The sequence below is a fragment of the Salmo salar genome, chromosome ssa17 (genome assembly GCF_905237065.1).
Source record: "Salmo salar chromosome ssa17, Ssal_v3.1, whole genome shotgun sequence".
NCBI lineage: Eukaryota > Metazoa > Chordata > Actinopteri > Salmoniformes > Salmonidae > Salmo > Salmo salar.
In genome coordinates this window covers 55,478,105-55,604,736 of record NC_059458.1, presented here as the reverse complement: position 1 = coordinate 55,604,736, position 126,632 = coordinate 55,478,105, and the positions used below count along the sequence as shown (strand labels likewise).

Genomic DNA, 126,632 nt, shown 5'->3' with positions numbered 1-126,632 from the left:
GTCCTTTAGAATACTGAGGTGAATTACATTTAGGGTCATTCCATGAATGTACAGTGCATTGCCAATCAGTTTAATGATAAGGGATAACATACCCACAACACAGGAAACACCATTTGACCCAAATGCAAATGTGTTGTGTGTGTGTGTGTGTGTGTGTGTGTGTGTGCTTGGTTTTACTATCATTGTGGGGACCAGCAGTCTTCACAAGGATAGTTAAACAAGGACAATTCTGACAAGTGGGGACATTTCGCTGGTCCCCATGAGGAAAAAGGCTATTTTAGGCTAACACCTTGACCAAACCATCTCTGCGCATATGCCATCGTGCGCATGTTGATTTTTGTCTATCCCCATCAGACGTTCTCATGACACGCCGGTTAAAATACGAAAACCAACTGTGAACCAACTATTAATTTAGGCCAGGTTGAAACACACATGAAACGTTCATGGACATTTAGCTAGCTTGCTGTTGCTACAGTAGGAAATTTTTCCTTGCCCTTGATCATGACTCTCAGTTCCATTATATTGGACATTGGAGTCTTTTGTACTAAGTTTAGTTAAGAACCCCAACATTCGGTCTGAACCTTAACACACATCGCTTGCGGTATGGTTTTGGAAGCATAAGGGCCTTATCTTTCATAATTTTCTAAAAACGAAAGGTTAAATTGATTCACACCTTTAAAGGGTTTGTATTCACACTCGGCAATATCTCCATGTTACAGCGCTTGTTTACGGAAAACAGACGGAAGATACAGTAAGTGTATCTTTTAGATTTTAAAGATTCTTTCTCACTGATGAAAGACAAGGGCCATCAATATATGTTTAGAAAGCCGTATTGCAAGCAATGATTATTGACGTTTCTAAATGTTAAAACACAGCGTCGGGATTGTAGTTCACATGAGGCAGTCGTGGGTGAAACTAACTGCTGAAAACTGTAGGGAGAAGGCAGATACCATCTATAGTTTGAGAGATAATTTGTCCTGGGAGATAACATTGGGTTGTTATTGTACCTGAAATGCAATGGTCCTTTTTTTGCTGGATCTTTGTAGAATTTTGAACCATTTTGAGTCAAACAAAATCGTGTGTTCTCTACTCCGACAATTAATCCACAGATAAAAGGGGAAACCTAGTTAGTTTTTATGTTAGTTTTCTTTGATTAATCTCTCCATCTTGCTTCTTCTCCTTCTGTGGATTATATATGGCGGTTGGAAACCAACTTCAGTTGCCTTACCGCCACCAACTGGACTGGAGTGTGGATCTTGTTCATCTTTCAATCACCCACATGGGTTAGTAGGCTGATAAAAACCAATGAAGAGGTGGGATTTACAGCGTGTCAAGAGTCTAAAATAGAACCACGTTCGATTTTAACACCTCGCTACACAGATGGCGTTGACACGAGTGATCAATTTGCATGATATTATTGAATAACGTATGTGTACATTTATTTTGCAACGCTCATGCACAAAGGCTGCCAGTTTAGTGAGCATGCTAGGGGTTAGGTTTAGGGAAAGGGTTACAATTAGGGTGGGTTAGGGAAAATAAGATTTGAATGGGAATACATTTTATGGTCCCCACAAGGATAGTAAAACAAAGATGTGTGTGTGTGTCCAGGGTTGGGGAGTAACAGATTACATGTAATCTGATAACAAATAAATGTAATCAGTTACGTTCACTGTAACGGATAACTGTCATTATATGGTAATTTGGCGTATTATCAACAGTAAAATACTCTGAAATGTTTTACTGCAGCATTCTGTAAATGATGGTGCGTTGGTGGAAAAGGTTGTGGGAGGGGAAAGAATTGCTATATTTGGAATGGTACTGTAATACCACCCCACAGAATACAGTACCGTACCGTATCTTTGGAGCCCCAAAAACCTTTTTGACCACTAGGTGCATGGTATTGTTGTTTCTGGCTCATTAACATATTTTGAGGAGTGCCTTGTAAGAGGATACATACACTATTTGTTGCACCCTTGAGTGAGAAAACTGTACCAATTTAACTCCTATGAGATTATAGTGCCCCCTCAATTTGTATAGGGGACAGATTGGAGTGGCAGCAAGTCTTAACTCTTTAATGGTTGAATTTTTGCCATGTCCTTTTGGTCTGTTTTTGCCCTGTGGTAGCTGCCAGTTTGGAAGCCTTTGTTATGACCTCTAGAAGTGCAAGTGATATAAAACACAACATATTTGTTAATATACTGTAATGTGTAACCATTTACCTAGCAGCCAACTTGCTTGCACCAATCCCTTGTAATTACAGTAAAATACTGTAAAAAATATTTCCTCAGCAATCTACACACCATACCCCATAATGACAAAGCGAAAACAAGTTTTTAAAAATGTGAGCAAATTTATTAAAAATAAAAAACAGACGTATTGCATACGTATTCAGACCCTTTGCTATGAGACAATTGAGACAGGTGCATCCTGTTCCATTAATCATCCTTGAGTTGATTCAACAACTTGATTGGAGTCCAACTGTGATAAATTCAATTGATTGGACATAATTTGGAAAGGCACACACCTGTCTATATAAGGTCCCATAGTTGACAGTGCCTGTTAGAGCAAAAACCAAGCCATGAGGTCGAAGGAATTATCCTTAGAGCTCCGAGACAGGATTGTGTCAAAGCACAGATCTGAGGATTGGTACCAAAAACGTTTCTGCAGCATTGAAGGTCCCCAAGAACACAGTGGCCTCCATCATTCTTAAATGGAAGAAGTTTGGAACCACCAAGTCTCTTCCTAGAGCTGGCCACCCGGCCAAACTGCGAGGTGACCAAGAACCCGATTGTCACGTTCGTTGGAATGATCGGACCAAGGCGCAGCATGAGTAGCGTTCCACATAATTTATTAATAGTGAAACTTAACAAAAACAATAAACGAACAACGAACCGTGACTACAGAGGTGCTACATACACTTGCTCAAAATACAATATCCCATAGCCCACAGGTGGAAAACATGCTACTTAAGTATGATCCCCAATTAGAGACAACGACTACCAGCTGCCTCTAATTGGAATCATACACAATCACCAACATAGAAAAACAAACCTAGAACCCCACATAGAAATAATAAACTAGACTAACCCCCCAGTCACGCCCTGACGTGGACGTGACACCGATGGTCACTCTGACAGAGCTCTAGAGTTCCTCTGTGGAGATGGGAGAACCTTGCAGAAGGACAACAATCTCTGCAGCACTCCACCAATCAGGCCTTTATGGTAGAGTGGCCAGACGGAAGCCACTCCTCAGTAAAAGGCACATGACAGCCCGCTTGGAGTTTGCCAAAAGGCAACTAAAGCCTCTCAGGCCATGAGAAACAAGATTGAACTCTTTGGCCTGAATGCGAAATGGCACGTCTGGAGGAAACCTTGCACCATTCCTACAGTGAAGCATGGTGGTGGCAGCATCATGCTGTGGGGATGTTTTTCATCGGCAGGGACAGAGTAAAGTACAGAAAGATGCTTAATGAAATCTTGCTCCAGAGCGCTCAGGACCTCAGACTGGGGCGAAGGTTCACCTTCCAACAGGAAAAAAGACCCTAAGCACACAGTCAAGATTACACAGGAGTGGCTTCGGGACAAGTCTCTGAATGTCCTTGAGTGGCCCAGCTGGAGCCCAGACTTGAACCCGATCAAACATCTCTGGATAGACCTAAAAATAGCTCTGCAGCAACACTCCCCATCCAACTTGACAGGATCTGCAGAGAAGAATGGGAGAAACTACCCAAACACAGGTGTGCCAAGCTTGTAGCGTCATACCTAAGAAGACTCGACGCTGTAATCGTTGCCAAAGGTGCTTCAACAAAGTACTGATTGAAAGGGTCTGAATACTTGTATGTAAATATATTTCTTTTTTATTTATAAATGGGAACATAAACCGAACAACTGTATGTCTCTAAATGTTGTCTATCACTAGCAGCACCATATCACCAAGTACAATTCTGAGTATACTTGGCGAATAAAGGTGATTCTGATTCATAATGGGAAAGTAATTAAAAACTAACAAAGTAATCATATTTCCGTTACTTGAGTTTAGGTTATCCAAAAGTTACATTACTGATTACAATTTTGGACAGGTAATTGTAACGGATTACATTTAGAAAGTAACCTACCCAACTCTGTGTGTGTTTGATTAGTGGAAGTGTTATATTTAAGCAATAAGGCCAGAGGGGTTGTGGTATATTGCTAATATTCCACAGGTAAGGGCTGTTCTACACGATGCAACGCGGAGTTCCTGGATACAGCCCTTAGCCGTGGTATATTGGCCAAATACCACAAACCCCCGAGGTGCCTTATTGTTATTACAAACTGGTTACCAACGTAATTTGAGTAGTAAAAATAAATGCTTTGTCGTACCCGTGGTATAAGGTCTGATATACCATGGCTGTCAGCCATTCAGGGCTCGACCCACCCAGTTTATAATATAGACTAGGCTACCTTATATAAGTAGAATTGTTATGTTGTATTATGCCTTATGTGACAATTCTACACACTATAACATCTGTTTGCCCTATTGTTTCTCTCACTGACATCAAATTTGCATTGCAGACGTCACATACTAAGTAGCGTCTGGCATGAAATAGGAGTATTTTAGAACATCTTTTGGTATTAAGCTTGTGTGAAGCATCATGTGTCTGTCTGAAGAATGGGACCAAAGCGCAGCGTGTGTATCGTTCCACATTTTATTATAACTGTGAAACTATGCAAGACATACAAAACAGCAAACCGTGACGAAGAGGTGCAACATACACTTACTCAAAATAATCTCCCACAAACCCAGGTGGAAAAAACAACCACTTAAATATGATCCCCAATTAGAGACAACAATGACCAGCTGCCTCTAATTGGAGATCATCCCCCCCAAAAAAACATAGAAATACAACAACTAGAACCCCACATAGAAATACATAAACTAGACAAAACCCAACATAGAAAAAATAAACTAGAACCAACATAGACATAAATAAACTACACAAAACCCTCTGTCACGCCCTGACCTACTCTACCATAGAAAAATAAAAGCTTTCTATGGTCAGGAGGTGACATCATGCCCAACACCACAACGCCCCTTTGAAGATGAATGACTTTACCATCACTTTACCTATTTTCAATCACAACATAATAACCGTTAACAAATTAAAAACGTTGTTTTACTTTTTGTCCATCGAGAAGCTTTGCGTTTGAGCGAATCAATTCTGGAAGTAGGATACATATCATCATACCGTGCGCATAGCCTCTCTCCCTCTCAAGTGTTATCACGTGCGTGAGCTAATTTATAGGAACAGCGTTAGGGTTGCACAAACAGATTTAACTTCTTAGCGAGAATGTTGTGGTAACTCGGTCTGATTGAGGTAAAATATTTAGATAATTGGAATTGTGATGATGACAAGAGGCGGGAAGAATAACTTTTGAGAAATACCTTATTCTATGACCTTTAATAACCGGTGGCTTTACTGCTCTTCCTCCATATGAGAAGTTTCCCCTGAGCCCGAGACATCTGCCGGGCACTCTGCGCTGTCCAAACTCTCTTCCACCGGGAATATTACGCGCATTTGTCATAGGTTGTTATATTACCTCGTTTGAAAATATAGGGCGATTGTTTCGTGGTAGACTTGGTAAGTGACTCAACATTTTTTTTTCTTCTCCTACACAAGTGTTTGATAGCTTTTGTTGTCACGCTTTACTTATGCTGAGCATCACAGCTGGAATAGACCGAAGCTGTCAGATAGGTCGACCAGGAAGACAACTATATTTTAGTTAGCGTTTATTTATTTAGGCTACTTGCAGTCTGAGTGTTTTTGGAAACCCATGACTCATACTCCATCACAAATCATGCAATTTATGCTTTTTATGCATCAAAGATTCACAGTGAATTTAAGTGAGGAATCTGCCTACCTACACTAACAGAAAACTCTAATTTATACGGTAATTTGAGGTATTATCAACAGTAAAAAAAAAAACTCAAATGTTTAACTGTGCGGCACACTGTAAATGATGGCGCATTGTCGGAAAATTGCTATTTTTCGAATGATACTGTAATTCCACCCCACAGAATAGTGCCCTACCATATATAGGGCAGCAGGTAACTTAATGGTTAGAGCGTTTGGCTCATTAACACATTTTGAGGTGTGCTTTGTAAGAGGCTATATTTGTTGCACCCATGAGTTAGAATGCAATAACAATTTCACTTTTATGTGTTTAAAGTGAGTCATCAATTCAAAATGTAGTTCCTTCAGAAAGTATTAACACCCTTTGATTTTTTTCCCCACATTTTGTTGTGGGATTAAAATGGATTTAATTGTTATTTTTTTGTCAACGATCTACACCAAATACTCTAATTTAAAAGTGGAAAAAAGTCTAACATTTGTAATAAATGTGTGAAAAATAAAACATATCTTGCTTACATAAGTATTCAATACATGTTAGAATCGCCTTTGGCAGCAATTTACAGCTGTGAGTCTTACTGGGTAAATCTCTCAAGAGCTTTGCACACCTGGATTGTACAATATTTGCACTTTTTTATTTTTATTCTTCAAGCTCTGTCAAGTTGGTTGTTGATCATTGGTAGACAGCCATTTTCAAGTCTTGCCATAGATTTTCAAGCCACGTTAAGTCAAAGCTGGTATCGGTTAACGTTGGTGCCGGAGAGGATGGCTGCCGTTTTTATGGGCTCCTGACCAATTGTGCTATTTTGTGTTTTTTGTTTTTTTCACTGTTTTTCACTTTTTAGTACATAATGTTTCCGCCATCATTTCCTATGACCCAAAATAAATAGGTTTTGGACATCAGAACAGCGATTACTCACCTCAAACTGGACAAGGATTTGTTTCTTTAATGAGTCTGAAGTATGTACTGCTCTTCCCGGAACAGGCCCAAATCCCCGTCAATCATATGAAGTGGAGACACCGCTACAGAGGTCGAAGAACTGACTGCGTCGGGGAGTGGATAATCCGCCTTTACCTCCGTTCTACTGGCGAACGTGCAATCACTGGAGAATAAACTGGTTGAGCTTCATTTGAGACTATCCTATCAACAGGACATCAAAAACTGTAATATCCTATGTTTCACCGAGTCGTGGCTGAACAAGGACATTGATAATATACAGTTAGCTGGGTTTTCCATGCATCGGCAAGACAAAATAGCAGCCTCCAGTAAGATTAGGGGTGGTGGTGTGTGTTTCTTTATCAACAACAGCTGGTACGCAGTATCCAATATTAGGAGGTTTAAAGGTTTTGCTCTCTTGCGTTAGAGTACCTCATGATAATCTGTAGACCACAATATTTACCAAAAGAGTTTCTGTATTTTTCGTAGCTGTCTATTTACCACCACAAATCGATGCTGTTACTAAGACCGCACTCATTGAGCTGTATAAGGCCATAAGCAAACAAGAAAATGCTTATCCAGAGGTGGCGCTTCTTAATGCAGAGGTGGTGCTTCTTAATGCAGGAAAACAGAAATCCGGTTTTACCTAATTTCTATCAATATGTCACATGTGCAACTAGAGCAGGGGTGGGCAATTCCAGTCCTCGAGGGCCTGAATGGTGTCACAGTTTTCCCCCAGCCCCAGCTAAACACACCTGACTCCAATAATCACCTAATCATGATCTTTAGTTTAGAATGCAATATGATTAATCAGCTGTGTTTGCTAGGGATGGAGAAAAAGTGTGACACCAATCAGGCCCTCGAGGACTGGAGTTGCCCACCACTGAACTAGAGGAAAACAAACTCTAGATCACCTTTACTTCACACATAGAGATTGTACAAAGCTCTCCATCGCCCTCCATTTGGCAAATCTGACCATAACTTTATCCTCCTGATTACTGCTTACGAGCAAAAACTCAAACAGGAAGTACTAGTGACACGCTCAATACGGAAGTGGTCCGATTAAGTGGATGCTAAGCTACAGGACTGTTTCACTAGCACAGACTGCAATATGTTCTGAGATTCATCCGATGGCATTGAGTATACCACATCAGTCACCGGCTTCATTAATAAGTGCATCGGCGACATCGTCCCCACAGTGACTGTACGTACATATCTCAACCAGAAGCCATGGATTACAGGCAACATCCGCACTGAGCTAAAGGCTAGAGCTGCTGCTTTCAAGGAGCAGAACACTAATCAAGACGCTTATAAGAAATCTCTTTACACGCTCTGACGAACCATCAAGCATGCAAAGCATCAATACAGGACTAAGATCGAATATTACTACACTGGCTCTGACGCTCGTCGGAAGTTGCAAAGCTTGCAAACTATCACAGATTACAAAGGGAAACCCAGCCACGAGCTTCCCAGTGACGCTAGCCTACCAGGCGAGCTAAATGCCTTCTACGCTCGCTTTGAGACAAGCAACATGGAACAATGCATGACCGCACCAGCTGTTCCAGATGACTGTGTAATCACGCTCTCCGTAGCCGATGTTAGACAGGATTTCCCAAACTCGGTCCTCAGGACCCTAAGGGGTGCACATTTTGGTTTTTGCCCTAGGACTACACAGCTGATTCAAATATTCAACTAATCAAGCCAAAACCAAAATGTGCACCCCTTGGGGTCCCGAGGACCGAGTTTGGGAACCACTGGAGTAAGACGTTTAAACACTTCCTGACGCCTAAGATTGAATTATTTGGCCTGAATGCCAAGCGTCATGTCTGGAGGAAACCTGGCACCATCCCTACGGTGAAGCATGATGGTGGCCGCATCATGTTATGAGGATGTTTGTCAGTGCCAGCAACTGGGAAACAAGTCAGGATTGAGGGAAAGATGAACGGAGCAAAGTACAGAGAGATCCTTGGTGAAAACCTGCTCCAGAGCGCTCAGGACCTCAGACTGGGGCGAAGGTTCACCTTCTAACAGGAAAAAAGACCCGAAGCACACAGTCAAGATTACACAGGAGTGGCTTCGGGACAAGTCTCTGAATGTCCTTGAGTGGCCCAGCCAAAGCTCAGACTTGAACCCGATCAAACATCTCTGGAGAGACCTGAAAATAGCTGTGCAGTGACGCTCCCCATCCAACCTGCCAGAGCTTGAGAGGATCTGCAGAGAAGAATGGGATAAACTCCCCAAATACAGGTGTGCCAAGCTTGTAATGTCATACCCAAAAAGACTTGAGGCTGTAATCACTGCCAAAGGTGCTTCAACATGTCTAAAAACCTGTTTTTGCTTAGTCATTATGGGGTATTGTGTCTAGATTGAAGAGGGGGAAAAAAACAGATTAAATGCACTGAACATATTACTTCAATTAGCTCGACTAGCCCATACCCCTGCATATTGACTCGGTACCAGTACCGTAATTTCCGGACTATACGCCGCAACTTTTTTCCCAGGCTTTGAACCTCGCGGCTTAAACAATGACGCGGCTAATATATGGATTTTTCCCGCTTTCACATTTTTTTCTCCAAAAAAACACATTCTGTGACGTGCTCAGTTCTGGCGGCATAAAGCTTTCATTAGACCAATGAAATTGCCGAACAGGTTAAGGTCAAACAACTTTTTTGTTTACTGTTTAGATTAAATCGAGTGCTCTCAAACTTCATCATTCTGATTACGGTAGTCATTTTGTCACCCTCATCATGGCAAAGACAGGGAGAAATGCATATGATGCAGCTTTTCAAATTGAAGGTGATTGATCTGGCTGTTGGAAAAGGAAATAGAGCTGCTGCACGGGAGCTTGGTCTTAATGAGTCGATGACAAGCCGTGTTTCGTTAAAGCCTGTGTAAAGTTCATTTGTTTCAATGTACCGGTAGGCACCTGCGGCTTATAGACATGTGCGACTTATTTATGTTCAAAATAATATATATATATTTTTTTTTATTCAGTGTGTGCGGCTTATATTCAGGTGCGCTCAATAGTCCGGAAATTATGGTACTCCTTTAATGTTATTGTTATTTTATTGTGTTACTATTTTTTATTTTTGTTTCTTTAGCAAGTGTTTCTTACTTAGTTTGTTTGTTAAGGGCTTGTAAGTAAGCATTTCACGATAAGGGCTATTAGGCGCATTTCACAAATACTCTGTGATTTAATGAGTGTATGCCAGTGACATTGAATCTATTTTAAATTCAGGCTGTAACACAGCACAATGTGGAAAAAGTAAAGGGGTGTGAGCCCCCCCTGTGGCTCAGTTGGTAGAGCATGGTGTTTGCAACGCCAGGGTTGTGGGTTCGATTCCCACGGGGGGCCCAGTACGGAGGGAAAAAAAAGAAAATGAAATGTAAGTCGCTCTGGATAAGAGCGTCTGCTAAATGACGTAAGTCTAAGTCTAATACTTTCTGAAGGCACTGTATAGGGGTCAGATTAGAGTGGCAGCAAGTCTTAAACCATAAATGGTTAAACATTTTGCCATGTCCTTTTGATCTGTTTTGCAGTGTAGTCTGTGCCAGTTTGTTAAGGCCTAATATGTTGTAATGTGTGAACACTTTATCATGCAGCCAACCTGCTTGCACCAATCCCTTGTAATTAGAGTAAAATACAAACCCTTTTGCTCAAATTAATTTCATTCATTCGTTCCGATTATGGTAGCATTTACTTTTTTACAGTATAATACCAACAATTCTATGATATTGTACTTGTTTTGATACTGTATTTATATTAGTGTGTACTTTAATATGAAATACATCATTTGCCTGTAAGATATTGTCAAATTCATGGTAACTCCTAGCTTATAGGGACCACTGTTTGGGCATAATTTTGTTTAAAGCTTTATTTTATCTCTCTGTCTCTCTCTCTCTCTCTGTCTCTCTCTACCCTTTCTTTCCTAATTGCTCTTTAAACTATTCTGCTGTCCAAAATGTTCAGTTTGTAAAATCGGTATTACGAGCCTGTTACATAACCGCCATTGGTACAGTTGTTGCTGAGACTTCTAAATTACATCCTCCTTAAAAATAGCAACTTTGTTCATCTGAAGGAAAAAATCTATAGTTGGTCAATGACAGCTAGGCTACTGATTGACCCCAGTACCAGTTACAGTGAAAAAATAAGTAACCACAGCATTTCTGTTCTGTTTTCTCAAATATGATTAAAGAATTTAGGCTACTAATCCTGTAAAATTCTGATTCCTTTGTCGATAAGGGATTAATCCGCAACATTTTATCCAGACTCAGTGTTAGGCATACAGAGATCCAGGCAGAAATGTCAAAAAGGTCCAAGTTCCTATAACTCAATAATACAATTTTAAAAAAGTGAATCAGACTTAGTGTATGAAATTGTAACAACACTGTGGATCTCTCTACTAAATTGGTTAATATAATAAGAATATCCTTGGAGACAGGAGTGCTCTGGAACTGCCCACCTGGTGTAGCAGTCATGCGCTCCAGTATATGGAGTTCTGTAGTTAGTCATATAGAGATTGGATTGGAGGATAGCTGTAACAGGTTACCATGGTGTGAATCTGGAAGGTTTTAATTTCAAGACTAACCTGAGTGATTCAGTCTGTGGGCTACAGCTTCACATACAGACGGTTTATCCAGGTCTGTATCAGGACCTGTATGAAAGCACTGTAGGCCTACCAGTGAATTCGTTTTCTTATCGGCTGTTGTTATTGTGTTGTTGTCGAGGTGAGTCAGAGAGAGAGAGAAGCCTTTTACAATCAACACCAGGCTCTGATTGCCTGCTGAGTGACACCCTGCAGCTACTTACCGTGCTGTACCCAGCATAGCGCTCTCACATGAGTAATGGGGAGATCTCGCTCCCCGGAGGCTCCATGTCAATTTTCATCAGCTAATGTAAATATCAGATTATGACCATGTTACAGCCCAGATAACGGACAAGATAACGAGACGTGTTTAATGACAGAAAGCCTTATTTGGTTTCATTAAGGATGCAATATGTATGGTGATTGGACACAGAGTGAGGTGGGATGGCTGTAGTGACCCAACAGTAATTGGTTATCAGTCTTTCAGCATTGTGCTTTTCATCTGAGGTAGTGTGGGTTATTACTTGGTCCACTCTAAATAGGGGTTCAACCAGCGAAGCTGGGTTATTATTTACTCTTTCGAATTGGTGAATAAAAAGCAAATTCCTATGAGACGTTCAGGCCCAGTAGGTTGCAACATTGCATGATGGTTAAAAGGGCCACACCCTCTCATGCAATGCCAGGCCAATTGGCCACATGGTGGCGGTATATCAAGCAATTTAAAATGCTAACTTTGGAAGCTCACGCCCCTCACCCTGTTTGAGCTAGACTCCTGAAATTCGGTACATAGGTCCCTATACTAAATCTAGACAACAACACATTACCACAATAACAACAGCCGATAAGAAAACTAGACTTCAGTGCAGCTTTTGACATTCTTGATCTTACTCTGCTGCTGGAAAAACTTGTTATGGCTTTACACTTCCTGCTATAATGTGGATAAAGAGTTACCTGTATAACAGAACACGGAGGGTGTTCTTTAATGGAAGCCTCTCAAACATAATCCAGGTAGAAGCAGGAATTCCCCAGGGTAGCTGTTTAGGCCCCTTGCTTTTTTCAATCTTTACTAATGACATGCCACTGGCTTTGAGTAAAGCCAGTGTGTCTATGTATGCGGATGACTCAAAACTATACACGTCAGCTACTACAGCGACTGAAATTACTGCAACATTTAACAAAGAGATGCAGATAGTTTTGGAATGGGTAGCAAGGAATAAGTTAGTCCGAAATATTTCCAAAACTAAAAGCATTGTATTTGGGACAAATCCTTCACTAAACCCTAAACCTCAACTACATCTCGCAATGAATAATGTGGAAATTGAGCAAGTTGAGGTGACTAAAATGCTTGGAGTAACCCTGGGCTGTAAACTGTCATGGTCAAAACATATTGATGCAACAGTAGCTAAGATGGGGAGAAGTCTGTCCATAATAAAGTGCTGCTCTGCCTTCTTAACAACACTATCAATAAGGCAGGTTCTACAGACCTTGGTTTTGTCACACCTGGAGTACTGTTCAGTCATGTGCCACAAAGAGGGACTTGGGAAAATTGCAGTTGGCTCAGAACAGGGCAGCACAGCTGGCCCTTAAAAGTGCACAGAGAGCTAACATTAATGACATGCATGTCAATCTCTCATGGCTCAAAGTGGAAGAGAGATTGACTTCCTCATTACATGTTTTTGTAAGAGGTGTTAGCAATAACAAGCTGAAGTTACAGCTGAAGTTAGACACCCATGCATACCCCACAAGTCTTGCCACCAGAGTTCTCTTCACAATCCCTAAGTCCAGAACAAACTATGGGGGGTGCACAGTACTACATATAGCCATGACTACATGGAACTCTATTCCACATCAGGTAACTGATGCAAGCAGTAGAATCAGATTTAAAAAGCAGGTAAAAATACACCTTATGGAACAGCGGGGACTGAAGTAACACAAACGTAGGCAAAGACAGGTGCTTACACACACACACACAATAATATACGCACTATACTCACCTACACATGGATTTTGTGTTGTAGATATCTGGTAGTGGAGTATGGGCCTGAGGGCACACACTTAGTGTGTTGTGAATTCTGTAATGAATGTATTGTAATGTTTTAAAAATGGTATAAGTGTCTTAATTTTGCCCGACCCCAGGAAGAGTAGCTGCTGCCTTGACACATGGCATCTATGAACCAAGGTCTCACAACACATGTTTTTCCAGGCTAGCATCTCATGGCAGGAACTGACCAATAAACATTTTAGTGCCCTGTGACCTGACACATAAATGGATATAAATCAGACATGGTTATTTCTATTGAAACAAAACAAAATGTACCCAACACTGTCCAGACTCAACATATGCAAGAACAATCTGATCCACCATATATTAATATCTCTTGATCTGTTTGACAAAGTCATGGAATTTGGCACACATTTTTGGCACACATGCTCAGCGACGTGAATCTAGCTAACCTGTAGAGTTTGGTTCTGTTTGGCCTCATGGTGGTGCTGTTGGCTTATAACGGCCATGTTGTTTGAACTAGAGTCTTGGAAAATATTGGTGCTGATCGGTCAAGCGGTTCTCGAGTAGAAGACGTTTCAAGTAGTCAACATCATTAAAATGGTCCAAAATCCATCAAAAGCATATTGGATGATCTTGATTTATTTTGAGGTCTGATATTTGGGAACCGTGGTAAGAAGTACAGAAGTACACTACATGACCAAAAGTATGTGGACACCTGCTTGTCATATATATTGGCATTAATATGGAGTTGCCCCCCCCTTTGCTGCTATAACAGCCTCCACTCTTCTGGCAAGGCTTTCCACTAGAACAGTGCTGCAGGGACTTGCTTCCATTCAGCCACAAGAGCATTAGTGAGGTTGGGCACTGAAGTTGGGTGATTAGGCTTGGCTCGCAGTCGGCGATCCAATTCATCCCAAATGTGTTCGATGGGGTTGAGGTCAGGGCATTGTGCATGCCAGTCAAGTTGTTCAACACCTATCTCAACAAACCATTTCTGTATGGACCTCACTTTGTGCATGGGGGCATTGTCATGCTGAAACAGGAAAGGGCCTTTTCCAAACTGTTGCCACAAAGTTGGAAGCGCAGAATCGTCTAGAATGATTCTAAGGGGCCTAGCCCGAACCATAAAAACACCCCCAGACCATTGTTCCTCTTCTACCAAGCTTTACAGTTGGCACTATGCGTTTGGGCAGGTAGTGTTCTCCTGGCATCCGCCAAACCCAGATTCATCCGCTGGACTGCCAGATGGTTAAGTATTATTCATCACTCCAGAGAAAACGTTTCCACTGCTCCAGAGGCCAAAGGTGGCGAGCTTAACACCACTCCAGCCGACACTTGGCATTGCACATGGTCATCTTGTGTGCGGCTGCTCGGCCATGGAAACCCATTTCATGAAGCTCCCGACGAACAGTTATTGTGCTGACATTGCTTCCAGGGGCAGTTTGGAACTGGGTAGTGAGTGTTGCAACTGAGGACAGACGATTTTTACGCGTTGTGAGCTTGTGTGGCCTACCACTTCGCAGCTGAGCTGATGTTGCGCCTAGATCTATCTATCTATCGATCTATCGATCTATCGATCTATCGATCTATCGATCTATCGATCTATCTATCATCGTCCAATTTGTCCTGATGGTTACACTGTGTGGCCAAAGCATGGATGCTTGCATACATACACACACAAAAGTATGCAAGCAAATATTCTATATGTGTAGGGAAGTATTTAAACACTTGCTTAGGTCCTTAACTCGGGCAGTTGTTGTTGCCATACTGTACCTGTCCCGCAGGTGTGATGTTCGGATGTACCGATCTTGTGCAGGTGTTGTTACACGTGGTCTGCCACTGCAGGACGATCAGATGTCCATCCTGCAGCGTCTTAGGCATCTCACAATACGGACATTGCAATTTTCAAAAAATATATACTGTCAAGGAGGTGTGTAAACAAAACTCCTTAAAAATTTGGCAAGACAAGAAGTTGGGGTATGCAATTTTCGATCGATCGATCGTCCAATTTGTCCTGATGGTTACACTGTGTGGCCAAAGCATGGATGCTTGCATACATACACACACAAAAGTATGTGGACACCCCTTCAAGAAATATACTATTTTGATTTGAGTGGATGAGGGGAAGCTATTTACTATTCATAAGGTTGTAGGCTGCCTGAGAGACAGGGAAGGGGGAGAAGGAGGGGAGAGTGCAAGAGAGAGACGGAGTGGGAGAGGGATGAGAGAAAGAACGTGTGTGTCTGCATGTGTGAGAGAGAGAGGTGGGTGCTCTGGACAGGTTGCGTCTAGATCATAGTTCTCTCATGTCTAAGGCTCTTTGATTGATTTTAATGATTCATCAATACATTCCTGGAAGTAGGAGCAAGATTCTAGGATTTAGGCAGTATTTGAGTGTCATCTCCCCTTTGATTTTCTTTTTTTGTTGTTGCCCAGAGTGTGTCAAATCTCAGTCTATAGTCTTAATCTATGATATGTTACTAAAACCATTTGTTTTTCTAATAAAATACTTATTTCCCGTGGACTGCATTCCTAAAAACTCTTAAAATCTAATTTAATCCATTGGCCTTCCTAGCCTTCGGACTGGAGCAATGCTGCTGCAAATACACTTTTATTTTCTGGATAGGAAGAGATCTGGGTCACATGCTTGAATCATCTATTTGCAGGGTTGCATGCATCAATGCCAAGAAATTCCATAAGGGTAACTTTGCCCAAGGAAAACGAGAGCCATCTGTGTAGGATGGAGCCGGCGGCCAAGGAGAGAGGGACGACAGAGAACGGAGGCAGCTCCTCGACGAGGGCGCAATGCTCCTCCTGCTCCAGCCTCAAGGTACGATCAGAACCTCTAGGCCTCCCTCTGCCGCTCTCTGATTCTCTTTGCCTCTGACTCTCTGAGACTCTCTGACTCGCTTAAAGGCTCTATTCAATCCGTATTACGGAAGTTCAGTGTTACAGAACGATTTACATTTAAAGGCAATGTTCCCGCATTAGCAGAGACTGCATTCATGTCGGCTCAATTGGAAATTACCTTTACATTTTTAATCACGCAATTGGTCCTTCTTCAGCAATACAGATTGAATAGAGACCTAACTCTCCTCTCCTCTCTGCCTCCTTCATCCTCTCCACCTCTCCTCTCCTCTGCATGCCTCATCTCCTGTTAAGGTTAGCATTTAGTGGGGGGGTGGGCAGCAACTTCTACCTGGAATTTTCTCTAGGAATACTATACCTCTGTTGTGGCAGGAAGAGCAGCCATACTGATCTCCGTCTCCTGACAAGGGGTTGTTCCAGCTCATTTGACCACGTGAGACCATGTGTGGATGTTACATGTTTTTCTTCTACCCTGTTAGCTAACCATCTTGTTTAATGTGATTGGTAGCCTTGATAGCCTTTCTTTCCGATTTGGGATAGTCTTTTCCATGACATGCTGAACCAGGCGAAAAAGAGAGGGGTTGCACGAGTTTAAGGACCAGACATTGAAATGGGTTTAATATTTTTTTGAGGGAATTAAATGGATGTGAGAAGGATTTAGAATGAACACGCCGGATGAAGCCGAAGACCGCAGGGGAAGAATCCGGGGGGAGGGGGGGGGGGGACTCTGTAGAGTTTGGTTTGTAGACAACAGGCCATGGTAGTTAGCCTGCTGTGGTGATGGCAATCCCCAAAATAAGAACTCCAAATTAGTCGAACCCGAGACAGGAAGTGAGTTGTTCTGGACTGCAGATGCTGAATGGTTGGCAATATAGTTGAGGTAGTACAGCATATGGACGAGCTGCCCACAGAGTGACCCAATCTTAGACCCCAGGAGAGCAAGCAGAAGCGACTGTGGCAAGGGAAAAAAACTCTGGAAGGAAGAGAACAATGAGGAATCGGCACAGCTAGCAAGCCAACTCTATTTTGGCTGGTTGGGTAGGAATCGGTGCGTGAGGTAGACGGTGTCCGTGAAAGGAGGCAGGAACTAGAAAACAGTACTTGAGTTAATGCAGGTTCTGAGAGATGAGCATGTTGTGTGCTCTCCTGATGTTGATGTCAGAGTGATGTAGGAATGATAGGCTTTAGCGGACCAGCATGCGTGGAGTTTTATAGTATGGTCTGGGATAGGGTTGCAAAGCGCCGGAAACTTTCCGGTAAATTTCTGAAATTTTCCTGGAAATTTTCCATGGGATGTTAAGCCCGGGATTTTGGAGAATTTTGCTTAAATTCATCAAAAAAGTTAGCTTATAACAGTGAACCTTTTTTGTGGGATACACATAAGGCAATTCTAGGTCTTGTGGCGTATTTTGGTTAAACTATCCCCTATTCAATGGAATTGCAACCCTCTGCAGGCACAGTGCGTTCTACCATCATGTGCAGTGCACTCTTCCATCACATGTACAACTGATTCTCAAGATCTTGCACACTAATGAGATGCTATTGAGCCCACACTACTACACTTTCTAAGCCAAGGACTACATGCATTCTGGTAAGTTTTGATTACAGTATTGGGTGGGGGGAATATATTTTATACCACAGATCATTTTTTGTTAACCTGTTGGGGATAGGGGGCAGTAGTTGCACGGCCGGATAAAAAAACGTACCCGATATAATCTGGTTACAACTCCTGCCCAGTAACTAGAATATGCATATAATTGGCTTTGGATAGAAAACACCCTAAAGTTTCTAAAACTGTTTGAATGGTGTCTGTGAGTATAACAGAACTCATATGGCAGGCAAAAACCTGAGAAGATTCCTTAAAGGAAGTGGCCTGTCTGACCATTCCTTGAGCTTCTTGACTCTGTTTATTGAAGACTGAGGATCTTTGCTGTAACGTGACACTTCCTACGGCTCCCATAGGCTCTCAGAAGGCGGGAAAAAGCTGAATGAAGTAATTCCAGCCCCAGGCTGAAACACATTAGCGCTTTTGGCAAGTGCTCTATCAGAGGACAATGGGCTGAGGCGCGTGCACGAGTCGACCCCATGTTTTTATTTTCTATCGTCTTTGAACCTAAACACAGATTCCCGGTTGGAATATTATCGCTTTTTTACGAGAAAAATGGCATAAAAATTGATTTTAAACAGCGGTTGACATGCTTCGAAGTACGGTAATGGAATATTTAGAATTGTTTTGTCACGAAATGCGTCGTGCGCGTCACCCTTTACCATTCGGATAGTGTCTTGAATGCACAAACAAAACAGAGGATATTTGAACATAACTATGAATTATTTTGAACCAAACCAACATTTGTTATTGAAGTAGAAGTCCTGGGAGTGCATTCTGACGAAGACAGCAAAGGTAATAAAATTTTTCTTATAGTAAATCTGATTTTGGTGAGTGCTAAACTTGGTGGGTGTCTAAAGAGCTAGCCCTGTGATGCCGGGCTATCTACTTAGAATATTGCAAAATGTGCTTTCACCGAAAAGCTATTTTAAAATCGGACATAGCGAGTGCATAGAGGAGTTCTGTATCTATAATTCTTAAAATAATTTATGTTTTTTGTGAACGTTTATCGTGAGTAATTTAGTAAATTCACCGGAAGTTTGCGGGGGGTATGCTAGTTCAGAATTTCACATGCTAATGTCAAAAGCTGGTTTTTGATATAAATATGAACCTGATTGAACAAAACATGCATGTATTGTATAACATAATGTCCTAGGGTTGTCATCTGATGAAGATCATCAAAGGTTAGTGCTGCATTTAGCTGTGGTTTGGGTCTATGTGACATTATATGCTAGCTTGAAAAATGGGTGTCTGATTATTTCTGGCTTGGTACTCTGCTGACATAATCTAATGTTTTGCTTTCGTTGTAAAGCCTTTTTGAAATCGGACAGTGTGGTTAGATTAACGAGAGTCTTGTCTTTAAATAGCTGTAAAATAGTCATATGTTTGAGAAATTGAAGTAATAGCATTTCTAAGGTATTTGAATAACGCGCCACGGGATTCAACTGGCTGAGTAGGTGGGACGATTTCGTCCCGCCGACCCTAGAGAGGTTAACTAGTAAATAGTAGCCAACTGCAAAGTGTGTTTAAATAATTACGAACTTGTTAACAATTTCTGCTAGTTAGTTTTTGCTACCATGTGGGTTTTAGCTTGCTTGAGCCTGCAAACTGTGGAGTGTTAATTCACCTGTTGCCAATACATGTTTCATTATAAAATATTTATCTTACAAAGGAGTTGTTTAATCTAACTTTATCTGTACATGGAGTTGTATTTTTTTATTATTTTTTGCCAATTTTTTTCTACTCTTCACAGGAAAATGCCACGGGCACTATCTGATGTGTGGAGACATTTCACTGTAGCTAATGTAGAAGGAAAAGCTGTGTACATTTGCAAGTACTGTGCCAATCATATGTGAAGAATGAAACAAAGATGCAGAATAATCTGGCCAAGTGCATAAAGTTCCCTCAGCGCTCACAAGCAACCAACCTCTGACAAAAGTTTCTCTACTTCTATTCGAGATGAAAACAATGACTCAGACACCTTATCGATGGCAACAGCTCATGGTCCTCCTGGAATCAGAAGTTGTTTTGACTCAATGGAGGAACATAGTCAGAGAAATGCTGATGAATGTCTTACTCGAGCTGTGTATTCAACTGGTTCACCTCTGATGCTCACAGGCAATGTGTATTGGAAGAGATTTCTGAATGTTCTTCACCCAGCATACACCCCTCCAACCAGACATGCTTTATCTATTAAATTGCTAGATGCAGAGTTCCACAGAGTTCAAGAGAAAGTCAAGCAAATCAAAGAGAAAGCAGACTGTATTGCAATCATCTCTGATGGGTGGTCGAATGTTCGTGGGCAAGGAATAATTAACTACATCTCCACCACTCAACCAGTATTCTACAAGAGCACAGACACAAGGGACAACAGACACATATGTCTTTACAATGCAGATGACCTGAAAGGAAGTCATCAATGACCTTGGACCACAGAAGGTAATTGCACTGGTGACAGACAATGCTGCGAACATGAAGGCTGCTTGGTCTAAAGTGGAGGAGTCCTACCCTCACATCACATCCATTTGGCTGTGCTGCTCATGCATTGAATCTGCTCCTCAAGGATATTATGGCACTGAAAACAATGGATACACTCTACTAGAGAGCCAGGGAAATGGTTATATAAGTGAAGGGTCATCATGTTATAGCAGCAAAGTGAGAAGAATAAGAGCACTACAATGAAGCTGCCCAGCAACACCCATTGGGGTGGTGTTGTCATCATGTTTGACAATATCCTGGAGGGGAAGGAGTCTCTCCAAGAAATGGCCATATCACAGTCTGCTGATATGGACAGCCCCATTGAGAAGATCCTCCTGGATGATGTATTTTGGGAGAGGGGGGATAAGCAGCCTGACCTCCTGAAACCTATAGCAGTAGCCATTGCACAGACTGAGGGAGACAATGCCATCCTGTCTGATGTTCAGACTCTGCTTGCAGATGTAAGGTAGGAAATTCGTACTGCCCTGCCCACTTCACTGTTGCTCCAAGCAGAGGAAACTAAAGTTCTGAAATACATAAAAAAGCATGAAGACTTCTGCCTGAAGCCCATACACGCCGCAGCGTACATTTTGGACCCCAAAAGTATGCTGGCAAGAGCATCCTGTCTGGTGCAGAGCTCAACAAGGCCTATAGTGTCATCACTACTGTGTCTTGCCACCTTGGCCTGGATGAGGGCAAGGTTCTTGGCAGTCTGGCGAAGTACACTTCCAAGCAAGGGCTTTGGGATGGAGATGCAATATGGCAGTCGTGCCAACATATCTCATCAGCCACATGGTGGATTTGAGGCGCTTTCCCCTGTTGCCTCCATCATCCTACAAATCCCACCAAAATCAGCCTCCTCAGAGCGCAACTGGTCCTTGTTTGTGAACGCACACACCAAAGCACGCAACAGGCTGAACAAGGGTTGAGAAATTGGTCGCCATCCGGGCAAATTTGAGGCTTTTTGAGCCTGACAAAGAGCCATCCTCAACAAGGTTGGAAAGTGACAGTGAAGATGAGGCCTCAGAGTCTGATGTTCAAGAGGTGGACATTGAAATCACCACATGTGAAGAGTCAACTCCTTAAATTAAAGTTCAATTTGTAACAATTGTTTTTTATTTCTATTGGAAGGATTTAATCATTTGCAATTATGTCTACTTATGATAAGGTAAAAGGTTTATGTTTCTGTCTCCATATGATATGGTAAATATATCCAATGCAAAAAAGATTTAACCTTTCTTGGGTAGGGGGCAGTATTTTCATGTCCAGATGAAAAGCGTACCCAAAGTAAACTGCGTGTTACTCAGGCCCAGAAGCTAGGATATGCATATAATTGGTAGATTTGGATAGAAAACACTCTAAAGTTTCTAAAACTTAAAATAATGTCGGTGAGTATAACAGAACTGATATGGCAGGTGAAACCCCGAGGACAAACCATCCCAAAAATCAGCCAACCACTATTTTCAATGGCTGTCACTTTTATTATAAGGCGAAGTACTCCCAGATTGCAGTTGGGATTAATTTTGTATGCATTTTCATGGGTGGATTATTGACTGAAGCGCGCCAGCTAAACTGAGTTTTTTTATGGATATAAAGAACAACATTATCGAACAAAAGGACCATTTGTGATGTAACTGGGACCTTTTGGAGTGCCAACAGAAGAAGATCAAAGGTAAGGCATTTTTATATCGCTATTTCAGACTTTCGTGTCTCACCTGCCTGGTTGAAATATGTTTTTCATGGTTTTGTATGCGCGGCGCTGTCCTCAGATAATCGTATGGTGTGCTATCGCCGTAAAGCCTTTTTGAAATCTGACACAGCAGCTGGGTTAACAAAAAGTTAAGCTTTATTTTGATGTATTACACTTGTGATTTTATGAAAGTTAAATATTGATAATTCTGTAGTTTGAATTTCGCGCTCTGCAATTTCACCAGATGTTGGCCAGGTGGGATGCTACCGTCCCACCTGCCCATAAGAAGTTTTAAATGGTATTAGTATTAATTTGCATATATTTCCGTTAATTCCCATATTCCCGTGAATTCCCACAGATATTTTCCACCTCTGAATATTCCCCAAAATGTTGTGAAAGCAGACAGCTTGCTGGTCCATGATAAAATTTTACTTGTCACATGCGCCGAATACAACAGGTTTAGACCTTACCGTGAAATGCTTACTTAAAAGCCTTTAACCAGCCATGCAGTTAAGAAAATATTTACTAAAAACTAAAGTAAGAAATTACAACTAAAAATAACACAATGAAATATCAATGATGAGGTTATCAAATTGTATTTGTCACATGCGCCAAATACAACCGGTGTAGACCTTACAGTGAAATGCTTACTTAAGAAAATACCAACAAAAAAAGAGATGAGAATAACAAATAATTAAAGAGCAGCAGTAAATAACAATAGCGGGGCTATATACAGGGGGTACTGGAACAGAGTCAATGTGCAGGGGCACTGGTGTCAAGATAATTGAGGTCATATGTACATGTAGGTAGAGTTATAAGTGACTATGCATAGATAATAAGAGTAGCAGCAGCGTAGAGGGGGTGGGTGGGCAATGCAAATAGTCTGGGTAGCCATTTGATTAGATGTTCAGGAGTCTTATGGCTTGGGGGTAGAAGCTGTTTAGAAGACTCTTGGACCTAGACTTGGCACTCCGGTACCGCTTACCGTGCGGTAGCAGAGAGAACAGTCTATGACTAGAGTGGCTGGAGTCTTTGACTAGGGCCTTCCTCTGACACCACTTGGTATAGCAGGAAGCTTGGCCCCAGTGATGTACTGGGCTGTACGCATTACCATCTGTAGCGCCTTGCGGTCGGATGCCGAGCAGTTGCCATACCAGGTGGGGATGCAACCGGTCAGGATGCTCTCGATGGTGCAGCTATAGAACTTTGAGGATCTGGGGACCCATGCCAAATCTTTTCAGTCTCCTGAGGGGGAAAAGGCGTTGTCGTGCCCTCTTCACGACATTCTTGTTGTGTTTGGACCATGATAGTTTGGTGATGTGAACACCAAGGAACTTGAAACTCGCGACTTGCTCAGCTACAGCCCCATTGATGTGAATGGGGGTGTTTTCAGCCCTCCTTTTCCTGTATTCCTTGATAATCTCCTTTGTTTTGCTCAAGTTGAGGGAGAGGTAGTTGTGCTGGCACCACACTGCCGGGTCTCTGACTGTTTCATCGTTGTTGGTGATCAGCCTAACACTGGTGTCATCAGCAAACTTAATGATGGTGTTGGAGTTGTGCTTGGCCACGCAGTCATGGTGAACTGGGAGTACAGGAGGGGACTAACCACGCACCCCTGAGGAGCCCCCGTGTTAACCTCTCTGGGATTTCGTCCCACCTACGCAACAGCCAGTGTAATCCCGTGGCGCGATATTCAAATACCTTAGAAATGCTATTACTTCAATTTCTCAAACATATGACTATTTTACACCATTTTAAAGACAAGACTCTTGTTAATCTAACCACACTGTCCGATTTCAAAAAGGCTTTACAACGAAAGCAAAATATTAGATTATGTCAGCAGAGTACCCAGCCAGAAATAATCAGACACCCATTTTTCAAGCTAGCATATAATGTCACATAAACCCAAACCACAGCTAAATGCAGCACTAACCTTTGATGATCTTCATCAGATGACAATCCTAGGACATTATGTTATACAATACATGCATGTTTTGTTCAATCAAGTTCATATTTATATCAAAACCCATCTTTTTACATTAGCATGTGACGTTCTGAAATAGCATACCCCCGCCAACTTCCGGTGAATTTACTAAATTACTCACGATAAACGTTCACAAAAAACAACAATTATTTTAAGAATTATAGATACAGAACTCCTTTGTGCAATCGGTGTCCGATTTTAAAATAGCGCTTCGGTGAAAGCACATTTTGCAATATTCTGAGTAGATAGCCCGGCATCACAGGGCTAGCTATTTAGACACCCACCAAGTTTAGCCCTCACCAAAGTCAGATTTACTATAAGAAAAATGTTATTACCTTTGCTGTTCTTCGTCAGAATGCACTCCCAGGACTTCTACTTCAATAACAAATGTTGGTTTGGTTCAAAATAATCCATAGTTATATCCAAATAGCGGCGTTTTGTTCGTGCGTTCAAGACACTATGCGAAAGGGTAAAGAAGGGTGACGCGCCCGACGCGTTTCGTGACAAAACAATTCTAAATATTCCATTACCGTACTTCGAAGCATGTCAACCGCTGTATAAAATCAATTTTTATGCCATTTTTCTCGTAAAAAAGCGATAATATTCCGACCGGGAAACCGTGTTTTAGTACAAAGAGAGAAAATAAAAACATGGGGTCGCCTCGTGCACGCGCCTCAGTCTCATTGTCCTCTGATAGACCACTTACCAAAGGCGCTAATGTTTTTCAGCCAGGGGCTGCCTCGACATCATTCAGCTTTTTCCCGACTTCTGAGAGCCTATGGGAGCCGTAGGAAGTGTCACGTTACAGCAAAGATCCTAAGTTTTCAATAAAAAGAGTCAAGAAGCCCAAGGAATGGTCAGAGAGGGTACTTCCTGTACAGAATCTTCTCAGGTTTTTGCCTGCCATATGAGTTCTGTTATACTCACAGACACCATTCAAACAGTTTTAGAAACTTTAGGGTGTTTTCTATCCAAAGCCAATTGTATGCATATTCTAGTTACTGGGCAGGAGTTGTAACCAGATTATATCGGGTACGTTTTTTATCCGGCCGTGCAAATACTGCCCCCTACCCTCAACAGGTTAAGGATCTGCCTGGCAGATGTGGTTGCCTACCCTTACCACCTGGGGGCGGCCTGTCAGGAAGTCCAGGGTCCAGTTGTAGAGGGAAGTGTTTAGTCCCAGGGTCCTTAGCTTAGTGATGAGCTTTGTGGGCAATATGGTGTTGAATGCTGCTGTTCATTGACTACAGATCATTCTCAAATAGGTGTTCCTTTTGTCCAGGTGAGAAAAGGGCAGTGTGGAGTGCGATTGAGATTGCGTCATCTGTGGATCTGTTGGGGCGGTATGCGAAATGGAGTGGGTCTACGGTTTCCGGGATAGTGGTGTTGATGTGAGCAATGATCAGCCTTTCAAAGCACTTCATGGCTACCAAAGTGAGTGCTATGGGGTGGTAGTGATTTTGGCAGGTTATTTTCACTTTATTGGGCACAGGGACTATGGTGGTCTGCTTGAAAAATGTAAGAATTACAGACTCGGTCAGGGAGAGTGTCAGTGAAGACATTTGCCAGTTGGTCCGCGCATGCTCTGAGTGACCATCCTGGTAATCTGTCTGCCCCTGCGGCCTTGTGAATGTTGACTTCTTTAAAGTTCTTGCTCACGTTGGCTATGGAGAGTTATCACGCAGCCATCCGGAACAGCTGGTGCTCTCATGCGTTCTTAAGTGTTGCTTGTCTCGAAGTGAGCATAAAAGGCATTTAGCCCGTCTGGTATGCTCACGTCACTTGGCAGCTCACGGCTGGGTTTCCCTTTGTAGTCTGTAATATTTTGAAAGTCCTGCCATGTGGTAGGATTTAATCTTAGTCCTGTATTGACGCTTTGCCTGTTTGATGGTTTGTCTGAGGGCATAGCAGGATTTCTTATAAGCATCCGGATTAGTGTCCCGCTCCTTGAAAGCGGCAGCTCTAGCCTTTAGCTCGGTGCTGATGTTGCCTGTAATCCATGGCTTCTGGTTGGGATATGTATGTATGGTCACTGTGTGGACAATGTCATCGATGTACTTATTGATGAAGCCGCTGATTGTGGTATGTATACTCCTCAATACATTGGATGAATCCCGGAACATATTCCAGTCTGTTCTAGCAAAACAGTCCTGCAGCATAGCATCCGCATCATCTGACCACTTCCGTATTGAGCGAGTCACTGGTACTTCCTGCTTTAGTTTTTGCTTGTAAGCAGGAATCAGGAGGATAGAATTTGTCAGATTTTCCAAGTGGAGGGCGAGGGAGCGCTTTGTGCACATCTGCTTTGTGCACAGCTACGAAAAATATAGATAGTGTCATCTACAGCTTATCATGAGGTTCTCTACCTCAGGCAAGCAATACCTCGAGACTGCCATAATATTAGACATTGCGCACCAGCAGTTATTGACAAAGACATACACCCCCACCCCTCGTCTTAACGGTCATAAACTCAGCAAAAAAAGAAACGTCCTCTCACCGTCAACTGCATTTATTTTCAGCAAACTTAACATGTGTAAATATTTGTATGGACATAACAAGATTCAAGAACTGAGACATAAGCTGAACAAGTTCCATGACATGTGACTAACAGAAATGGAATAATGTGTCCCTGAACAAAGGTCAAAATCAAAATTAACAGTCAGTATCTGGTGTGGCTATCAGCTGCATTAAGTACTGCAGTGCATCTCCTCCTCATGGACTGCACCATATTTGCCAGTTCTTGCTGTAAGATGTTATCCCACTCTTTCACCAAGGCACCTGCAAGTTCACGGACATTTCTGGGGGGAATGGCCCTAGCCCTCACCCTCTGATCCAACAGGTCCCAGACGTGCTCAATGGGATTGAGATCCCTTCGCTGGCCATGGCAGAACACTGACATTCCTGTCTTGCAGGAAATCACGCACAGAACGAGCAGTATGGCTGGTGGCATTGTAACGCTGGAGGGTCATGTCAGGATGAGCCTGCAGGAAGGGTACCAAATGAGGGAGGAGGATGTCTTCCCTGTAACGCACAGAGTGGCGATTGCCTGCAAGGACAACAAGCTCAGTTCGATGATGCTGTGACACACCGCCCCTGACCATGACAGACCCTCCACCTCCAAATCGATCCCGCTCCAGAGTGCAGGCCTCGGCGTAACGCTCATTCCTTCGATGATAAACGCGAATCCGACCATCACCCCCGGTGAGACAAAACCACGACTCGTCATTGAAGAGCACTTTTTGCCAGTCCTTCCAGTGACGGTGGGTTTGTGCCCATAGGCGACATTGTTGCCAGTGATGTCTGGTGAGGACCTGCCTTACAACAGGCCTACAAGCCCTCAGTCCAGCCCTCAGTCCAGCCTCTCTTGCAGACAGTCTGAGCACTGATGGAGGGATTGTGCATTCCTGGTGTAACTCGGGCAGTTGTTGTTGCCATCCTGTACCTGTCCCGTAGGTGTCATGTTCGGATGTACCGATCCTGTGCCGTTGTTGTTACATGTGGTATGCCACTGCGAGGACGATCAGCTGTCCGTCCTGTCTCTCTGTAGCGCTGTCTTAGGCATCTCACAGTACGGACATTGCAATTTATTGCCCTGGCCACATCTGCAGTCCTCATGCCTCCTTGCAGCATGCCTAAGGTACGTTCACGCAGATGAGCAGGGACCCTGGGTATCTTTCTTTTGGTGTTTTTCAGAGTCAGTAGAAAGGCCTCTTTAGTGTCCGAAGTTTTCATAACTGTGACCTTAATTGCCTACCGTCTGTAAGCTGTTAGTGTCTTAACCTGTTATGGATAGGGGGCAGTATTTTCACTGCCGGATAAAAACCGTACCCGATTTAATCTGATTATTACTCCTGCCCAGAAACTAGAATATGCATATAATTATTAGCTTTGGAAAACACTCCAAAGTTTCTAAAACTGTTTGAATGGTGTCTGTGAGTATAACAGAACTCATTTGGCAGGCCAAAACCTGAGGAGATTCTGTACAGGAAGTACCCTGTCTGACCATTCCTTGGGCTTCTTGATTATCTCTATCCAATACAGGGGATCTCTGCTGTTACGTGACACTTCCTACGGCTCCCATGGGCTCTCAGAAGGCGGCAAAAAGCTGAATCGTGGCTTTGCAGGCCCTGGCTGAAAAACATTAGCGCGTTTGGATAGTGTCCGGTCAGAGTACTATGAGACTGAGGCTCGTGCACGAGTCGACTCCATGTTTACTTTCTCTCTCTTTGAACGAAAACCACCACTCCCGGTCGGAATACTATCGCTTTTTTACGAGAAAAATGGCATAAAAATGTATTTTAAACAGCGGTTGACATGCTTCGAAGTACGGTAATGGAATATTTAGATTTTTTTTGTCACGAAACGCATCGGGCGCGTAACCCTTCGTCACCCTTGGATAGTGTCTTGAACGCATGAACAAAACGCCGCTATTTGGATATAACTATGGATTATTTTGAACCAAACCAACATTTGTTATTGAAGTAGAAGTCCTGGGAGTGCATTCTGACGAAGACACCAAAGGTAATCAAACTTTTCTAATAGTAAATCGGAGTTTGGTCAGGGCTAAACTTGGTGGGTGTCAAAATAGCTAGCCGTGATGGCTGGGCTATCTACTCAGAATATTGCAAAATGTGCTTTCACCGAAAAGCTATTTTAAAATCGGACACCTCGATTGCACAAAGGAGTTCTGTATCTATAATTCTTAAAATAATTTATGTATTTTGTCAACGTTTATCATGAGTAATTTAGTAAATTCACCGGAGGTTTGCGGGGGTATGCTAGTTCTGAACGTCACATGCTAATGTAAAAAGCTGTTTTTTGATATAAATATGAACTTGATTGAACAAAACATGCATGTATTGTATAACATAATGTCCTAGGGTTGTCATCTGATGAAGATCATCAAAGGTTAGTGCTGCATTTAGCTGTGATTTGGGTTTATGTGACATTCTATGCTTGCTTGAAAAATGGGTGTCTGATTATTTCTGGCTTGGTACTCTGCTGACATAATCTAATGTTTTGCTTTCACTGTAAAGCCTTTTTGAAATCGGACAGTGTGGTTAGATAAAGGAGAGTCTTGTCTTTAAAATGGTGTAAAATAGTCATATGTTTGAAAAATGGAAGTTTTGGGTTTTTTGAGGAATTTGTAATTCGCGCCACGCCTATCATTGGATATTGGAGCAGGTGTTCCACTAGCGGAACGTCTAGATGTAAGAGGTTAACAACCGTTCCACAGGTGCATGTTCATTAGTTGTTTATGATTCATTGAACAAGTATGGGAAACAGTGATTAACTTCATACGACACAGTTTGACAATAGCCAGTGAAAAATCAGAGCGCCAAATTTAAAACCACAAATCTAATCATTTCAATTTCTCAAACATACGACTATTTTAAGGATACACTTCTCCTGAATCGATCCACGTTGTCCGATTTCAAAAAGGCTTTACAGCGAAAGCAAAACATTAGATTATGTTAGGAGAGTACATAGACAAAAATAACCACACTGCCATTTTCCAAGCAACTAGATGCATCACAAATACCCAAAACACAGCTAAATGAAGCACTAACCTTTGACGATCTTCATCAGATGACACTCCTAGGACTTCATCTTACACAATACATGCATTTTTTTGGTTCGATAAAGTTCATATCCAAAACAGCATTTTACATTGGCGCGTGACGTTCAGAAAATATTTTCCCTCCAATACTGCCGGAGAATCAGCACAACAATTTACAAAAATACTCATCATAGACATTGATAAAATATGAAACTGTTATTCAAAGAATTATAGATGAACATCTCCTTTATGCAGCCGCTGTGACAGATTTCAAAAAAGCTTCATGAGGAAAGCACACTTTGCAATAATCTGAATACAGCGCTCAGAAAAATACACTAGGCTATACAGATACCCGCCATTTTGGAGTCATCTAAAATCATAAATAGCATTAGAAATATTCACTTACCTTCGATCTTCATCAGAAGGCACTTCCAGGAATCCCAGGTCCACAATAAATGTTGTTTTGTTTGATAAAGTTCATAATTTATGTCCAAATAGCTCCTTGTTGTTTGCGCGTTCAGTTAGTTACTCCAAATGTAGGAAGCGCATGGAAAATGTCACGACGAAAAGTTAAAAAAAGTTCTAATTACGTTCGTTCAAACATGTCAAACGTTGTAAAGCATCAATCTTTAGGGCCTTTTTAACTTAGAACTTCAATAATATTCCAACCGGACGATTCCATTGTCTTGAAAAACGTTTTGGAACACAGCAACCTCCTCACGTGAACTCGCGCCAATGAACTGATGTCCTTCCCTGAGTCAACAACTTCCCAACCTTCTTGATCGCTCTCTGTTCACTGCAAAAGGCTGAAACAAGGTTCTAAAGACTGTTGACGTCTAGTGGAAGCCTTAGGAAGTGCTAAATGAATCCTTAGTCACTGTGTTAGATAGGCAATGACTTGGAAAGATTCCACGCATCAGATTTCCACTTCCTGGTAGGATTTTTCTCAGGTTTTTGCCTGCCATATGAGTTCTGTTATACTCACAGACACCATTCAAACAGTTGTAGAAACTTCAGAGTGTTTCCCATCCAAATCACTAATAATATGCATATCCTAGCTTCTGAGTTTGAGTACGAGGCAGTTTAATATGGGCACGTATTTAATCCGAATGTGACAATACTGCCCCCTATGCGATTGGTGTCGTAAGAGGTTAAACCCTTTACAATGAAGATCTGTGTAGTTATTTGAATTTTTACGAATTATCTTTGTAAGACAGGGTCCTGAAAAAGGGACGTTTCTTTTTTTGCTGAGGTTAGATGTTCTGTCTCACTGATGCAGAGAAATCCCAGCCAACTGCATATTATCTGTGTCATTGTTCAGGTATGACTCAGAGAAACACACGATATTACAGTTTTTAATGTCCTTTTGGTAGGATAGTCTCGAATGGAGCTTATCCAGTTTATTCTCCAGTGATTGCACGTTTGCCAATAGAACAGATGATAGAGGCGGGTTACCCACTCGCTGACGAAGGCACCCTGATTGCCTCCCGCTGTATTTTCTTATTTTCTTCACGCGAATGACAGGGATTTGGGCCTTGTCTGGGAGCAACATTATATCCTTTGTGTCAGACTCATTAAAGAAAAAATCTGCTGTTCTGATATACAGAAGCTGTTTTTGGTCATAAAAGACGGTAGGATTAACATTATGTACAAAATAATTTACAAACATTGTGAAAAAACACTAAATAGCACAATTGGTTAGGAGCCTGTAAAACGGCAGCCATTACCTTCCGGCGCCATTCTTTCTAGCAGCCTGGAGAGGAACGAGGGATATAAAGAGCCTGAAGACAGCAGTTGAAGCTAACTAAAAAGCATGAAGTGCCAAGAGCCAACTAATTTCAGCATCAAGGTTGAGAGACAAACAAAGTAGAGTTTTGGGAACGAGACCTGATGGGAGCAGGTGCGAGATTCAACAAAATATAAAAATGTACTTGCTTAGTGGAGAACTTGCTCAGCAGTCCTTGACAAAGCTAATAACGCACAGTGTCATGCAATGCAACATGCAATGTAGAACACAAAGGAATGTTAGTTTGGTCAGGTTTAAGTCGGGTAGCAGTGGTGATTTAAGGAGTGAGGCAAGGTGTGGAGGCTAAATATGTTTCAGCTGATGCTGTTGAGGAGCTGCATTCATGGCAACTATTTAAAGTGTTGCAACAGGCGTGGACACTGATTGGCAGTTAGTAGCAGCTGGTGCTTATTGAGCTAGTAGGGATCTGGGAGCTGTGTTAAAGCCTCTCTGCGATAGGGTCTAGTTTCCTGAATTTCCGCCTGACTGACGTGCCCAGAGTAAACTGCCTGTTACTAAGGCCCAGACACCAGGATCTGCATATAATTGGTAGCATTGGATAGAAAACATTTAGAAGTTTCTAAAACTGTTAGAATAATGTCTGAGACTATAATATAATTGATATGGCAGGTGAAAATACCAAGGAAAACCAACCCGGAATTCTTTTTGTTTTTGAGGTCCCAGGCTCTTATAATGGAAACCTATTGTTTCTATATAAATCCATCTCCCAGATTGCAATTCCTATGGCTTTCACTAGATGTCAACAGTCTTTATTCAAGGTTTCAGGCTTGTTTTTTAAAAAACGAGCAAGAATTTTGAGTTTTGGTGAGGAGATCACCGGAACAATATCCGTCTTTCGGTGTGCGAGGGAGAGGGCGCGCGCTTACTAATTTTGCTTTCCTATTGAACATACTATTTTCCAAATGAAATATTATAGTTTATTTACATTTTAGAGTACCTGAGGATTAAATATAAACGTCGTTTGACTTGTTTGGACGAAGTTTAGCAGTAGTTTTTAGGACTCCTTTGTCTGCATGTTGATCGAGTGGATTACTGAAATCGATGGCGCTAACTAAACAGACCTTTTGGGATATAAAGAAGGATTTTATCTAACAAAACGACCATTCATGTTGTAGCTGGGACCCTTGGGATTGCAAACAGAGGAAGATCTTCAAAAGTAAGTGATTTATTTAATCGCTATTTTTGATTTGGTTGAAAAATATGTTGATGTGGGGCGCTGTCCTCAGACAATCGCATGGTATGCTTTCGCCATAAAGCCTATTGTAAATCGGACAACGCAGTTAGATTAACAATAATTTTTAGCTTATAAATGACATAAGATACTTTGTATGTTCATGAATGATTATTTATTTGAATTGCGCGCCCTCCAATTTCACCGGATGTTGTCAGCTGGTCCCTAAATTAAAGGCAACTAATTAAATGATGCATTCAAGTCTGGTCCGCTCTCCTGAATTTTTGTTAATTCTTAACACCATTGAGAGACAGGTCTGTCTGCTCATGGTTGTGGCTAATCATGTAATGTGGTAGAGTGGATGCACCTTGCTCTGGCCTCTCCTGTTGAAAGAAACGGGGCTCTGTCAATTCACTTCTTCAAAGGTTTTCCTTTAACATTCAATCGACATTCAATGTTCCTGACCCCTTTGAAAATGTTTACTGTTGAAAATAGAAACGGAGCTCTATCCATTCACTTCTTCAAAGGGTTTACCTTGCGATCTGCCCCTTTTTTTCAATTTTCGCCTAAAATGACATATCCAAATCTAACTGCCTGTAACTCAGGCCCTGAAGCACAGGATATGCATATTTTTGGTACCATTTGAAAGGAAACACATTGAAGTTAGTGGAAATGTGAAAGGAATGTAGGAGAATATAACACAATAGATCTGGTAAAGGATAATACAAAGAACAAACCAACCGTGATTTTGTATTTTTTTTGTACCATCTTTAAAATGCAAGAGAACGGCCATAATGTATTATTCCAGCCCAGCTGCAATTTAGATTTTGGCCACTAGATGGCAGCACTGTATGTGCAAAGTTTTAGACTGATCCAATGAACCATTGCATTTCTGTTCAAAATGTTGTATTAAGACTGCCCAAATGTGCCTAATTTATTAATAACTTTTTCATGTTCAAAACTGCACTCTCCTCAAACAAGAATGGTATTCACTGTAATAGCTACAGTAAATTGTGCAGTTCGATTAACAAGAGTTTTAAGCTTTCTGCCAATATCAGATATGTCTATGTCCTGAGAAATGTTCTTGTTACTTACAACATCATGCTAATCACATTAGCCTATGTTAGCTCAACCATCCCGTGGACGGGACACCAATCCCGAATCTGTTTAACTTCTCTAGGGCTCGTCCCACCTACGTAACAGCCAGTGGAATCCCGTGGCGCGTTATTCAACTACCTTAGAAATGCTATTACTTCAATTTCTCAAACATATGACTATTTTACACCATTTTAAAGACAAGACTCTCGTTAATCTAACCACACTGTCCGATTTCAAAAAGGCTTTACAACGAAAGAAAAACATTAGATTATGTCAGCAGAGTACCCAGCCAGAAATAATCAGACACCCATTTTTCAAGCTAGCATATAATGTCACATAAACCCAAACCACAGCTAAATGCAGCACTAACCTTTGATGATCTTCATCAGATGACAATCCTAGGACATTATGTTATACAATACATGCATGTTTTGTTCAATCAAGTTCATATTTATATCAAAAACCAGCTTTTTACATTAGCATGTGACGTTCTGAAATAGCATACCCCCGCCAACTTCCGGTGAATTTACTAAATTACTCACGATAAACGTTCACAAAAAACAACAATTATTTTAAGAATTATAGATACAGAACTCCTTTGTGCAATCGGTGTCCGATTTTAAAATAGCGCTTCGGTGAAAGCACATTTTGCAATATTCTGAGTAGATAGCCCGGCATCACAGGGCTAGCTATTTAGACACCCACCAAGTTTAGCCCTCACCAAAGTCAGATTTACTATAAGAAAAATGTTATTACCTTTGCTGTTCTTCGTCAGAATGCACTCCCAGGACTTCTACTTCAATAACAAATGTTGGTTTGGTCCCAAATAATCCATAGTTATATCCAAATAGCGGCGTTTTGTTCGTGCGTTCAAGACACTATCCGAAAGGGTAAATAAGGGTTACGCGCACGACGCGTTTCGTGACAAAAAAATTCTAAATATTCCATTACCGTACTTCGAAGCATGTCAACCGCTGTTTAAAATCAATTTTTATGCCATTTTCCTCGTAAAAAAAGCGATAATATTCCGACCGGGAATCTGTGTTTTAGTACAAAGAGAGAGAAACTAAAAACATGGTGTCGCCCCGTGCACGCACCTCAGCTCATTGTCCTCTGCTAGACCACTTAACCAAAGGCGCTAAAGTTTTTCAGCCAGCGGCTGGAATTACATCATTCAGCTTTTTCCCGGGTTCTGAGAGCCTATGGGAGCCGTAGGAAGTGTCACGTTACAGCAAAGATCCTAAATTTTCAATAAACAGAGCCAAGAAGCCCAAGGAATGGTCAGAGAAGGTACTTCCTGTACAGAATCTTCTCAGGTTTTTGCCTGCCATATGAGTTCTGTTATACTCACAGACACCATTCAAACAGTTTTAGAAACTTTAGGGTGTTTTCTATCCAAAGCCAATAATTATATGCATATTCTAGTTTCTGGGCAGTAGTAATAACCAGATTAAATCGGGTACATTTTTTATCCGGCCGTGTAAATACTGCCCCCTAGCCCTAACAGGTTAACATTCAATCGACATGAAATGTTCCTGACCCCTTAGAAAATATTTCCTGTAGAAAATGTTTGCTTTTTTGTGTTTGTTAACCTTTCTGGCGCAGGTGTTCCGCTAGCGACCCACCTCGACAACATCCTGTGAAATTGCAGAGCGCCAAATTCAAAATACAGAAATAGTCATAATAAACATTCATAAAAAAATACAAGTGTTATACATCGGCTTAAAGATTAACTTCTTGTTAATCCAGCCGCTTTGTCAGATTTCAAAAAGGCTTTACGGCGAAAGCATACCATGCGATTATCTGAGGACAGCGCCCCCGCTTACAAAAGCATACAAACATTTTACAACCAAGTAAAGGAATTACAAAAGTCAGAAATAGCGATAAAATGAATCACTTACCTTTGAAGATATGAATATGGTTGCAGTCACAAGAGTCCCAGCTACACAATAAATGTTCGTTTTGTTCGATAAAGTCCCTCTTTATATCCCAAAAACTGTTTTGTTGGCGCATTTTGTTCAGTACTCCACTGGCTCAAAGGCGGTCAAAACATGCAGACGAACACATGCTAATAATAATTATACGCATATCCTAGCTTCTGGGCCTGAGTAGCAGGCAGTTTACTTTGGGCACGCTTCTCATCCAGATGTCGAAATACTGCCCCCAAGCCATAAGTTTTAAACAAGCACATTTTCTAAACCCATATACAGTGCCTTCGGAAAGTATTCAAACCCCTTGACTTTTTCCACATTTTGTTACGTTACAGCCTTATTCAAAAATTGATTAAATATTTTTTTCTCTCAGCAATCTACACACCATACCCCATAATGACAAAGTGAAAAATACCTTATTTATAAACAGTACTCATCAAAATGTTTGGACATATCTACTCATTCCAGGGATTTTCTTTATTTTTACTATTTTCTACATTGTAGAATAAAAGTGAAGACATCAAAACTATGAAATAACACATATGGAATAATGTAGTAACCCAAAATTGTTAAGCAAATCAACATTTCTTCCAAGTAGCCACCCTTTGCCTTGATGACAGCATTGCAAACTCTTGCCATTCTCTCAACCAGCTTCATGAGCCAGTATCCTGGAATGCATTTCAATTAACAGGTGTGCCTTGTTAATTTCTTTCCTTCTTAATGCGTTTGAGCCAATCAGTTGCGTTGTGACAAGGTAGGGGTGGTATACAGAAGACAGCCCTATTTGGTAAAAGACCAAGTCCATATTATGGCAAGAAAGAGCTCAAATAAGCAAAGAGAAATGACAGTCTATCATTACTTTAAGACATGAAAGTCAGTCAATCTGGAAAATTTCAAGAACTTTGAAAGTTTCTTCAAGTGCAGTCACAGAAACCATCAAGCGCTATGTTGAAATTGGCTCTCTTGAGGACCTCCACAGGAAAGGAAGATCCAGAGTTACCTCTGCTGCAGAGGATAAGTTCATTAGAGTCACCAGCCTCAGAAATTGCAGCCCAAATAACCCAACTGAGATGTTTTGGGATGAGTTGGACCGCAGAGTGAAGGGAAAGCAGCCAACAAGTGCTCAGCATATGTGGGAAATCCTTCAAGACTGTTGGAAAAGCATTCCATGTGAAGCTGGTTGAGAGAATGTCAAGAGTGTGCAAAGCTGTGATCAAGGCAAATGGTGGCTACTTTGAAGAATTTCAAATATAAAATATATTTTGATTTAACACTTGTTTTCTTACTACATGATTCCATATGTATTATTTCATAGTTTTGATGTCTTCACTATTGTTCTACAATGTAGGCAATATCAAAAATAAATGAAAACCCTTGAATAAGTCGGTGTGTCCAAACTTTTGACTGGTACTGTAAGTATTCAGACGCTTCGCTATTAGACCAAAGATTTTGCTTGGGTGCATCCTGTTTCCATTGATCATCCTTGATGTTTCTACAATTTGATTGGAGTCCACCTGTGGTAAATTCAATTGATTGGACATGATTTGAAAAGGCACTCACCTGTCTTTATAAGGTCCCAGACTTGACAGTGCATGTCAGAGAAAAAAATCAAGCCATGAGGTCGAAGGAATTGTCCGTAGAACTCCGAGACAGGAGTGTGTTGAGTCACAGATCTGGGTATCAAAAAATGTCTGCAGTATTGAAGGTCCCCAAGAACACAGTGACCTCCAGCATTCTTAAATGGAAGAAGTTTGGAACCACCAAGACTCTTCCTAGCGCTGGCTTCCCGGCTAAACTGAGCAATCGGGGGAGAAGGGCCTTGGTCAGGGAGGTGACCAAGTACCCAATGGTCACTCTGACAGAGCTCTAGAGTTCCTCTGTGGAGATGGGAGAACCTTGCAGAAGGACCACCATCTCTGCAGCACTCCACCAATCAGGCCTTTATTGTAGAGCGGCCAGACGTAATCCACTCCTCTGTAAAGAAACCACATGACATCCCGCATGGGAGTTTGCCAAAAGCCACCTAAAGACTATCAGACCATGAGAAACAAGATTCTCTGGTCTGATGAAACCAAGATTGAACTATTTGGCTTGAATGCCAGGCGTCACGTCTGGAGGAAACCTGGCACCGTCCCTACGGTGAAGCATGGTGCTTGCAGCATCATTCTGTGGGGATGTTTTTCAGCGGTAGGGACTGGGAGACCAGTCAGGATCGAGTGAAAGATGAACGGAGCCAAGTACAGAGAGATCCTTGATGAAAACCTGCTCCAGAGCGTTCAGGACCTCAGACTGGGGTGAAGGTTCACCTTCCAACAGGACAACGACCCTAAGCACACAGCCAAGACAATGCAGGAGTGGCTTCTGGACAAGTCTCTGAATGTCCTTGAGTGGCCCAGCCAGAGCCCAGATCGAACATCTCTGGAGAGACCCGAAAATAGCTGTGCATTAATGCTCCCCATCCAATCTGACAGAGCTTGAGAGGATCTGCAGAGAAGAATGTGTGAAACTCCCCAAAGACAGGTGTGCCAAGCTTGTAGCGTCATACCCAATAAGACTCGAGGCTGTAATCACTGCCAAAGGGTCTGAATAGTAATATGTAAATGTAATATTTCTGTTTTTATTTTTAATACATATGCAACATTTTCAAAAAAACAGTTTTTGTATTCCATTATAGGGTATTGTGTGTAGATTGAGGGGAGAAAAAAAACATTTTAATCAATTTTAGAGTAAGGCTGTAACATAACAAAATGTGGAAAAAGTCAAGGGGTCTGAATACTTTCCGAATGCACTGTATATGCATTAAAACATATTATAAAATGGCATTTAGTCTTACATTTGATGAAGACATACACAAGTAATATAATATTAATAAAACAATAACTTTAAAGAATAAGGATAAGGGGGTACATTGTCTTATTCAAACCTGAAAACAAAATTGAACTGTAATTAAAACATGTAACAATAAAGAATATACTATAATAATAATAATAATAATGGTATTTTACAACTTTAATTTCTTCTTACATACATTCCTCTTGGCCTATAGACTAATACTCAGAGTCAGAATGAAAAGCATGCAAGAACGGGGAAATGACCAGTGACAATCTAAGCTACTGGGTGAAGACTAGGAGACCCTTTTACTAGTACCTAGTTGTGTACGGTATGTATGTCTATGCATATGTCCTGTTAGCGTGTGATTTGTCCCTCAGCCCTGTTTACAGCCTCAGTAGCATGTTGTCCAATCTCTATCCTTGTCACGGTGGAGCACAGGTGACATGTCTATAGTGTCGTCCACCTCACAAAGGTCTGAGAGCTGACAGTCCACCACCGTGTCCTAGAGAGGTGAGAGAGAGAGATGAGAGTATTTACAAAAGGATATACCTAATTTATATATAGGCAGGGGTGAAAGTTAGCTGGAATGGTCCAGTACGGAGTATCATCAAAATAAATAGTGGGGGTACACTGTACCGGTAGAACATGAGCCTATCACAATAATTAAAACAGCCTACAGTTGTCTTGTAATCTATTCCCCTTTTTATCATCACTGCATGGCAGTTGCATGAAACATTTGCAGATAGACTTGAAAACATGTGGAATGCGCTCCAAAATGCGGTGTGGTTTGATGATAATGAACAGTTTTTGCCAAGGCAGAGATGAGTGGCCCAGAGATGTGCGCTGACAGCAGTGTACGCATCAATTCAGGTTACAAGACTTATTTAGGCCTAAAGAATGACAATCACTGTATGTCATTCATAACACTTTTTGGTGTTTTGTAAGTGATGTCTCTTTGCACTTATCCAATGGCACTGTATAGATGCCAGAATGATTTGCCTAATAGTTGGAATAGTAACTGAAGTCTGGACACTAACTGTAAGCCTATTATAATATTCACTCCTGCAGAATTTAGTGTTCCTCACAGTAAAATGATAGAATGTTAATTTTGTCTCGGGAACAGGAGTGGAGATACTGTATATGATTTCTTTCTTTCAGCATCTTGAGAATGCGAATGTGCGCTTAGAGACCTGTTGTGTAGCCTAAACGTGGAATTTCTTTCAGCGTCATAAAAGCTAACAGTAAGCATCCAAGACGAACTGAAATAATATCAGAAACATGATGGATCTTTTTCACAGCTTTTCATTTTCTTAAAACTGGTCAAAGTGATGTAATTTGGTCCCCCTGGACCCTAAATGTCCTTGCTCTGTGAGAGAAGTAAAAATGAAAGAGAACTTTACCAATGTCAACTAGATTGATCAATGCATCATTAACATTCTATCGATTTATGACATCATTCTGGTGAACAAGGCTTTATATAGTATTCTAGACAAGAATCAAGTAATGACAGAAGAGAAGCAACATGTATCTAATTATAGACAAGTTGACTAACAAATAGCTTACCAAATGTCGGAAATTTATAAGCAGAAAAATAATCTAAATGAGGCTTAAGAACCATTTTCGCTGAGTACTGTGCACAGGTAGCCTACATGAGCCTTTTGAATAATTGTTTGAAAATTAGATGAAAACATCGTGACTGGTTGTGTTTATGCCACATTAATGGGTAGCCTAATACATTGTAAAAGTTAAATAACAAATCTTGACTATTAGGCCCATAGAAATCCAATTAAATTAATGGGGATGTAATTCTTTGAGGTCCATAAAAATATAAAAAGAAGCGCATGCACAAATAGGAGGTCCCATGCCGGGAATAAATTACATTTACTTTCACCCCTGCCTAATAATAAATCATAATAATCATTGACAGTTAAATTCCAGTCAAAAAGCTTGGCTGAGAGGCATCAGCATCATGTGGTGGTAATCTCATCCTCTTCGTCCTCCCCAAGTAACGATTACCCTTCAGCACATAAAAAGGAATCATGAATGGAAGGCAATTGTACAAGTTATCAGGGTTAGGCTTCAGGCTGCAATCAACAGCCAGCAGGCATACTCTTTTTAGGAATCACAGATTAAACAAAACATAGCTAGCTAGCTAATAATTATTGTTGTAGCTAGCTATATGGGAATCATACATTTTACTGGTAAAATAGCAATCATGCAGCAGCCCCCTCTTGCCTGGCTAGCTAGCTATTTTTATATCTAATCACTAACGTTAGCTAGTTCATTTTAGCTAATGACAAATGCTCTTCAAATTGTCAATATGAGTATTTTATTTTGTACAGATATCAATACGAAAACATTTACATCCAAAGACAAGATTAGCTAAATCAAGTAGCCACCTTGTCTCGTTTTGGCTGATTTGTCTACTCGGCTTGTTATCAAAATTTAATTTCACAGACTCATTTTATCAATATGAAAAAACTCAAATGTACATAGTATAATTACCAACATAAAAACGAATTGTATACATTTTCTTACCTTAATATTACCTTAATATAGAGCTGTCAAAGTTGTGAGAAATCGTTCAGGTCCAGTAGAGGTGAGGCGCCACCCAGTAGCAGCATTCACTTTCAGTCTCCACACCAAAACTCCCAATTTTCTCACTACCAATGACGCATGGGTGTCAGTCGTTACTATACCAATTCAAGATGGCGCTACTCATACCTCTAATAAACGTTGTTCAAGATCAAAATAATAAAAACAGATGTTTCTATGATACAAGCACATGTTTAGTATTAGTGGATTGAATACATCTCTTTGCTCAGCTTCACTTCCTGAAGTGTTTCCATTCCCCTTGCAGTAGGCAGGGTTGGGGAAAAAGGCCTTGTAGCCATCCCAGAAGGGAGAGTAACAATGGCCAAGCATGTGATGTCTCAGGATATGCAGTTTCCAGTTTGCACGAAGTTCAGTGTAGTTCCTTGAGAGTCGTCGCTGTGTAGGCTTGAGGGGGAATATACAAGGCAATGAATATAACCCCCAAATTATTTTGGGAGCTAATGTGGTCAGAATTTGATGAGGTATTCCAGATTGGGAATTCCTGTACGTTACCACAGTCACGCCATGGTGTTAATCATGAGATATACTCCTCCACCTCTGTGTTTCCTGTTGTTTTCTCCTGAAGCACTCTGGAAAGTATGTCAGTCAATCCAATACCTGCCAACGAAAGTTGTTGCCATAGTGAAACATGAAAAGTGAATGACGTTGCTCTCTCAACAGAGCACATTAGGAACTGTCATGTGTGCTCCCTCTCTGTGTAATGGTTTTCTTAGCAAAGTGGAGGAGTCAGGCGCAGGACACAGGGATAAAGGTAAACAAACGTGTTTACTAAAAATATCAATAAATCTTCTCATAGAAAGATACATAGTTTGGAGAAACACCTCCAACTACACAAAACAGACAAACAATCACCGACAAGACAAACAGGAAATTCAGAGGTTAAATAATGAACATGATTAGCGAAATGAAAAACAGGTGTACACAATAAAGACAAAACCAAACGAACAGTGAAACATCGATCGGTGGCAACTAGTAAGCCGGTCACGTCGACCGCCGAACGCCGCCCGAACAAGGAGAGGGGCCGACTTCGGCGGGAGTCTGACACTCTGGCCGCTAGGTCAGCAGGTTGCTCGTTATGGCGCACACATGTCACCAGCGTTACACGCATAATGACACTCACCTGGACTCCATCACCTCCTTGATTACCTGCCCTTTATATGTCACCCCCTTTGGTTTCTTCCCCAGTCGTCATTGTTCCTGTTTCATGTCGGTGCGCTGTTTGTGTTTCTTGTTTTGTTCATTTATTAATGAAATGTATTCACTCCCTGAACTTGCTTCACGACTCTCAGCGTACATCCTTACAGGACAAGTCACATGGGTCTTTCTGGACCTCTTTCTCCCTTTTAAATTCCTTTTGATATATCCACTGCGCCACTCGGGCAAAGAGATGTATTCAATCCACTAATACTAAACATATGCCCTGGTTCAAATCCAGGTTGAATCACATCCGGCCGTGATTGGGAGTCCCATAGGACGGCACACAATTGGCCCAGCGTCGTCCGGGTTTGGCCGGGGTAGGCCGTCATTGTAAATAAGAATTTATTCTTAACTGACTAGCCTAGTTAAAAAAAATATATAGAAATAAATCATAAACTGCCATTTTAATAGGCAAGCTGAGGGAATGGGCTTGGGGAAATTTTGTAGCCACCCTCAAATTCATAGACACAGTGGATGCAAAGGCTGACAGTCCATAGCCGTGTACGAAATCTGTCTTGCCTATTACTTACTTAAACTGTGTACTTATCATACTACATACAATTTAGAACATACTGTTTAGTAAGAATGTATGCAGTAGGCAACAAATACTAACATATTAGACTCATATTAGTGCTGGGGACAATAAAAGGCCACTCTAAAATGTGCAGTTTTGTCACAACAGAATGCAACAGATGTCTCAAGTTTTAAGTGAGCGTGCAATTATCATGGTGACTTCAGGAATGTCCACCAGAGCTTTTGCCAGAGAATTGAATGTTCATTTCTCTACCATAAGCCGCCTCCAATGACATTTTAGAGAATTTAGCAGTATGTCCAACCGACCTCACAACCACAGACCACGTATATGGCGTTGTGTGGGCGAGCGGTTTTCTGATGTCAACATGCCCCATGGTGGCGGTGTGGGGTTATGGTATGGGTAGGCATAAGCTACGGATCGAGTCCAGGTCACAAGTCCCTATGGCTGAAGTCCGAGTCCCAGTGCTCGAGTCCTGGTCCAAGTGTTAAAGTCTGAGCTACTGGGTCCACATTAACTCAAAATAAAAAGTTATTTACCCAGTCAGATATAGTGTAGTGGCCCAAAAAACGTAGCGGTGGTATTATGGGTCATGTCCTTTTGAAGCGTAGCCTAAGGTCTAGAATCAAGCCTTTTCTCTCAGGAAAAGAGGTTGACTTGGCTACGTTGGCTACAGAACCTGTATATGAAATGCAGTGTGAAAGACTGCGGATTCAAAGAGCCTACTTTTCTATAGCCTACTCAAGGGAGAGAAAAACATAGCTAGACTGTTGTTTTACTATTAAACTCATCGCTGCTATTGTTTTTTATTTCGTAAAGCAGCGTGTGTTTCTTAACAAGGCAAAGGGTAGCTAAATAGAAGGCTGGTGGTGACTGGTTAGCTCAAGTGAAGCAAGAGAGTCACCTGCGCATTATGTATAAATGGAGCCGGAGCGGAGCCTGTCTGCTTTTCTGCCCACACGCATCGCTTTCTCCCCAACAGCTCACCGGCTGTGTTTGCCGGGTGTGACACATCCTTCCCACTGCTTAACCTCTCTAGGGGATATACCGTCCCACCTGGCCAACATCCAGTGAAATTGCAGAGCGCCAAATTCAAAAACAGCAATACTCATTATAAAAATTCATGAAACATACAAGCGTTATACATCGGTTTAAAGATTAACTTCTTGTTAATCCAACCACGGTGTCAGATTTCAAAAAGACTTTACGGCGAAAGCAAACCATGCGATTATCTGAGAACAGCGCCCAGCAGACAAATCATTACAAACAGTAACCAGCCAAGTAGAGGAGTAACAAAAGTCAGAAATAGCGATAAAATGAATCACTTACCTTTGATCTTCATATGATTACACTCACAAGACTCCCAGTTACCCAATAAATGTTTGTTTTGTTCGATAAAGTCCCTCTTTATATTCAAAAACCTCAATTTTGTTGGTGTGTTTTGTTCAGTAATCCATTGGAACAAAGCCAGGTCACAACAGACAGACGAAAAATCAAAAAAGTACCATAAAAGTTCGTAGAAACATGTCAAACGATGTTAATAATCAATCCTCAGGTTGTTTTTGTCATAAATAATTGATCATATTTCAACCAGACAATAGCTTCGACAATAGAAAAGGAAAAACAAGAAAGACACGCTCCCGGTCACACGCAGGACTCATGTCTGGAAATGTCCACTGTCCTCTCATTGAAAGTGGTGTTTCTCCCTCATTTTACAGAGTAAAGGCTTTGTATAGTGGATAGGTTTTCAATGGAAAAACAGCCATTTCAAAATAAAAGCACTTCCTGGATGGATTTTCCTCAGGTTTCCGCCTGCCATATCAGTTTTGTTATACTCACAGACATTATTTTAACAGTTTTGGAAACTTTAGAGTGTTTTCTATCCAAATCTACCAATTATATGCATATCCTAGCTTCTGGGCCTGAGTAGCAGGCAGTTTATTTTGGGCACGCTTTTCATCCAAAATTCTGAATGCTGTCCCCTACCCTAGTGAGGTTAACTGAACTGCACATCTGTGTTGCTAATATTAATCATGATTATTATTGAAAAGCTCTCAATCTCTTCAAAAAGTATTGTCCAGTCCACACTTAGTAGTCAGATGTTAGTCACATAGATCATTTTTTCTCATCTCGTTTTAGTAAACTGAAATGAAAAATAATTTTAGTTTACTTCTTGTTTTTCTGGCTCTATTTAGTCAGATATAGTCTCGTCAACTGCCACTGTAAAATAGGAGTTTGATGAATATTTTAGTCACTATTTTAGTTGACAAAATTAACACTGAGTCTTCAACCTATTTTGAAGCCCCATCCCTCAGCTTTATAGCTGCTTTTTTAATCAAGGAGTGGGTCTTTAATCGCCTTAAAACATCCTTCCCCCTGACACAAAGGATTTGCGTCCACATCAGAGAGTAGCAGCTTGTTATTCTTCAGGATTAAAGCTACATGAGACAATGGTGTCTAAGCCTCTTAAAATAAGACTGTTTGTTTGTTAAAGTATGTTCAAAGTTGAAAAAGGTCAGTTTCTCAGGATTGTTAGTTAGCCTGCCGGTGTGACTCAGGGTTCTATGGTGTTTGTTTGAACTGTAATGCCATGATAAATACATATCGCAATATTCTACTCATTAGCACATCGTCGTACTGTTTCCACTGGTATTGGTAGACTATTTAACAGGAAAGTATGTGGTAACTCGAATGGGTACTTTCTGGTACACAAATGGTGCCTAGTGGTGCTTGATTTAATGAAATCCCAAAGAAACAAATAGCCTAAGTAATTAATAGATGATTAGTTTATTACCATTTTGCCATGTTATTTCTTAGTAAATGGGCTTCCTGGTCATTTCTGTTCTTTAAGATCAAATCAAATTTATTTATAAAGCACTTCTTACATCAGCTGATATCTCAAAGTGCTGTACAGAAACCCAGCCTAAAACCCCAAACAGCAAGCAATGTAGGTGTAGCAGCACGGTGGCTAGGAAAAACTCCCTAGAAAGGCCAGAACCTAGGAAGAAACCTAGAGAGGAACCAGGCTATGAGGGGTGGCCAGTCCTCTTCTGGCTGTGCCGGGTGGAGATTATAACAGAACATGGCCAAGATGTTCAAATTTTCATAGGTGACCAGCAGGGTCAAAATAATAATAATAATAATCACAGTGGATGTCGAGGGTGCAACAGGTCAGCACCTCAGGAGTAATTGTCAGTTGGCTTTTCATAGCCGATCATTGAGTATCTCTACCGCTCCTGCTGTCTCTAGAGAGTTGAAAACAGCAGGTCTGGGACAGGTAGCACGTCCGGTGAACAGATATAAAGATAAAGTGCTACCTTTTCTCTGTCGTATTCACAATGAGATGAGGCTATGGGGCTAATATGGCTAAGATCAACTTATGTTTGAATATTCACCTGTAGCCATATCTATGACTAGAAGACATTTTAGAAATCAAAGCTCTAAAAAAGAGCTACAATAGAGCTCAGATTGTAAAAGTATTATCTTTTTAGTCATAGATATGGCTAATTCATGTGTAACCTAGATAGCCATAATATGACCATGCAGAAAAGCCATTTTGGGTTGATCATGGGTTAATTGTGACTGCGAACACTCTATAGACCCTTTGTTGGGGTGTAAAGAAAGGATCTATTGTATGGCCTTGCATTGAAACTGTATGACTAACTCAAGCTGATTAATTGTGACTATGCTAGTTATGACAGTGCTGGCAGTGAGATTTGACTTAAACATGTTGACACACATGTGGACCATAGATGTGATGACATAAATTCAGAGCTGGGCTCAGACAGTGTTTTCCTTTCAATTAAATGCAGATCAATGAGTTATTGGTTTTCTATTAGTGTAAGAGATTTTCTTGGCCTACATGTCATCCTACTTTGCTCTGTTGATACATGATATTGATTCTAGGAGACAGTGTAATTATGTATTCCCACTAGACAAGCTTATGCAAAGTGTTCTACCTACCAGGCTGCTGTGTCTGTCTCTGAATAACTAAACATTAGAAATGCCATGTCATCATAGAAGAGCCGAAGGATTTGTTAGCTGTTAGCGGTTAGCCTAGCACATCTTCGCTAAACCCTTAGGCACCTGAGATTACTCTTGCTGCTCTCTGTATCCTAATAGCCTCCGATAGTTACCAGCAGAGGAAATCTTAAAGCCGTAGTGGGAAATTCTGGGAAATTAAGGCTCCAGAGGGCTCTGGTCATGTGCAAGTTCAAAAAATGTTTCATGAGTAGTGCATGCATTTCCTTCAGTCATGTTATTATTTCCACACTGTACCACATTTATTTTGTCTTTGTATGCCTCTATTTTGTAAAAAAAAAACATTTTCCTTTATCAGAATAGTTATTCTCGTCTATGAACATGTATACTGAACAAAAATATAAACGCAACATGCAACAATTTCAAAGATTTTACTGAGTTACAGTTCATACAGTCAGACAACTGAAATAAATTAGGCCTTAATCTATGGCTTTCACATAACTGGGAATAAAGATATGCATCGGATGGTCATAAACCTTTAAAAAAAAGGTAGGGGCGGGGATCAGAAAACCAGTCAGTATCTGGTGTGACCACCATTTGCCTCATGAAGTGCGACACATCTCCTTCACATAGAGTTGCTCAGGCTGTTGGTTGTGGCCTGTGGAATGTTTTCCTACTCCTCTTCATTGGCTGTGCGAAGTTGCTAGATATTGGTGGGAACTGGAACGCGCTGTCGTACACGTTGATCCAGAGCATCCCAAACATGCTCAATGGGTGACATGTCTGGTGAGTATTCAGGCCATCGAAGAACTAGGACATTTTCAGCTTCCAGGAATTGTGTATAGATCCTTGCGACATGGGTCTGTGTATTATCATGCTGAAACATGAGGTGATGTCGGCAGATGAATGGCACGACAATGGGCCTCAGGATGTTGGCACGGTATCTCTATGCATTGAAATTGCAATCGCTAAAATGTAATTGTGTTCGTTGTCTGTAGCTTATGCCTGCCCATACCACAACCCTACCGCCATCATGGGGAACGCTGTTCACAATGTTGACATCAGCAAACTGCTCGCCCACACTAAATTATTTGCAGGAAAGTATAGGTTACATGCGTGAAGTGGATCTCAAGTAATCTATGAACGTTTGAACATCTTGGCCATCTACTGTTATAATCTCCACCCGGCACAGCCTGAAGAGGACTGGTCACCCCTCAGAGCCTGGTTCCTCTCTAGGTTTCATCCTAGGTTCCTGCCTTTCTAGGGAGTTTTTCCTAGCCACCATGCTTCTACATCTGCATTGCTTGCTGTTTGGGGTATTAGGCTGGGTTTCTGGATTAGCACTTTGTGACATTGGCTGATGTAAAAAGGGCTCTATACATTTTGATTGATTATTGGTTCCCTCAATCAGGGCTACAAGGCACAGGGAGAACCAAGACCAAGGTTTTCTGACCCATTTTCAAACTCTGAGAGAGTGAGAGAGATTACAGAATTGAAGCCGTGATTGGCTTTAGAACAACAAAAAGGTTGGTTTCTTCAAGTGTCTTTTGTCTACCCTGAGGGAATTAGCGAGCTAATTGACTGTTGGGCCCAGGCAGGAGAGAGGAAAGGAAGGAATTAGGGAAGATATCTCTCCTTCCTCCTATCTTCCCTTATTCCTGCCTTTCCTCTCTCCTACCTGGGCCCAACAGTCTATGCTGCTCTGGATTTGACTGTCTGAAAATGGAGAGAGGAGGGTGGGAGATAGGGAGAGAGAGACACAGAGAGACCCAGACAGAAGGAGATAATGGCCATGTCCGGATACCCGTACTTGCTTCCTAAATAGTAGGCCGTTTGAGTATGCAAAAAAAATATTTGTTTTGCGTTTGTGACATTTAGAAAATCGAGTATACTTTAAATGCCAGGATGGCATACTTATTTCAGGTTTTCATCGAGTAGAATTCGCTGCACACTATTGAGGAAGAAAATCGTCTTTTCACACCCACGTGTGTTCGACAACAGCTGATAATCAGAATATGGGATGTGCTCCACAAAAATTTACGAATGGCGAGGAACAAGCGCGATTTCGCATTTGATGACGCCTTCTCAGTATGGATGAGAAGTATGTTGATATTTGTTGCTTACTGCATACGTTTGTACTAAACAGTATGTTTTAAATAGTATGTAGTATGGTTAGAAAGAGGGGGAGGTTGTTAATGAGGCATACGTTATTGAAGCGAACAGTCTTGAAGGTTCATTAGCCCTGACCATTTTGAATTACAATGAACTTGGGAGAGATAAAGTCCCATCCGACCATGAATTAGACCCTGAATTATCACTTGTCTTCCAGTTGTGGTTGCAAGCCTGAATTAATGTTTATCTCAGTAATTGAGCTTGTGCTTCCTAGGGATTTTTGGCTGGCTGCCAGTGTAGACCATACACACTAACAGAAACTCTCTGGGGTGTTATCATTCAAGAGTTAATTTCTTAATGCCTCAAATTAACAATAATGATACCATAACGGATTGCTATGTTTTGTTTGTTTTATAGTTTTGACTGGCTGGATGAATTGATGGTGTGTGCTGTAGCCTGTATGCAGAGCATGCAGAGTACATCACTGTTGAGGGACTCCATTAAACACTTGCTTAACCAGCCATTTAATCCACAAATGGTCTCCTCTTCAACTCTCACTCTGTCTGTCTCTCTCTCTTTCTTGCTTTCTCTCTCTCTCTGTCTGTTTCTCTGTCTGTTTCTCTGTCTGTTTCTCTGTCTGTTTCTCTCTCTCTGTCTTTCTCTCTCTGTCTGTCTGTTTCTCTCTCTGTCTGTCTGTTTCTCTCTCTGTCTGTCTGTTTCTCTCTCTGTCTGTCTGTTTCTCTCTCTGTCTGTCTGTTTCTCTCTCTCTCTGTCTGTTTCTCTCTCTCTCTGTCTGTTTCTCTCTCTCTCTGTCTGTTTCTCTCTCTCTCTGTCTGTTTCTCTCTCTCTCTCTGTCTGTCTCTGTCTGTCTGTCTCGTCGTGACCAAAATCTGTCTTTCTTACCACTTACTAAAACTACATACTGTGTACTAATCATACTATTTAGAATGTACTGTTTAGTAAAACTGTATGGCTGGATGAATTGATGGTGTGTGCTGTAGCCTGTATGCAGAGCATGCAGAGTACATCACTGTTGAGGGACTCCATTAAACACTTGCTTAACCAGCCATTTAATCCACAAATGGTCTCCTCTTCAACTCTCACTCTGTCTGTCTCTCTCTCTTTCTTGCTTTCGCTCTGTCTCTGTCTCTCTGTCTGTTTCTCTCTCTCTCTGTCTGTTTCTCTCTCTCTCTGTCTGTTTCTCTCTCTCTCTGTCTGTTTCTCTCTCTCTCTGTCTGTTTCTCTCTCTCTGTCTGTTTCTCTCTCTCTCTGTCTGTTTCTCTCTCTCTCTGTCTGTTCTCTCTCTCTCTCTCTGTCTGTTTCTTCTCTCTCTCTCTGTCTGTTTTCTCTGTCTGTTTCTCTCTCTGTCTGTTTCTCTCTCTGTCTGTTTCTCTCTCTGTCTGTTTCTCTCTCTCTCTCTGTCTTTCTCTCTCTGTCTGTCTTTCTCTCTCTGTCTTTCTCTCTCTGTCTGTCTGTTTCTCTCTCTGTCTGTCTGTTTCTCTCTCTGTCTGTCTGTTTCTCTCTCTGTCTGTCTGTTTCTCTCTCTCTCTGTCTGTTTCTCTCTCTCTCTGTCTGTCTCTGTCTGTCTGTCTCGTCGTGACCAAAATCTGTCTTTCTTACCACTTACTAAAACTACATACTGTGTACTAATCATACTATTTAGAATGTACTGTTTAGTAAAACTGTATACAGTAAGCAACAAATATCAACGTACTAGACACCCATACTAAGAATATATCATTTAATGCAGTGGTTCCCAAAGTTTTTCACTCAGGCCCCCCTTCCAGCATTGGGGAACATCCCGCATGCGCATGCCACACCCATTTCAATTGGCACAAACACTGTTCATGACACAAACCGTTCATTTACATTTACGTCATTTAACAGACGCTCTTAACCAGAGCGACTTACAAATTGGTGCATTCACCTTATGATATCCAGTGGAACAACCACTTTATAATAGTACATCTATATCTTTTTTTTTTGGGGGGGGTTAGAAGGATTACTTTATCCTATCCCAGGTATTCCTTAAAGAGGTGGGGTTTCAGGTGTCTCCGGAAGGTGGTGATTGACTCCGCTGTCCTGGCGTCGTGAGGGAGCTTGTTCCACCATTGGGGTGCCAGAGCAGCGAACAGTTTTGACCCCTCTTGTTGGCGGAGAGAACATTTTTCCGGTTTAAAACGTATTTCCTGCAATTCTACAATTTCTTTCATGGGATGCAGATATTTTTCAGTTTTTAAAGCTCATTTTCTTGCAATTCTATACATTTTTTACATGTCACATGTCTAATGTGTACTCAAAATGCCTTCTATTTAGAGTACGAGTATTCGGACACAGCCTCTTCTTTTTCTTTCCTTTCTTTCTTTCTTTCCTTCTTTTCCTTTCCTTTTCCTTCTTTTCCTTTTCCTTTTCTTCTTTTCTTTTCCTTCTTTTCCTTCTTTTCCTTCTTTTTCTTTTCTTCTTTCTTTTCTTCTTTCTTTCCTTTTCTTTCACAGTGCCACAGGAACGTATAATGTTTGGGTTTTCAGTTATTACAATGCCAAAGACATGCTCATTTCAATGTGTACTAGAAGAGTATTGTGGTGCAAAAATATAAATGCAACATGCAACAATTTCAAAGATGTTACTGAGTTACAGTTCATATGAGGAAATCAGTCAATTTAAATCAATTCATTAGATCCTAATCTATGGATTTCACACAAATGTGAATACAGATATGCATGTGTTGGTCACAGATACCTTAAAAAAAATGGGACTCATAATGGGCCTCAGGATCCCCTCATGGTATTTTTGTGCATTCAAATTTCCATCGATAAAATGCAATTTTGTTCGTTGTCCGTAACCGATTCCTGCCCATACCATAACTACACCGCCACCAAAACCGCTCCCCCACACAACGGCATACAAATAGTCTGCGGTTGTGATGCCAGTTGGATGTACTGCCAAATGCTCTAAAACAACGTTGGAGGCGGCTTATGGTAGAGAAATTAACATTAAATTCTCTGGCAACAGAGCTCTGCTCTGGTGGACATTCCTGCGGTCAGCATGCCAATTGCACTCTCCCTCAACTTGAGATATCTCTGGCATTGTGTGACAAAACTGCACATTTTAGAGTGGCCTTTTATTGTCCCCAGCGCAAGGTGCACCTGTGTAATGATCATGATGTTTAATCAGCTTCTTGATATGCGTACCTGTCAGGTGGATGCATTATTTTGGCAAAGGAGAATTTCTCACGAACAAGGATATAAACACATTTGTGTACACAATTTGAGTAAAATGTGCTTTTTGTGCATATGGAAAATGTATTTTATTTCAGTTCATAAAACAATGGACCAACACTTTACATGTTGGTCCAAACCTAGTCATTATGAGAGATGGGAGGTGTTGCTATTCGTGTGTGGCCCAGAATGGGAAGACTGATGCAATGGATGCTGAAGCTCATCTTTTCTATCTTAGTTCCCAATCTGTTTGTGGTATCTTGCCAACACCGTGTTATTAATTGCGAAACATGTTTGGCACGACAGTTCCATAAGGACATCAGAAACAGACTGGGACCCACACTGGGTTCTTCAGCTATCCCCATAGGATAACACTTTTAGGTTCCAGGTGAAAGCCTTTCGGGTTCCAGGTAGAAGCATTTTGGGTTTTACTTGGAACCAAAAGGATTCTACCTTGAACCAACAAGGGCTCTTTAAAGGTTATCTTATGGGGACATCCGAAGATCCCTTTTAGGTTCTAGATATAAAAAAAAAGGTGCTAAGACTGAAGGCCAATCCATAATGTATAAGTTCTCTCTCCTAGTCAAAACCAATCCTTTCTTCATCAGTTGCTAGGGTTGAGTCATCGGTCTCTCACATAAGGAGCCATCTTAAGTCTGACGTAGACTCTTAATCCTCTCTTTGTCCTGGTCTTCCTCAATACCCTGTAGTTACAGATACACTCTGCCTTCCCTCTCATCCTCCATCCCCCCTTTTCCTTTCCCTCTTCTATCCTCCTCTCCTCTGTGCTTCTATGATGTAGGCCTAGTTGAATATTAAACAGTAAATGTGATAGCAGGAGCTAAAATAGGCTAATGAGCCAATGAAAAGTAGAGCTGTGGTGTACATTAGGGCAACACAGGGGTAACTCTTCCTCTCTCTGACGATGAAAATCTGGATACAAGCACAATCCGATATGTATTAATTATTAATAACCAATATCTCTTTCCCCATCCCCTTTCTTCTATCTCTCACTTTCTGTCGCCTTCCTTTCTCCTTTCTTCCTCCCCTCATGCTCTTCAGATGTTCCTTGTGGCTCTGTCGTTTGCCTACTTTGCCAAGGCCTTGTCTGGCAGCTACATGAAGAGCACAATAACCCAGCTGGAGAGGCGCTTTGACATCCCCAGTTACCTAACAGGCGTCATCGACGGGAGCTTTGAGATAGGTAAGTGTCTATGTCACAGTACCCCATCCCCCAGTCCTCACCTCGTCCTCATCCCCAGGGCTATTTTGGGCTTCCGTTCTATCCATGTTGTTGTGAAAGAGAAGAGATGTGAATGAATGGGTCACCAAGGCCTTCTAGGAAGTCTCATTTATCAGGTGTGTGTGTGCACAAAAAAACTATAACCCTTGTGTGCACCAGATTTCCCACAAAGGTTAGTATTTATCCATTTTGAACTTGTGGGAAAGTGTACAGCTCAGACCAACTTCTAGTGGTTGATCAATTGTATTGCAAGCAAATATTGTTCTTTATGGGGGAGATGGTGTTTGATGCACGAGAATAATAAAACAATTCAAACGTCTGCCTAATGATAAAACAGATGCATTAGATGTTAAGAAGATCGCATAGGAATGCGTAGCCTAATATATTTATTTTACTTTTATTATATAGGCCTAAATCATAGTCATATTGCAGGACATGTCTCTCCTTTTCTGACATAACTGGTTTATTCCCATATTAGGCTACCATTTATCCATCGTTCATTCAATAGCCAAGCGTGCTCGAAAGTAAATAGACTGGTAGCCTATTTAAAATATTTGACATTATGGGTAGGCTACAGTATTGCTGTGTGGTAAGAGGGCGACATCATAGCCTATTTAATCTCAGAGCCTACACCAAGGCAGGAGATATAAACACAATGATGTACTGATAAACAAAATATTGAACAACAATTTGTCTTTTGATTAGAGGTGTTGGCTGAAGCATTTACTTTTTGATTGTCTATTCAAACAATATATCTTGCAGAATGCGCGGTCAGTGTTTGGCACTCGCTATAGGCGGCATGCATTTTTAGTTTGAAAGTCACTGAAACATATTCTGCCTACACCTCTACAGAAATCTGATCAAACTTACCATTGCACCTTGTTTGAGAATCTGTCATGGCTAAGTTCAAACATCAAATTGAAATCAAAGTGAATTGGTCGCGTACACAGATTTGCAGATGTTAAAGCATGTGCAGTGAAATGCTCATGTTTCTAGCAGCGAGTGGCGCTGTTTCCCCCTACTGCGGATTCCATCTCTATGGGTTTGGTTAAGGTTAAGGGAAGGGGTCAGTTTTAGGTTTTGATTAGTCATTTTGCAGTGTCCTCAGTCTCCCTTCAGCCCAAGCTTTAGGAGTATATAGAAACACCTCTCTACCTCGAGCCTTTTTGGGGGAGGAGTGGGGGAAGAGATCAGCTTTAATAATACAGACAGATTGTGGATTCCATAAATGTAATTGTCTGCATAATTTCCAAATTATTACGCATCATTTCCAATCCCCATATTTCTTATATGTATATAAAATATATACACTACCGGTCAAAAGTTTTAGAACACCTACTCATTTAAGGGTTTTTCTTTATTTGTACTATTTTCTACATTGTAGAATAATAGTGAAGACATCAAAACTATGAAATAACACATATGGAATCATGTAGTAACCAAAAAAGTGTTAACCTCTCTGGGCTAGGCGGGACGAATTCGTCCCACCTACGTAACAGCCAGTGTAATCCAGTGGCGCGATTTTCAAATACCTTTAAAAATCCTATTACTTCAATTTCTCAAACATATGACTATTTTACAGCTATTTAAAGACAAGACTCTCGTTAATCTAACCACACTGTCCGATTTCAAAAAGGCTTTACAACGAAAGCAAAACATTAGATTATGTCAGCAGAGTACCAAGCCAGAAATAATCAGACACCCATTTTTCAAGCTAGCATATAATGTCACAAAAACCCAGAAGACAGCTAAATGCAGCACTAACCTTTGATGATCTTCATCAGATGACAACCCTAGGACATTATGTTATACAATACTTGCATGTTTTGTTCAATCAAGTTAATATTTATATCAAAAAACAGCTTTTTACATTAGCATGTGACGTTCAGAACTAGCATACCCCCCGCAAACTTCCGGGGAATTGACTAACAATTTACTAAATTACTCACGATAAACGTTCACAAAAAGCATAACAATTATTTTAAGAATTATAGATACAGAACTCCTCTATGCACTCGATATGTCAGATTTTTTTTTATAATAGCTTTTTGGTGAAAGCACATTTTGCAATATTCTAAGTACATAGCCCTGCCATCACGGGCTAGCTATTTAGACACCCGGCAAGTTTAGCCTTCACCAAAATCAGATTTACTATAAAAAAAATGTTCTTACCTTTGTTGTCTTCGTCAGAATGCACTCCCAGGACTTCTACTTCAATAACAAATGTTGGTTTGGTCCAAAATAATCCATCGTTATATCCGAATAGCGGCGTTTTGTTCGTGCGTTCCAGAAACTATCCCAAATGGTAAATAAGGGTCGTGCGCATGGCGCAATTCGTGACAAAAAAAATCTAAATATTCCATTACCGTATTTCGAAGCATGTCAACCGCTGTTTAAAATCCATTTTTATGCAATTTTTCTCATAAAAAAGCGATAATATTCCGACCGGGAATATCCTTTTAGGTAAACAGACAAAGGAAAAGAAAGCTTTCGGTCGACGCGGGCACGAGCCTGAGTCTCACAGTACTGTAACCAGCCACTACCCAAACATTTACATTTAAGTCATTTAGCAGACGCTCTTATCCAGAGCGACTTACAAATTGGTGCATTCACCTTATAATATCCAGTGGAACAACCACTTTACAATAGTGCATCTAAATCTTTTAAGGGGGGGTTAGAAGGATTACTTTATCCTATCCCAGGTATTCCTTAAAGAGGTGGGGTTTCAGGTGTCTCCGGAAGGTGGTGATTGACTCCGCTGTCCTGGCGTCGTGAGGGAGCTTGTTCCACCATTGGGGTGCCAGAGCAGCGAACAGTTTTGACTGGGCTGAGCGGGAACTGTGCTTCCTCAGAGGTAGTGAGGCGAGCAGGCCAGAGGTGGATGAACGCAGTGCCCTTGTTTGGGTGTAGGGCCTGATCAGAGCCTGAAGGTACGGAGGTGCCGTTCCCCTCACAGCTCCGTAGGCAAGCACCATGGTCTTGTAGCGGATGCGAGCTTCGACTGGAAGCCAGTGGAGAGAGCGGAGGAGCGGGGTGACGTGAGAGAACTTGGGAAGGTTGAACACCAGACGGGCTGCGGCGTTCTGGATGAGTTGTAGGGGTTTAATGGCACAGGCAGGGAGCCCAGCCAACAACGAGTTGCAGTAATCCAGACGGGAGATGACAAGTGCCTGGATTAGGACCTGCGCCGCTTCCTGTGTGAGGCAGGGTCGTACTCTGCGAATGTTGTAGAGCATGAACCTACATGATCGGGTCACCGCCTTGATGTTAGTGGAGAACGACAGGGTGTTGTCCAGGGTCACGCCGAGGCTCTAAGCACTCTGGGAGGAGGACACAAGGGAGTTGTCAACCGTGATGGCGAGATCATGGAACGGGCAGTCCTTCCCCGGGAGGAAGAGCAGCTCCGTCTTGCCGAGGTTCAGCTTGAGGTGGTGATCCGTCATCCACACTGATATGTCTGCCAGACATGCAGAGATGCGATTCGCCACCTGGTTGTCAGAAGGGGGAAAGGAGAAGATTAATTGTGTGTCATCTGCATAGCAATGATATGAGAGACCATGTGAGGATATGACAGAGCCAAGTGACTTGGTGTATAGCGAGAATAGGAGTGGGCCTAGAACAGAGCCCTGGGGGACACCAGTGGTGAGAGCACGTGGTGCGGAGACAGATTCTCGCCACGCCACCTGGTAGGTGCGACCTGTCAGGTAGGACGCAATCCAAGCGTGGGCCGCGCCGGAGATGCCCAGCTCGGAGAGGGTTGAGAGGAGGATCTGATGGTTCACGGTATCAAAGGCAGCAGATAGGTCTAGAAGGATGAGAGCAGAGGAGAGAGAGTTAGCTTTAGCAGTGCGGAGAGCCTCCGTGACACAGAGAAGAGCAGTCTCAGTTGAATGCCCAGTCTTGAAACCTGACTGATTAGGATCAAGAAGGTCATTCTGAGAGAGATAGCAAGAGAGCTGGCCAAGGACGGCACGTTCAAGAGTTTTGGAGAGAAAGGAAAGAAGGGATACTGGTCTGTAGTTGTTGACATCGGAGGGATCGAGTGTAGGTTTTTTCAGAAGGGGTGCAACTCTCGCTCTCTTGAAGACGGAAGGGACGTAGCCAGCGGTCAAGGATGAGTTGATGAGCGAGGTGAGGTAGGGGAGAAGGTCTCCGGAAATGGTCTGGAGAAGAGAGGAGGGGATAGGGTCAAGTGGGCAGGTTGTTGGGCGGCCGGCCGTCACAAGACGCGAGATTTCATCTGGAGAGAGAGGGGAGAAAGAGGTCAAAGCACAGGGTAGGGCAGTGTGAGCAGGACCAGCGGTGTCGTTTGACTTAGCAAACGAGGATCGGATGTCGTCAACCTTCTTTTCAAAATGGTTGACGAAGTCATCCGCAGAGAGGAGGGGGGGGGGGGAGGGGGAGGAGGATTCAGGAGGGAGGAGAAGGTAGCAAAGAGCTTCCTAGGGTTAGAGGCAGATGCTTGGAGTTTAGAGTGGTAGAAAGTGGCTTTAGCAGCAGAGACAGAAGAGGAAAATGTAGAGAGGAGGGAGTGAAAGGATGCCAGGTCCGCAGGGAGGCGAGTTTTCCTCCATTTCCGCTCGGCTGCCCGGAGCCCTGTTCTGTGAGCTCGCAGTGAGTCGTCGAGCCACGGAGCAGAAGGGGAGGACCGAGCCGGCCTGGAGGATAGGGGACAGAGGAAATCAAAGGATGCAGAGAGGGAGGAGAGGAGGGTTGAGGAGGCAGAATCAGGAGATAGGTTGGAGAAGGTTTGAGCAGAGGGAAGAGATGATAGGATGGAAGAGGAGAGAGTAGCGGGAGAGAGAGGGCGAAGGTTGTGACGGCGCAATACCATCCGAGTAGGGGCAGAGTGAGAAGTGTTGGATGAGAGCGAGAGGGAAAAGGATACAAGGTAGTGGTCGGAGACTTGGAGGGGAGTTGCAATGAGATTAGTGGAAGAACAGCATCTAGTAAAGATGAGGTCAAGCGTATTGCCTGCCTTGTGAGTAGGGGGGAAGGTGAGAGGGTGAGGTCGAAAGAGGAGAGGAGTGGAAAGAAGGAGGCAGAGAGGAATGAGTCGAAGGTAGACGTGGGGAGGTTAAAGTCACCCAGAACTGTGAGAGGTGAGCCATCCTCAGGAAAGGAACTTATCAAGGCGTCAAGCTCATTGATGAACTCTCCAAGGGAACCTGGAGGGCGATAAATGATAAGGATGTTAAGCTTGAAAGGGCTGGTAACTGTGACAGCATGGAATTCAAATGAGGAGATAGACAGATGGGTCAGGGGAGAAAGAGAGAATGTCCACTTGGGAGAGATGAGGATTCCAGTGCCACCACCCCGCTGGCTCGATGCTCTAGGGGTATGCGAGAACACGTAGTCAGACGAGGAGAGAGCAGTAGGAGTAGCAGTGTTATCTGTGGTAATCCATGTTTCCGTCAGCGCCAGGAAGTCTAGGGACTGGAGGGTAGCATAGGCTGAGATGAACTCAGCCTTGTTGGCCGCAGACCGGCAGTTCCAGAGGCTGCCGGAGACCTGGAACTCCACGTGGGTCGTGCGCGCTGGGACCACCAGGTTAGAGTGGCAGCGGCCACGCGGTGTGGAGCGTTTGTATGGCCTGTGCAGAGGGGACAGAACAGGGATAGACAGACACATAGTAGACAAGCTACAGAAGAGGCTACGCTAATGCAAAGGAGATTGGAATGACAAGTGGACTACACGTCTCGAATGTTCAGAAAGTTAAGCTTACGTTGCAAAAATCTTATTGACTAAAATGATACAGTAATGCTGGCTGAGTAGGCTAGCTAGCAGTGGCTGCGTTGTTGACTTTGAACGTGTAGCTGGCTAGGTAACCTCGATAGTTTCAGTACTACACCTTGTCATGATACAAAGCAACTTTGTAGCTAGCTAGCTAGCTAACATAACACTAATCAAGACGTTCCTTGTAATGTATTTAGTTTCTACAATGCTGCTCGTCGGTAATAGTTGGCTGGGTTAGGAAGAATGGCGTCGCGGGGGACGGAAATAGCTGGCTAGCTAACCTCGATGGCTGGCTAGCTAACCTCGGTAATTACTAAACTACACAATTATCAAGCTATGACAAAGACAACTAAGTAGCTAGCTAGCTAACACTACACTAGTCAAATCGTTCCGTTGTAAAGTATTAGTATCTACAGCGCTGCTAGTCGGTAACGGTTGGCTAGCTAGCAGTGGGTTAATGATGACTAGGTGTGTTGACTAAGTCTGGCGCCGCGTCGCGGCTGGCTAGCTCACCTCGATAATTACTCAAACTACACAATTATCTTAGATACAGAGACAGCAAAGACAACTATGTAGCTGGCTAACTAACACCACACTAATCAAGTCGTTACGTTGTAATGTAATAGTTTCTACAGTGCTGCTAGTCGGTAGAAGTTGGCTAGCTAGCAGTGATGACTAGCTAGCTAGCAGCTAGCAGTGTTGACTACGTTAGGAGGACGAAGATAGCTAGCCTCGATAATTACTCAATTACTCTAAACTACACAATTATCTTTGATACAAAGACGGCTAAGTAGCTAGCTAAGAAGAATTGCTCAGATCAAACAAATCAAGCCGTTGTAATGTAGTGAAGTGTAATATTACCTGTGGAGCGAAGCGTAGTGCGACTGCTCGCTCCAAACCGGAAGTATAAAAACGCGCTACTTTGTTTCAGCCAGAGCCTGCAAAGCCACGATTCAGCATTTTGCCGCCTTCTGAGAGACCATGTGAGCCGTAGAAAGTGTCACGTAAGAGCAGAGATCCCCTGTAATTGATAGAGATGGCAAAGAAGTTCAAGAAATGGTCAGACGGGGTACTTCCTGTACAGAATCTTCTCAGGTTTTGACCTGCCATTTGAGTTCTGTTATACTCACAGACACCATTCAAACTGTTTTAGAAACTTTGGAGTGTTTTCTATCCAAAGCCAATAATTATATGCATATTCTAGTTACTGGGCAGGAGTAGTAACCAGATTAAATCGGGTACGTTTTTTTATCCAGCCGTGTCAATACTGCCCCCTAGCCCTAACAGGTTAAACCACTCAAAATATATTTGAGATTCTTCAAATAGCCACCCTTTACCTTGATGACAGCTTTGCACACACTCTTGGCATTCTCTCAACCAGCTGCAGAATGCTGTGGTAGCCATGCTGGTTAAGTGTGCCTTGAATTCCAAATAAATCACAGACAGTGTCACCAGCAAACACCATAACACATCCTACTCCATGCTTTTATGTTGGGAAATACACAGACACGGCGGTTGGAACCAAAAATCTCCAATTTGGACTTCAGACCAAAGGACAAATTTCCACCGGTATAATGTCCATTGCTCGTGTTTCTTGGCCCAAGCAAGTCTCTTCTTCTTAACAGTGTCCTTTGGTAGTGGTTTCTTTGCAACAATTCGACCATGTAGGCTTGATTCACACAGTCTCCTCTGAACAGTTGATGTTGACATGTGTCTCTTACTTGAACTCTGAAGCATATATTTGGGCTTCAGTTTCTTAAACTGGTAACTCTAATGAACGTATCCTCTACAGAAGAGGTAACTCTGGGTCTTCCATTCCTGTGGCGGTCCTCATGAGAGCCAGTTTCATCATAGCTCTTGATGGTTTTTGCGACTGCACTTGAAGAAACTTTAAAAGTTCTTGAAATGTTCCGTATTGACTGACCTTCATGTCTGAAAGTAATGATGGACTGTCATTTCTCTTTGCTTATTTGAGCTGTTCTTGCCAAAATATGGACTTTTACCAAATAGGGCTATCTTCTGTATATCCCCCTACCTTGTTACAACATAACTGATTGGCTCAAACGCATTAAGAAGGAAAGAAATTCCACAAATTAACTTTTAACAAGGCACACCTGTTAATTGAAATGCATTCCAGGTGACTACCTCATGAAACTGGTTGAGAGAATGCCAAGATATATATATATGCACATTTTCCCCTTACCATCCTTCCCCTAATTGGAGTAAACTAATGTAGAACAACACTTGGGCTTCTACTTCCAGCTTATACATACTATATACATTATACAGACACAATACATTTTACAATAGTTATCTTTTGTTTGTTTGTTTTCAGTCCCATCCATTTACATTACATTTAAGTCATTTAGCAGACGCTCTTATCCAGAGCGACTTACAAATTGGTGCATTCACCTTATGATATCCAGTGGAACAACCACTTTACAATAGTGCATCTAAATCTTTTAAGGGGGGGTTAGAAGGATTACTTTATCCTGTCCCAGGTATTCCTTGAAGAGGTGGGGTTTCAGGTGTCTCCGGAAGGTGGTGATTGACTCCTTCAGCTACCCTCAACCCCTCCCATCTATCTCTGAAGACCATCCAGTTTTGATTTCTATTTGCCATATATTTTCCAACTGTGCTGTTTCACAAAAGTTCTGAACCTAAACTCAGCAAAAAAAGAAACATCCTCACTGTCAACGGCGTTTATTTTCAGCAAACTTAACGTGTAAATATTTGTATGAACATAACAAGATTCAACAACTGAGACATAAACTGAACAAGTTCCACAGACATGTGACTAACATAAATGGTGTCCCTGGGGGGGGGGTCAAAAGTAACAGTCAGTATCTGGTGTGGCCACCAGCTGCATTAAGTACTGCAGTGCATCTCCTCCTCATGGACTGCACCAGATTTGCCAGTTCTTGCTGTGAGATGTTTCCCCACTCTTCCACCAATGCACCTGCAAGTTCCCGGACATTTCTGGGGGGAATGGCCCTAGCCCTCACCCTCCGATCCAACAGGTCCAAGACGTGCTCAATGGGATTGAGATCCGGGCTCTTCGCTGGCCATGGCAGAACACTGACATTCCTGTCTTGCAGGAGATCACACACAGAATGAGCAGTATGGCTGGTGGCATTGTCATGATGAGCCTGCAGGAAGGGTACCACATGAGGGAGGAGGATGTCTTCCCTGTAACACACAGCGTTGAGATTGCCTGCAATGACAACAAGCTCAGTCCGATGATGCTGTGACACACCACCCCAGACCATGACAGACCCTCCACCTCGAAATCGATCCCGCTCCATAGTACAGGCCTCGGTGTAACGCTCATTCCTTCGACGATAAACGCAAATCCGACAATCACCCCTGGTGAGACAAAACCGCGACTCGTCAGTGAAGACCACTTTTTGCCAGTTCTGTCTGGTCCAGCGACGGTGGGTTTGTGCCCATAGACGACGTTGTTGCTGGTGATGTCTGGCGAGGACCTGCCTTACAACAGGCCTATAAGCCCTCAGTCCAGCCTCTCTCAGCCTATTGCGGACAGTCTGAGCACTAACGGAGGGATTGTGCGTTCCTGGTGTAACTCGGGCAGTTGTTGTTGCCATCCTGTACCTGTCCCGCAGGTGTGATGTTTGAATGTACCGATCCTGTGCAGATGTTGTTATATGTGGTCTGCCACTGCGAGGACGATCAGCTGTCCATCCTGTCTCCCTGTAGCGCTGTCTTAGGCATCTCACAGTACGGACATTGCAATTTATTGCCCTGGACACATCTGCAGACCTCAAGCCTCCTTGCAGCATGCCTAAGGCATGTTCATGCAGATGAGCAGGGACCCTGTGCAACTTTCTTTTGGTGTTTTTCAGGTTCAGTTGAAAGGCCTCTTTAGTGTCTTAGGTTTTCATAACTGTGACCTTAATTGCCTACCGTCTGTAAGCTGTTAGTGTCTTAACGACCATTCCACAGGTGCATGTTCATTAATTCTTTATGGTTCATTGAACAAGCATGGGAACAGTGTTTAAACCCTTTACAATGAAGAGTGTGAAGTTATTTGGATTTTTACTAATTATCTTTGTAAGACAGGGTCCTGAAAAAGGGACGTTTCTTTTTTTGCTAAGTTTAGATACATTTTATGGACACAGTATATTTTACATTAGTTACCTTGATATTTTTAGTCCCACGCTTCAGCTCGCCTCAAAGGCCTTTCTGTGTAGAGTAGACGGAAACCAGGAGAAGCCTGCTGTAGGATGCAATGTGTGCCTCTTGTCGTGGCGCCAATGCCCCCAACCACAGGGAGAGATAAAAGTGCTGAAGCAACTCAGGAGAGCTCCATAGACTAGCCTCGAAGGCCTTTCTGTATTTAACAACTCTCTAATAGCAGGATGTACTCTGTGCCTCTTGACCTGCTCAAATCAGAGAGAGGTTTCCCTTAGCAACAAACAAAGCCGTTATTCTAGTCCACACAGTATTCTAAATGAATGAAGGAAAATACAACACATTCACAGTCAGAGAGCAGTGAGTTCAGGTGTTTTCAGCACAATAGCTCTCAGCACAATAGAAATAGTTATTTTCCTTAAGCAATATTTTGAACTAATGCAGGGCACAATGACTCTTTAAAACCTCTACAGGATTGGTGGGTCTCCCGTGCGACGGTTGAGCTAACGTAGGCTAATGCGATTAGCATGAGGTTGTAAATAACAAGAAAATTAGGCACATTTGGGCAGTCTTGATACAAAACTTCAAACAGAAATACAAAGGTTCGTTGGATCAGTCTAAGACTTTGCACATACACTGCTGCTATCTAATGGCCAAAATCTAAATTGCGCCTAGCTTCCTAAGTCATATATTGGCCTTTCTGTTGTGTTTCAAAGATGATGGTTCAATTTTTTCTTCAGAAAAACGAATGTTTTTTTTCTTTGTATTATCTTTTACCAGATCTAATGTCTTATTCTCCTACATTAATTTAACATTTCCACAAACTTCAAAGTATTTCCTTTCAAATGGTATCAAGAATATGCATATCCCTGCTTCAGTTCCTGAGCTACAGGCAGTTAGATTTGAGTATGTCATTTTAGGCGAAAATGGGGAAAAAAAGGGTCCGATCCTTATTAACTACCTAGCATTTTCAAGTGCTAGGTTGGCCTTAGTCCGAGAACAGTTATTTCAGGAGTTCAGAAGTTTAGGCATTCTACAACAGGTTTCTGAAGTGGGACTTTCCAAACCCAGCACACTGGGAGAATAGCCTACTCACTCCTCTTAATAATGAGAGCGGATGGAGGTTCTTAAGGAATGGACTCCATCCTTGAAAAACAACAATTGGTTCAATCATGAAATGGCTGCTTTTGTTTACCTTATTAAAGTCTTTATTGCCCACTGCTCTCCTCCACTAGCCAATTTTCTCTCTCTCTAACATTATAACTCTCTCGCTCTTACTTTCCCTCTCTCTCCCCTATCAACTTCCCCCCCCTCTCTTTCTCTCTCTCACCTCTCTCACCTCTCCCTCTCTCACCTCTCCCTCTCTCACCGCTTTCTCACTCTCTCTCTCTCTCTCTCTCTCTCACCCCTCTCTCTCTCTCACCCGTCTCTCTCACTCTCTCTCTATCCAGGCCACGGCACAGTAATTCAATTGGCCCTCGGTCATTCGATTTGGAGGGTTCTTCTTTTCTTATGATCCAATTTGTAAGCATTACCAACAGAGTGAATGTGAAAATGGATTCCAAATGGTCACCTTCTGGTGATTTGCAGGATGTGTAATGATATAAGTAAAAGGAGGGCAGTGATTGGTAACGTTGCCTACTATCCCAGTTTCTCTGTATTAAATGGGCCATAACTTTAAAACTAGCTGAGATCCGACTCTGGAACTTTGATATACCCATAGACCCCTTTACTTTTTCCAAAATGTTGTTACGTTACAGCCTTTATTCTAAAATTGATTTTTTTTTATTTTATAAATCCTGAGCAATCTACATACAATGCCCCATAATCAAAAGTGAAAACAGGTTTTTAGAAATGTTTGCAAATGTATAAAAAATTAAAAACAGAAATACCTTATTTACAGAAGTATTCAGACCCTTTGCTATGAGACTCGAAATTGAGCTCAGGTGCATCCTGTTTCCATTGATCATCCTTGAGATGTTTCTACAACTTCATTGGAGTCTACTTGTGATAAATTCAATTGATTGGACATGATTTGGAAAGGCACACACCTGTCTATATAAGGTCCCACAGTTGACAGTGCATGTCAGAGCAAAAACCAAGCAATGAGGTCAAAGGAATTGTCCGTAGAGCGTCGAGACAGGTTTGTGTCAAGGCATAGATCTGGGGAAGGGTACCAAAACATGTCTGCATTATTGAAGGTCCCCAAGAACACAGTGGTCTCCATCATTCTATTTTTTTATTTTACTAGGCAAGTCAGTTAAGAACAAATTCTTATTTACAATGACGGCCTAGGAACAGTGGGTTAACTGGCTTGTTCAGGGGCAGAGCGACAGCTTTTTACGTTGTCAGCTCAGGGATTTGATCTAGCAGGCTTTCGGTTACTGGCCCAACACTCTAACCACTAGGCTACCTGCCGCCCCTTAAATGGAAGAAGTTTGGAACCACCCTGACTCTTCCTAGAGCTGGCCCCCAGGCCAAACTGAGCAATCGGGGGAGAAGGGCCTTGGTCAGGGAGGTGACCAAGAATCCAATTGTCACTCTGATAGAGCTCTAGAGTTCCTCTGTGGAGATGGGAGAAGCTTTCAGAAGGACAACCATCTCTGCAGCACTCCATCAATCAGGCCTTTATGATAGAGTGGCCAGAAAGAATCCACTCCTCAGTAAAAGGCACATGACAGCCCGCTTGGAGGTAAACAAAAGACACCTAAAGACAAGATTCCCTGGTCTGATGAAACCAAGACTGAACTCTTTGGCCTGAATGCCAAGCATCACGTCTGGAGGAAACCTGGCACCATCCCTACGCTGAAGCATGGTGGTAGCAGCATCATGTTGTGGGGATGTTTTTCAGAGGCAGAGACTGGGAGACTAGTCAGGATCGAGGGAAAGTAAAGAGAGATCCTTGTTGAAAACCTGCTACAGAGTGCTCAGGATCTCAGACTGGGGTGAAGGTTCACCTTCCAACAGGACAATGACCCAGCCAGAGTGGCCCAGCCAGAGCCTGGACTTGAACCCAATCGAACATCTCCGGAGAGACCTGAAAATAGCTGTGCAGCAATGCTCCCCATCCAACCTGACAGAGCTTGAGAGTATCTGCAGAAAGAATGGGAGAAACTCCCCAAATACAGGTGTGCTAAGCTTGTAGCGTCATACCCAATAAGACTTCAGGCTGTAATCGCTGCCAAAAATGCTTACACGAAGTACTGGGTGAAAGGTCTGAATACTTATGTAAATGTGATATTTCAGTTTTTATTTTTAATACATTGTGTAGTTTGATGAATGAAAAAAAACATTTAATCAATTTTAGAATAAGGCTGTAACGTAACAAAATGTGGAAAAAGTCAAGGGGTCTGAATACTTTCCGAATTAACTGTATATTATTTACAACAATATATTGAAACATTTGCCAAATACATTGGCAGTTAATTCGTTAAATAAACGTTTATATTTTTCTTTATTAATATATTATTGGAAAAATGTGTTATTGAAATCAAAATACTACTCATATTACAGAGCAAGTGGTAAAGCTTCATATGACACCAAGTTTTGCTTTGTAGAATGAGACATTATGGCGTCTTAAGGGAGGCTAAAATGTCAGAAATATGCCAAGTTTGATTCATTATTTCTCAATTATGTTTTTAGATACAAATTTCAAATATATGTCAACAATATGTCCTTTTTTTGTCTGGGTTTCATGAGGAATCACTCTATAGTGGGAATTAGGAAACCAACGGTGCCACTATGTTGTAACTCACCTTGGCAACACACTTACAGTTGAAGTCGGAAGTTTACATACACCTTAGCCAAATGCATTTAAACTCAGTTTTTCACAATTCCTGACATTTAATCTTAGTAAAAATTCCCTGTCTTAGGTCAGTTAGGATCACCACTTTATTTTAAGAGTGTGAAATGTCAGAATAATAGTAGAGAATGATTTTTCACCTTTTATTTCTTTCATCACATTCCCAGTGGGTGAGAAGTTTACATACACTCAATTTGTATTTGGAAGCATTACCTTTAAATTGTTTAACTTGGGTCAAACAATTCGGGTAGCCTTCCACAAGCTTCCCACAATAAGTTGGGTGAATTTTGGCTCATTCCTTCTGACAGAGCTTGTGTGATTTCTTTTGATTTTCCCATGATGTCAAGCAAAGAGGCACTGAGTTTGAAGGTAGGCCTTGAAATACATCCACAGGTACACCTCCAATTGACTCAAATGATGTCAATTAGCCTATCAGAAGAATCTAAAGCCATGACATCATTTTCTGGCATTTTCCAAGCTGTTTAAAGTCAGTCAACTTAGTGTATGTAAACTTCTGGCCCACTGGAATTGTGATACAGTGAATTATAAGTGAAATAATCTGTCTGTAAACAATTGTTGTAAAAATTACTTGTGTCATGCACAAAGTAGATGTCCTAACTGACTTGGCAAAACTATAGTTTGTTAACAAGAAATTTGTGGAGTGGTTGAAAAATGAGTTTTAATGACTCCAACCTAAGTGTATGTAAACTTCCGACTTCAACTGTACATCAATTAGAGGAATTAGGCATTGTGATTGTGAATAAATCGAAGCAGACCATTGTGTCAGAGCTGGGGTCAGTTCCATGTCAACTCGACAATTCAAGAATCCATTCAGGAACGGAATCCAAATAGAGTTGTAACTAGATTAACTCTATTTGAAAATACATTTAACTTTTGCAATTTGTAAATTGAATCTCGATTCATCAGATTTGTCAATTTGAGAATTTAAATGGCAACTAAGAACATACAAATTCTGTCTGTCTGTCTGTCTGTCTGTCTGTCTGTCTGTCTGTCTGTCTGTCTGTCTGTCTGTCTGTCTGTCTGTCTGTCTGTCTGTCTGTCTGTCTGTCTGTCTGTCTGTCTGTCTGTCTGTCTGTCTGTCTGTCTGTCTGTCTGTCTGTCTGTCTGTCTGTCGCCCTACCAGGTAACCTGTTGGTGATAGCATTCGTGAGTTACTTTGGTGCAAAGCTGCATCGGCCCAAGATCATAGCCATGGGCTGTGTACTAATGGCCATGGGAACATTCATCATCGCTCTGCCACACTTCCTCATCGGACGGTGAGGTTTTACTGACTTTTTTATTTTGTAGGAGGATTAACTTACAATGCTTGCGTTTCCAGCTTCCTTTTCAAATAACATTTTATCGCATACACATATTTAGCAGATGTTATTGTGGGTCTAGTGAAATGCTTTTCTGAATGGACTTGTGGCACAGTAAGCCTAAGCTTATCTAGATATGTGTTTAAGTGCCTGCAGGTGTGTGTACTCTAGTCTGAATCACGTTTCCATTTATCCTGTGTTTAAGGGAAATGTCAGTCTACAGTGCATTTGGAAAGTATTCAGACCCCTTGACTTTTTCCACATTTTTTTCAGCTTTATTCTCAAATGTATTAAATCTTGGTTCCTCATCAATCTACACACAATACCCCATAATGACAAAGCAAAAACGCGTTTTTAGTAATTTTTGCAAGTGTATAATAAAATTGAAAAACAGAAATATCACATTTACATAGTATTCAGACCCTTTACTCAGTACTTTGTTGAAGCACCTTTGGAAGCGATTAAAGCCTCGATTCTTCTTGGGTATGATGCTACAAGCTTGGCACACCTGTATTTGGGGAGTTTCTCCCATTCTTCTCTGCAGATCCTCTCAAGCTATGTCAAGTTGGATTGGGAGCGTTGCTGCACAGCTATTCCAGGTCTCTCCAGAGACTTGTCCCGAAGCCACTCCTGCGTTGTCTTGGGTGTGTGCTTAGGGTCGTTGTCCTGTTGGAAGGTGAACCTTCGCCCCAGTCAGAGGCCCTGAGCGCTCTGGAGCAGTTTTTCATCGAGGATCTCTCTGTACTTTGCTCTGTTCATCTTTCCCTCGTTCCTGACTAGTCTCCCTGTCCCTGCCGCTGAAAAACATCCCACAGAATGATGTTGCCAACACCATGCTTCACCGTAGGGATGGTGCCAGGTTTCCTCCAGACGTAACACTTGGCATTCAGGCCAAAGAGTTCAATCTTGGTATCATCAGACCAGAGAATCTTGTTTCTCATGTTCTGAGATTCTTTCATTTCCTTTTGGCAAACTTCAAGCGGGCAGAGATGGTTGTCCTTCTGGAAGGTTCTCCCATCTCCACAGAGGAACTCCAGTGCTCTATCAGAATGACCATCGGTTTTTGGTCACCTCCCTGACCAAGGCCTTTCTCCCCTGATTGCTCAGTTTGGCCGGGCGGCCAGCTCTAGGAAGAGTCTTGGTTGTTTGAAACTTCTTCCATTTAAGAATGATGGAGGCCATTGTATTCTTGGCGACCTTCAATGCTGCAGAAATGTTTTGGTACCCTTCCCCAGATCTGTGCCTCGACACAATCCTGTCTCTGAGCTCTACGGACAATTCCTTCGACCTCATGGCTTGGTTTTTGCTCTGACATGCACTGTCAACTGTGGGATCTTACAGTGCCTTGCAAAAGTATTCATCCCCCTTGGCGTTTTTACTATTTGGTTGCATTACAACCTGTAATTTAAATAGATTTTTTTATTTGGATTTCATTTAATGGACATAAACAAATTGGAGAAGTGCAAAAAATAACTTGTTTCAAAAACTTTACAAAAAATAAAATAAAAATGGAAAAGTGGTGTGGGCATATGTATTCACCCCCTTTGCTCTGAAGCCCCTAAATAAGATCTGGTGCAACCAATTACCTTCAGAAGTCACACCATTTGTTAAATAAAGTCCACCTGTGTCCAATCTAAGTGTCACAATGTCTCGGTGTATATATAAACCTGTTCTGAAAGGCCCCAGAGTCTGCAACACCACTAAGCAAGGGACTACACCAAGCAAGCGGCACTATGACGACCAAGGAGCTCTCCAAACAGGTCAGGGACAAACTTGTGGAGAAGTACCTATCAGGGTTGGGTTATAAAAAAATATCAAACTTTGAACATCCCACGGAGCACCATTTAAATTCATTATTAAAAAAATGGAAAGAATATGGCACCACAACAAACCTGCCAAGAGAGGGCCACCCACAAAACTCACGAACCAAGCAAGGAGGAAATTAATCAGAGAGGCAACAAACATTTACATTTACGATTTAGCAGACGCTCTTATCCAGAGCGACTTACAGTAGTGAATGCATATATTTCATACATTTTTTTTTTTTTTTTCTGTGCTGGCCCCCCCGTAGGAATCGAACCCACAACCCTGGTGTTGCAAACACCATGCTCTACCAACTGAGCTACAGGGAAGGCGAAGATAACCAAAGATAACCCTGAAGGAGCTGCAAAGCTCCACAGCGGAGATTGGAGTATCTGTCCATAGGACCACTTTAAGCTGTACACTCCACAGAGCTGAGCTTTACGGAAGAGTGGCCAGAAACAAGCCATTGCTTAAAGAAAGAAATAAACATACACGTTTGGTGTTTGCCAAAAGGCATGTGGGAGACTCCCCAAACATATGGAAGAAGGTACTCTGGTCAGATGAGACTACAATTGAGCTTTTTAGCCATCAAGGAAAACGCCATGTCTGGCGCAAACCCAACACCTCTCATCACCCCGAGAACATTATCCCCACAGTGAAGCATGGTGGTGGCAGCATCCTGCTGTGGGGATGTTTTTCATCCGCAGGGACTGGGAAACTGGTCAGAATTGAAAGAATTATGGATGGCGCTAAATACAGGGAAATTCTTGAGGGGAAACCTGTTTGTCTTCCAGAGATTTGAGACTGGGACGGAGGTTCACCTTCCAGCAGGACAATGACCCTAAGCATACTGCTAAAGCAACACTTGAGTGGTTTAAGGGGAAACATTTAAATGTATTGGAATGGCCTAGTCAAAGCCCAGACCTCAATCCAATTGAGAATCTGTGGTATGACTTAAATATTGCTGTACACCAGCAGAACCCATCCAACTTGAAGTAGCTGGAGCAGTTTTGCCTTGAAGAATGGGCAAAATCCCAGTGGCTAGATGTGCCAAGCTTATAGAGACATACCCCAAGAGACTTGCAGCTGTAATTGCTGCAAAAGGTGGCTCTACAAAGTATAGACTTTGGGGGGATGAATAGTTATGCATGCTCAAGTTTTTTGTTTTTTGTCTTATTTCTTGTTTGTTTCACAATAAAAAATATTTTGCTTCTACAAAGTGGGAGGCATGTTGTGTAAATAAAATGATACAAACCCCCCAAAATAAATTTTCATTCCAGGCAACAAAATAGGAAAAATGCTAAGGGGGTGAATACTTTCGCAAGCCACTGTATATAGACTGGTGTGTGCCTTTCCAAATCACGTCCAATCAATTGAATTTACCACAGGTGTACTCCAATCAAGTAGAAACATATCAAGGATGATCAATGGAAACAGGATTCACCTGAGCTCAATTTCGAATCTCAAAGCAAATGGTCTGAATACTATTTAAATACATTTGCAAAGATTTCTAAAAACCTGTTTTTGCTTTATCATTATGGGGTATTGTGTGTAGATTGATGGGGGGAAAATGTATTTCATCCATTTTAGAGTAAGGCTGTTACGTAACAAAATGTGGAAGAAGTCAAGTGGTCTGAATACTTTCCGAATGCACTGTATTTCTGTGTTTGGATAAAGTCTGGTAAAGGACAGATATCACTGTGACTCTGTACTGATATGCTAATATACTCTATTTTGTACATATTTTATATATTGTATACCATCTTTTGTGGGGTGAAGCATGGTTGTGTGTGTTAACATGTGTTCTCATTAGCTTGGCTTGGTCATGAAAGTTTGATCAGTCAGAATGTTTAATTCCTCGCCACAAGATGGGAACATAGTGAATCTTAAAGAATATATGCTGTACTGTATGGAGTCTATTTACTGAATGCCAAGAGAAGTTTTACTATATGCATTTTTACAGCTGTGGGATGTTTTTCACGAAAAACACTTTCAGTCGCCAATTGTTTTGTATTTTACAGGGGAAGCCAGGAAAGCTTCTTCCCATTGTTAGTATTGCGTATAACATGATGTGCTTGAATCTATAAAACGTTGTTTCCTAAGTGTTTCATTGCACTCATGTTCTGCTTTGTCTCTGTCCTCTCTAACTGTATAACGTGGTGCTTTCTCCCCTCCCTTCGCTAAACAGTCGCATTGGTGTTTTGTACGCAGCTATAAGTTCGAAACATCAATCCGATCGTCAGTGAATTCAACCAATAACCTCTCTCCATGTCCAGCGCGCCTGTTGTCACCCGCCGCACTAGCTTCGGGTGACCCGCTTTCTAAGGCACCAGGCACAGCAACAGGTGTGTCACCTAAACACGCTAAACATGCACATGCTCATGTGCATACATGCATGCAAGCACGCAAACACAAACCCACGCACATACAAATGTACGCACACAAACACACACATGGATACACACGGATACGCGTGCGCACACATGAATACACACGGATACGCGTGCGCACACACACACACACACACACACACACAGTGCTGGAACTATTCTCTCTCTCCTTCCCCCTTCCCAGTAGGTTGTGAAGGAGAGTCCAACCTCTCCATGTGGATCTATGTGTTCCTGGGGAACGTCTTACGAGGGATCGGGGAGACTCCAGTGCAGCCCCTTGGGATCTCGTATATAGATGATTTTGCCAGGGAGGAAAATGCTGCATTTTACATTGGTAATAGACCAATTGGAAAAACATACACATTTTAGATAATGTCACTGTGCATGATTTGAAGTACAATATGTTAAGTAGATCTGACAGTGTGACTAAACTGCCTTTCAATCTAATTCATACACTAAGGGTCCGATTCAATCAGATCCGCTTTAGCCAACATCCGGATAGCTGATGTTTAGACGGTGTGGGAGGTGGAACTGCGTTAGAGCTGTCAAATCCACAAGTGGCTCCCAGCTTTACATGCAAAGCAGACATTGCCATTGCCAGTCACATTAACAGAAATCTCATGCAGCCTTTTTTACAAGTTCGAACACTGGAATGTGAAACGTAATCTACATCTCGATTAGGATAGTAAAAAATGGTCATTATTTATGATTTTTCAATTTGAGTGTAATTATTTCTATATAGCCTACACTTTCTCGTTCTGAACTTCTAACTCAAGTGGGGCTGCTCACTACCAAAACATCTGCTATGCAGGTGTCTGCTATTGCTGGTTCACGCTAATCTAGCTCTTTGTGATAACATGAATGGACAAATGCTCCAGATAAGCAGAGGCATCTCTTTGACCTTTTAAAACTCACACACACCCGTCTTAGTGTTTACTGCTTAATGGAACTGTCTCTGGTTAGTATAATAAATAAATTGGTGTGCGTGTGTGCGTGCGTGTGTGCGTGCGTGCGTGCGTGCGTGCGTTTCATATTTCAGGCTGCGTTCAGACCATAGCAGTCATTGGTCCTGTGTTTGGCTATTTACTGGGATCCCTGTGTGCCAAAATATATGTGGACATTGGATTTGTCAACATGGGTGAGTAACCGGTATCTAGCGAAACACTGCGTATTTTGTCTATTCCGCCTACACACTATTGGACTGTAATAGTGAGTTCTCCAGTTTAGACAGAAACAGGCCATTCACCTCTGTTCTGTTACTATTAGACTAACAAACAGCGCTCTGAGTTAAGTTCATAGTCGTTCCTAGAGTGCAGTTGCTGACTGTGTTCAATAAGTGTTTGTTATGTATGCTCATGCTTCTAGATTCTAGGTTATCAGACTAATTGAACTAGTGTGCTCCAGAACACTGCTCAGTGACGTCAGCTACTAAATTTGAGTAACCAATATAAAGCAGGAGAGATGGTTAAGATATGCACAAAAAGCAGCTGTAGCGTGCTTGTTTTTTCTCTCCAGTAAGTCTTGTCGCTAGGAACGTTGCTAGTGCACTCAGTTATTCTCATAATGTATTTTGTCCCCAACAGTCACAGCTCTCTCTCTGCTTGTCCTCCCTCTATAGAGACTATCACCATGGCCTTCTCTTGTTATATGTATGTACTGACGTGTATGTGTAACTGATAGATGCACACATACACTACATGTTAATGTTTTTAAATGTATGTCAATTGTAAAGTCTTTTGTCTGTAATGTCTTTTTCGTTATATGTCGGAACCCAGTAAGACTAGCTGTCGGGTAATGGGGATCCTAATAAATCCAATTAAATCAAGTTCTGTGTCTCCCCTCCCTGTATAGAGAGTATCACCATAAGCCCTGGTGATGCTCGCTGGGTGGGGGCCTGGTGGTTAGGTTACCTTATAGCTGGGGTGATCACCCTGCTTTCAGCCATCCCCTTCTGGTTCCTGCCCCGTTCCCTGCCCATCCCGTCAGACCGAGGCCCAGCCCAGTGCACCCCGGAGCAGACTAGCTTCATCAAAGACTCCCCTCTCCTGGAGCATAAGTATCAAGCCGACGAGCCAGCCAGCTTTCTGGAGATGGCCAAAGGTATTTTGTTGAATGGGGATGAAGTTGGAACATTTTCTGGTTTAGATTATGATTGGAGTTTAAAAAGGCTATTTCAAAGTCTGGTCAGGTAAAATGGTATATCAAATTCAGGTTGCTTTGGATGAAATTACCATAGTATGGAAAAAGGTAGACAAAAATGACCTTGACAACTGATGATGTCGTTGACGAGTGATGATGTTGTGTTGATTGTTTTTAATCTAGATTTCATACCAACGTTGAAAACCCTCCTGGGGAACCCAGTGTACTTCATCTACCTGTGTGTGACCATCATTCAGCTGAACTCTCTCATCGGCATGGTAACCTACAAGCCCAAGTACATAGAGCAGCATTACGGACAGTCAGCATCAAAAGCCAATTTCCTGATGGGTACGTAACGTTGGCCAATCATATAGCTTATATGCCTCTATCAGTGTTGGGGATCGTTACTTTTCAAAGTAACTTGATACGTTACAATGTTATTTACTATGGAAAGTAACTTGTTACATTACTTCTGCGTTACCAAAAATAAGTGTCTTTTGACACTATATAAATGAGTCACCCCGCAGTGTTTGTCATTATACCCTGATGAAGACAGCTTGTCTGTCGAAACGTTGGACTTAACATTTTTGCATCTAAGCTCCTAGAGTGTGCGGCTCTCCTTTATTCCACTCCGCTAGCCCTCACCTCTTTCTTTCGCCTCTTGGTCAATCTTACAGGCCCAGTGCAGTCAAAAGCATGTTTTTCCTGTGTTTTATATACATTTCCACACTATGAGGTTGGAATAATACTGTGAAATTGTGAAAATTATGATAATGCCCTTTTAGTGTAAGAGCTTTTTGAAAAGACAACCTGAAATTGCTGCCTGTTTTGGTGGAGTTTTGGCCTGCATGGTGACATCACCAGGTGGTAAATTAGTTAATAGACCAATAAGAAAGAGAGTTCCAAACCTCTCTGCCAATAACAGATAGTTTTCCACTCTCCGCTCAGACCAATCCCAGACAGTCCAAGGTAAATTCTTGCTTGAGAAATTGGTCTTTGCTAAGAAGCTATTTTTGTTTCTTTTTGACCACTTTAATTGAAAACAATCACAGTAAGGTACTTAATTGTTACCCAGACATGATTTGATATTGAGATGAAAACAGTTGTGTTGGACCTTTAAGAATTAGCTTTATGCACACTACTTTTGAATGGCGAGACTATGACGACTGATAGGCCTTGTGCAAGGGTAGGCAACTAGATTAAGCCACCAGACAATTTTTGCCGGAGCAGATGGTTGGGGGGCAGAAACATAATTATAACCATTTGTACACTGCAAATTGACCACAACTAAGCCCAAAAAGAGGTTGTATTTGAAAATGATAATAATTTCATACCATGGTTATATTGAGACACGATCACATTTTTATATAATTCTTTTGTGGGAATACTTAAGAACAGATTTTCTAAATTAAACTCTTTCATCTGAAGTCCTTGTGATTTTACAGTTTTCTTTACCCCCAGAAAATCACTTCCGGGACGGTTTAGGCCCGTGGGCCACATATTTCTGATCCCTGGCCTAGTGGCTACCGTCAAAACTGTGCCTTTCGTCCGTAATCTATAACTCTGGCCTATACCAGCTCAAGTAATAATGACAGATGAAATATCTTCTTTACAATTCTTTAATAAATACATTATTTTGGGGAATTATTTACACATAAGTATAAAATAATACATACAATATTCAGTGCCTCCGGAAGTATTCACATCTTCACATCCCTTGACTGTTTCCACCACAGGAGGCCTGTATCTTTGTAGTGAATAGGTGTATTGATACACCATCCAAAGTGTAATTAATAACTTCACCATGCTCAAATGGATATTCAATGTCTGCTTTTTATTTGTACCCATCTACCAATTAGGTGCCCTTCTTTGTGAGGCATTGGAAAACCTCCCTGGTCTTTGTGGTTGAATCTGTGTTTGAAATTCACTGCTTGACTGAAGGACCTTACAATTATCTGTATGTGTGGGGTACAGAGATGAGGTAGTCATTAATAAATCATGTTAAATTATGAGTCCATGCAACTTATTATGTGACTTGTTAACCACATTTTTACTCCTGAACTTATTTAAGCTTGCCATAACAAAGGAGTTGAATACTTATTGAGTCAAGACATTTCTGCTTTTCATTTTGAATTAATAAAAATAAAAAACATAATTCCACTTTGACATTATGGGGTATTGTGCGTGTGTGTGTAGGCCAATGGCACAACATTTCAATTTAATCCATTTTCAATTCAGGCAGTAACACAACAAAATGTCAAGGGGTATGAATAGTTTCTGAAGGTGCTGTATTAAACTAACTGGGCACAGTAAAGGGAGAGCTCAACTACAAGGACAACTGGCTACCAATCTGTTTTAAACACAGATAAACTTGGCAGAGATATGAAAACACACGTTAACATGAGCAATAGCCCTTTCCAAACATGCAATTCATGAACCACAATAACCAGACGGTCTAGATACCAATTAGTTGTATTATTTTCATAGACGTTGCAGTAGCGTAGCCTTTTCAAAAGGACAACGTATGCACGTTACAACATTCATAACTCAAAGTAAAAAATAAAACACCTTGTTGGTTTATTTCACTGATTTCCTCTAAAGTAGCGATTTAACGTTATACGGCACAAGAAAAAGTCTGAAGGTGCTTCTTGATATTTAAAGTGGAGTTCTTTGCGGCGGACAGCCACTTATCCCCGAGGCAGAGTTAGCATTTTACTGACATGTTCCTGTCCTTTTCCCCTTACCAATTCAAAGTAATCCGAATTCTTCCACCGTGCAAAGGCTACTGTCTCTGCCATCTCACTAGTTAGAAACAAAACAAAAAGGAAATAATATTGTAAAATGAATGACTTTCTTATTTAAAAACGTAATTAAGTAACTGATTAATTAAATAGAAAAATGTACCTGTTAAATTACTAGTTACCACAAAAAAAGTAATCTGAGTAGTCTAACCCGTTACTTTGTACCGCGTTACCCCCGACACTGGCCTTGATTCATCTCATGCATGAGCTAGTTCAATTTAGATTGGAAACTTGAAAGGACTCGCTTTATGCATAGATAAGCACATGCATACAATATTGTTAATACTAGATCAAGCAATAGGAGGTCAAAGGTGCTGTTTTATTGAGCTATACAATGTGTTAGGATTCAACCCTCAAATGTGAATACTGATCTAAATAGGCCTCATGCTCCACTATTGACCTGACCATTGCATGCTGTGTATGGAAGGCAATGCGATATCTAGCATAACTACAGTAATAGAACGGATAGATAAAATATGATATCTGTACATTGATGTATGAGAAAGACCAAGAGCTTTGGTCTTTGAGTGGGAGTTGGACAGTGTCTACTGTGAGTTCTCTCTACTGTCAACTATATCAAAGGCTGAGTCTCAGCCTGGCCTGGTTCTACTCCACTGTACTGTATGGGGCTGTATTGGGTTGTGGAATAGCACTGGCATAAAAGGTAGACTTATAGCTACAGTGGTATGAAAGGTAGCTAAAGCTACAGTATGGTATTGTGTGAAAGTGTATGCCTGGTTTAGGGCTTTGGCTGGCTCACATGGTGTATCAGTCCCATTGAACCTTTCGTCGAGACCTTAGTCCTGGCCTAAATCCTCCATGACTAGGAATGAAGAACATTTCTAAAGAATGAGACCTATGTCTTAACGTTTACAGTGTGTGTGTTGTTTGTTCCAGGTACAATCAACATCCCTGCCGTGGCGTTGGGAATTTTCACTGGCGGCCTGCTCATGAAGAGGCTGAAGCTGAGCATCATGGGAGCGGCCAAGTTTGCGTTCGGCACCTCTCTGATAGGCTACTTCCTATCCCTCTTCTTCTTCGTCATGAGCTGCGAGAATGCCAAAGTGGCTGGGATCACGCTGCCCTACAACCGGTGGGGGATAACACACACACACACACACACACACACACACACACACACACACACACACACACACACACACACACACACACACACACAGAGCTGTTGGTAGAAGTTGCCCTTAGGTACATACAGTATTTACCCTCTGTAAATGTTCTATTCCCAGCACCACAAACGGGTAACATGCTGGAGTGTGTATACTAATAACTGCGCCTAGAGAACAGTATACCTCCAACACTGGAGAGATGTGGTCTAGAATAGCGAATGAGGGATTTCACCCATTTACTGTACTGTATGCCCCCTGGCTCTGTCAAGACTATTTGCTGCTAATGTCAATATCAGAACCGGCACTGAATTTGGTTGATAACATCATTGAATCGGTGAAAGTATACTGAACAAAAATAGAAACGTAACATGCAACAATTTAAACGATTTTGCTGAGTTACAGTTCATATAAGGAAATCAGTCAATTAAAAACAAATCCTTTAGGTCCTAATCTATGGATTTCACATGACTGGGCAGGGACGCAGCCATAGGTCCACCCACTTGGGACCCAGGCCCACCCACTGAGGAGCTTTATTACAGGCAGAAATACTCCTCAGTTTCATCAGCTGTTCGGGTGGCTGTTCTCAGAAGATCCCGCAGGTGAAGAAGCCGGATGTGGAGGTCTTGGGCTGGCATGGTTACACGTGATCTGCGGTTGTGAGGCCAGTTGGACGTATTGCCAATTCTCTAAAACAATATGGTAGAGAAATTAACATTAGATCTCTGGCAACCGCTCTGGTGGACATTCCTGCAGTTAGCATGCCAATTGCATCCTCCCTCAAAACTTGAGACATCTGTGGCATTGTGTTGTGTGACAAAACTGTACATTTTCGAGTGGCCTTTTATTGTCCCCAGCACAAGGTGCATCTTTGTAATGATCATGCTGTTTAATCAGTTTCTTGATATGCCACACCTTTCAGGAGGATGGATTATCTTGACAAATGATAAAATGCTCACTAACAGGGATGTTGACACATTTGTGCACAACATTTCTGGGATCTTTTATTTCAGGTCATGAAACCTGGGAACGACACTTGTTGCATTTATATTTTTGTTCAGGATATATCTTATTATGCATTTGATTAAATGCACATCACACCTTCTGTATCTGAGCAGGCAGAGGTCAAGTCATGTCTGTATTCATTAGATTATCTGTCTAAAGGAAAGCGCTATATGAATTAAATCTACTATTAATAACAGCCCCACTTTCTCTCTCTTTCTCTCTATTTCTCTCCTTTTCTCTCTCTCTCAGGGTGGATGGTGTATCGTATGAGGAGCGCTCAGTATTCTCAGCCTGTAACTCAGACTGTGTGTGTTCAGACAGAGACTGGGACCCTGTCTGTGGAGAGAACGGCATCACGTACGTCTCTCCCTGCCTAGCTGGCTGCCAGACCTCCACAGGATCAGGGAAGAACACGGTTAGATGAGATTCATAGCCAGCACGGAGGCTGCATCCCGAAATGGCACCCTCTTCCCTATATAGTATACTACTTTTGGGCTCTGTTTAAAAGTAGTACACTATATAGGGAATACGGTGCCATTTGAGATGCAAAAAGACTGTGTAATCTGATAGATCACGTTACTTGTGAGCAACGGGGTAAAGGTCAATTCCATTTTAATTTCAGTATGATTTCAGTCGGAATTGACTCGCACCCTGGTGGGTTTATGGAAAACTTTTGAAGCAGCCAGTTATGATGTTTCTGTTTTTGTGTCAAATTGTTTGTGTGTGTGTGTGTGTGTGTGTGTGTGTGTGTGTGTGTGCCTCTGCAGGTGTTCTCTAACTGTAGCTGTGTGGTGGTAGCAGGGCTGAGCAGTGGTAACCTGACAGCCAGTGTAGGCCACTGTCCTCACAGAGACGACTGTGACCGTGTCTTCCCTTACTTCCTGGCTCTCTCTGTCATCACTTCCTTTATCATCTCCCTGGGTGGCACGCCAGGCTACATGGTCCTCATCAGGTCAGTCACACACACACCCATACACACACACACAAACAAGAAGGGATGGTCATAGCAGTTGGCAAGACGGCACAAAGAAATCTGTGACTCCTGCTACAACAAGGTACCTTAAAGGGGAAACAATCAGAAGCCCCGTTTGTACCTGGTTCTAACATGCGTCCGTTGTCCTGATCATGTCCACATTCTGATTGTGCGTCGACAGGTGTAGACAATCAAAAGACGCATTGTGATCTGATTGTGATTATATCTTTCTGACCACCTCCGGTTGTAGTGAAAGACGCATCTTGTACGGATATCCTTGGTGTAAACAAATCGAAAGTGTATACATTTGGCCAACGTCACAGTTATCCCGGCCTCTTAAAAAAATCACACCAGAACATGTTTTTAGAAACCAACTGCCTACTGACACTGTGGCCAGATATGCCACAGTCCAATACCGCGTCCAGCTCTGATTTAAAATGGCATATAGAAATAAAGATATTTATGAAGAGATATTGTCCCGAATAAGAGAAAAGAGGTTCTCCCCTTCAAATTCTAATATTTGAAAAGGCTACAGAAAGGCCAAGGAATTCAGGGAGGCCTACTCTGTAACTTAACCTGTTTCTACTGTGTGCATTAGGGCCTAAGTGTAGTTTTTATTTATACTGTGCAATAATTGTATTTTGTACCCACATCCAGATACTCAACTAATTTGTGCGGTGACATTTTTAGAGATGGGAGAGATTCTCTGACTTATTGTTTGTCCATCTGTGGACAAGTTGAGAGTTATCGGAACAGTAGTCTATTACGCCTAGTCTTAAATCATTGGATAACAAAAGTAGGCTGTAATGATGAGAGTATAAAACTATTGACTATAAAAGCGTGCTATTCTGTCGATTTTATACAGCTTGTGTCATAACGGTAGGTCCAAGGCAGGTTGGATTCATTTGCATATAGGGAGGGACCAGGGAATCTGGTCACAATAGGGACGAAGTGGGCAGATAAGAGACCGATATTACCATGTGTAGACGCAACAAAATCTCAATCAGATAGTGATCGGATGATGACAACCACATCTTAATCGGATGATGACAATCACATGTTAACGCAAGGTGTAACCATGGCTACTGAGAGAACCTAACCTGCATAAAGTCTATTACATTTACTTGCACCACCTTCTTCAGAATGATCTCACCCAGAAAGTTCTCACATTTCACTGTAGTGAAATTGCCTCACAGAATGGCTGACAGAAGTTGAATGTAGTCTTTGTAACAGACTTAGGCAGGGATTCAATTCAACTGCGCTTTGTCTGCTATGTTCCATTTTCCAGGTAATTTTTGATTGAGCTGACATATGCAGTGTTTATGATGAACACGGTCTCCGCTAACGCGGAACCATTGCCTTTAAAAGCTGCATAGCAGACAAATCGCGATCAGATTGAATTCTAGACTTAAAGAGCCGTGTTGCAACCATAGAGGCCTCTAGTGGTGTAAAGGCCATATTAGCATGGGCAGTGCCATTGAGGACTTCCACCATTTTAATGTAGTCAACTGGGTGGGACTTCCAACTTTATTGGCTGGAGTCACGTCCAATCGGGTCATCCAGAGTGATCCGCCAATTGGGAAGAAGAAAATGCAAATGGAGATAGCCTTTATAGAGTCATAATATTCATAACACCTAAAGGTCATTAAGGGAATTGGTTCCAATCGTTTCCCCACCATTAACAGCTAATTAGCATTTCCTTTTTGGGAGGTAAATACAGGCAAATATATTGATAAAAGTCACCTTGTCCGATAGAGATTTACACAGTTATCAAAACGTCACAGGGTAAGCGAAACACAGCCCTTATTTAAGTGTTTCTAAAAATCCCCTATGGGAAAAAATGAATGGTGGAAAAACGACTGGAACCATTTCCCTGTTTGACCACTAGGTTTTATAGGTATTATGACACCTCCACTGTGGGGCACTATGGCGCTGCACGCGCTGTCACAGACGCTATAATGGCTCAGATACAAAGATGAGTCTTCTATCTATCTCTATGGTTGCAACAGACTTTATAGAGGGCAAGGAGACAGTCACATGATGCTTTCAGGTGATTGAATTACTTCCTCTGGATTCGTGGTCTGATTGGACTGAGAGAGAAGTTTTTGAGTCAGCTCATTGTTCTTCCTACTCTCTGCCTGTGAGTCCATTCAGGGTTATAGCAGGAAACATAGATTCAGTACACTTTAAGTACATTTAATTGATATCTTTATCACATGGCATACTTCAAAGGGGTTATAGGAAAGTCAGCAATAGAGATTTTACTGTATTTCAGGAAAGTAGAATATGTGATTTGGATCGGTACTGTTACTGGCTAAAACTAGTCCTTGATTAGCCTTCGCCAGCTTTGAGCATGTACACAAATGCGCACACACAAACACGCATGTACACGCACGCACACACACACACACGAACACAAACCACAATCCAGCAGATCGGCCCAAAGCTCGATCAGCTGACCCTGATGAAATGTGTTGCCCTTACTGGGACAAATGAAGTTACTGGCAGTGGCCTATTTCCTTTTTCTTTTGTTCTGATATTTTTAGAGTATTAGTTGTCTGAGATAGGTCTGCTTCTGTTTTTGCTCTGGGTCTTGAGAGAACAGCTGAATAGCCTCTCTCCCCCCTATCTGAGATACTTACTGCAGCCCTCATCCTCCACATACAACACCCGTTTTGCCAGTCACATTCTGTTAAAGGTCCCCAAAGCACACACATCCCTGGGTCGCGCCTCTTTTCAGTTCACTGCAGCTAGAAACTGGAACGAGCTGCAAAAAACACTCAAACTGGACCGTTTTATCTTCATCTATTCATTCAAAGACTAAATCATTTTCACTCTTACTGAAAGTTGTGGCTGCTTCACCTGATGTATTGTTGTCTCTACCTTCTTGCCCTTTGTGCAGTTGTCTGTGCCCAATAATGTTTGTACCATGTTTTGTGCTCCTACCATGTTGTGATGCTGCGATGTTGTGTTGCTACCATGTTGTGTTGGTACTATGCTGTGTTTTCATGTGTTGCTGCCATGCTATGTTGTTGTCTTAGGTCTCTCTTTATGTGTGTTTTGTCCTATATTTGTATTTTTTTTTAAATGTAATCCCAGCCCACGTCCTCGCAGGAGGCCTTTTGCATTTTGGTAGGTCGTCATTGTAAATAAGAATTTGTTCTTAACTGACTTGCCAAGTTAAATAAAATAAAAATAAAATAGCAAGGTAGTAAGGGCAGACATTCCTGACAGTGTACTACCTTGCTCTACCAACAGAGGTCAGTCGTACTCACTCTTTGTGTTCACCAGTTACGTCAGAGAACGTCTTCAGTCAACTTACATTATGTCAACAACACTAGTCTTTTCAATTGACCTTTAAAGCGGTCTGAGTATGCAAACTTAATAATGAACCATAACTAAATTGTGGATACTTTCATATCATGTCATTTCATTTATAATATCTTCAGATCTATATCTATTATCTGTATTCATAGTAATGGTAAAGTTCAAGTTGATGATGGTGTTCTCCCGTGCAGGTGTATCAAGCCTCAACTGAAGTCCTTAGCTCTGGGGTTCCATACTCTGTCCACACGTACACTTGGTGAGTCAATACTGTCAGATCTCAGATCTAGGATCAGTTTACCACCCAAAATGTTAACATGTGGGGGGCACAAAACTATCCTAAGATCAGCGTCTAGGGGCAACTTCCTCCTACTCCTGTCAGATCAAGCCATACCAGAATCACAGCCAACGCTTGGCAGCTTAGCAACCCTGATCTAAAACTAGCTGCAGCCAGTTTGTTTCCAAGTCACACATTTCTCCACTAATCAGCTTAATACCCTGAACAAAATCCTCTTAAAAATCCCCTCTGTTGCAAAGGTAATCCTTGAAAAATGATTACTTGTGAATCAGGTGTGTTAGCTCTGGGTTGGAACACAATCCTGCACACATTGCCCTTTTCCATGACCAAGATTAGCCACCTCCGTATTACTGGTAGATCATTTTGTGTGTGTTGGTGTTATAACAGCGGGCATCCCAGCGCCCATCTACTTTGGGGCGATCATCGACACCACGTGTCTGAAGTGGGGCCAGAAGAGATGCGGAGGGAGAGGAGCCTGTCGGATATACAACACTACAGCATACAGGTAATGCACACATACACACTACTGGTCAAGCCTGATACACAACACAAACGCACACAGACAACACACTTACTTCAAAGTGATAATGTCGGAGAGGCATACCCTCTATAACATCAGATGCTGAACATTGATTTTCAAGCTAATTTTGAAGGCAACCCCAGCAACCCCCGGGTAGCCTTGCCACTTGAAGCACAAGTGTAATGTCAAGTCTCTGAGTGTGTGTATCCCCTGGTCTCTCTCTCCTCAGGATAGCTTACCTGGGTCTAACTATGGGCCTGAGGACAGTTTCCTTCCTGCTGTGTATACTGGGATTTGTGCTGCTCAAACGACACCTGCGGAGAGAGGAACGCAGTGCTCACCAAGTGGCCAACGGCGGAGCAGAACTGGAGGTACTCAGGAAAGAGGAAGTCCTAGCCTCCAACTCGGACCAATCGCTACAGACTTCCACAACAGACTACAACAACACAGAGAGAGAGACACGGCTGTGACAGTCTCCCCTGATCCCTCATGTTACACACACACACACACACACGAGATGTGCAGGAACCAACAACGTGCTGCGCCAGACCATCTCATAGAACATAAATTATATATTTGTACTGGACCTGTCAAGGTTATGTATATTTAAAAAATAACATGTTTTTGATATAACTGACGTATTTCATGGATGTACCTGCTGTATTTTACAAAAACACAAATGTAACGACAAAGAATGTCATCTTTGTTGTTTTTTACAAAGAAAGTATTTGATTGGATTTGTTAACCATTGGTTAATTGTTTTTACTGCAGTGAGAGTCCAGTTTCGGTCACTGAGTATTTTTGTAACAACTCCCAAGGTAGTCTACGTGATAATATTGCTATACAGCCTCAATCTGTTGAAAGAGAATGTCAGACATTCTGTGTTTCTCTACTGTAAACATTGCCAAAATGTGATCTCAATAGCCCTGTTTATACCTGGTTCTAACATGCATCCTTCATCCTGATCTTGTCCGTTTACACTTATACACAGCAAATTGGTCAGTGTTACCTAGTGTTGATATTTCAGTTTAACATTTGTAGCGTTGATTCAGGTGTTAAACTAACTCTGCAAGTGTTAAATTAACACTCAATGGTTTAAAAGAACCCCACTGTTGGTGTTAATAACTAGTGTTAAACCAAAACCACACCCATCATTATATTTCCCAGAATGCTCTATTGAGGGTAGATTTCTTTTTTTGTATTGTTTATTTCAATATCTATGTTTTTGCATGTACATTGTTTAATTAACTAATTAATCTTATGCTACTCAAATATAAATAACATGCAATTTTCTAAACTAATCCAATATGTTACTTGGACTTATTGCACCCGGCACTGAAATGGTTGTTCCAGTTTAGATGCTTTAGGTAGTCTCATCTCTTATCTTCCCAACCCGCCAATCATTCTGAATGCAGGTTGCTGGTGAACTCCAGGTTGCTGCAAACGTAGGCTAACCCCCCTCTGTCTGGATTCCACTAGGAATTACACATCACTTTGCCACCCAGCATAATGTGACCTGCACACCTGATTATATCAAGATGGTGCCGAAGAACATGGCTGACATTTTACATTCTCCCAACCAATTGTGCTATTTTGTTAGTTTTTTTGTGTAACTTATTTTTTAACATATTGTGTACATAATGTTGCTGCTACCGTCTCTTATAACCGAAAATAACTTCTGGACATCAGAACAGCGATTACTCACCGCTGACTGGAAGAAACCTTTTCCTTTAACGAGTCTGATGAGAAGGATATCCTGCTTTCACTGGAATAGGCCCAGATCCCCGCCTTTTTCATGAAGAAAAGATGCAGGAAAAGGGACAGCAGATCGAGCAGCCTTCTGAGAATCTATAGGCGAGCGAGTAAACTCCCACTGCCATCCGTTCTTAATGCGCAATCATTGGAAAATAAAATTGATGACCTACGATTAAGATTATCCTACCAACGGGACATTAAAAACTGTAACATTTTATGTTTCACCGAGACGTGGCTGAACGACGATACGGATAATATAGAGCTAGCGGGATTTTGTGTCTTTTGTCAATAACAGCTGGTGCGCAATGTCTAATATTAAAGAATTCTCGAGGTATTGCTCGCCTGAGGTAGAGTACCTTATAAGTTGTAGACCACACTATCTACCAAGAGTGTTCTCATCTATATTGTTTGTAGCCGTCTATTTACCACCACAGAACAAAGCTGGCACTAAGACCGCTCTCAACCAACTCTATAAGGCCATAAGCAAACAACAAAATGCTCGCCCAGAAGCGCCGCTCCTAGTGGCCGGGGACTTTGCCCGCGTTAAACTTAAATCAGTTTTACCAAATTTTTACCAGCATGTCATGTGCAACCAGAGAAAAAAAATCCTAGACCATTTTTACTCCACACACAGAGACGCATACAAAGCTCTCCCGTCGCCCTCCAATTGGAAAATTTGACCATAATTCTATCCTCCTGATTCCTGCTTACAAGCAAAAACTAAAGCAGGAAGTACCAGTGACTCGCTCAATACAGAAGTGGTCAGATGACGCGGATGCTACACTACAGGACTGTTTTGCTAGCACAGACTGGAATATGTTCCTGGACTCATACAATGGCATTGAGTAGTACACCACCTCATTCATCGGCTTCATCAATAAGTGCATTGACGACGTCGTCCCCACAGTGACTGTACGTACATATCCCAACCAGAAGCCATGGTGTCACTGCTCTCTAGGAGTGGTGGGGAGGGAGAGAAGTCAGGCGCAGGAGATCAAAAGTGCACTTGCAGAGCGTGTTTATTCCAGAGTCCAAAAACACCATGAACAGGCATAAAACAAACCAGAAAAAAATTGTCCACCCCCAAAAAGGGCCGGGACGCAGTCCAGAGAGAAACGCAAGCCCACAATAGACAAAGAAAAAATAAATGCTACCCCAAAACCCACAACAGGTAACAACAAACAATCCCGCACGAACCCAACCTAGACAAGCGAGACTAAATACCCCACTAATGACCCAACTCAAAACAGGCGCAACAAAAGACAGACAAAACCAAACAAAAAGGGATCGGTGGCAGCTAGTAGACCGGTGATGATGACGACTGCCGAGTGCCGCCCGAACAGGGAGAGGAGCCACCTTTGGTAGAAGTCGTGACACATGGATTACAGTCAACATCCGCATCGAGCTAAAGGCTAGAGCTGCCACTTTCAAGGAGCGGGAGAGTAATCTGGACGCTTATAAGAAATCCTGCTATGCCTTCAGACGAACCATCAAACAAGCAAAGCGTCAATACAGGATTAAGATTGAATCCTACTACACCGGCTCTGACACTCTTCGGATGTGTCAGGGCTTGAAAACTATTACGGACTACAAAGGGAAACCCAGACGCGAGCTGCCCAGTAAGGCGAGCCTACCAGATGAGCTAAGTGCCTTTTATCCTCGCTTCGAGGCAAGCAACACTGAAGCATGCACAAGAGCACCAGCTGTTCTGGATGACTGTGTGATAACGCTCTCGGTAGCCGATGTGAACAAAACCTTTAAACAGGTCAACATTCACAAAGCCGCTGGGCCAGACGGATTACCAGGACGCGTACTCAAAGCATGTGCGGACCAAGTGTCTTCACTGACATTTTCAACCTCTCCCTGACCGAGTCGGTAGTACCTACTTGTTTCAAACAGACCATCATAGTCCCTGTGCCCAAGGAAGCGAATGTGACCTGCCTAAATGATTACCGCCCCGTGGCACTCACTTCGGTAGCCATGAGTGCTTTAAAAGGCTGGTCATGGCTCACATCAACGGCAGCCTCCCGGAAACCCTAGACCCACTCCAATTCGCATACCGCCCCAACATATCCACAGATGACGCAATCTCAATCACACCCAACACTGCCCTTTCTCACCTGGACAAAAGGAACACCTATGTGAGAATGTTGTTCATTGACTACAGCTCAGCGTTCAACACCATAGTGCCCAGGAAGCTCATAACTAAGCTAAGGACTCTGGAACTAAACACCTCCCTCTGCAACTGGATCCTGGACTTTCTGACGGGCCGCCCCCAGGTGGTAAGAGTAGGCAACAACACATCTGCCACGCTGATCCTTAACACTGGGGCCCCTCAATGGTGTGTACTTAGTCCCCTCCTGTATTCCCTGTTCACCCACGACTGCGTGGCCAAACACGACTCCAACACCATCATTAAGTTTGCTGACGACAAAACAGTGGTCGGCCTGATCACCAACAACGATGAGACGGCCTATAGGGAGGAGCTCAGAGAACTGGCAGTGTGTTGCCAGGACAACAACCTCTCCCTCAATGTGAGCAAGACAAAGGAGCTGATCGTGGACTACAGGAAAAGGCGGGCAGAACAGGCCCCCATTAACATCGACCGGGCTATAGTGGAGTGGGTCGAAAGTTTCAAGTTCCTTCGTGTCCACATCACCAACGAACTATCATGGTCCAAACATACCAAGACAGTCGGGCACGACCAAACCTTTTCCCCCTCAGGAGACTGAAAAGATTTGGCATGGGTCCCCAGATCCTCAAAAGGTTCTACAGTTGCACCATCGAGAGCATCGTGACCGGTTGCATCGCTGCCTGGTATGGCAACTGCTCGGCATCTGACCGTAAGGCGCTACAGAGGGTAGTGCGAACGGCCCAATACAACACTGTGGCCAAGCTTCCTGCCATCCAGGACCTATATAATAGGTGGTGGCAAAGGAAAGCCCATAAAATTGTCAGACTCCAGTCACCCAAGTTATAGACTGTTTTCTCTGCTACCGCAGAGTAAACCCTGTATATAGCCTGTATATAGCCTCGTTATTGTTATTCTTATTGTGTTACTTATAGTGTTATATTTTCTCAACTCTTCTTGAACTGCGTTGTTGGTTAAGGGCTTGTAAGTAAGCATTTCACGGTAAAGTCTACACCTGTTGTATTCGGCTCGTGACAAAAAGTTTGATTTGTTTTGATTTTGCCTGTAAGTGAGTTTCTGGCCACTGTATTAGGGTTCAAACTAAGTCCTCAAAATAAGGCCTCATGAGTTGTGTTGTACTGTCTTATATAATTTTATTTTAATGATAACATATTCACTTAAACTCTCACTTGGTGATGGCCAAAGGACTAAAAATGGATGAATGCAACAACCATGTCTTTGTCACTATCAAATACAGTCATGGGTGGTAACTCTACAATTCACTCGAAAGGCAAGGCACTCTGGGAAATATTCAAGTAAGTCTTTACACTAAGCAGTGTGTTAATTTAACACTGAAAAGTGTAGACCCGTATAGACAAGGACCAGTGTTAAATGTAACACTCAGTATTGATTTAACACTGGCGAATATGCTGTGAAAGATGATCACAATCACATCACAATGCACCTGTCTACAAATGTGGGCACAATCAGAATGAGGACAAAGGACACATGTTAGCACCAGGTATAAACGGGGCTACTGTTCATCATGTCTGTGTGACTGTGTTGTGCCACATGATGCCATTGTGCCAGCTTACCATAGCTGTTCTCAGCCTTTGGTGTGCAGCAGGGGCTTTCTTATTTCAATTCTGATCAAATCCACTAGGTGGCAGTATTGTATACTGGTAGTAAATTAATCTCTGTCTAGAAAGTTACAGTAATATCACAATGAATTGTGATTCATACAATTAACAACGCAAAGATCATTATAGATATCAAATGCACATCCACTGAACCATTACACTGTTTTATAGTTCTACCATCAGTGACTATCCACTGTAGGTGTCATTCATTATGAGAAGTAAAGCAAATTCGCATAATTTATTGGTCAATCTGTCCGCGTGTTTATGTGTATAGGTTGTGTACGTTTGAAAGTTTTAGGGCTCTATTCAATCTGTATCGCTGAAGTGTTACGATTGCGGGATAGAACTGTAAAGGCAATTTCCGATTGATCCCACATACAGTGCCTTCGGGAAAGTATTCAGACACCTTGACTTTTTCCACATTTAATTACGTTACAGCCTTATTCTAAAATTGACTAAATTGTTTTTTTCCCCCCTCATCGATCTACACACAATACCCCATAATGACAAAGCACAAACAGGTTTTTAGACATTATAGCAAGTTTATAAAACATAAACTGAAATATCACATTTACATAAGTATTCAGACCATTTACTCAGTACTTTGTTGAAGCACCATTGGCAGCAATTATAGCCTAAAGTCTTCTTGGGTATGACGCTACAGGCTTGGCACACCTGTATTTGGGGAGTTTCTCCCATTCCTCTCTGAAGATCTTCTCAGGCTCTGTCAGGTTGGATGGGGAGCGTCGCTGCACAGCTATTTTCAGGTCTCTCCGGAGATGTTCGATTGGGTTCAAATCCGGGCTCTGGCTGGGCCACTCAAGGACATTCAGAGACTTGTCCCGAAGCCACTCCTGCGTTGTCTTGGCTGTGTGCTTAGGGTCGTTGTCCTGTTGGCAGGTGAACCTTCACGCAAGTCTGAGGTCCTGAGCGCTCTGGAACAGGTTTTCATGAAGGATCTCTCAGTACTTTGCTCTGTTGATCTTTCCCTCGATCCTGACTAGTCTCCCAGTACATGCCACTGAAAAACATCCCCACAGCATGATGCTGCCACCACCATGCTTCACAGTAGGGATGGTGCCAGGTTTATTCCAGATGTGACGCTTGGCATTCAGGCCAAAGAGTTCAATCTTGTTTCTCATGGTCTGAGAGTCCAAGTGGGCTGTCATGTGCCTTTTACTGAGGAGTGGCTTCCGTCTGGCCACTCTACCATAAAGGTGTCACGTCCTGACCATTGAGTGCTCTTATTTTCTATGATAGAGTAGGTCAGGGCGTGACTGGGGGGTTTTATCTAGTTTATTTTTTCTATGTTGTGTTCTAGTTTATTTTTTCTATGTTGGGTTTTTTGTATGATTCCCAATTAGAGGCAGCTGGTCATCGTTGTCTCTAATTGGGGATCATATTTAAGTAGTTGTTTTTCCCACCTGTGTTTGTGGGAGATTATTTTGAGTTAGTGCATGTTGCACCTCTTCGTCACGGTTTGTTGTTTGTTTATAGTTTATTGTTTGGCTAAGTTTCACTTTCAAAATAAAAGATGTGGAACGATATTCACGCTGCGCCTTGGTCCGTTCCTACACATAGTCGTGACAAAAGGGCTGATTGGTGGAGTGCTGCAGAGATGGTTGTCCTTCTGGAAGATTTTCCCTTCTCCACAGAGGAAATCTAGAGCTCTGTCAGAGTGACCATCGGGTTCTTGGTCATCTCCCTGACCAAGGCCCTTCTCCCCCGATTGCTCAGTTTGGCCATTCGGCCAAGAATCTTGGTGGTTCCAAACTTCTTCCATTTAAGAATGATGGAGGACATTGTGTTCTTGGGGTCCTTCAAAACTGCAGACATTTTTTGGTACCCTACACCAGATCTGGGCCTCGACACAATGCTGTCTCGGTGCTCTACGGATAATTCCTTCCACCTCATGACTTGGTTTTTGCTCCCATATGCACTGATAACATGGGACCTTATATAGACAGGTGTGTGCCTTTCCAAATCATGTCCAATCAATTGAATTTACCACAGCTGGACTCCAATCAAGTTGTAGAAACATCTCAAGGATGGTCAATGGAAACAGGATGGACCTGAGCTCAATTTCGATTCTCATAGCAAAAGGTCTTAATACTTATGTAAATAAGGTATTTCTGTTTTCGCTTAGCCATGCGGTATTGTGTGTTGCTGAGAAATTGTATGTATTTAATACATTTTAGAATAAGGTTGTAACATAACGTGGAAAAAGTCTAGGGATCTGACCGTGAATGCAGTCTCCGCTGACGTTGGAATACTGCCTTTATATTTTAATCACACTAAATTCGCTGAATTTCCGCGATACGAATTGAATAGAGCTCGTAATGTGCCAAAGTATCAGAACAAAAACATCACAGCCAATTCTCAGGTTGTATGATGTTTGGACCTACATTTAGTGAATAAACACTAAATATTATATAGGTGAATATTTCAATCACTGAGGTTCGTGGGCCAAGTGATACCAAGGAACATTTTTATTTGAATCCCTTTGTTTTTTTAAACAAATGAAATGGATGGCATTTCTCACACCCTTAAAACATCTGAATGTATATAGTTGTATTTCTTCGATTAAACAAAGAGAATATCTACAATAATAAAACATTTTTAATATGAGATAACATGTTGGTATGTGGAGATAATATGTTGGGTTGTGGAGACAATTTTTCCAAACTAAAAAAATAACAGATTTAGCAGCAAAAACAAGTTTAATAATGAGCAATACTGAAATATTGAAACACTTTCTTACTCAAACCAGATTTTTGTACTTGAAAATATATCTACAGTGGTCTGAAAGGCACTTATTCTGTCAGCGAAGCTACTGTTCCCTAGTATTGGAATTTAATGTACAGTACAGTACTGGGGCCCTATAAGAGATAAGTACTTAGGGGATGGAGCCTAGAGGAAGATTTGTTGGTAAATTATCAATTCCACTCCAAGTGCTGACCCAGTCTACCCAACCCTGGGCTGGGACAGTCAATACAGGGGTTCTGAGAGTGAGAAGAGGAAATATGAATTTCCTCAGACTTTTCTATTTCAGTGTCCTTATTACAAAACAGAAAATCATGACCCAATATGGTATTTACAATCTAGCTGAATCCTGACCCTGTGTAATATTCACAAACCTCTATACATCGAAGAAGAATGAAAACAGAATATCACAATTGATATCAAATATTAAACAAAAATGTCTCAATATAGCTTCTGTACCCTTATGAACTCAATGCTAATTTTGTTTTACAAAACACATACAGTTCAATCTGTAATATGCCTAGCTGCTAAGGTAAAACATTTCTATGAATGCAACGGTGCTCTTGCCATGTACAGGAAAAAAACGACATTGCAAGTCCATTTCATCAAAAATACATTCACAGTAGAAGACCACTAATCTGAAGCTTGTACTGCCATCCATTCTCCAAAAGTCAGTGAATAATAGAAACACTATTTCTAGGCTGGTCTAGTAGCTATTCTATCACAAACGTGCTCAGGTGCTTTTTATCTGAGGTTTGGCGGCTCAGTGAGGCTTTGAAGGAGTATTTTGATGACATCATGCACAGTGCTTCAGTATGTCAAAGGAAAGTGATAGCGTGCGTGACAGTATTTCTGGTTTCTTGGTACAATCTGTAAACGTTCTGACCGCTGTAGTCGTAAGCCCGATCAATCATCCTTTTTATCTCCACTCTCTTGAAGATTCTGGAAAAATAAAGAGTATATACAATATATCTGAAGTGGTGGAGGTAAATGTACAGTAGTAGTACTGAAGTCAGAGCTGTAGTATTCTGTTTGAGCAGGGTAGTAATATACAGTATCTACTGTAAGTGTTGACAGCTTTGGACAAGGCTGGGTGAGCAGTAATATGCAGGCTAAGTCTTAGATACTGTATGTGAGCTGATCTGGAGTTACCTGGTGTTCATTCAGCAGTTGGTTGTATTCTTTGGTCAGTCCATCGGATTGTTTCTTCATAGCTTCCATCTCGGATTGGGACTTTTTCAAGGCTAGGAAAAACATTAACCACAAAGCATTCCCGTTATCATCCAATTCCCATGCATATCCTCCAATCTATCTAAAATGTGACGTGCTATGGGTCAGAGTACACATTCTCGAACAGTAATTGAAGCCCATGTTTGTTTTATTGTCATTATGGTCTGATTTAATTTGGTTGGTTATTGTATTGTAGTTGTACATGTTCACTTTATTTAAATATTATTGGATTTGTGGTTCTATTATTCAGTCTGTCACAAAAGTATTGTGTGTGTGTCTTCTTCACCTTCCTCTGAGCCCTTCAGTTCTCCTCTGTTTCTCCATCTCTGATCTCAGCAGCTCATTTCCCTTCGCTGTGGTTTTGTCTCCCTTCCCATCCATCAGCGTCTGAAACAAACACAGGTAAACATTAACAAACATGAACCACTTACCACATTTCTCAACCTTATGCAGTACCAAAATGAGTTTAGTTTCTTTTAGTGTGGATGAAGGCCCACATCTCTGAGTAGGAGTTCTGATATAGCTTCGCCTTTTAGATCAACATGAATACGTTTTCATGGACAAGGGGGGCATTATCCTAGATCAGCGCTCCTCTTCTTTTTGAGACCCTTTTAAATATGGGCTCAGGAGCAGAAAGGGTAGTGATACTGGTTATGACCTTACCTGCTTAAGTAGCTTGTTGTCCTCCATGTATTTCTTTGCAGTTTGGTTGGCACACTCTGCCTTGGTCTGCAGAGAGGCCGTGGTGCCAGACTCCATTGCCAGCTGGTTGATCAGAGTGATCACCCGCCTCCGCACTCTGTAGGGAAACAACACACACAGAGATGGTGTTCAATACTGAGATAATACTTTTCTTAAACAGAGAACTGTCACTTGAACTTGTCCATCTGAACACAGTTTTAGTTTTCAGTTTGTCTAAACATTTTGCTACGGTGTGCCCTACTGAACACGACCAGTGTTATGGTCATTGCAATGAATAAATGCATCTCTATGACTATGACGATCCATGCTCTGGCTGGTTTTCACCAGTATCCATCCCAATGTGATGACGACACAGTGAGGACTCAGTATGTCGATGTGTGAGTGATGGACAGACAGATCCAGGACTTACAGCCAGAGGAAGAGGGTAAAGCCAGAGATGTAGAGATTCCTCTGGGCTCTGAACAGCTTCATGTGGAGGTGGTCAAACATGTTGGGATGCAGATAAGCATCCTTGCTGTTCTTCGCCCCCGAATACTTAATCACCTCGTGCAAAGAGTCTACAGGAGGACGTACAGGTGTGGTACGACATGGTTAAACATAGTAAAACACTGAGATTGCAAAAGCATTGATTGAGATGGTAATCTCTCCGGTGAGAGATTGTCACTATTGTGAGCCATTAAGATCTGTGAGTAAATTAAACATACTTTTTAGAATCAGCTTACCAGCATGCTTTGCAAGTGTTTGTTTTTACATTGACATTTTTGGCATTCAGCAGACTCTTATCCAGAGCGACTTACAGTCAGTGCATTCAACTAAGGTAGATAAACAACAACAGTAGCCGTTACTGAGAAAATGATTGTAGTTGAAGTGCTAGTTGTTTGGACTAATTTAAACATCATCAATGCCCGTCACATGCAGAAGTGCATGTGACAGATGGGAGCAATAATAAACATTGCAATCTTCTGTTGACTCTCGTTTCCTTTATTAAATGGATGAAAAAATGATTATTGTGATAATACTTAGAATTAATGTACAGTTGAATAGAATCCATGACCAAAAAATACATATTTTCAAAATCTGTAAATGACATCTTTTCAACTGGCACTCAAAACAAAGTGAATGTAATTTCAATGTCCAGAAAATACAGATTTTCACATTTAATTCAGAACCAAAAATGAACCTGATTTTAATAATCGATAAAATACGTACAGTTGAAGTCGGAAGTTAACATACATTTAGGTTGGAATCATTAAATCTCGTTTTTTAACCACTCCACAAATTTCTTGTTAACAAACTATAGTTTTGGCAAGTCAGTTAGGACATCTACTTTGTGCATGACACAAGTAATTTTTCCAACAATTGTTTACAGACAGATTATTTCACTTATAATTCACTGTATCACAATTCCAGTGGCTCAGAAGTTTAAATACACTAAGTTGACTGTGACTTTAAACAGCTTGGAAAATTCCAGAAAATTGTCATGGCTTTAGAAGCTTCTGATAGGCTAATTGACATCATTTGAGTAAATTGGAGGTGTACCTGTGGATGTATTTCAAGGCCTACCTTCAAACTCAGTGCCTCTTTGCTTGACATCATGGGAAAATCAAAAGAAATCAGCCAAGACCTCCGAAAAAAAATTGTAGACCTCCACAAGTCTGGTTCAACCTTGGGAGCAATTTCCAAATGCCTGAAGGTACCACGTTCATATGTACAAACAATAGTACACAAGTATAAACACCATGGGACCACGCAGCCGTCATACCGCTCAGGAAGGAGACGCGTTCTGTCTCCTAGAGATTAACGTACTTTGGTGCGAAAAGGGCAAATCAATCCCAGAACAACAGCAAAGGACCTTGTGAAGATGCTGGAGGAAACAGGTACAAAAGTATCTATATACACAGTAAAACGAGTCCTATATCGACATAACCAGAAATACCGCTCAGCAAGGAAGAAGCCACTGCTCAAAAAATGCCATAAAAAAGCCAGACTACGGTTTGCAACTGCACATGGGGACAAAGATCATACTTTTTGGAGAAATGTCCTTTGGTCTGATGAAACAAAAATAGAACTGTTTGGCCATAATGGCCATCATTATGTTTGGAGGAAAAAGGGGGATGCTTGCAAGCCGAAGAACACCATCCCAACCGTGAAGCACGTGAGTGGCAGCATCATGTTGTGGGGGTGCTTTGCTGCAGGAGGGACTGTTGCACTTCACAAAATAGATGGCATCATGAGGGATGAAAATTATGTGGATGTATTGAAGCAACATCTCAAGACATCAGTCAGGAAGTTAAAGCTTGGTCGCAAATGGATCTTCCAAGTGGACAATGACCCCAAGCATACTTCAAAAGTTGTGGCAAAAATGGCTTAAGGACAACAAAGTCAAGGTATTACAGTGACCATCACAAAGCCATGACCTCAATCCTATAGAAAATATGTGGGCAGAACTGAAAAATCTTGTGCGAGCAAGGAGGCCAATAAACCTGACTCAGTTACACCAGCTCTGTCAGGAGGAAAGGGCCAACATTTACCCAACTTATTGTGGGAAGCATGTGGAAGGTTTCCCCATTCATTTAGAACCTGAAATTAATCTCACTTCAGCATATGGAAGATATGTATTTGAGACGCTGTTTCAAAGTACTTTTGATTACTGTGATGTTGCAGATTGTATCAGGACGGGTTAGGGCTCATTCCTACCTGGTGATTGAGATGAAGGGTAGACAGAGAATTAGGAATACACCTATTTTCACATAGAGGAAGAGAGCAACTGCAGTCCATAACAACTTCAATACAGTCTGTAAAAGATTAAACATTTTAAGCAACAGAGGTCCTTTTCACAGTCTGGCAGTAGGTTATTTTGCCAGAATGGAAAAGGGCTGGTTTAATTGTTGATGTCAACAACAGGAAAATCCAACTGGCTAGCTAACTTAGCTTCCTATCTGGATTCCTATGGATATACTGTATTCCAGTTAACTGTGAAACCATGAATGCCCCTTATCCTAGTTAGCTGCCTGCAAAGTTCACATGCTTGGTTAGAGGTGCTACACATCGGATTTTTTTTTAATGTTGCATTGTAATTTCAGAAAATATCAATATCTTAAATAATAATGGGCTGATAGTGTTTCACATCATTACTTACCCGCCAGTGTTGTGATTGACTGTGATATTAGCCTATTGATTTCTCCCGCTGGAGCGGCATCTCTTGTAAAATTGGGAAAGCTGTTCTGACTTTGTGGCTGTATTATCGAGTGGAAATCGGTCTGTGTTATCCTGGTTGCTAAAGTTCTACATTGTTCGCTCAATTTCAGTTTATGTGAGAAACATGCACTGAATAGTGTAGGGTCCATCTACATCAATGGGAAGTATATTGTAATTAACCTAGCATTAGACTGCATTTAAAACAAATATCCTCCATCCCTCGCATTCAATTTCGCCTAAAATATCAGAGACTTGCGCTTGAGCCTTTTACTTTCGGTTTCGGTACACCAGCTTCAAACAGCTGTAAAAACGATATTATTGAAAATATATTTCACAGCGATTTAGATGGTACAATGACTCCCTACGCTATTCAGTGCTTGTTCTTACATACACTGAAATTGAGCAAACAGTGTACCATTTTAGAAACCAGGAAATTACAGAACAATTTCCACGAGTTAACCCAGCCAGAAAGTCAGAACAGACGCTGCTCCAGCAGGAGAAATCAATAGGCGAATATCACAGCCAATCACAACACTGGCGGTTAAGTAATACTGTGGAACACTATCTATAATTCCACTATTACTGCAGATATATTATGGGCATTTTCGGAAATTGCAATGCATTTTTTTAAACTAAAAAACATATGTGTAGCACCTACAGCCACTAAGGTGCTGTTTCATTCAGTTTATAACAAACGTTTTTATATCATAGAAGTAGTAGGTATGCCTTCTCCATTCTGTAGCTAGCTAGCTATATATTTATAAAGACTGCATCATGCATTGAAATCAGCCAGGCAGCTGGCAATCTGTTAGGAAAGAAGTGATAGCTATATAACCAACTGGAACTAACGTTAGCAAATACTTTTGTGAAATAGTTAGTTGCTACACATGAGTAGCCAGGTTCAATTTCTTAATAAGTATGCAAAGTACGCAACTAACTCAGCGGCACAAGAACCCAGAAACGGTCGAAACTGGAGAATGAAGAGAAAAACAAACTTGAGACATTTGTTTCACGCTCCTTTCTAGCTGTCACTTGTTTTGCGTCTCATTGTAATGAAGTCCTACAGAAACGTTTAACTGTTCGCTCTACTGAGGATAACCAATAAGGTTCTGCCATATATTGTAAATACTATAATGTACAAAAACATTTACGGATAGCCATGGGCACACTCCAAAACTCAGACATAATTTACAATCGAAGCATGTGTGTTTAGTGAGTCCGGCAGATCAGAGGCAGTCAGGTTGACCAGGGATAAGTGCTTGAATTGGACCATTTTCCTGTCCTGCTAAGCATTCAAAATGTAGCAAGTACTTTTGGGTGTCAGGGAAAATGTATGTAATAAAAAGTACATAATTTTCTTCATGAATGTAGTGAAGTAAAAGTAGTCCAAAAAATATAAATAGTTAAGTACAGATACCCCAAAAAACTACTTACGTAGTACTTTAAAGTATTTTTACTTAAGTACTTTATACCACTGGTAGAGGGACACATTACATGCACACAGACTGCACACCTCAACTATCAGAATGAGACAATAAAAAAGTTAAATAGTAAACAAACACTTTTATTAATAACATGCACAATAAATTATACCCAGCCAGTGTTTATGATAGGCCTACTGTCTGTGTGTCTGGGGATCCATATGTGTTGTGGAGGTAGTCTATGACAGCAGCGGTGCTATGCTGGGAGTTGAACACCTTTCTCTCGGGTTGGGAGTTGACCCTCTCCAGCATGTAGATGAGGTGCTGGTGGAAGCAGGTGAAGGTGGTCCCCTGGTTTGTGTCGAGGTCCACCCAGTCCCACACACACTCGAGAGGGGTCTCATTGTAGCCAGCGAACATGGCCGGGTTGGACAACAGCCCCCGGGCTGCCATCACACCTACAGGACAGGGCACGTGAGGTAGGAGAGGAAGAGCCTTGAGTGAGCCATGTAACTATAAAAGTCCTATATTGAGACATTTTTTTCTCTAATTATTTCTGGGCATGAGGGAATGAGAGTTTGTGGTTTATTTTCATAGAACTGCCCAGCTGATCATTGTTGATCATTTTGGCCTATTTAAAGGTATTTAATTTGAAACCATTTCAAGAGCATCTTTCCCAAGGTGTAATAATGGAGCTGTGTCAGAAGCAGGTGAAACGTTTAATAAAACAACAAAACCAGTAACGAGACAATTCCATAAGGCTACACGCCGGTAAACAAGAGCAATACCAACTGGTGAGAAAACATAAGGGAGGGACATATAAAGGGGAGGAAATGATGAAGGTAATGAAGTCCAGGTGTGAATCATAATGATTAACAGGTGCACATAATGATGAGTGCCAGGTGTGTGTATTGATGAATCCCAGGACTGGTGGTTAGTATTCTGGCGACGTCGTACGCCGGAAGGGAGGAGCAGGAGAAGATGTGACACAAGGAAATAATTACACATGTGTAGTTACTAAGGGTCTGTCTCATATGACACCCTATTCCCATACAGAGTGCACTATTTTTTACCAGAGTCCTGTGTGACTGCTTTAGGAGTCTCTGGTCACAAGTAGTGCACAACATTGGGAATAAGGAATCAATTGCGATTTGCACAAATTGAATTGACCTTTATCTCCAGTGAGCAGGTGAGTGGTCTCCACATCTCGGATGCTCTTTATGTCTCCGTTGGCGATGACCGGCTGGTGGCGCGCCTCTGCGGTCCAACCATGGACTGTTCTCCCCTGGCTAGATTCCAATTGGAATTACATATCACTTTGCAAGCCAGCATAATGTGACCTGCGGGCCTGATTTTGCTTTTAAATCATGAGTTTCCGGCCACTGTATTAGGGATACAACTAGGCCCTCAAAATAAGGCCTTTTGAATTGTGTTGTACTGTCCTAAATAATAACATTTTATTCACTTAGGATCTCACTTGGTGAAGGCCACAGGACTGAAAATGGATGAACGCAACAACCATGTCTCTGTCACTAACAAATTCCGTCATGGGTGGTAACTCTACAATTCACTCAAAAGGCACAAATAAGACTAAGCAGTGTGTTAATTTAACACTGAAAAGTGTAGACCCGTATATCTCGTCGGATGTGGCAGGGCTTGAAAACTATTACAGACTACAAAGAGAAACCCAGCTGCGAGCTGCCCAGTGATGCGAGCCTACCAGATGAGTTAAATGCCTTTTATGCTCGCTTCGAGGCAAGCAACACTGAAGCATACATGAGAGCACCAGCTATTCCGGACGACTGTGTGATCACGCTCTCCGTAGCTGAGGTGAGCAAGACCTTTAAACCGCTCAACGTTCACAACATTCACACATTCCATCTAACCCATAACACAATAGTCACTACTCCTAATGCGCTTCTAACGTTATAAAAAATACTAAAACATTCTCAAATTAATTAGTCAATATACACCAATCACTCCTCTGGAACAATGGTCACTCTTATGTTCCACGACACCTAAAAACATATTCACTTGAACAGGGAAGAGAGAAAGTACATGTTTAATAATTTCACACCACCATTGATGTTACTCAAACTGGGGAAAGAACCGTCCATCTGCTCCGTTCTATGCCCATGTGATGCTGGTCTCCATGCCCGTCTCCTTCATTTTCATCCTTGGATCTTAATAACGCAAGACACAGACTATGAGCATTGTATGCAATTAATTGTACCGTATCATCCAGCAATCCATATGTATTGATATGCTTTAACATTAGGATTATGATGACATTATAAAACAAAAACCCCTTCATGGTTGACTCCAGCTATCATCCAGTGAGTTCTCTAATAACCTCCCTCTCAGAGGACACTTAGAGATAAGGTTTCTAGAGAGAGAAACCCTCCCTAGGCCCAATAAATTTGAGCATTGCACCCACCCCTCACAGTTTGAGGGTAGCACTCTCTCTCGCTTTATCCAAATCATAATTGAAATGTATAAATTATCCAACCCAAACTTAGAATGACAGTCCTTAGTGCTTTACTTTGAGTCTACCACTCAAATTCAAGCTTCTCAACCTAGCACACATCATCCCGGTTAGAATTTACATTTATAAACAGGAACAGATATTACCGGTAATAACTCTTCTCATTACAACCCCCATTTGTCCCTGTTTCCCTGTCGCGAGTGACATGGTAATGAAAGACCGGTATCTCAATGCATTCTTAGTCTAAATTGCTATAAATTTCGCTGTGTGTAGACCTTCCTCAATAAACCTAATACCCCAACTAAACAATTACGGGCACGGTTGTCCATCCCCCCCCCTTCTCCCGGCCCTTATCCTTCCAGCGTATTTTCATTGGTTCTTCTTCAGATAGAGTTACAGTTCATCTTCCCAACGGCACATATGTAACTCTTGCCTGTCACATTTGATGGCCCTTGATAATGCCCCGATTTCAATATCCAAATAAATAACTCCGTTTTTCCCACATACACGAGTCTCACCTGAGCCACAACCACCATTCTGTCTGGTCCATTTCTCCCACCAGTACACCAGCAGCATGAGAAAAGTTTGAATGTGATCTCTCTCCATGCTAACTTTACATGCACGGTCTCAGGGCTCATGGCGCACTTCAGATAGAAGTGTTAAAAGTCACTGTCGCATTGAACGTCTTTGTCACTCTTTCTTCTGCCGGTTTGGGAGGGTTTTGAGGTTCACACACACTGTTTGTGGTCAAATTATTCCTACCATGCATTAAGACACAATCTGATGTCACCTTCCATGATAACCTCAAGAGAGGGCAGATCAGACAAACATTTTAGTTCAGTTCATTTCTGATTCAGGAAATCCAGACAAGCATTGACTATATGACAAATTATTACATTCACAATTTTCTTAATACCATTATCTCTAAGACAAATGTCAAAGAGCATAACAACATACTGTTACTGTTGAAACCGTTTTCAAACTCTAACCCATCAGGGAAAATCCAAACAATCCAGCTGACCCAATCTGGTGAAATGTATATCGAACAAAGACAAAAATGAAATCAGCAATACACAAATATCCACCCATTTGGAGTAACTGTCAACCTTTATTAACATATATTTTTTCTTCTATATGCTGTCTGAACAAAATACATGTGTGTATTTACCCAAGGACCAGGGCCCCAGGGAATTGGTAATTTCCCCTTTTGAACACGATTCACATAGTGATTCAAAAACAAACAACAATGCATGTTAATCTTACATCTAGACGTTCCGCTAGCGGAACACCTGCTCCAATATCCAATGATAGGCGTGGCGCGAATTACAAATTCCTCAAAAATACAAAAACTTCAATTTTTCAAACATATGACTATTTCACAGCATTTTAAAGACAAGACTCTCCTTTATCTAACCACACTGTCCGATTTCAAAAAGGCTTTACAGCGAAAGCAAAACATTAGATTATGTCAGCAGAGTACCAAGCCAGAAATAATCAGACACCCATTTTTCAAGCTAGCATATAATGTCACAAAAACCCAGAAGACAGCAAAATGCAGCACTAACCTTTGATGATCTTCATCAGATGACACACCTAGGACATTATGTTATACAATACATGCATGTTTTGTTCAATCAAGTTCATATTTATATCAAAAATGTCACGTCCTGGCCAGTATAAGGTTAATTGTTTTTGTAGTTTGGTCAGGACGTGGCAGAGGGTATTTGTTTTATGTGGTTCGGGGTGGTGTGTTTGTGTAAAGGGTGGTTTGATTTAGTATTTCTGGGTTTTTGGTTGATGGTCTATGTGTTTGTATTCTATGGTTAGTCTGGTGTGTGTGTTTCTATGTTTGGTTAATTGGGGTTGGGACTCTCAGTTGAAGGCAGGTGTTGTCTATCTGCCTTTGATTGAGAGTCCCATATATTAGGGTGTGTTTGTGTGTGTGATTTGTGGGTGATTGTTCTGTGTTGAGCCTATGCTTTGCAGACTGTTTGTTAGTTGTTCGTGTTTCGTTTTTGTTATTTTGTATGTTCATTTTAGAAGATAATTAAAAATCAAGATGAGCATTCACGTACCTGCTGCGTTTTGGTCCTCATTCACCGACGACAACCGTGACAAAAAAACAGCTTTTTACATTAGCATGTGACGTTCAGAACTAGCATACCCCCGCAAACTTCTGGAGAATTTGCTAACAATTTACTAAATTACTCACGATAAACGTTCACAAAAAGCATAACAACTATTTTAAGAATTATAGATACAGAACTCCTCTATGCACTCGATATGTCCGATTTTAAAATAGCTTTTTGGTGAAAGCACATTTTGCAATATTCTAAGTACATAGCCCAGCCATCACGGGCTAGCTATTTAGACACCCGGCAAGTTTAGCACTCACCAATATCAGATTTACTATTATAAAAGTTTGATTACCTTTTGTTGTCTTCGTCAGAATGCACTCCCAGGACTGCTACGTCAATAACAAATGTTGGTTTGGTCCAAAATAATCCATCGTTATATCCGAATAGCGGCGTTTTGTTCGTGCGTCCCAGACACTATCCGAAATGGTAAATCAGGGTCGCGCGCATGGCGCAATTCGTGACAAAAAAAATCTAAATATTCCATTACCGTACTTCGAAGCATGTCAACCGCTGTTTAAAATCCATTTTTATGCCATTTTTCTTGTAAAAAAGCGATAATATTCCGACCGGGAATGTCCATTTAGCTAAACAGAGGAAAGAAAACAAAGCTTTCGGTCGACGCGGGCACGAGCCTGAGTCTCACAGTACTGTAACCAGCCACTACCCAAACGCGCTACTTTTTTTCAGCCAGAGCCTGCAAAGCCACGATTCAGCGTTTTGCCGCCTTCTGAGAGCCTATGGCAGCTTTAGGAAGTGTCACGGGACAGCTAAGATCCTCACTCTTCAATAAACAGAGACAAGAAGAATGACACCTTGTCAGACAGGCCACTTCCTGCATGAAATCTTCTCAGGTTTTTGCCTGCCATATGAGTTCTGTTATACTCACAGACACCATTCAAACAGTTTTAGAAACTTTAGGGTGTTTTCTATCCAAAGCCAATAATTATATGCATATTCTAGTTACTGGGCAGGAGTAGTAACCAGATTAAATCGGGTACATTTTTTATCCAGCCGTGAAAATACTGCCCCCTAGCCATAACAGGTTAATCAAAAATAAACAAATTCGAATAACCAATCAACTTAGAATTACAACTCTTGATAACTCCATAAGAAAATAATGGTATCCCATAAGGTAATGGTAAAATAGACTAGAGACTGGTATATCTCATTCATAGTGTAATTAAATCCCAACTGTCTCGATTATTTCTTGTGAGATTGATCAGGCCTCACCAGAAAGTCAGAACCCAGGTCATTCAACACCATTAAATATTTCCTCTCCCTTTTCTTTCCCTGTCCTTCAGATACATTTAAAAACATTTCCATCATTCTGCACACCCAATTTAAAACTAAATTGAGAAGACCCCACACAATAAATCCCACGGTATTAACACCACTAACCCATATTCATAACCAGTAAGTTGTGTGTGTGTGCTGGTGTGTGTGTGGTAAACCGTAGGTCAAAAACACACACATGAACAGGCCTTACTTATCTGGGAAGTCCATTTATGACCTAATCCAGATACGTTTCTACTTAAAACTGACGTATATCACTAACTGCTCTTCCCAAGACCACAGTCTCGGGGAACATTCCATAGGGAGATAATGAAACCCCTCTTCTGGAAAAGAAAGTGTACAGTGTTAACATTCATTATGCTGCATCTTAATCAGCAATCCAAAAGTATTAATTATAAACCAAACATGATAATGGTAAATCCACTGTCCTTACTCCAATCATGAAACATTTGTTTTAATCCAGACCCTTGTTTATGAATCCTTTATTTAGCATGTACTACCCTTAGACATGGCAACATTATCTCGCCACAGAGTCTAACATTTTCCCCCATGATTCTCCATAACCACCGCACCACAACTTAAAAATGTAAAATACATTTTAAGTTTGGTAACCCCAATCCTACTTTCTCGTGACCCCTCCTCCCTCTCGTCCATTCTATAAATCTATTTCAGAAAAAGACGACATAAAAGGTAAATCTATTTCAGAATAAAACGATATAAAATGTCTCATGAGATTAAAAAAAAAACATGGTTTTCTGAGTTTGCGAGGAGTGTTTTCGGCAGATAATTTTAATTTGTTACCTCTTTAGAATCCATCCCCTTGGCACTTCGCCTAGATTCTTTAACCCAACATACTTTTTTCTTTGGCAAATTTAGCCAACTTCTCATCATAAGGAATCCGCAATATTTGATCCCTGGCATCTATTAAAAAGTTGTGTAAAACGTGGTCTCCTACATCTCCCTTCACATACAAACTGTAATATCTATGAACCACTATTGATCTAACTGAGGCCATACACCGCTATGTGAAAGTTTCCTGTCCCGCTACTTTCAGGAGTATATGCTGCTGTTGTTTTGACAATGATGCAAAGGCTTGCATCGCAGCATCCCCCCCTAATGCAGTGGGTGAATTAGGCTCCATGACCACTCTACACTCATTCTTCCAATGACCAATAACCCCACATCTAAAACAAGGAGCTAACCCCCTCTGCCTTAGCACTGGTTCGCTACCCTTTCCTCTCTGTATCTTTGTCCTACCTTGGCCATTGAGACCACTGTTAATGACTTTCCACTGTGGCAGTATTAACCCCTCGCACGTATGCGAAGTGAACAGAGTTATATTCCACTCTCAAAGCATTCTACTCTATTTCATCCACTATCCCCGAAATTGCCCTTTTGATCAAAGCCAACGTAGAAATTCTATCAATGTACTCACGTACCCAGTCTTTTTGCAGCTGAGTACATCTACTAATTTCGTTTTTATCAGTTATACTCTTCTGGTAATAAAACGCCGACATCAAAACACTTGTATATTGAGCTTGCGATTTCTCATTGATGTCATTGTGCCATACCACAACATCATCTCTGAGTTCTTAATTTGATTGGAATTTTCCGTCAGCAGGGAAATGCTGCCCAATTTTATCCAGTTTGCTCAATTGTTCCCATATTCGAGCCGAACTGGTAGAATGCTTGTGTGCTTCTTTCAGCGCCTCCATGACTTTATTAAAATCCTCTAGCCTGGCTTTACAGGGAGAATCGGGACCGTCTGTCGCCATATCAAGAGTTATTATTCCCAAACCTCTCCTGACGATGTCCAGGGTGTTTTAGATTTCTTCACTCCCGTCTATAAAACCCACCTTCTATTAACTGTTTTCCAAGGTAGCGATACCCACTTCCCCGGAGAGTAGTTAGGGTATTTGTGCCTTTTATTGGTCACGGCACCTAATACCTTGTATTAGAACCACTACTATAGTCTGCAAATGTATTACTGGAGAATACGGATGACCTAACGTCTTATTCCAGTGTTACGCCTCAAATATCACTGTTGTTGACAACACACATTACCAAAATTATTCACAGTTGTCTTCCTATTTCCACATTTGTCACGGTTCCCCGCCCCAACAGGGCATAAAACCAACCTCTCTTTATTGCTATGGCTAATACACCCAAATCTAACAGCGTTTGAATATCTTTTATTTTAACTCTGAATGTGGCTCTCCTTCAGAATATATAGGCAACCTTTTATCCTAGTAGACAAGCATGACACTTTATCCATCCACACACACACTATACTGCCTCATGGCCACTGCAGCTGAGACTTTCACCCTCTCATTACAGGTTTAGCAGGGAACCAACCCCACCCGGGTCTTACCCCCTAGGACTTACCCTTTGCAGGTACTAACCTGCTCGGGCTTACCTTCCGGAACACACCCTATTTTTGTAGTACTCACAGGAACCAACCCACTCGGGTTTTACCCCCTAGGACTTACCCTCTGCAGGTACCAGCCTGCTCAAGCTTACCTTCTGGGACTTACCCTATACTTTATGGTACTAGCAGGAACCAACCCACTTGGGATTTACCCCCTAAGACTTACCCTCTACAGGTACCAACCTTCCGGGACTTACCATATACCACAAAGCTACGACCGGTCATTACACAATGGGACTACTGAATAAGCTCAGGCTTTTTAGGTCCGTATTCTATTATTGTTCAGCCTACAGTTCTCATCTCCCCAAGATGTCAAAATGAGTGGTAACAGGTGTAGGAACTATGCCTACCTTATTTGTTGTGCCGGCTCCTGTTCCACTGATCTGGACACTTTGGTTCGATTAAAAATCGTGGTGAATCCTGTCGACAAAGCCAACTGTTTGGTTCTAAATATCAGAGTAAGAACTCAACGGACACTATAAAGCTTCAACCAAGTTTATTCACCTTAAAGGATTGAACAGCTGAACAGACAAAATACATATTCAGACAAGCACTGATATTTAACCCTTTCTCCTATGCTGAGTCTCCTCCTACACATCCGAACAGCCAATGCATCTCTGTTGCTAGACAGAACCTTAGTGATATCTGTTCCTCCTCACTTCATCTGACCTGACCTCTGCCCCAAAGTGCTCACTCCTCCCCAACTCACGGCGGTCATGGTGACTGGTACCAGACTGCTTCTCTTCTCCTCCCAGAGGATCCCTAATGGCTAACAATAACATTTCCTGACATAATGTATACATTATACATTACCCTCTCTCCCTCAGTGACATGAATAAGTATATTTCATACTCTCAGAACCCAACAATAGACAATGAATAAAGGCAATTCACACATAAATACATTCATGATTTCTTACTCCAAATGAGCGGTGGTTCGTGGGCAAACTGTATGATTAACGCTACTGTGAGAATATTTCTGAAATGTCTCGACGATAAGTGTGCCCCCCCCCCCATCTATGTCGTAACAAGCTGCCATATTTTGTCAGTCCACTAGGGACCTTTGTCTCACATAAAGGTGTATGTTTACTCTGTGTTATCATATTGTTAGCTAGTGAATAAATAATTAAACCAATTTGTGTACGACTGGTCAGAATAATAATTTTATAAGAGGTAATGATTAATAAGGTGACTGTTTATTGATGTAATAGATATACACCTTATAGAGTTTAATTCAGGAGATGGTAACTCTTTAAACAACCTCTTCCTAGGTGCCCCAAATACTAATGAGTTGTTACATGATTAATTTAAATTGGGTAACAATTAAACACAGTTGGTGGATTAAATAAATAGCAGTCATCAGATTAATTAAAGTAAAGTCACGACACTGTGATGTTGGCTAAGTTAGCGCCTCTGAACAACAGTGTCCTAACGAGAGAACACTTTCTATGGCCAGGCGAAATTGTGCCTCATTAGCTCATTGTTATGGATGTATCCAAATAAATGTCACTAGAAAACAGCTTAAACAAATGCAGCTACTGTATTTATTCTATCTACACTGTTTGACTTGACCGTAAGTTAGCCGTAGTTGGCTAGCTAGCAAGCAAGGGATAAGAACGTTGCCAGCCAGTATGGCAATGGAACATTTAGAACGAACGACTGGGTTGCGTCCATAGATACTGAATGACTGGGTCGCGTCTCTGGCAACCGAACCAATACAACCCTAGATTTGTTTCGGAACAATATCTTCTGGAAGAATGAAATAGTATGAATAAATTAATCAAAATAACGTTTTCGTCCCGGGCCTAACAACACCCATGCCAATATATCCTCCAAACAACGGCTTCGAGGGCATTATCACTTAAATATACCACGGCTGTCAGCCAAACAGCATTCAGGGCTCAAACCACCCAGTTTATAAAGTTCTACCATCAGTGACTATCCACTGCAGGTGCCATATTCATTATGAGAAGTCAAGCAAATTCACTTAATTTATTAGTCAGTCTATCTGCGTGTCTGTTTGTGTATAAGTTGTGTACATATGTTTGAAAGTTTTAGGGCTCTATTTAATCTGCATCGCTGAAGCATTACAAATGCACAATATAAATGTAAAGGTAATTTTCAGATCGATCCGACATATGCAGCGTTTACCGTGAATGCAGTCTCCGCTGACGTTGGAATACTGCCTTTATATTTTGATCACACTAACGCTGAATTTCTGCAATACAGACTGAATAGAGCCATTAATGTGCCAAAACCTCACAACAAAAGCATCATGGTCTATTCTCAGGTCATATCAAGTTTGTTCCTAAAGTTGGTGAATAAACACCAACTTTATATTATACAGGTGAATATTTCAAATAACTGGGATACCAAGGATTTTTATTTTTATTTTGAATCACTTTGTTGTGTGAAACAAATTAATTGCATGGCATTTCTCACTCGCATAAAAACAAATCAATGTATATAGTTGTATTTATTCGATTAAACAAAGCGAAAATCTTGTAAATGTAATACAACAGTAAAACATTTTTAATACGGGATAACATGTTGGAAAAATTGTCTACATACCAAAAAAAAAACGTATTTCGCACGAAAAACAACTTTGAAAAAAACATATCTACAGTGGTCTGAAAGGCACTTATTCAGTCAGGGAAGCTACTGTTCCCTAGTATTGGAATTGAATGTACAGTACTGGGGGGTGTACAGTACAGTACTGGGGCCCTATAGGAGATAAGTACTTTGGGGATGGGGGCTAGAGGAAGATTTGTTGGTCAATTATCACTTCCACTCCAAGTGCTGACTCTGTCTACCCTACCCAACCCAACCCCTGGGTTGGGACAGTCAATACAGGGAGTCAGAGTAAGAGGAAAGATGAATTTCCTCAGACTTTTCCATTTCAGTATCCTTATTACAAAACAGAAAATCATGACTGTGACCCTGTTTGATATTCACAAACCCTCCACATCTAAGAGGAATGAAAACAGAACTTCAACATTGACATCAAATCTTCAACAACAAAAATGACTCAATATAGCTTCTCTACCCCTATGAACTCAATGCTAATTTTGTTTTACAAAACACATACAACTCAATCTGTAATATGCATTGCTGTTTAGGTCAAAAAGAAAGAAAGATGACTGCAACGGTGGTGCTCTTGCGATATACAGGAAAGAAAACTACATAGCAAGCCCATTACATCAAAAATATATTCACAGTAGACGACCACTGTAATCTGAAGCTTGTACTGACATCCATTCTCCAAAAGCCAGAAAATAATAGAAACACTATTTCTAGGCTGGTCTAGTAGCTATTCTATCACAAACGTGCTCAGGTGCATTTTATCTGAGATTTGGCGGCTCAATGAGGCTTTGGAGGAGTATTTTGATGACATCATGCACAGTGCTTCAGTATGTCAAAGGAAAGTGATAGCGTGCGTGACAGTATTTCTGGTTTCTTGGTACAATCTGTAAACGTTCTGACCGCTGTAGTCGTAAGCCCGATCAATCATCCTTTTTATCTCCACTTTCTTGAAGATTCTGGAAAAATAAAGAATATATACAATATATCTGAAGTGGTAGAGGTAAATGTACAGTAGTAGTACTAAAGTCAGAGCTGTAGTATTCTGTCTACATTTGAGCAGGGTAGTAATATACAGCTTTGAACAAGGTAGGGTGAGCAGTAATATCAAATATATACAGTGCCTTCAGAAACTATTCATCCCTCTTGATTTATTTCACATTGTTGTGATACAGCCTGAATTCAAAATGGATTAAATATTTGTTTTCTTCCCCTCACTCATCTATACACAATACCCCATATAGACAGTGAAAAGAAAAGTTGCATTTTTTGGCACTATTTGTTGAAAATGAAATACAGAAATATCAAAGTTACATGAGTATTCACACCCCTGAGTCAATACTTTGTAGAAGCACCTTCGGTAGCGATTACAGCTGAGTGTCTTTATGGGTAAATCTAAGAGTTTTCCACACCTGGATTGAGAAGTATTTTCCCATTATGCTTTTCGAAACTCTTAAAGCTCTGTCAAATTGGTTGTTGAACATCGCTCGACAACAATTTTCAAGTCTTGCCATAGATTTTCAAGTAGATTTAAGTCAAAACTAACTTGGCCGCTCAGGAACATTCACTATCACTACCCCTGAACTTATTTAGGCTTGCCATAACAAATGTAACAACATTTGGATAAATTCAAGGGGTGTGAATACTTTCTGAAGGCACTGTAGGCTAAGTGTAGATACTGTATGTACGAGCAAGTCTGGGGTTACCTGGTGTTCTTTCAGCAGTCGGTCGTATTCTTTGGTCAGTCCATCGGATTGTTTCTTCATAGCTTCCATCTCGGATTGGGACTTTTCCAAGGCTAGGAAAAACATTAACCACAAAGCATTCCCATTATCATCCAATTCCCATGCATATCCTCCAATCTATCTACAAGGTGACATGCTATGGGTCATGCTATTGACATGCTATGGGTTATGAGTGCACATTATGGACATGTTATGAGTGCACATTCTCGAACAGTAATTGAAGCCCATGTTTGTTTTATTATCATTAGTCCGATTTCATTTGGTTGGTTATTGTAGATCACTTTATTGAAATATTATTGGATTTGTGGTTCTATTATTCCGTCTTTGTCACAAAAGTATTGTGTGTGTGTCTTCTTCACCTTCCTCTGAGCCCTTCAGTTCTCCTCTCAGTTTCTCCATCTCTGACCTCAGCAGCTCGTTTCCCTCCGCTGTGGCCTTGTCCCCCTTCCCATCCATCAGCGTCTGAAACAAACACAGGTAAACATTAACAAACATGAACCACTTACCACATTTCTCAACCTTATGCAGTACCAAAATGAGTTTAGTTTCTTTTAGTGTGGATGAAGGCCCACATCTCTGAGTGGAGTTCTGATATAGCTTCGCCTTTTAGATCAACATGAATACGTTTTCATGGACAAGGGGGGCATTATCCTAGATCAGCGCTCCTCTTCTTTTTGAGACCCTTTTAAATACGGGCTCAGGAGCAGAAAAGGTAGTGATACTGGTTATGACCTTACCTGCTTCAATAGCTCGTTGTCCTCCATGTATTTCTTGGCAGTTTGGTTGGCACACTCTGCCTTGGTCTGCAGAGAGGCCGTGGTGCCAGACTCCATTGCCAGCTGGTTGATCAGAGTGATCACCCGCCTCAGCACTCTGTAGGGAAACAACACACAGATTATGCTCAATACTTCAGCTGCCACCTGAACTTGTCCTTCTGAACAAATGTTTTGTTTTCCGTTGATAAACATTTTGCTACGGTGTGCCCTACTAATGAATTAAGAAATCTCTGACTATCCATGCTCTGGCTGGTTTTCACCAGTATCCATCTCAATGTGATGACGACACAGTAAGGACTCAGTATGTCGATGTGTGAGTGATGGACAGACAGATCCAGGACTTACAGCCAGAGGAAGAGGGTAAAGCCAGAGATGTAGAGATTCCTCTGGGCTCTGAACAGCTTCATGTGGAGGTGGTCAAACATGTTGGGATGCAGATTAGCATCCTTGCTGTTTCCCGCGCCTGAATACTTCCTCACCTCACGCAAAGCATCTACAGGAGGGTGTGCAGGTGTGGTACGACATGGTTAAACATGGTAAGACATTGAGATTGCAAAAGTATTGCATGAGATTGTAAGATCTCTGGTGAGAGATTGTCATGATCTGTGAGTAAATTAAACAACACTTTTTGGCATCAGTTTACCGAGGAAGAGGACTATAAGGATTATGATCATGGCGAGGAAGAATTTATTCCAAAACCTGGCCATTTTGTTCCATATTCTCAGCTGGAAGATACACTGCCATCTGCAAAACAGCACAAAAACAAAAGTTGAGACTCAGAACTGCAACAGCAAGTCAATGTCTAATAAAATAGCACTGGATGCAGCTTAGGACTGTCCCCGACTAAAACAAATCCTAGTAGACCAAAAGTCATCTGTTCTTTCGAACTAATAGATTTGTCTACATTTTAAAACATGTATTTTTTCATATATAGACACGTGTTTTAATAAAATAATCTAAGATGCTTGTCTGACGATTTAAGTGAACTGCTTGATTAAATAAGACAAATGACTCAAGAGGGAGCAAGAGATCAAGATAACCAGAAGAAAAATAAAACGTATTAACCAGACCATCCCCCTCCCGCTCCTGCTGGCTTTCTACTCTCCTGAAGTTGCCGTAGGCTGAACCAATTATTGGATACGGACCTAGAAAGCCTGAGCATATCCAGTAGTCCCATTGTATTACGACCGGGCATAGCTTTAGGCTAAGTCCCAGAAGTAAGACAGAGCAGGCTGGTACCTGCAGAGGGTAAGTTCTAGGGGGTAAATCTCGAGTGGGGTTGGTTCCCTACTAGACCTGTAAAGGGGGAGTGAAAGTCCCAGCCGTGGTGACCGTAAGGCTGTGGAGCGTGTGTATGGATACATTGTTATGCTTGTGTACTAGTACGGTAGGTTCCATAAGGATAGGTCCCGAGATCCATGAGTGACATTACAGTGTAGGGTAAGTTCCGTATAGGATAGGTCCCTAGTGGGGGTATTCCCCTGCGAGATCTGTAAGAGGGACGAAGATGCCAGCCACAGTGGCAGTGAGGCAGTAGAGTGTATGTGGATAGTGATAAAAGGTTGCCTGTAAGCTCTGGAGGAGAGCCTCATCCATGGTTAGAACATTTTTAAAAGATATTCAAATGATGTGTAACGAGGGTCGTATAAAGTGGACCAAGGCACGGCGTGTAGAGTGCTCATACTTTACTTTAATGATAACACTTAAACAAAACAACAAAACGACAGCCAACAGTTCCGTCAGGTGATACTCACAAAACGGAAAACAACTACCCACACCAACACAGGAAAAACAGGCTGCCTAAGTATGGCTTCCAATCAGAGACAACGATAGACAGCTGCCTCTGATTGGAAACCATACCTGGCCAAAACATAGAAAACAAAAAACATAGAATGCTCACCCATCTATCACACCCTGACTTAACTAAACAGAAAAACACAGCTCTCCTAGGTCAGAGCGTGACATAATGTTTGAACATGATTCGAGTGTATTAGCAGTAGCAATAAGGAGAGAGGTTGGTTAATTCCCTATTGGGGCAGGGAACAGTGACAGATTATGTGGAAATAGGAAGACAACTGAATAATTTTCATAATGTGTGTTGTCAACAACAGCGATATGAGGCGTAACACGGGAATAAGACATTATGTCACCCATATTCTCCAGTAATACATTTGCAGACGCTATAGTATTGGTTCTAATACAAGGTATTAGGTGCTGTGACCAATTAATAGGCACAAATACTATAAACTACTCTCCGGGGATGTGGGTATCGCTACCTTGGAAAACAGTTAATAAAAGGCGTGTATTAGAGCCGGGCGTGAGGAAATCGAAATACTCTGGACACCGTCGGTAGAGGCTTCGGAATAATTTGCGACCGGCGGCCCTGATTCTCTCTGTAAAGCGGGGCTAGAGGAAGAACAGTTTAAAAAAGCCATACCGGCCCTGAAAGAGGCACACAAGCATTCTACCAAATCAGCTCGAATATGGATTAAATAGATTCCACTCTCAAAGCATCCTACTCTAACTCCACTCATTTCGCAGTTATGCAAGGGGTTAATACAGTCACAGTGAAAGTCAAAAACAAGGTAAGACAAAGAAACAGGGAGGGAAACGTTGTGAAAAAACAAAGTGTAGGGCGATAGATTCCTGTTTTAGATGTGGGGCCGTTGGTCATTGGAAGAATAAGTGTAGTGTGGTAATGGAGCATACGGCACCGGCTACCATAAAGGCCTGATTGGTGGAGTGCTGCAGAGATGGTTGTCCTTCTGGAAGGTTCTCACATCTCCACAGAGGAACTCTAGAGCTCTGTCAGAGTGACCATCAGGTTCTTGGTCACCTCCCTGACCACGGCCCCTCTCTCCCGATTGCTCAGTTTGGGCGGGCGGTCACCTCTAGGAAGAGTATAGGTGGTTCCAAACTTATTATATTTAAGAATGATGGAGGCCACTGTGTTCTTGGAAACCTCAATACTGCTGAATTTTTTTGGTACCCTTCCCCAGAACTGTGCCTCAACACAATCTGGTCTCGGAGCTCTACGGACAATTCCTTCGACTTTATGGCTTGGTTTTTGCTCTTACATGCACTGTCAACGGTGGGACCTTATATAGACTGTGTGTGAATTTACCACAGGTAGACTCCAATCAAGTTGTAGAAAAATCTCAAGGATGATCATTGGAAACAGAATGCACCTGCGCTCAATTTCGAGTCTCATAGCAAAGGGTCTGAAACCTTATTTACATAAGTTATGTTTTTTTCATTTTGAATACATTTTCAAAAATGTCTAAACTTGTTTTCGCTGTCATTGTGGGGTATTGGGTGTAGATTGCTGATGATTTTTATTTTATTTAATACATTTTAGAATAAGGCTGTAATGTAACAAAATGTGGAAAAAGTCAAGGGATCAATCAGAATGCACGCACGCACACACATAAACTCAGCAAAAAAAACAAACGGCCCTTTTTCAGGACCCTGTCTTTCAAAGATAACTCATAAAAATCCAAATAACTTCACAGATCTTCATTGTAAAGGGTTTAAACACGGTTTCCCATTGGTTCATTGCTTGTTCAATGAACCATAAACATTTAATGAACATTAGGACACTAAAAGAGGCCTTTCTACTGACTCAGGCATGCTGCAAGGATGCATGAGGACTGCAGATGTGGCCAGGGCAATAAATTGCATGTCCGTACTTCGAGACGCCTAAGACAGCGCTACAGGAAGACAGGACGGACAGCTGATCGTCCTCGCAGTGGCATACCACATGTAACAACACCTGAACAGGACAGGTACAGGATGGCAACAACAACTGCCCGAGTTACACCAGGAATGCACAATCCCTCCATCAGTGCTCCGACTGTCCGCAATAGGCTGAGAGAGGCTGGACTGAGGGCTTGTAGGCCTGTTGTAAGGTAGGTCCTCACCAGACATCACCAGCAACAACGTCGCCTACGGGCACAAACCCACCGTCACTGGACCAGACAGGACTGGCAAAAAGTCTATCATTTTAATGGTAGGTTTATTTGAACAGTGAGAGACAGAATAACAACAAAAAAATCCAGAAGAACGCATGTCAAAAATGATTTGCATTTTAATGAGGGAAATAAGTATTTGACCCCTCTGCAAAACATGACTTAGTACTTGGTGGCAAAAACCTTGTTGTCAATCACAGAGATCAGACGTTTCTTGTAGTTGGCCACCAGGTTTGCACACATCTCAGGAGGGATTTTGTCCCACTCCTCTTTGCAGATCTTCTCCAAGTAATTAAGGTTTCGAGGCTAACTTTGGCAACTCGAACCTTCAGCTCCCTCCACAGATTTTCTATGGGATTAAGGTCTGGGGACTGGCTAGGCCACTCTAGGACCTTAATGTGCTTCTTCTTGAGCCACTCCTTTGTTGCCTTGGCCGTGTGTTTTGGGTCATTGTCATGCTGGAATACCCATCCACAACCCATTTTCAAGGCCCTGGGTGAGGGAAGGAGGTTCTCACCCAAGAGTTGACGGTACATGGCCCCGTCCATCGTCCCTTTGATGCGGTGAAGTTGTCCTGTCCCCTTAGCAGAAAAAACACCCCCAAGGCATAAGGTTTCCACCTCCATGTTTGACGGTGGAGATGGTGTTCTTGGGGCCATAGGCAGCATTCCTACTCCTCCAAAAACGGTGAGTTGAGTTGATGCCAAAGAGCTCCATTTTGGTCTCATCTGACCACAACACTTTCACCCAGTTGTCCTCTGAATCATTCAGATGTTCATTGGCAAACTTCAGACGGGCATGTATATGTGCTTTCTTGAGCAGGGGGACCTTGCGGGCGCTGCAGAATTTCAGTCCTTCACGGCTTAGTGTGTTACTAATTGTTTTCTTGGTGACTATGATCCCAGCTGCCTTGAGATCGTTGACAAGATACTCCCGTGTAGTTCTGGGCTGATTCCTCACCGTTCTCATCATCATTGCAACTCCACGAGGTGAGATCTTGCATGGAGCCCCAGGCCGAGGGAGATTGACAGTTCTTTTGTGTTTCTTCCATTTGCGAATAATCGCACCAACTGTTGTCACCTTCTCACCAAGCTGCTTGGTGATGGTCTTGTAGCCCATTCCAGCCTTGTGTAGGTCTACAACCTTGTCCCTGACATCCTTGGAGAGCTCTTTGGTCTTGGCCATGGTGGATAGTTTGGATCTGATTGATTGATTGCTTCTGTGGACAGGTGTCTTTTATACAGGTAACAAACTGAGATTAGGAACACTGCCTTTGAGAGTGTGCTCCTAATCTCAGCTCGTTACCTGCATAAAAGACACCTGGGAGCCAGAAAGAAATCTTTCTGATTGAGAGGGGGTCAAATACTTATTTCCCTCATTAAAATGCAAATCAATTTAGAACATTTTTGACATGCGTTTTTCAGGATTTTTGTTGTTGTTATTCTGTCTCTCACTGTTCAAATAAACCCACCATTAAAATTATAGACTGATCCTTTCTTTGTCAGTGGGCAAACGTACAAAATCAGCAGGGGATCAAATACTTTTTCCCCCTCACTGTATATACACACAATCCATTCGGAAAGTATTTCAGACCCCTTCCCTTTTTACCCATTAGAGTGTCATGACTCCTGTGAGGATCCGAAGGATCAGGTTACAGTGGGTCCGCTCTACAGAGGGGGAGAGGGGTGAAGTTGGCCGTTTTATGAAGGTCGTAAATACCTTACAGAAACTCTCTTCCTTGTCATGCAGAATTGAGGGAAAGAAACCTCTGTGGAACAAAGGGAGTCCTCCCGCCAAAAACTCCAACATCAACTGTTTGGACAAAGATAAATATTGTTTAATTCCCCAAATAGTTGGAATGATCCGTGGGCACTTAAATAACAATTATGTCAGATCAGTTGTGTTTTGGGATCCCATGAAGGACAGTATAACAACATAACTGTGTCTCTGAATGTGTATATTTCCCAGTGATCAGGGTCACACCCAAATGTTGGGAAACTGACATGATTAAAGATTTAAATAGCACTCGTGACAAAATGTGAGTCCCCACGTTGAAATGGCTTCTACTCTATAGACCAGAGAGCATGGAGCTGGTTAAGAAAACTACATGACTACACATGCACAGTCTGCAGCTGTATATGTAAAATAGTCTAGTAAACTCGACCGAAGACAAGAGAACACTTCCATATCGAACGACCGATTGGTACTCTGAAAGATCTCTGAAAGATCCATTCTGGAGAACATTTCCCTATCAACAACCATTGGTACGTTTCATGTATCCATTATAACAGAGCTACATCTACGAAAGACAAACCAGACACTTTCTGTCGACTGACTCTCCAGCAGATAGACCAGCGATTTCAACAGAGAAACATCAAGACATACGGCTGTAAATATATAAATTGCACTTCCTTTCGAAAGAGCGGGTGTTCATGTGCAAAGTATTAGCATTTCAATGAGCCTAGTTATCAGCTGTGTGTACGATAGTGAAGTCCTATGTCTTTTGTCCCGCTCTTTCTTACATGCCCTCCCCTTTAATTTTGTGTAACAAGCCGTCATATCAGTTTAGTCCACTAGGGACTTCTCATTGCATTATGTAGTACTCAATGTGTAACCTATCCTGTGTGTGTGTGTTTATGTAATTCTGTGTGATTATTTAGTTAGAAGGTAAATAAATTACGCCAATTTGTATATCGCTGACTCATCATTTATGCTAGGGTTCGTGCAGATATCCAAGAGTTTGCAACATTCAGAATATGACTGAGGTAATAATACATTAATAAGTGACTGTAATCAATAAGATTTAAGTTAAATTCGGGAAATAGTAACTCTTTAAACAACATTTTCCATGGTGCCCCGACTTCCTAGTTAATTCATCTTTACATGATTAGTTTAATCACGTAATAATTACACAGAGAATTGATTTGATAATATAACAGTCTTCACTTTAATGATAGTCCAAAGACACGACAACAGCCTTATTCTAAAATTGATGAAATACTCCCCCCCCTCATCAATCTACACACAATACCCTAAAAAACTAAGCGAAAACAGGTTTAGGTCTTTTTGCAAATATATAAAAAATTAAAACAGAAATACCTTATTTACATAAAGTATTTCGATCTTTTGCTATGAGATGTAGATGTTTCTACAACTTGGAGTCCACCTGTGGGAAATTCAATTGATTGGACATGATTTGGAAAGGCACACACCGGTCTATATGAAGTCCCACAGTTGACAGTGCATGTCAGAGTAAAAACCAAGCCATGAGGTCCAAAAAAATTGTCCGTAGAGCTCCAAGACAGGAGTGTCGAGGAACAGAGCTGGGAAAGGGTACCACAAAATGTCAGCGGCATTGAAGGTCCCCAAGAACACAGTGGCCTCCATCATTCTTAAATGGAAGAAGTTTGGAACCATCAAAGACTTTCCTAGAGCTGGCCGTCTGGCAAAACTGAGCCATCGGGGGAGAAGGGCCTTGGTCAGAGAGGTGACCATGACCATGGCGATCACTCAGACAGAGCTCTAGGGATCCTCTGTGGAGATGGGAGAACCTTCCAGAAGGACAACCATCTCTGCAGCATTCCACCAATCAGGCCTTTATGGTAGTGGCCACACAGAAGCCACTCCTCAGTAAAAAGGCACATGACAGCCCACTTGGAGTTTGCCAAAAGGCACCCAAAGGACTCTCAGACCATAAGAAACAAGATCCTCTGGTCTGATGAAACCAAGATTGAACTCGAGCGTGAATGCAAAGTGTCACATCTGGAAGAAAGCTGGCACCATCCCTACGGTGAAGCATGGTGGTGGCAGCATCATGCTGTGGGGATGTTTTTCAGCGGCAGGGACTGGGAGACTAGTCAGGATCGAGGGAAAGATGAATGGAGCAAAGTACAGAAAGATCCTTGATGAAAAACTGCTCCAGAGCACTCAGGACCTCAGACTGGGACAAAGGTTCACCTTCCAACAGGACAACAACCCTAAGCACACAACCAAAACAACGCTGGAGTGGCTTTGTTGACAAGTCTCCGAATGTCCTTGAGTGGCCCAGTCAGACCCCGGACTTGAACCCGATCGAACATCTATGGAGAGACCTGGAAATAGCTGTGCAGCGACACTCCCATCCAACCTGACAGAGGTTGAGAGGATGTGCAGAGAAGAATGGGAGAAACGTTGTTTCTATGGAAGGTATAGCTAAGCCCAGAGGCATATATTAAGAAATAAATTACTCTGGCTAATCCTAATCAGACCTGCCTGTTTTCACAGATGAAGTAAAATGATGCTAATTACTTCGCTCGTGAAACGTGTCCCTCAAATGATATAACTGTAACAACAGTGTGAGTGCACTGGACAAATGTAACATTGTGCTGTTTAATGCATTATCTGACCGGAACGAGTGCTCCCAAGTCAAGAAGTAATGTGCATTCCACAGGTTTATAAATGAGTCATCTAAAATAATCATCAAGATTATGAAAGGTTTTGCAGCACAGCTGAGAGTTCTTGAAGGCACACCAGTGTGCCGCGGCACTTCGGTTGGGAAGCACTGGCCAAGATGTCTATGACTCATTCACATTTGGTCTGGTCCGGACTGACCAAATTTGTACTTGTTTAGGGTCATTAGAAAATTCCCCAGCATGCTTTGCAAGTATTTGTTTTTACATTTTGGCCATTCAGCAGAAGCTCCTATCCAGAGCAACTTATATGCTGACCAAACTGGACGCGTGCCTGCGCACGTTGATTTTGTTCACACGCACCAGAAGCGATCAGGACACACAGGTAAAAATATCAAAAACTCTGAACCAATTTGGGGACAAGTCAAAAAGCATTAAACATTTATGGCAATTTTGCTAGCTAGCTTGCTGTTGCTAGCTAATTTGTCCTGTGATATAAACATTGGGTTGTTATTTTACATGAAATGCACAAGGTCCACTACTCCGACAATTAATCCACAGATAAAACGGTAAACCGAATTAGTTTCTCATCTCTCCTCCTTCCTTCAGGCTTCTTTTTCTTCTTTGGACTTTATATGGCGGTTGGCAACCAATTTTACGGAGCATTACTACAACCGAATGGAGTGAGGACCTCAGTTAAATCTGTCAATCACCCAGGTGGGTATATGCTCCAAAAAAACCAATGAGGAGATGGGAGAGGCCGGACTTGCAGCACGTTGAGCGTCACAAATCGAACCAATTTCTATTTAAGCGCCTGGACACGCAGACGCTCGCTGACGCGCACGAGCAGTGTGAGTGCAATGATTGAATAACATGTGTAAATGTCTAAATGTATTTTGCGACGTGAGCGTTATGGTCAGCATGTTACAGTCAGTGCATTCAACTAACTGTTGAATGAGGAATAATGGTGTAGGGCTGTTTTTCATTCCAGACAATTCTGTGCTTCCAACTTTGTGGCAACAGTTTGGGGAAGACCCTTTCCTGTTTCAGCATGACAATGCCCCCATGCACAAAGCGAGGTCCAAACAGAAATTGTTTGTCGAGATCGGTGTGGAAGAACTTGACTGGCCTGGACAGAACCCTAACCTCAACCCCATCGAACAACTTTGGGATAAATTGGAACGCAGACTGCGAGCCAGGCGTAATCGCCCAACATCAGTGCCCGACCTCACTAATGCTCTTGTGGTTGAATGGAAGCAAGTCCCCGCAGCAATGTTCCAAAATCTAGTGGAAAGCCTTCCCAGAAGAGTGGAGGCTGTTATAGCAGCAAAGGGGGGGACCAACTCCATATTAATGCCCATGATTTTGGAATGAGATGTTCGACAAGCAGATGTCCACATACTTACATACTTTTGGTGATGTAGTGCATGCGCAGTTGAAACTTGGCCATAGAATCAAATAAAATTGTATTTGTCACATGCGCCAAATACAAAAAGGTGTAGGTAGACCTTACTGAGAAATGCTTACTTATGAGCCCTTAACCAACAATGCAGTTTTAAAAAAGTAAGACAAAAAAGTAACAAAATAACAATAACGAGGCTATATACAAGAGGTTCTGGTACCAAGTCAATGTGCTGGGGTACAGGTTAGTTGAGGTAATTCAAGTAATTTGTACACGTGGCTAGGGGTAAAGTGACTATGCATAGATAATAAACAGAGAGTAGCAGCAGCGTATGTGAAGAGTGTGAATGTATGTGTGTGACGTCAATATATATGTGTGTGTGTGTGTGTGTGTGTGTGTGTGTGTGTGTGTGTTGGACTGCCATGTGTGAGTGAGTGGTTAGAGTCCAGTGAGTGTACATTGAGCCTGTGCAAGAGAGTCATAGCAAAAGTTAAGAACAAATAAGAATAAAATAAGGGGGTCAATGCAAATAGACCAGGTAGCCATTTGATTAAATTGTTCAGCAGTCTTATGTCTTGGGGGTAGAAGCTTTTAAAGAGCCTTTTGGTCCCAGACATGGCGCTCCGGTACCGCTTGCCATGCGGTAGCAGAGAGAGCAGTATATGACTAGGGTGGCTTGAGTTTTTGACCACTTTTAGAGCCTTCCTCTGACAAAACCTGGTATAGAGGTCCTGGATGGCAGGAATTTGGCCCCAGTGAAGTACTGTGCTGTCCGCACCACCCTTTGTAGCGCCTTGCGGTCAGATGCAAAGCAGTTGCCATACCAAGTGGTGATGCAACCAGTCAGGATGCACTCGATGATTCAGTTGTAGAACTTTTCGCGAATTTGAGGTCCCATGCCAAATCTTTTCAGCCTCCTGAGGGGGAAGAGCTGTTGTCGTACCTGCTTCATGACTGTGTTGGTGTGTTTGGACCATGATAGGTTCTTAGTGATGTAGACACCAAGGAACTTGAAGCTCTCGACCGGCTCCATACAGCGCTGTCGATGTGAATGGGGGTGTGCTTGGCCCTCATTTTCCTGTAGTCCACAATCATCTCCTTTGTCTTGCTCACCTTGAGGGAGAGGTCGTTGTCCTGGCACCACACTGCCAGGTTTCTGACCTCATCCCTATAGGCGGTCTCATTGCTGTTGGTGATCAGGCCTACCACCGTCGTGTCGTCTGCAAACCTAATGATGGTGTTGAGTCATGCATTGCCACGCAGTTGTGGGTGAACAAGGAGTACAGGAGAGGACTAGGCACACACCCCTGAGGTGTCCCCGTGTTGTTGGTCAGCGTGATATGTTGTTGCCTACCCTCACCAGCTGGGGGCAGCCCATCAGGAAGTCCAGGATCCAGTTGCAGAAGGAGGTGTTCAGTCCCAGGGTCCTTAACTTAGTGATGAGCTTGGAGGGCATTATGGTATTGAACGCTAAGCTTTAGTCAATGAATAGCATTCTCATGTAGGTGTCCCTTTTGTCCAGGTGAGAAAGGGCAGTGTGGAGTGCAATAGAGATTGCGTCACCTGTGGATCTGTTGGGGCGGTTTGCGAATTGAAGTGGGTCCAGGGTTTCTGGGATGATGGTGTTGATGTGAGCCATGACCAGCCTTTCAAAGCTTTTCATGGCTACAGATGTGAGTGCAAGGGGCGAAAGTCATTTAGGCTGGTTACCTTGGCGTTCATTGGCACAGGGACTATGGTGGTCGGCTTGAAACGTGGGTATTACAGACTGGGTCAGGGAGATGTTGAAAATGTGAATGTATACACTTGCAATCTGGTCGGCACATGCTATGAGTACGCGTCCTGGTAATCCGTCAATGACAAAATAATTTTAATATCTAACGTCTGTAAATGACGTCTTTAACTTTCATTCAGAACTGAAAATTAACCTGACCTCAATGTCTGGAAAATACGTATTTTAGACATGATTTCAACGTAATTTTGCTTACTGGCTTGTTGCAGTATCAGGACTGGCTAGGGCTCATTCCTACCTGGTGGCTGAGATGAAGGGTAGACAGAGGATGAGGAGTACACCTATTTCCACATAGAGGAAGAGGGCAACTGCAGTCCATTGCAACGTCATCTCTAACAATACAGTCTGTAAAATATTAAACATTTTAAGCAACAGAGGTCCTTTTCACAGTCTGGCAGTAGGTTATTTTGCCAGAATGGAAACGGACTGGTTCAATTGTTGATGTCAACAACAGAAACAATTAACTGGCTACGTAGCTAGCTAGTTTCCTATGGGTATAGTTCAGCTAACTGTGAAACCACCAATGCAAATGTATTGAGAACAGAGCTGTTCCTGTTTCAGTGATAAGCCTCTTATCCTAGCTCGATACGTAACGTTACAAAGTTCACATGCTTGGTAAATAATAGCCAGTAGTAGTAAATGTATGCTGTTTCATTCAGTGTGTACCATACGTCCTTATATCATAGAAATAGTAGCTGTGCCTCATAGAAATAGTAGCTAGCTTTATATTGCTAAAGACTTTGCCTCATGCAGTGACATCAGCCAGGTACTATAGTTGGCAATATTTTTTAAGGCAGGACACGATAGCTATCTAGCTAACTGGTACTAGCTAACGTTAGCACTTTTGTGAAATACACAGTAACTACACATATGATCAAGTTCAATATCTTAATAATTATGCAAAGTATGTAACTTACTCTGCGGCACCCGAACAAAGAAACCGGAGGTTGAAAAGAGAAAAGCAAACTTTGGAGACAGTTGTTTCACTCCTCCTTTTTCGTCTCATTGGAATGACGTCATACATAACGTTTTACAGTAGCTGTTCGTTTACGGTTTTATCCTCCACTGAGAACCAATAAGGTTCTGCCATATATTGGTAATACCATACTGTGCACATCATGGAAATTACAAATATGTTGAAATTAGGTGTAACGTGTTTGGTTTTGTTTGTACCTTTTGACAATTTCTGACTGGACATGTTGAAGTGAATCTGATGTAACCTTAGTTTATTTAGTGCAGATAGAGGGTCACGTGCTCGCACACTGCACTCCTTAACTATCTGAATGAGATAAAAAATAAAAAAGGTAATATAGTAAATAAAAGCTTTTATTCCATTGGAAATATGATTAATAACATACACAATAAATTATACCCAGCCAGTGTTTATGATAGGCCTACTGTCTGTGTGTCTGGGGATCCATATGTGTTGTGGAGGTAGTCTATGACAGCAGCGGTGCTATGCAGGGAGTTGAACACCTTTCTCTCGGGTTGGGAGCTGACCCTCTCCAGCATGTAGATGAGGTGCTGGTGGAAGCAGGTGAAGGGGGTCCCCTGGTTCGTGGCGAAGTCCACCCAGTCCCACACACACTCAAGAGGGGTCTCATTGTAGCCAGCGAACATGGCCGGGTTGGACAACAGCCCCCGGGCTGCCATCACACCTACAGGACAAGGCACGTGAGGTGGGAAGTGTCTTGAGTGAGCCATTTAACAATAAAGATTCTGTATTGATATATTCTATCTTTCTCAAATTATTTCTGTGAATGGAACCTCTAGCTACCCATTTATGTACTTACAATGAATATATGTTAAGATGACACAATAAACAGATAATGATTTCCCTGGAGGGAATGAGAGGTTACAGAATAAATGCAGATGAAAAGCAGATAGTGTTTACGATAAGGAGTAAACAGTGGGCTATGCAGTTCTATGAAAATCAACCATGACAGTGGCTCCCCCCCAGAAACCCCCCATGTTGTGGTTTATTTTCATTGCACTGCCCAGCTTGTCATTGTGGATCACTTTGGCCTATATAAGGGGATTTAATATGAAGCTATTTCAAGCGTGTCTTTCCCA

General features: G+C 41.9%; 3 protein-coding genes and 1 non-coding gene across 5 annotated transcripts in view; 2 read left to right on the top strand and 2 right to left on the bottom strand.

Moving 5' to 3' along the window:
• Positions 1-5,123: 5,123 nt before the first annotated feature.
• On the top strand, positions 5,124-87,887 carry slco1c1 (solute carrier organic anion transporter family, member 1C1). The gene is made up of 15 exons (XM_014153011.2): positions 5,124-5,617; positions 16,082-16,245; positions 53,159-53,300; positions 68,174-68,306; positions 72,363-72,496; positions 72,726-72,875; positions 73,581-73,679; positions 74,393-74,641; positions 74,864-75,028; positions 78,379-78,574; positions 79,860-80,025; positions 80,378-80,562; positions 84,102-84,166; positions 84,593-84,710; positions 84,955-87,887. The coding sequence occupies exons 2-15, from the start codon at positions 16,096-16,098 to the stop codon at positions 85,193-85,195; spliced, it is 2,193 nt and encodes a 730-aa protein (XP_014008486.1). The 5' UTR covers positions 5,124-5,617; positions 16,082-16,095; the 3' UTR covers positions 85,196-87,887.
• Positions 10,104-10,179, top strand: trnaa-ugc (transfer RNA alanine (anticodon UGC)). The gene has a single exon. It is a non-coding gene; the product is annotated as a tRNA-Ala (tRNA).
• Positions 87,888-110,273: 22,386 nt separating the features above from the next.
• Positions 110,274-125,598, bottom strand: LOC106576119 (B cell receptor associated protein 29). Of its 2 annotated transcripts, XM_014153010.2 has the most exons (8): positions 125,477-125,575; positions 124,798-124,904; positions 113,653-113,753; positions 113,355-113,502; positions 112,971-113,106; positions 112,593-112,695; positions 112,195-112,286; positions 110,274-111,447 (listed from the first exon to the last, which is right to left on the bottom strand). In XM_014153010.2, exons 2-8 carry the CDS (start codon positions 124,887-124,889, stop codon positions 111,412-111,414), a joined length of 708 nt encoding a protein of 235 aa, XP_014008485.2. In that variant the 5' UTR covers positions 124,890-124,904; positions 125,477-125,575; the 3' UTR covers positions 110,274-111,411. The 2 variants fall into 2 exon arrangements, with proteins under 2 accessions (XP_014008485.2, XP_014008483.2); XM_014153008.2 differs by lacking the exon at positions 124,798-124,904 and having other exon boundaries at positions 125,477-125,598.
• Positions 125,599-125,867: 269 nt separating this feature from the next.
• Positions 125,868-126,632, bottom strand: part of dus4l (dihydrouridine synthase 4-like (S. cerevisiae)) — a 2,279-nt gene continuing 1,514 nt past the window's right edge. The window contains exon 5 of the mRNA XM_014153007.2: positions 125,868-126,217. Coding sequence (XP_014008482.1) covers positions 125,943-126,217 — 275 coding nt within the window. The 3' untranslated portion in view covers positions 125,868-125,942. The remainder of the gene's footprint in view (positions 126,218-126,632) is intronic.

Excerpts from the sequence above, each read along its gene's own strand:
- slco1c1 (XM_014153011.2), top strand. The coding sequence starts at position 16,096 with ATGCCAAGAAATTCCATAAGGGTAACTTTGCCCAAGGAAAACGAGAGC. Across the intron at positions 74,642-74,863 it reads CTTTCTGGAGATGGCCAAAG|ATTTCATACCAACGTTGAAA; the intron begins GTATTTTGTTGA and ends TTTTTAATCTAG. Across the intron at positions 75,029-78,378 it reads AAAAGCCAATTTCCTGATGG|GTACAATCAACATCCCTGCC; the intron begins GTACGTAACGTT and ends TGTTTGTTCCAG.
- LOC106576119 (XM_014153008.2), bottom strand. The coding sequence starts at position 125,583 with ATGTATGACGTCATTCCAATGAGACGAAAAAGGAGGAGTGAAACAACT. Across the intron at positions 113,754-125,476 it reads CTTTGTTCGGGTGCCGCAGA|ATGGCAGTGTATCTTCCAGC; the intron begins GTAAGTTACATA and ends GCTGTTTTGCAG. Across the intron at positions 113,503-113,652 it reads CCTTATAGTCCTCTTCCTCG|ATGCTTTGCGTGAGGTGAGG; the intron begins GTAAACTGATGC and ends ACCCTCCTGTAG.